General features: G+C 43.5%; 1 protein-coding gene across 1 annotated transcript; it reads left to right on the top strand.

Moving 5' to 3' along the window:
* Nucleotides 1–42,086: 42,086 nt before the first annotated feature.
* Nucleotides 42,087–103,423, top strand: clmpb (CXADR like membrane protein b). Its single transcript, XM_084019654.1, has 7 exons — nt 42,087–42,521; nt 86,772–86,923; nt 91,311–91,515; nt 93,929–94,099; nt 95,448–95,570; nt 96,003–96,144; nt 98,093–103,423. The coding sequence occupies exons 1-7, from the start codon at nt 42,473–42,475 to the stop codon at nt 98,424–98,426; spliced, it is 1,176 nt and encodes a 391-aa protein (XP_083875780.1). The 5' UTR covers nt 42,087–42,472; the 3' UTR covers nt 98,427–103,423.
* The last annotated feature ends 29,213 nt before the right edge of the window (nt 103,424–132,636 follow it).

Genomic DNA, 132,636 nt, shown 5'->3' with positions numbered 1-132,636 from the left:
ATCTCAATATCGGCGCTCGGCATTGCCGCCGCCCTGACATGCTGTGACTTCATTTTCATATCTGCGACTTCCCCCTTCGAGCGTTTTTGTCTCCCTCCCCTCAAACACACACATTAAGGCAGAGATCCATCCCGTTGCACAGTGCTGCAGTGCTGGGTAGCAGCGTCAGAAAGGGAGCAAGAGAGAGAGAGAGAGGGATGTCTGGCATCAGCCCCACACCACAAAAACGGACTGCGGCAGGGCATTCAAAGCCCTCTTTTACTTTTCCACCACTTAACTCAAAGTGCACCCCCTAATTCCCCACTTCCTGAGGGTGTCCAGTGACTAATATTAACTTACAGCACATGATTAAGAGCATGCAGCGGCATCTGTGGCAATAAAAGGAATTAGAGGCATTTCTTTTGCATGCACTACAACCCTCAAACCCCCACTCCTCCCATCACCTCTACCCCGTATACTGTTCCAAAAAGTGAGGTGTCAGCGCTTTTGAGATGGCCAGGCCCCTGATGCCTGCCTGTTGAGGAGTAGAATCGTGCCCCTTTGCCAAAGGTGCCATATGGAGGGTGTTTTATAGCAGGGAGTGGAGAAGAAACGGCGGTCCTAAAGGAATAATTAAGAAATGGATCCCCGCAGTATGAAGCTCATCACATCACCAATCTCCAGCCCCTCTGGATATTCCATCCCCATCCCTTCTCCTCTCTAGTCCTCTCTCTGCTGCTCCTGCTGCTTTTTAAAGCCTCAAACACCTTCAGAGAAGTTTAATGAGCTCTGTCAAAAAGAGGCTGCCTCTCCTTTTTTCCCAAAAAGTAAGCTTTTTGCCTTTTCCCCCCACTTCATTATAATCAACACTGGAGTGCCCCATATTCCTGCTGCTGAGCAGAACATGCCCTCAGAGACAGTCAATATTGCAGTGTATAACCTATAACTTTGAGCTCAGCCCCCGAGGAAGAATGTTTCCCCTTTGAAGATTCTCATCACTATGGTAATCAGCTGATCAGAGGATGCTACGCCAACTCCTTGTGATGCAAATATTTGCTTTACATGCAAAACCTCCAGATTGGAGCTCATCCTCTAATTTGCGCTGGAGTTCAGCGCTAGCGCTGTGGCTGCTGTCAATTATGTAATTGCACTGAGGGAATGGCACTCATTGGATAACTAACCCTGGTCAGTCCGACCAACATCTGTAATGCCAGTATATTGAAAAAATAACAAAGGAACACAGCTGTTCTCAAATAGGAGTTCGTCTCTATGAAATGCACTTGAGAAGCTGCAATTTCACTGAAGTGGTGCTATCATCATCCTTGTATGTTTATTGTGATTTTGAGAAGGCGCTTACATAAAGTTAAAAGCTTGTTTAAAATACCCAAGCCTTGGGCTAAATATGCCGGCCCGGCCCCTAAGAAGTGAATGTTGCAAATTAAATAATGCATTTCGCCTTGTCATTTAATTGAGAGGCTGCGAGGGTGTTTATGCAGAGCACAGCAAGGTCAAAAATATAACACAAGGTGTTAATTAATTGCTTGCAGTAGTTTCCTGGGATACCTGAATCAAACATCAGTCTCATATTGGCTTAAACCTGCAGAGCTAACCTTGAAATTCAGAGTAGGCTCCCCGGAGTCCTCAGGGTTGTTGTTTCTTCCTCCTCACCCCCAGCCCTGGCCCTTTTATCTTCACTGTCAGCGCAAAGCACATTACTATGAACCCATGCAGGAGCTGCTCTCGGCTCGACTGTGGTTTTCCTCACGCAAAATGATAGAAAGAAAAGTTTGACGGATCGGGCAAGATGGGACCATGTCAGATCCATTGAACGCTGTTCCAGGGGTTGTGGGTCTGTCGTTGTCGCAACTAATATTGTGTGGTCCCTCCATCTTTGGCTTGTGGGTTTGTCTGTGCAAATATTCAGCATTTGCCTTGACATTCAACTATTTTATTTATGATGTCGGAGAGCTGTATGTGAGATATGAAACTGTGTGTAGACTGTGCACAAATTGCTAATCCATTGTCAAAGGTATACTGGTGCGATTACAACGCCCAACAATTTGGACAGGTAGACGGTAATTGATCAGCCCAAAAGTCTCACATGGGGTTTTCAGGACAAAAGTTACCCAGTAACTCTGTGAGACTGGCCATTTTAAGAATCCATTCCCTTGTCGGATGACCGTGGACCTCCAGGCAACTCTCTAGGAACGTGCCCTGAGACCTGCAGGTGAAAGAGAAATGGCAATGACTGCTCATTATTATTTCTGCTCATTAATCTTTTAAAACACAGTCTCGTGAACATCTCAATTTGCTCACTGCTAAATTTACGTGCTTCATACTTCTTTTGCAACTGCTAAAGAGTGATTCACAATATTACAATACAGTAGGTTGTGCAATTAAAAGTGGAGAAATTGGATGGTTCGAGAAGGGATTTGCAGGCATTGTCACAGAGATGGGACATTCCTGTGACATGCCCTTCTGCTTTCCATTTTCCCAGAACCACACTGCATGCAACAATGCATCAGTTGGCTGCCCCAGTAGATTACAGGAAAGAACCAGGGATCTTCCAAAAATAGCACTTGTATCAACACTGCCACCAGCTGCTTCATGCTCCACTCGGGGACATCATATTCCATCAATCTTTCAACCATTTATTGATGGGATGTCCACATAAATTTGTCTGACGGGCGTTGGAGCACTATGAAATATTAATTTTATATTTTCTCTCTGGTCTTCCTAGATGAGTGGGGCCAGTCCCATCCTTCTGGCAACAGAAAGCAGCGGTTCATACATTAACTAGCAGATAATGTTGATGGAATATCGGACAGTGGGACATATATCGATAGCACCGGCTCCTATCCCATACATGTGCAGGGCAGAACAAATTACAAGAAAGTTGCATTTTAATATTTAATTTAATATGGGTGACCTGGTTATAAGAGAAACTGAATTATACATATATAACCTCCACGATTAAATGAGACACTGAATTCTCACCAGCTCATCTTTCTGAAGCCTCCTTTCTCACCGGATATACAGTCTATAATCAAGTGTCAATGAACTTGCTACCCATTTTTTGCATTTTCATATTGGTGTTTAAAAAAAAAACACAACAGGTGGCGTCATCACCTGTGACCATTGTAAGGTTGTGTAGAAAGAGAAGAGAGAAAAAGAGAAAATTTACATCTTCACCCTTTGCTTTCTTCACAGTGACAGCGGTGTAACTACACTTGGATGAAACGCCAAGGTTACACCGTGGTTTGATGCTTCCTATTTAAAATCTGTCTGGAAGTAAATAAATTATGCGCATCAACCCCACGCAGAAGGTACGAGAGAAATGCTGTTGAGTGTAATTATAGCAGCGGCTGTGGATGGGAATCGGAGGGGTGATGGCGGCGTTCCATAAATCCTATCTGTATATTGTACAGCCTTGCATGTGGCTCTAATGGCAACACATGGCTTCACTTTTATGGCAGTGTGTTCCAGCTTTGCAGCCAGGATATTGCGACCACATCACTGTGCAGGAGAATATGTAAAGAGCAGATTTATGGTTTTCTTTATTGTGTTTTACAAAGAGTCTGGACTAAGTCATAACCGGGACATGAAGTACATCAACAGGCTGTCAGGCCGCGGAGGAGAAAAATATCAATGGCTGAACAGACTCAAATTTAAATACAGACAGATTCTGAGATATTGGGAGAGAAGTCAGCATATTTTTATGATGGAGGGCAAATCCCAAACAAATTCTTCATTCATATGCGGGGTCAAGAAAATGTCAGGCGCGTTTGAGCCACTGCAGTTCAAGGAAGACTCGACAACGGCAGAATTATAATGATATATGACTTTATTAATGGGCGACATGTTAGAGGGGAAAAGGTTAGAACCATCACCACTCCGGTGGCAAAGCTTCCCCCTGTCATCCCAACCTTGGCTCCCTGTGTTTTCATTCCATTATGATGCATGGATGAGATAAGCGAGTTGTTTGGCGAGTCAAAGACCACCAACACCGAGATCAATATTGCTATCTACTACACAGCAGCTGAGTGACTGAACAGTAAGAGGACATTGGTTAGCGGAGTGGAATAAATAGTGTGTTAAATTGAAATAATCAGCAAAAAATATCATTTAATATTGAGAAATCCAGTCGGTAAAATATAGCGACCTGCTTCTTCTCAAGTTGGTTTGCATTGACTTGTGAGAAAAACAGTATTTCCCTCCTTATGAATATGATTTGTTACGATTCATCTTTGGTAAATAAAAGCAACATCCTTAACTTTTTCCACCCTGCACAGGCTTGCACTGGGGGAGGTCTTCTTATTATCTTATTTTGATCATTTCCATCTGGCTAATGAGGGCTTATTTTCAGTGCGCCCAGAGGCACACTTGTTTGCATTGTTGTGTTCCATCACTTGGTTAAATGTTAATTGAGCTTTTCATATCATTTGTGCTGAGTTAATGTCTCACTCAAAGGATTTCTCCCAAATTAGCTTTAAGGGTCTCTGCAGGTGTTGCAATTCCACTCGCAGTGCTCGGTTCTGTGCATAATTGTTTGTTGGTAAACCATGTTTCTTTGCTTAATGAGCCGTCTGTCGGCTTCAGAACGGTAGCCGGGATTGACCTGCGAGACTTTCGTGCAAATGCTACCGCTTACCTTGTCCAAGCACATGATCATTTTCATCCGCCCGCTGTAATCGGGGGGAATGCAGGATCTCCTAAACATCTGTGGTTTTCACAACTGCATTCTGCTGCCCACATGCTTCAATTGCCCCCCTATTAGATCGTTTCTCTTTAACATAATCAATGGGTTGCAATTTCAAAACCCCTCTATCTAATGGCGCTGTAATTACTCCAAAGTGTTTCACCTACAGCCATTTTAGCATATGCTTAGCATACTAGGAGTGAGATGTGTGAGATGTGTGTGCCACATTTAAAATAGTAAAAGGCCACTGTGCATGGGATACGCAAATTTGCAATGCCTTCGGTGAGGATATTTGTAAGTTTTATGACAACGGGAGCCTCAAATGGACTACATGTTTCATTGTAATGAGGATTTTGCTTTAGGGGCACTGATAAATTAGTCAAAAGATGCCCGCACTAAAGTGTGTGCATCAGCAAGTTTTTATTCATTCACTGGATCATTGGATTTATGAATGCCTTTGTTTACTTGGGTCACATAGAAGCTCCAGTGTGGGCAGTCGGAAGCTTGAGTGGTCAGATTCAGCTCTACGTGAATGGGGAATATATATATATATATATATAGTATATGCAGATGATACTACTATACTACAATTTATTGTTAGTTTTGGTCTTCTGATGAGATTGGCCAATACTAATAAAAATTATTAAACAATGCCACCCATTCCCTTCAAATGGTACCATTTACAGGATGTCGTAATATGCATTTGTGCTGGAAATAATGACCCATTTAAGATGACACTTTACTCACCATGTAACTATATGCATTTAATATCCATAGGGGAAACCTATTAACTGCCCCTGCAACAGCTACTGAGGTATACACAGTGACTGGCCATGCCATGGAAGGCTGCGCAAAGAAAGCTAGACAGCAGGGAAGGGAAGTAATGGCAGAGAGAGGCAGAGATCGACAGAGCAGTGACAGGCAGGGGAGAGGTGTATTGAGAGAAGAGTTCCTCTCAGCATCGCCTTAGTCGTGCTCGGGGCTACGAGCACGTGACCGAGGCAGCGTAGGTAGTGCAGTGGCAGCAGTTGGTAATTACCACTGTATCAGCAACATGTCGTCTGTGTCGTCCATTTCATTAGCTCGACTCCGCTCCCAATATATGGTGGGGGAAGCATTATAACCACCCTCCCCTTTTTCTTTTCTTTCATTAAACCATCTCTGATAAGAGTTAACAAGCCGTGGATGAAGAATATGGAATGGTTTTTATATATATATATATATATATATATATATACAGTATATATTCACACACGTAAGTAAGTAGTGAAGTACATGTTGGGAAAAGTTTTTCAAACAACAAACCTCCCCATGGACCTTCCCTCTTGGGTAAGAATTGCGGCTACCTGAAATTTGAGCAGGATGGATGGCCACAAGCGAAATCCCGCAGCCAGCAATTGCAGAGGAAATGGTGCAAACTATTAACGCATGAATAGAAACATAAATGCAAATGCCGATGCTTGCTCATGCACGTACACAACCACAAATGCACACAAACCGTTCTGGTTACATCTAAATTTAGAGGTTCAAGGGCAACGGTAAGTGTTCAGCTGCTCCACGGCAAAACATGGGCACATGAGACGTGACTCATACTCGATTTGAATACAAAGAGAGTTCAGACATTGGAATTTTAATGATGTCAGGCTCCATCCAGACTCACTGATGGTCGTTTCTCAATATATTAATTAAACCATAGATTACAAAGGCAAACTGAACATTTCCGCAAAAGGCAAAATGATTTAATCAACTTTATTGAGGGACCATCAGTTTAGCGTGTAAATGTGACGTCAACTCTACATGAACACACAGAAATGTGTTGGCCACAGTATGGATTACCTTTGAGAATAGAAATGCTGCATGTCAACACATTTTAAAAATATATAATAGCAGTGTATTCTTTCACAGAGTGTAGTTTTTCGGAAGCACAATCATCACATTTACACATCAAGACTGGCTTTCCGAGCTCGGCACCAGCTCGCAAATTCAACCCTCTTAAATTACAAACATGTCAAAACAGTGACAACTTTCCCGATGAGATGAAAATGCCAATCATGATAATTGAGAGCTTCCTCTGCATGTTAGAAGCTGTATGTGTATACAAGAGTATATGACATGCTCTTGAGCAGACTGTGTGTGTAAGGGGGGGGAAGGAGGGAGGGCTGGGGTGAAGTGGTAGAGTAGTTTTCCCCCTCATCATTTCTCTCTACCTGGCATAAATCATCCTCATCCAATTATGATAAAGTCTGGAGCCCAGATTTTGTGGTTTTCCCATGGGGCAGCAGGAAAGATCATTCTTACAGACGTCTTCTACAGTGAATAAGAGTGAGATTTCATTTGGGCTTCAACGGAGCATGTCCTTTTAATTAATGGAGCTCGGCTAAGTTGGAGATGGTGCAGCTATTTAAAATGCTAAATGGTTTTTCAGATTTTCTCTTTCTTGCTCAGACCCCCCCCCCCCCCCCCCTACTCTGACCAGCATGGTGTATGCACACACACACATACATACTCTCTCAGTGCTGTTAGACTCACTCTTAGAGGCTTGTGTGATTAATTTTGCCTGTGCCCGTGGTGTGTGAGATGGAAGGAGGTACAGAGCAGTGATGGATTGATTGGTTAAAGCCTCATGTCGTCTGCAATCTGGTATTACCCCAGTGCTTTAAACATGTCCGGGGACATTGAGTGGTGTTGTTCAGGTTGGATTGGAAGCCAAATCACAGCAGGAATTGGTATCCGCACACCTGGTGTCTGCTGATTTTGTCCTGATGGAAGTAAAGGATGGACCCTTACCTAGATTAGCTCAGATGGAAGGTTCGTCAAGTGGGCCGCTGATGACACGGCTGCGTGTACAATGTGGCGACAAACAGAAGATGAGAGACTCTTTGGACTCTTCAGCCTAGGGACTCTTCAGTATTGAAATGTCCGTATGTCTCATGTCATCAGTACAATGTAAAGTGTTCCGTTGATGGAAGAAGCTTTTTGACACGCGTGTTCGGTGGGATTCCCTGTGGATAAACTGCAAGCCTGTCAGCCTCATCAGGACGACAAATCAGGAGATGAGATTCCTTTTCATGCATCAGGATGTCATACATTTCTAACTGCCTGTTTTACGAATGAATGTCAGTTGGTAGCGTGTGAGGTGTGTGTGTGTGTGTGTGTGTGTGTGTGTGTGTGTGTGTATATATATATTTCTTGCTGAGAGTTAGATGAGAAGATCGATATCATACTTGTCTGCTAAATTTGAAGATACACCGGGCAGCCAATTAGCTTAGCTTAGCATAAAGACTGGACACAGGGAGGAAAAGTTAGCCTGCTGAGTCTTGTCATTAACACGAGGTTGCCAGGCAACCAATGGAGACTCAGATGAAACAAAATAAGATGTAACATGTGAATTTGTTAGCTTAAGCGGTGCTGCTAAATAGATTTTGTAGCTTGAGTGGACCACTTATTGACATTGTTGTTGACCTTGAATGTTATCCTGCGCTATGAATGCTTCACACAACTATCCACATCGTGTTTCCTTCACAATTTTATAACAAATAAAGCTGGTGAGTCATTGATGTCCTGTCACGGTTTTATTTGAACGTCCCAACGAAGGACAGCAAGGTTGAGAGAGAATCCTGGCTGCACTGAAGATAATTTACCCTCGCTAGCCCTTGCTAACCCCCGACCCTCCCTCCCCAGCGTGCACCGTCACCCTCTCGCCCCTTGCCACCTCACACCCCCCCAACCCCCGCTGGTCCCTGGGGCTACCATTTGTGAATTCATCTCTGCCCTCACAGCCCTGCTCAGCTGTCACATCGCATCTTGCACACGCAGACAGTCAACGATAACCGTGTTAGGGCTTTTCATATTCTATACACCCAGTTTCCACCTCCCACTATACCGACATGCAATGTTACCCACAGTCTCTCTCTCTTCTATTACCCCCCATGTCTGCCTATTCACCCACTCACCACAGCTGTGGTTGGCTGGCAAGGTCTATGTCTCTCGCCTTTGCTTTCTGTTCTAAATGTCTCTCTTTGAAACGTCTTGGGTGTTTCTTTCAGGGAGATATGAGAAATGATGGCCTTAAACGTTTATTTCCATATGAGAGGCTGTTTTCCCATTCACACTGCTTTCAGTGTTGCTTCTTAATTTATACATATATACATAAATCATTACCACCATTCTGTGGCTATAAGACACAGGGCAAGTCCTTAAACGTACCATATTATATAGCATATGCTATTCACATCATGTAGTTCCGGAGAACTGTCAGAACACAGGCAGGGTTTCATCACCACCCTGCTGTTGGGCCCACACGGCCGCCATCATTATGAAATATGGGCGATATTTGATATTGACTTGCCGATTGTGTCCCTCTGGCCAATCAGCGGCATCTCTCCGCGAGTTTGTGAAATCTAAGCAATGTCTGCTACATGGGTGTAGCTCCGAGTTGTATCTCCTGGTATTTACCAGGCGACAGTCGTGCTGGTGTTGTTTTCACCCGATGAGTCTGTGTGTGTGTGAGTCATCATAGCAAAGTGTAGTCCTGCAGACATCTCCCACGTACGGTGGCCCTGAAGTACAAACCACAACAACAAATCACACAACACGACAACAACTCACACAACACAGGGTTGTTAGTAACATACCGTTACCTGGCTGCGCTGCGCTCATAGGCTAAGGTGTAATGTCCTCGGTGGTTTCACATTTATTAAATAACATCCTAGGAAGCCCTTTGCCACAGCCACTGAAAAAACGTGACCGTAGTTTTTTGAAAACAATTCCTTGCGCGGTGAGGGCAATACATATTGTAGCTCATATGTTTAAATATGTTTCTCTTTACACGGACCTTTCCCCTTCACTGCAGATAGAGAAACCGCAAATGTTAACTTAAGCATCGTAGATGACAATCAGGACAACCTTTTCCTATTGTGTTGTCATGCATGATTTGCTGTCGTGTTGTGTTACTTGCTGTTGTGGTTTGCACTTCAGGGCTACCGTACCTATCAGGAACGACAACGGAAGGTGTGTATTTGAGATCAATATTAAGGCTGCATTTGAGGATGGGTCGAAGCAAGAGTGCTGGGAGTGGGTTTGGCTTTACAGCTGGTGTGATCCCATCGTAAGATAGTTTTTATTCAGCAACATGAGCGAAGACAGAACCAAAAGTCATCCCGTTGATAAGCCTCATTAGAAAATACTCATGTGGATCATTTGAAAGAAAATTGCACCACGCTTGTTTTAAACTTGTTGATGTACATGCAAACTGAATCTCATACCTTGTGTTATGAATCCTGTCCACTGTTCCAACATCGGGACATAATAGCTAATAATATAATGGAATATAACATTGAAGTTATTCATATTATCTCTTCTGTATCACTACGTGTTTTGTACTAGTTTGTCATAACGTGAAATATTTATATAAAAGCGAGGAAACTTCAAGCCCTTCTGATCATAAACCTCGGGGATCTGTGTTGTAATGGATGGCAGAATTTGGGCAGGATACAGAAGAAAGAGCTTAGCTGGAGGAAAGAAAATGTCTTGCGAGAGCTGGTCGAATGCATTGTGGAGAGTGCAGTGTAGGGACAGGAGGCCAAGTGGGATATGGCAAAGTAGAGAAACAGTGAGAGTCGGAGACAGAATACAGAGAAAGGAAGATGAAACAACATAAGACATTTCTGTTAAGTGTAGTACCGCTGAACAGGACAAAAGACAAGGTGAGGGGAAAATGGTTTCTTTTCTTATATAACTTCTCTTTAATACTTTAAGCCCTCATTTTCCAGACAGTCTATCTTATAACCACCGTATATTCAGTCTAAGCAAATTCCGTAATCAGTTGTATTTACATGATTAGTATTTATTTCTATAATGAGAAAACATTCATAAGTGGGTTGCACTCCAGATACCTAAATGTATTTGCCCAAGCAATGTTTTTCCTTATGTCACCTTTTAAAAATGGCTCAGGATTGACAATCAAACCATTAATAGCGACATAACTGCCTTATTTGTCATTGAATTGACAAAAATCTTGAAGAATTTAGAGAGTATAATGTTCTTTTATCTGTGTTGCAAGTAATCTGAATTGAGGCAAGTAACAACCAGAATTTTTGACACGAGCCCGGAATAGCCTCGCTAACCCAGATTCTGTTGGTTTGGACGAATGCATCAGAGGGACTTTTTCAGAGATAAAAGTCACACAAAGCCCTGTCTGAAAAGTTGTCGCTGTGAATAACTGGCAGGATGCGGCGAACCACTGAACCGTTGCCTGTGTTGTGTCCTGTTGCGCTGATATTCATTTTTGCTGACAGCCCCTTCCGAAAAAGCCCCTTTATCGCCCATTCTCCTGGACATATTTTTGTAGCATGTCAAAGGAAAGTCTCTCTCCCTCAATCACGGAGGACTCGGCCTTCCGGATGCAGACGTGCGAGTTTCCAGGTGTCACAAAGTGTGTCGCTTCAATCGGCTGCCCTGTTGAGCGCAACGATAAAGGGGAGGGGGAAAAGTTGAGCGCAAGGGGGGAGAGGGAAAACAATGGTGCGGCGTCACTCGACTTGGGTGAGTGACCGACTCCGTTTGTTATTGAACTGCTGCAATGCTGGCAAAAAAAAAAAAAAAGGGAGACGAAAACACAGTATGTCAGTTCTTCAATTTCACGCAAGACTGCCTTGCATCATTGCAGTGTATTCCTATAATAAAGAGCCTTTGCGTTCTGAATAGTAATTACCTCTCCCTCCGCCGGCGTGCCAGGCAGCTACTCTTAAGGATTCTTCAAACGCGGTGGCACCGCTCACCTGACCTCACTCTAGTCATATGAGGACACCTTGGTGTTCAATTGCCTCTGCGTCGGATGTCTGTTCACGCGCTAAAGTGGTTGTTGGGCGCGACTTTGCACGCAGGTCACCGACGACTTCTTGTAGACGGAGCAACAGAAGCAGGTGTCTTTCCGGGTTCACCTTTGTGCGTTCGTCTGTGCTTTCCATAGCGACTGGGACGCCTGTCACACAAGCAGCCCCCCCAGGGTTGCTGTGTCCCAGCAGGGGGGAAAAGGGAAGAAGGACAAAACAAAGCGGCACAAGAGGAATTAGGCTGACAAGGACACCTGTCAAACCAGCTGGCAGGTCGCCCAACATGGTCTTGCAACTGTGAATGTGATCGATATTGGGCCGACGTTGCAGGCAGACGCACAAACGAGCACGAGCATTCCAGGAGCCGCTACCTTCTCTACTCCCTGATTACCCTAACTCACTTATTTACGTGTCCACTTATGCCAGCAAGAAAAATGTCCTGCATCAGCATTGTGCCACTGGGTCGTGTTTGCCATTAAGCTTTTGATTGCATTATGGGACATAAGCATGATTGATGCAAGTGGGTGGAAATGGTGACGCTGCAGAGGGAAGACGGTGCACTTACACAGATAACTCAACCCATTTGAAAGTTGATCATTTTTGATCATTGTGTAAAAGACTTGTACTCCATGTAAAAGTATCATGTGGCATTTATTTCATGTTGATGCCTTTACTGGAAATTGGCTTTACTCATCTGGGAGGATACGTGCTGTTTGAGGAGGTTATGAGTGTTACAAATGATCTTTTGACTAATGGCATCAACCGTCAGTTAGCAGCTCATTTTGGAACCTTTCAATATTATTATTGTTGTTGTTCTAGTTGTCTTTTAATGAAAATATAGTTATTATTATTTCTGTTATTCTATAATATTTGACCTGTAGTATTATGCCTATATTATCTGTGTACTCATTCCTACTATTGGCTTATAAACACAAGGTAGCTAACTGGAGGAAGCATTATCATTAGCTGAATCCATAGTTGGATTGGCTTACCTCTTTGTTTTTGTTAATGTGGGTGTATGGGCCTGTGTTCTAGGTTCGGCCCAGCTTTTGCATTTTCAGTAAGATTTTGGATGTATTAATTAGGGCTGTTGGAATGAAATTCGGGAATCGAATATAATTTGAATAGTAAAAAAATCAATACTCATCAAATGCTGAAATTAGTATTTGAATGTGTTAGAAACGTGTTTCCTAATGTTAGCAAATCTCGCCCTTAAATAATTAATTCAACATATTAATTGGTGAAGTTTTTTGAACACCCTCTAGTGGACAGGAAGTAAAACAACCACGTTGTCGATAGTGGCATTGGCAACATACAAGCCTGTGTAGTGTAGGAAATAAAAAAGAATAGGCTGAATTTGAGCATTAAAAATTGCATTATCATTTTAATATTTAAAAAAAATATGGAATGAAATTAGTATACTATTATAGAGGAAAATTGACAGCTCTAGTATCAATTAGCTCATAGCTAATCTCCAATCCGGTAACGTTAGCTAGCATTACTGGCAGAGACGAAACCCTTTTTGAAAAGCATGATGCTGCTTATTAGTGCAACTGTCCTAGCAGCTCCATCCACATCTGATGTTTCATTGCATACGGATGCTTGAACATGCTTGTCGGTAGCCTTCATTCTTACATGATGCAATGGCTCCTCAGGATAGCATTGCACTATAAGAAATAATTTGTCATAAAAATGTTGTCGTAATAATCCCCTTTTAAAATCATTAATTCATAGCCTGATCAACTGAGTATGGCGTACTTTACTCTTATAATATGGCATTTGCCCTTTGCATTTGGCTTGGATGCTGAGTCAGAGTATTATTCGACATTGTTACCGCCTGAACCTGCCCCTCAGGGCAGGGTCTGCGAATGATGACCACGAACGATGACTTGGTTGTGCTGTTCTTGCCGTCTGCATTTCCGTTTCGTAGACCTGACGCAGGGATTGCTCCCATATCAGTTCTGATTAAATCAGATATAAGCCCGATGCTCCATTGTTCCTCCCTTTCTCGTGATGGCTCTGTCACATCCACTCATCGTTGCCATTTAATTGATTCCAGAGCTCCAGCTCTTTTCATGTAGATCCCTGTTTTGTGTTTTGGCTGAGCATTAAGCGAATTGGCATCGTGTTTGGGGGGATTTGGTCACATCTGCAGTCGGGTTCACAATAAGATGCGATACATTCTCCACCTCTGCCACTCATCCCTCCCTCCCTCTCCTTTCCCTGTCTTTTTCCTTCTCATTCCCCAGTTGGAGAGAAATGACAAGACGATGTTCTGGAGCCAGCCCGACACGCTCTAGTGGACGGACCTTTGGTTTAATGAGTGACAACTGCATGCTAGTCAGTCCCAGCAAATCAACAGTGAAAACAAAAGAGAGCTGATCCGCAGACCTAATGGAAACCACTGGTCCTGTAAGTGCCCATCTTATGGGCCAGACACACAAACACGCACAGAGCTCAGTAAAGTCAAAGGGGATTAAATCCTGGGATATTGTCCATTCTTGCTAAAAATATCTCCGTTGGGAAATTCTACAAATTTCTGACACCACGGCTCAGAGAAAAAGGATGGACTTTTTTACGTTAGCAGAATAAGTCTGTGCCAAGGCTCAAGGGAACAAGTGTGTCTATTAATAATTCATGTCAGACAATCAGAGAGAGACAGGTTGTCAGTTACCAGGTTTTATTTTCTTCAGTGTGAAAATGCAGGATACTCATTGCTTCGGGGGAGGTCAACACCAACACACTTCTTTCCGCTTCTATTCTTTTCTCAACTTCCTCCCTTTTTACCCCCCCCCCCGACGGACCATCCGACCAAACCATTCCTCAGCTTCCCTAGGCAGAGCTGGTGGCAGACAGGGGTCATTAGTAACCGTCTGGACATTCTCCCCAAACAGCACCCACTATGGGAAAACCACACAATATTAGGCCATGCGCCTATCATATTGTGTTTCCTGCAAGCTGATGATGGCTGGCACCGCTGTTGACAGGTGTAGACTCTGCGTCCCCCAATCCCCAGTCTTGACAAGAGCCTAAAAAATCCTGGACACCTTGTCTCCGACACTCCTTCAGTCATCCCTCGGAGGCTGGCTGCGGAATGGATGGAGAGATGCAGGGATCCAATGAGGGAAGGGTTTTGCCTGCAAAGGGCTCTTTGCAGCTTCTCGTCTGTGCACTTTGATACACATGAGAATGGCAAAAAAGTGAATAACAGGGAGCTTTGTGAGAGGTAATCAGCCGGAAAGAATCTGACCTTATCACAATACTGAGATAAGGTAAGTCTCCTCTTCTTTGCTGTCACTTTTTAGAGGGGGCCCCATCAGGTCATCTTTTTTTTTTAGAAATCGGATGGATGTATTTGACCTCTGTCAGGTATTGAGCTGACCGTCTGCGAAAGTGAAACACGCGCAGCATGCAAACTGCTTTTCCTGCTCTTGAATACCTAAACAGCTCTTGTTGATTACTGAGACCGTTGGATTCCAGTTGGCAAAGGTCTATGAAGTGCCATTTAAAACATGATGATCTATAATGGCAGTACCTCTAAAACAAGTACAATTACCTTGGGAGTAATACTGTAATTTTCTCACTTGTGTGGGTGCTGAAAGGCGGCGGTAGCCATTTGCCCAAAATGAGGAGTTCAAATGGGTTGCACAGTAGTGGAATTGTGGTTTGCAATTGGCTATTGGCTGAGCTAAATTGATACTGTCTATAGGGGGCAAGCACTGATCTTCTACTTATCCCCGCTGATGCCTCTCACTAAATATAAAGCGGCAGGAATTCCTATCCGAGAGGCACATGTAGCTTAAAAGTGTGCAATCTTGGAGTTTCGCTTGTTTGGCGTCATAAGATAACTGGCTCAATTACAGCCCCAACTGAAAAAGAAGTGTCTGGATGTAAACACTATTTCCACAAAGAAAGAAAGAAAGAAAGAAAGAAAGAAGGAGACCAAATGGGGAAGAACAAAATTTCTGTTGGACCTCAGCAAATGTACCCAAGGGTGATTCATATTGATGATTTCCTGGCGCAAGTTCCAGAAAAAGGAAGAGTAGCACTCTCTGTACCTGGGCAGGTAGTCAAAGCTGGCCCAGCTGTGTGATGCTAGCTCTCTCTGTGGGCACTTAGCCAACATTTGCATATATTTATGCCGGCGCCTGCTCACCCAACAGGCCCTCGTGATATCCTGCCAGTATCAGCAATCTCATTTGCTGCCTCACGACTTACTGCAAAATTCTGTTCTCACCTTAAGCCCCCCTTTACTTAGACGCCAGTTGAATTATGCATGATCTCCCTACCACACACACACACACACACACACACACACACACACACACACACACACACATACATACATACACAGGATATTCAAACGACATTGTGGTGTAACAGGACAGTATTACAAGTTACAGGTGACTTAACTTACAGCCCATTTTCCAGGAAAAAAAACTGTTGGCATTGTATGTTTCTTCCCATTTCTACCATGGATATGTTGCATGTGGACATGGCGCAACAAGTGATGTGAAAGTTATTTTACAAGCAAGAAAGTCCACTAAGGGTGCGTGGGAGGGGAAATGATCGGACAGCACTTGAAAACAAAAATGTAAGTTGATTTTACACTTTACATAACATGAGGTAAGAAAGTCCATGAAGGGCAGTTGTTGTTAGCTTATGGTGATTATATTGTTATGGTTACGTCATGTTTTTAGATAATTTTTTATAATTGATGGAACTTCTTTTTAATTAAGTATTATCAATATAAATGTCATGAGGTTTGCCAACATTTATTTCTGACAACTTTTCACAAATTCCCCACAACAGAATGAGTCTAAAAATACAAGTGTAGTCATGGCACCTGTTTTGAACTAAATTGGTGAGGAACATTTTATGCATCATCTTCCTCTACGCTGCAGTTATAAATGTAATTTCCATACAGTATTTGAATTGAACGGGAATGGGACACTTTAAATATCCCATCTTTCGTCATGGCTTGTGGGGCTACAGGGGACCAAATCAAATGAATACATCGATGTTTAGTAATAGTAGTAGTACTTGATATGTATGTCTCCTGTTGTTCTAAACAAGGCAGAGCATTTTTCAAATCTTTTAACCACTATTAGTGGAACGTCATGCTGGCGGTAATCATTTCTGAAGCATGTGTCCTAATGTGGCACAATACATCTTTACATTTTTTCTTCTTTTTCTTCTAGTCGTCTCCATTAATGTGAGATGAGTGTTGCTTATGCAACAACATGGCTTCAAACGGTTGGTGAGGCTCCACGGTGAATGTATAACTTGGCTGGCGACATCGAGTAAACAGAGATTTGCCTGGAGGTATGAGCAAATGGTAAATCCCTGTTAATAGACTGTTGAAGAATGTAGACAAGGTTAATGTCAAGGTTGCAAAGATTAATGTAAAAATCTGATTCGCTACAGTTTACTGATTATCTGATGAAAAACATAATCACTAATGTCAGCCACTGAAAAGGTCAAATTGACTCGATAAATTGTGTTACCATTTTCTTTTTTTTTCTACTTGCAGTCTGACTCATTGAATTGCATTTCATCCCATTAGCCTCGTCTTGTTTCATAAGTAGGGCTGAAAAATACCAGGCTCACTCAGACTGAACTGTGATACAATATAACATTGAATGAGAACTAAACATCAGAGTTTACACTAAGGGGAACCATGACTTACTGAAAGTGTAAACAGAAGATTCCCTGCCCTCCGGTCTGGACTTTAACTTTTGGTTCCTGTCACATAACCTGCCATGTGTGAAAGAACACTGTGTCGTGTACTAAAAGCACCTCTCTGTCTTTTCTCAGCCACTTCCACTGTGTCCGTATTTGTCTTCTTTGTGCTCGCATGTGTGCGGAGACGGAGACAAAGTCATACTTAGTCGCCCCCGTATGTCTCTAAAACAGTCCCTTTCCTGTACTCGTATATCTACAAGACTAGACTTCTTTTTATAGGAAGCGGCATCATGAGAGTTGCCATGCCTACCGGGTCTTCTTGTTCTCTGTAATTGCTTTCGCCGCCACTGGCCCAACCAGCTCTCGCTGTTTGGCTCAGGACGTTGCTCGTCATCGTCTCAAGCGAGGCACTGACCAAAATAAATGGCCACGCTTTCTTCTCCACAGGCCAATCTCTCAGGACGCCTCACAAACAGATGTCCAGGGATTACCCCATCCCGGCGGAAACACGCAGGCTCTGTTTTTCTTCGCGAATTTGCTTTACTCGATCGAAAATGTCAAGTATTTTTAGACGAGACTGTGCTGAAATGCTGACTGTGCAGAACTTGCATCAACCACACTGGAAGTTTTCCCAATGTGTCAGCGGGTGATGCTTCGTGCTCTGCTGCAATGTGGCATGGCTCTATTTGCTCCTCGGTAGGCTACTGTTTATTTTCTATGTTGCCGTCAGTCCCATCTGTGATTTGAGCTGTCCGTATTTGTGACTTGTGACCTGAACGTGTTAGTTGTGCGGTGTTTCCAACCACAGAATAACATACAGGGAATCCAGGCTAACAAGTGAAATAAAACCTTAATAGCGTGATGAAGTCTTTAATGTTGGGACAGATGGCTTAAATCACAGTACATAACAAGGCCTTTGTGCAGGAAAACATCTCGTAGCCTCTCATCTCATAGTGAACAGGGCTTTAGGTAGTTCACGAACGATCCATTCAAATGAACGAATGTTTTGGTTGAACAAACTCAACCGAATCACTTGAATGAACACTTCGTTCATTTCTCAGTTCACTTGAGCTCTCAGTCACTTGCGGGGGAACAAGCAGCCAGGGAGTCTCGGTGTCATCGAGCCAGTGATTCAAGTCATGCCTTCGCAGGAGAAATGGCGTGCCTTGCGTTCAAGAGGGCAAATAGACTGCTGATTCGGGACAATGTGCCTGTTACCTAATGCCTGGCTGACAGGACTCAACCACCATTAGGGAGATGTGACCACACAGCACCCTGCCTGTACACCAATTTACCTTATATTTGCAAATGTTAATATTTTTCAAAGTAAATTCCCAGTTCTCAATTCACAAGTGGACGAGCTGAACTGGTTGAACATCTGGGAGTCCGACAGGATCTTGTTCATTCTCGACCACCTTTTGGAGGTGTCTTCCAGCCCAAACTCAGCACAGATGTTCCTGTACACAATGTCAGCCACTTAGTTAGAGAGCTCCATGTACGCCGTACCTGCATTTTACACCGCACTGGTATGTATGTCTACATCATTATACATTTAACCACACGCTGTGTAATCTTTTTTGTTGTCGTTTTTGTAAAGGTCACGGGGTGTTTTAATATTTATGTAGTAGAAGTTTCATTGTGTGTTGCCTCTGCTTCCTCACCCCCATCTCTCTATCTGCCTTAAAAGCTGTTCTGTCTATCAGCTATTCTATTCCCACAATGACTCCCCGCCATCTGGCTTTCTGATGTATTGATACTGATTAGTGCCGGGGAGACACGCATTAAGTCGTAAGAGAAAATTTAGTTAACCCTCTCTCACACGAGAATCTATTTCCGCCATGTTGCTTTGCAAACTATTTATGTGCTCTGCCTCCCACACACCTATTAACCTTTTGTTTCACTCGATTGAGTTCGCAAATGATTCTCTTGTGAAGGCAAAGCTCAGAGATAAATTCTCCTCCAGACTCGGGGTAATTGTCTATCACTGGAGATGTAGCCGTTTGAAGTGGCGGCTCGTCCGAGGCTCTTTAAAGAGGTTTCATTGAGCACGCGTGATAATAAAGGCTGCAAATACTCTCACATAATCAGTGGTAGTCTGAGGAATGCCGCTAGGATAGAAAGGGAGACGGGGAGGTGCTGGGAGAGGTGGCAGGATCCAAGCCGAAGGTGACCTTTGTACATTTATCAGCTGCTCCGAAATGTGCGCATAGCTTGGAAATCCAATGGGCTCCAGAGGAAACAGCATTGCCACTAAATTAGGTTTCATCCTGATGCATGCAGACACACAGCTCTTGATGACACCTGTATATTGATGATGTTGAAGTGCTTCAAGGGCCAAACTGCTTTAGCACTAGGACACATTTAATCATGCTGCTGTGTTTCTATTCAAATTAAAAGAACCGTTTTTTTTTTTAAATAAAAATGTATTCTATTGACTTATAGGGAAAATAATCAATTGGCGCTAAGCTAACCAGCTACAATATGATGGCGCTATTGATCTTTTCACCTAATTCTTATGGCAAGAAGAATCAGAGCTTATTTCCTAAGATGTCAAACTATTGTTTTAAATAGATAAGAATTTCCTTTCCATTTTCAAGGATTTTGGAATAATAGCAATCCGTCCAACATATTTCACCTTTAATGATGTCACACTTGCTTGTGACCCTGTCATCATAGGTTATGGTTTTAGTCTGAGCATGAGTTGTCCGCCCTTAACGAAGATTTCTTAGCAAAGCCAATTATTTTGAAAGACTTTGGCATCTGAAGAGATGAAAGTACCCAGAAGGCTATTTAACAAGAGATGGGAAAAGTCATAAAACCATAAAGATATTATTGTGTAAAAAGAAATTCTTATACCTTTTAATCATTTTGTGACCCCTCCGTTTTTTTTGTTTTTTTTTGTAACCCCTTGCAAAGGGGTTAGCAAGATGTGTAAAAACTAGATATTTAAAAAAATGAGCTTGCACTTTGCTCAGAACTACCAAAAACTGTTAAATGTTTGTGATTCTCTGTAAGTGAATACGTGGATTAAAAGTGCTCGGATATTAAAGTGCAGCGACGGCAGCCAAGCTCCTAATACAGCCATAAAGATATATATCCACCTTCCTTGTCTGTAATTAAAGTGCTCGTCCACTGGGACTGTAAGAAAAGCCGGCCCCCTCTGATAATGCAGCTAAATGAGACCACCTTCTTGTTCTTTAAAGGTCACAATGGGCTCCTCCCACTTTTGCACTGTGCTCCTAGAGTGCGGCCAGAGAATTATCCTTCAGGTATTGGTAGTAGTGTGTTGACAAGAGGGATGAGAACGTGTTCAATGAACCGTAACCCCTCTGGGTCACTTTCACTGTGGTCGTCCTTGGCTTGCTGTTGAGGGAGGTCTTCTTTAAATGGTGGCATTTCTCTTTGTCTGAGCTTATCCCTTTACCACACTTAGAAGCCAGCTCCTCTCTCTTTTCCTCTCACTCACTCTTACCCCCCACTGGCAAGATAGCAGGCTTTTTTTTCTCCAGTTGCTTTGAGCAGACTAATTACAATAACTACACCTGCGGGATCCATTTTTTGGTTTGACACATTGGGTAATAGAGAGCAACGATTAACCGCTGTGATTCATTGTTCACTTCAGTGCAGTCTTGTGGCATGATGGTAGTTTACTGTCCCTGTCCAATGTGAAAAGGTATTTGTTATGTTGTTGTTATTGTTTTGAACCTGTAGGCCTCAATGAATATAAAAAATATTTTTTGGGTGACTATTCATGTTTTCTTCAAAGTTGCTTTCCCAGTTCTCGACAGAAATTAATGATGATTGATGACAGTTATTTATTGTCATATGCACAATCGCACAACAATTGCAGAGAAGCAGTCATTGGGAATGAATAGGTTAGATGTGAGGCTCACCATTCAGCTCTCACCTATTGTCGTGCTAGAAAATCCATACAGATAATGTGAAGTAGAAAAGATCTGAGGCTCCATTCAGAGATTATCACGCAAGTAAAAAATGTCCATCAAAAACATGAAATTATACAGAAATTAAAAGGATAAAATATATTTAACATTTAAAAAAATATATATATATTTTAGACGGATGAGTTAGACAGATGTACAGCCTGTGTTCCAGTCGTAACAGTACAACTGAAAACCCAAAGGATAAAGCTAGGACTCAAAAAATCGTAGAGTAGGTCTTGTTGTAGTTAAACAGTAAACGGGTTCAGTACACAGGAGATCAGTCAGGTAATAAAGCAAACGGAGCTGACAAGGAGTAAGCGGAAAAACAAATTCAGGAAGAAACAGGCAGAGATCAGAAAAAACAGGAGTACTAACACAAAGAATTGCTGGAATGCTTGACTCGGGGGGGCAAAGACGAACTAGCACAGTGACAGAAACACACAAGCCATGTTTTAATCCAGTGATCGCATCCTTTGGAGGCTGCATGCTTGACATGGTTTCACACGGGCCACATGGATGGTGGGATGGACTCTCAAGGACCTAGGAAGTCCCAGTCCAACTGCCACCACATTGATCACCTTCGAGACGGGGAACAGACCTACAAACCAGGCAGCCAACTTCCGGGATTCAATCCGCAGGAGGAGATCCCGAGTGGGCAGCCAAACCTTCTGCCCAGGCTGTCGGCAGGGGCAGTAATACGTCGGCGGTCCGCCATCCTCTTGTAATCTTCCCGCATTTCTGAGGAGCACCTGCTGGGCCCGAAAACCGTGTGCAGCGAAACCATGCTAATGAGGGCCTGGGCAGAGGGATTGCCAACCTCGACCTTCAGGTCTGGAAACAGCGCTGGCTGGTAGCCATATGGGCACTGAATTGGAGAGAGACCAGAGGCAGTAACATGCAGTGTGTCGCAAGGATACTCCACCCAGATGAGCTGCTCCACAATGAACTGTTGTCGGGTGTCTGGGCATGCGAGAGCATGACGAGGAGCAGCAACAGAACTCAAGTTTCTGATAAATGTCTGTAGAAGTTAGCAAAACCCAGGAAACATTGAAATAGCTTGTTGCCGTGGGCCAATTAGCAATTGCAAGAACCTTTGACGTGGTCCATCTGGATGCAGTTCTGGGAGATGATGAAGCCAAGGAATGGGACTGTGGGGACGTGGAATTCACTCTTTGACAGAGAGTTGGTTCTACGCTGCAGGACCAAAGACGAAGATGAAGTCAGAGGAAGGGTTATGTATTAGTGTGTAATTTAATAACGTCAGTGAATATCTTATAAACCTTAACGTTATATAATGTGTGTCCCCAATGACATTGGCCAATGGGCACGCTAATGTGTTCTGTAATTGTTTGCACTAAGTAAACAACACTCCAGCTGAGAAATGAGCCGGAGGAGCACGTAAACAAAATGTGTCCCCAAGCTTGTTAGCCCACCTCCGATCACAAACTAATTACGACAAAGTTTGACTTTTTCCATAAAGCGGTCGCAGCGTGACCCTAGAAATACAAACCTGCCAGCAGACAAGGCACCTTATGCATCTCCATTCAGGCAGATTCTACAGGGCAATGGACTCTCCTTCCTTTGTCCTTTTTGTAAAATCAAGTGGGCAAAAAAATAAATCAATGTGGCTTTGCTCTGCGTCCACACACGTGGACGTCACTAGGGGAGGGGCTGGCGAGGATGTCTGCAGGAAATCAATACATATCCCATAACAATAATAATAAGAATGCCAGTAAATTTCATGTGCAAAATAATTTCTACAGCAATGTTTTATTAAAGGCATGCCATTTTGGTTTATCGATTTCTAAGGCAAATGCAGGACAAACAGACTTAAAAACCTCCCTGCTGTCACTGGCCTTTTAAATACGTTAACATGGCGGTATGTACTCTTTATTGTTTGTATTATATTGTGCTTTTATTGTTCTGTTTGCTCTGTTTGCTGCACTGCAAATTGCCCCTCGGGGATAATAAAGATACCTTGAACCTTGAACCCTAGTACTCATCTTTATGGGTCAATTGCAGGTGTGTAATGAAGAATAAACCCCCAAAGCAGAGCACTGTAGTCATGTTTCAGTTTACGGCTCTGGTTATGGCAAAGGGATTTGATTTGGCTGGCCTAAGGTCGTTTCAAGGTTAAGAAACCTCTTGAGCTGCAAAGGAAAAGTTCCCTCCCTTAAGAAAATGGAAAAAAGATGAAGGTAATCACCTCTTGAGTGAAGAGAGATAAGAGGGAGCGAGATGAAGAGGTATGCTCCTTGGGTTTAGTGCACTTCACCTCGTGGCCCCTTTAAGATCAGGCAGCAAAAATCAAAGCTTGATGTTGAAGGTAAATCGACCATATTCCAATAGCAATAGCAGCATTATATGATGCTAAAAGTGTCCTGGATCCTAATTGTTAACTGTTCTGAGTGGGAATGTCTGTTATTAAAACAATACTAAGCATCAAATCTTCCTCTATTGAAGGAGTCTCAGCTAAGCTTTGAGCTTTAATAGTATTATGCATTACATTAACATGCACATACATGTTACCAAGTGTTGTCGAGCTGGTTTAACGGTTGTTGCCAATTTGATTATTAAATACTCATTATATTCTTTTTGGCATATTTTACAAATTACTTCCGACAAAGCATTCATCTCCTGCATCCTTCTGTGAAAACCGGAGCTTGGTAATAGGATTAGTCACTCACCTAATGTACAGTGTTGGGCAGTTACCTACTTTCCATCCGCAAGACATCATTTCTCCAGTGCTCAAGGACATCAGCTGCCCTGTTTAAAAATCTCCATCTGCCCGGTCCCATCTGTGTGGACACGAGGATCTGCTCTCTGCTTCCTCACAGGTGAACTTCACCAGTGATCAAGGTGAGCAACCACCTGCCTGCACTCGTATGTGTGACAGTTGGGCTGAATAGATTTTCAACCACTACAGACTTCCTGCAAATGTAATGTTTCAGTGGTATTATGACAATGTGTTTTTATTATGACAATTATGGCTGCAGTTACTTGTAGTGTCAACGCACAAGGCTACTATCAGCACTGTTTTTACACACATTCACAAACAGCTGAAGTGTATAAATGTCCTAATGAAAGTATTTTTATACTTTTATCTGTGTGTGAAATAAAGAACTCGGACATTACAAGGGCGACGACTAATCTGCATTGGCAATGTGCTGAGAAGACAAAGCGCTACAGGGCTTCTTTTTTTTCTTATTCTTCTAATATCAGCAACGTGCCAACATGGGGACATTTCATCAAATATTCCTCTCAAAGTCATAGTTCCACTGACTAAGCATTATGACCTTTTTAATTCAACTGACTAATCCAGCCATGCTGCTTTACCATTCAGCACTTTTTGTTTTCCTATTCAGTAGGCACAGCTGAAACAAGACAAGATTGTGCTGCGAGAAACCATCCAGACTACAATTTAGTGCATTGATACATTATTGAACGCGTGCGAAACACAGCATCGTCTTTCTCTTGAGTTCCTGCCTTAAAAATGCAAAGCCTCTAAGAAGTCAATCAAACGTGTTGTGTTTTCGAGGGCTCTTAAACTTGGACTGTAGAGGCAATCTAGGTATCTGCTGGTCTAAATGTCTTTTATTGCCCAAAGTGCTGAGTTCACAGATGCATTCATGTGAAAAAAAGAAAAAGATATCCTTGTTTTTAGCTTTTAAGCTTTCAAATGTGGCTAAATCTCTGTTCCCTCTCTGTTCTATACCAATCAGTAGCACACTGGGCTGTCGCTGTGAAACAGAATAAGTCCAAGTCCAACAAAGTTGCTGTCACAGTGTAAGGAACGAGCGACTCATTTACAGTACGTGCACTGTGGTTAAAGAGGAGACTGGAACACGGCCTGCAGACTTTTCACTCGCAGCGATAATCTTTGCACATCTTATGAAGTTCTTTCCACAAGAGCTAACAAAGACTGTCCCTGAGGGAGGATTACTTGAAACACGTTATCCTAGATTTTGACATTGTAGGAAAAGTGTGATTTTTGTTATTTTAAAACAATCATTGGCCATTCAAAAATTTTAAATGTGAAGGACGAGTATAGTATACGTTGTAGTATACGAGTATAGTATACGTTGTAGTTTTGTGTAGGATCCCCCTCCCAGGAAGGACAGGAGTGGAAAGAATAAACAACATAATAAAAATCCATATGACAGAAATTATAGGAATAATAATAGGACAGGCAGAATAATATGAGTAAAAATGAGTACTACTAATATTAAAAGCAACAGTGGATATAACAGGATGATAGTAATAATAAAAGTAGCAGCAATAACTATAACAATATATGTGTATATATGTATAGGCATACCTACAAGTTTCATAATTTAGCTTGAATTAATCTATTTTTAAAGAACACTAATGAGATCAACACTGTACAACCGAGGATGTGTGTAAGTCCGCGCTCATACAATCAGACAAAATATGCTTCTGACTCTTGAAAGCGGAGTCTGTTTGTCAGGAAGTGAAGTTTTCAGCCCCGCGGAGGACCAGACTGGAGCCTCGTGGCAGCTCCACAAAAGGGAGCTTTATTTTTAGCAGTTGAACAACAGGAAGGAGAAAAGGAGGCCAATTCTACCTGGCAAGATATGTAGGAATGATGACATGGGCTCAGTGGAGTGTAAAGTGAACACGGAGAGGTTGGTGCAGTTTGATAGGTTGAACACTATTGGGGGAGAGAGGGGGTGAGAAGTGAGGTAAGTGAACAGTGGGGCAGTGACAGAGATCCCTCAGCATTGGAACCAGGTCTGAAAGTTCCTCTGATGATCCGCCACAATGACCCACAAAGTTCCCAGGATGCTCGGTTACACTTGATGCCTGCAAATTTGAACCTCTCTGTCAAAGCGATGTTCTAAAGAGGCTATATATATGTGGACTTGTTATGTGTTGTTTAACATGCATGATATTACGAGCCTATTTCTTTGCTCTCGTGCTTGAATTTGCAATGAGACTATGACCTTTTACTGGCTGTTGGCATTCACATGCACATAATATTACACAGGATACACATCAAAGTGACATCCGAATATTAACATACAACAGCAAGTAAACACAACGCAATTTGAGCTCATATTTCGTTCAACCTGTTCCCAAAGCCAGCAGGCCTTATAGCTGGAAACTCATATTGAAGCATATGCTCATATTTTAATATCTTGTGCTACATCTCTGGTCTATCTCTATAATCCCTCATTAATTATCAAATGAAATGACAAACTCCTCTGTAATCCTGTATATAGCAGTTGTTGACCTTTCACCTCTCTTCCTCACAAGGTCGAGTGTACTGTGTGTTGAGTTACATTATGATGCGTTCAGGCTCTATTCAGTAACAAATAGCAATGGGGTGATTTTTTTTTTTTATCTTGTAAAATCAAGTTGAGTCCTCTTTCAAATGAACCAACAATGTGACCACAAATAGTCCCTTTTCTGCTGGTCCACTTTAAGGGGACTGAGTTTGGTCCGTTTAAAGAGGACTATATGTGAAAACACCCCGATACTGAAATCTTAATCTCGGCTCGGTGTGTCATCCGTGCTTCTGCACGTCGGAGATGTTGCCCGTCTCGCTGCTTTTCAGCAATCCGTTCGGGTACCAGAAACCAGTGAATTCAATGCTCGTCTCATGACAGGCTGTAGATGCTGCGCCTGCGGGCTTTGGGCGAGGCAGGCTTTTTGTATAGCTTTGTAGTTAGTTTTGTTGTTTGGAGCATTGGTGTATTAGCGTATGAAAAGAGTTGACACCAGCCACTATTCACCTGTGAGGGGAGGGGGGGGGGGGGAAACCTAGCACACAGCTCTCAGGAAACTGTTTACACAGCTTTTTCATTTGTCACCCAAGATATCATACATCGTGCTTATAACAGAAGGAATGCATTGCATCCCAGCTTTTGAATTATTTGAGGTTTGTCTCGAGTGAGAATGCATCAGTTTGACATTCAGCAGCTGACAAGGGGAAGTTTAAAAGGGATGAAGAATACGCATCCTAAGACGAGCATTATCACGGCTTATCTTATCAGCTTGTTGTGTTCCCCTTTTGAAGCACCTGCATCCTGCACGATGCTCGGCCGAACCACCATCTACTCTCCCACCCCCATGTACTGCCAACACTTTAAATGCAAATAATCCATCAGGCCCAAAATGTACAGCAGCCCTGTTTAGGTGATTTTTGGGGGGGGGGGGTTTTGTACATGCCGATAAGTGAATAATTTAATGACGAATCCAATCTGCAAGTCGCAGGGGTGGCATGTCTATGTGTGTGTGTGTGTGTGTGTTATAACTTGGCTTACAAGGCAGTGCTGCAGGGGCCTTCTCTCCTTTTCATTACGGAGGGCAGATTGGGAAATGGATCAGGCTCTGCATTCATTAGTGTGCACAAAGAGGCGTGATTATGCCACACAGACCTCCAATTGCTCACCTGTCAGACTTTTTTCACTGAGAAGTATTTACCAAGGAGCAACTGGAAGTCCCCCCCCCCCCCCCCCCCCCCCCTCATAAACACCTTTTGATGTCAGCTTTCTCCGGGTATGACAACCATTAGCGCTTATATGGCATTAGGTGCAATTAAAAAAAAATGATAGGGAGGTAATAACTGAGTGCCCGGAGCTATCACCTCCACTAATGCATCTGGAATATGCATTAGGAGAAGAAGAAGGGGGCTCTGGACCAGGTTCAGGCTCTAATTAAGAGAGAATGCCCCCAGTAGCTCAGGTGTCACAGAAACGGCTTGATGGCAACAAAAAAAAAAAAACCTAAGGGGATGAAATGTCAAGCTAGAAACTCGACAAATCACGATGCTGAATGCACACGTGGTCAAAGACATTTACAGCAGCCCCCCCCCAAGCGGACTTTCCAGGCTCTCCTCAATTAACATGGTCTTTGATTGTACTCCTTTGTGTGGAAATCACTTTGATAATAGCCTTCATGATATGATAGCGCACACACTGTGCTAATTAACAAACAATATTCCACAAGTCATCCCCGCTCGCGTATTTTCCTCTTGTCTCAAAATGTTATCAATAAGTAATGCCGGCGGTATCCGAGAGTGTGACTGAAATGTAATGAGATTTGGTGTCTGACTCTCATTTGCCGCTGTTTTTTGGTTTCTGGTCTTCCAGGGTGTTGTTTTCTGAGGCAAAGGTTAGGGTTAGCCAATCAGTCAGGCTTGATTTGCATTTTTAAAAGCAAGGCTTGGACATTTGGTCAACCTTGTTGGTCCTTTTGCTGTTTTTTTTTTTTTTTCGCTTAAAGCGATGGTTTGGAGTTAAATGCACCCTAGGTAATTTCTACCATGACATCCAGCCAAACACCCCCTCAGAAGCACTTTTAGCGAGGCATTTGATAGTTGTTCTTTTAAGTGTTTCAAGTGTTCTTTTAAATAAACTCCTGGTGTACTTACAAACTTTCAAATGCCTCGTTTTGTGAGTACAGACCCTATGTGTACTACTGAAGACGTTTGGTAACATTACATTTACATTTACATTTAGGTCATTTAGCAGACGCTTTTGTCCAAAGCGACTTACAATAAGTACATTTGTCAAAAGAAGGAAACAAGGAAACCACAACGAATCATTGCCGATAAATTAAGAGCTAAAAGTAGAACAAGTGTTAGGTCCTCATCTGAGTAAAGTAGTACTTCAAGAGCAACAGTGCTACGATCAGAGTGCTATAGGTAAGGTTTTTTTTTAATTAATTTATTTTTTTGTTTTGGGGGGGCGGGGGGGAAGTCATGCTAGTCGAGGTGAAGTCCATGCATTATTAGTGCATTATTAGTGGGGTAATTTACGAGATATACAAGATGTACCATCACACTAGTACTAAGCCATTCGACTGATAGCCCTATCTTGACCAATGTTGACCATCACTAAAAATGCTTCCGAGGGGGTGTTTGGCTGGATGTCATGGTGGAAATGACCTAGGGTGCATTTTACTTCGAACCATCGCTTTAACTTCAGAAGTGTGTTGTCGTGTCTCTGCTTTGGCCGGTTACGTTGTGATGTGTGAGGAGACGGATGATGCTTGGAGACACACTGCGTCCGTCTGAAGCCCCCCCCCCCCGCCTTTCTCGCTCTCTCTCTCAGCATATTGAAGCGAAAGCGGTGGATTCGGATGCTCGTGTGGCACTCCGCGTCACACAGACGGTCTTTAATTAGTTTCTAGCTTCTATGTTACAATCCTCAGTGTCTATATTTGGATGGCGAAAGGCTTACTTCTCATATTTGTTCCGGAGTTTAACTTCACCATTAGTGTCTGGCTCTGGTCACTGACCACATATTGGTATGGTGGGTAAATGATATGTGAAAAATTACTTTTTTTCTTTTCTTTTTTTTTAGGCGTGTGTGTCATCGATGGCTTTTCCACTTGACCCCTTTTCCATTACGGAATTTGACAGAGCTTGTATTTAATATTCTGCTACTATTCTGGGCCTTCCAGAAATCCAATTAGGCTCCTGAATTTACTGGATTATGACACGACCGTTTGGGATTTAAAAGGCTTCGGTTCAGTCTTTGTAGAGGAATTATCATAGACTTCTTTTAGGGGGGGAAAAAATTAATTGGTGCTCTTTTTGTGTGTGAAAACATCCCAACACGAAATAAACAATCTGCTTGCCCTCCATCGTGATCACAGAGTTTTTTTCCGCGATGTTGATGTTTACAAATGAGGGAATTCTGTGTGCTGGAACGCCAGGTATATGGTTGTAATGATGCTAGGTGCCAGTAATAATGTGTTTTAGTAATATGATGATGTTTTTTTTTACTGATTTGTGACAGAAATAATTGCAAGCAATTCATCGAGAGGCAAGATGTGTTTTTGTAATTGTATGCTAATAAATCCCAGAACTCCTCAAAAGTTTATTCATATTCAAATATACCCCCAAAATGATTGCACCGAGACAATTCACTTTGTAGTACACTCAGTTCGCTGTGTACCCAATTTCCACCTTCAGATCTTTTATTTTGAAACAGTATCGCTTTTGCTTTGCCAAGGCAAATAGCAAATTAGAAATCATATTGCAGACGACTGTCTGTGTTTGTTTTCCTTCACCTCCTGAATGTCATCTGCCGTGCTTGAATTACCCCCCTTCAAGTGGCGGAGGCGACCACACCATTTGTCTGAGCTCCTCTATTCTTCATGTGCACAGGAGGTCTCGCCAATTTCATTCTTTTTTTTTTTTTTCTTACTGTCACATGTTGAGTAATTTGCTTGCTGAATCACACAAAAGGCACTCTCAGTTCATCGAGCATCCCACAGGTTTGGGCCAGGAAAACAACAAAGTGTACTCTTTCAAGCACAACTCTCATGTCAATGCAATGTTCTGATATTTTTTCCCTGACTGTTTGGCGTGCCAGGGGAAAACACACATTGTGTATTCACCAATCACAAACAGCAAGTGACAGAGGGTATTCCGCAGCGGTAGCCAGATATGTAAAAATCTCCGGGAATGAGTTTCAGCCTGCGCCGTGCCAGAGTGATCTGCAAGTCTAATGGTTCTGGCCTGCATGGGCTAATCCAAAGTAAGGGAAGTATTTAATGAATTTAAAAGACCTATTTAGTATTACACCATTGTGAAGAGAAGCATCCATCATTTGTTGGACTACTCCCTCAAGGCCTCGGCTTCTTCACCGTGACGTAACTGGCGTACCTTGAAATCCGTAGACTGGTTGCGTCGGACGCAATCAAGTATGCGAGCGTCTGATGCTTTCCTCCTGACGGTTTTCCTCTAAGTGTGATGCTCACTTGGCCTGGGCCTCGATATTGGACTAGTCTCAAGATGATTTCTCACTGTGTTTTATGGCATGTCTGGAAACGATCCCTGCTTGCTGTGGACAAGCAACCCATATATCAGCGTGCCTTATTTGCCTCCTGATTCCTCTCCTTGTGCTTCGTTTCTGTCTGTTGGAGCTCATTAAACGGCGCTAAGGGAATGAGTGAGGTGAGCAGCATGTCCTGAGGAGGAAGCTTGTCTTCCAAAAGCATTACCATAACCCAGTGCATCTATCCGCCAGGCATGCTGGTCTGTCCGACCCCCCCTCTCTGTTTGCAGTGGCCCTGAGCTATGTGTGTATATTTGCTATTATTAGCAGGAGAACTGCTGGAAGGTATAGAAAAATGCTAGGGAGGGCAGCTATTTTTAACAGCCGGTGCTTGGCCTTGATCCTTGTTCTCCCTCCTTCCTCTATTTATTTATTTTTTTCATATTCCATGCGCATGCCGTGCGCTCCGTTGTGATCCGTACCGTGTGCTGGCCGGGGCATCGGTGCATCGCCCCCCCTCGTTCAACTCCATGGTCATGTGCTGATGAATCGCAAGGTCCCGCTCTTCCACCTCCTCTTATCTCCCACATGGCAACAGACACACAAGATGGTGATGGAGAAAAAAAGAAAACACAGTAAGGATTAGTATAGGTGCTATTTTTAGGGAAAACTTATCTGGCATCTTTTAATTTGACTCAGCCAGCGGTAAATTAATGAACTGCATAGCCAGGGCTTTAAAATAGTTTCTTGCCGGGGCTGTGCAAGAAAGCCATTCATACAGTCGGTGATATAGTCCTCGCTGACATTGCAGTGCTAATGCAGGGAAAAACTCCTCCTCTTCTCCCTATGCAAGCACCACAAGCTGAGAGCAGAAGAAGTTCTCCCTCTTTCTTCCTCTTCCTCTCTCTCATGTGTGCTTTCTTCCTCTCAACTTTTGATTCACGATCATGTCCTTCCAAACCTTATAACACTTCACTCTTTCCATTCAGTTTTTTCTTTAATTTTCTTCTTCTTTTTCTTTTTTCCAATCCATAACTATTAATTTCAAACCTGCCAAAATAGAAGAGTCGCTGGAAAAATATTTGTAATATTTGACTCACACAGCACAGTGTTAGCATTTTTGTTAATCATCAGATAAGATAATCTCTTGAGTGCCTTGATCATATTGTTTCTCGGGCACCTTTCAAGAGAGACAAAGACATGAGAGTGATATGACTCTGTGATTATATCGCTCTCTAAAAATATCCAATTTGTGAACCGTCCATCTCGACTAAGAGAAAGTAGCAGAACAGTGGGGAAGCGCTCCTCTATTCTACCCATTCATCTGTAACAAAAAGAAAACGTGATTTAGCTGTTCTGCTTCCAGAGAGCTATTTTTGGCTCCTGAATGTGACAGGTATAATTATGGCAGCCATATGGCTTTTTTTTCTTATCTGTATTTTGGCGTCAGCACAGAGGGCATCCCGCCACCCGTGTTCAACGCTGAACTCAGCGGTGTTGTCAAGGCCACTGCATGCAGAATGTGAGCGTGAGTGTGAGTGAGCAAGCATTCATTACAGCCTATGATTCACGCATATCCCAATGCATTCCCTGTTTTCCTTATTATGAAGGACGCACCAGCTTAGAAGAAGCTGCAGCTTTTGTCTCATTTAAGTGACAGTTGGGGGCATCAAAGTATTAAAGAATGCTTTTTCTGGATACCCTGTGGCACTAACCAGAGACTTTATGGAGGCTGATGGCCTGTTCAGTCAAGCTGGGGTATTACACGCACCATAACAGCGAACGCCTCTCAGAAAAAAAAGTGCAGAGAAAGGGAGGACGAAGGTTATGAAAGACTGTAGATGGAAAATGAGAGAGGAAGTGACAGGACGAGAGGACAGAGGCTGCACAGCTGGCCTCGGTCCAACAAATTCATTTTGTTGGGGCCACAAATCAGTCACTGGTTTTCTGAGTCAGAATCGGCGACTCGTGTTCACGGCGGAAAACGGTGCAGCGAGCGCTCGCGGTGGCTGGAGCGCGATCAAAGGGATGTGCGAGTGAACACGCCCATGCCGGAGCGTTGGGGGGCCGAGAGCATTTTTGCTTTTAATTCACTTAACTTCCTTGTTTAGCTTATTTAATGAACGCTCGTGTTAGAAGCGTTAAATACAGCCCTGTTATCCACCTACAGCAGAGCAGTTGACCCTACATGGTGCAGAGCAGTTCAGTCATGCATAAATGGCAACTATTGCCACGGGGCATGTTGTGTGCAAAAAAAAAAAAAAAAAAAGGAAATACCTTGTTTAACCTTATCTTGTGAGTTTACATTCAGTAAAACTGACTTTCACAATAGAAGAGAGGAGCATTAGGCCTGACACACTTTCCTATACCGTAATACATTTTAGCAAATATCATTAAGTGTTTTGGACACCGGTTCAGAATGATGTACCGTATCAAAACATCCTGAAATGCAAGGTGAATATATACATAATACATACATACCAGGATTCATCTGCCGTTACATCACAGTGAGTCTTCATTAGAATTACCTCTAGAATGGATTTCTGTTTTAATGTGCAGCAGCCACAACGCTCGGGACAGTAATGAGCTGGCTGATATTTAGTGGGTGGCCCTCCTGACTAAAGCAAAGTGACAGCTGCATGCTAGGTTGTAATTTGTTTCTTATAAAACCCCAGTTTGGTGTCCGAGCTCATTACATGTGAGAACGTGTCACATCGGGAATAAACAGCACTTTCAAGCACAGAGAACCCTCCGATATCCGGGACGATGCAGGATGCAATCACATCTCTCATGCGCTCTGGTTCACAGGCTTGTTCACAAGGATTTCTTCTGAAAAGATAACATTATTTTGTCATTCAGAATCATGCCCTAGGACAGTTTATTCTGTTCACCATTTATTTCCCATGCAGCAATGTGAGATTTTGACGTCTTTAACCAATAATAAGAGATTAATTTCCCACCACTTTGGCTAATGTTGACTATGTTGTAAAACCAAGTATGCTTGTAAAGCTTCGATTTATTAGAATTAGAATTAGTTTATTTAAAAGGGGACAGTGCAATTTCATAAAACACATGGTTACACATGGATAAAAAAGCCAGAATTAGCCAGAAGGCTAGTTTTCATCTGTAGTCCCCTCGCCATGATGTAAAAGGCAATAAATTATATAAATAAATATATTGTGCAGGATATTGAAAGCCCATGTTTTTCGATTAGTATAGTACTCTTTAGCCCTAACCTGCTAATCAATGAATTACTGAACAGTTGGCTAATGCTTGCTAATTACCTATTAGGATACATTTCCTGACATTAAAACAAAAAGGACGTGTAATTATAACACTGAAAATCTAAGTTTTAAATGTGGGACTGCAAACAATGTCGGGCCCCGGATATCCACTGGATTCACCGGAATCCCAGAAATAACCCCGATAGCATAGATGGGTTCTGGGATCGCTCAGCAGCAAGAGCAAATTGGAAAGTAATCATTGTTAGGCTACATAGCTTTACGTGGCACTGTGTTTCTGCAAACCAGTATACATTTTCAAAGCTGATGCCAGGGGATCTTCATCGCTAGCTCTCGCCATTACTTAGTTGCTCATTTGCGTTATTTGTTACAATAGTCAAATGTTTCAATGTCAAATATCTAATTTTAGAGTCAACCTCTTTGCATCTTTTCATAAAGTACACGCATGTAAAATCCAACCAATTCTGTTGTGGTTGGTGCATTTGAATAAATGGAAATGGGGCACTATTTTCAGAGCAGGAGGTTGAAGCAATCTCTATTTAGAGTTAGCTGCGAGGCATCCCAGAGGACCCCGGGACTTGTAGCTGCACTTGATTGTGTTTCTTCTGTCCGTGTCTCAGGAGCGTTTGCATCAACCCAAGCGTGATACTTTTTTCATAGCGCGCGCCAGTTTACCTGATTCGAACATGATTGACACATGAGGCCGACCAAGCCTTCATTATCATATTCATTACCTGCGATATTGGAAAGCACACATGCAGGGCTGAGTTTTCCACCTCGGATAGGCGAGCCTTCCCGGGAGACGAGAGGTTACCCGTGCCTATTTTCTCCAGCTAATGTTCGTCGTCTATGGAACCTCGTCTTGACTCATCCTACCCAAGCGGTGACTGGGTGCCTCACGACGGGATCCCATCAGGACGAATTAGGAAGACCATGAATAAACTTGTCTGTGAGAAAGAAGGCACAGCATCAAGAGAGACATCACGGAGGCACCTCTAGGACCTTAAACTGAAGTTATGTGATTTTCCCAAAATTGCTGGCCTGGATAAAACCAGAACGTTGGTGTTTGCGCCTTCACCACAAAGAAGAAGCAGGCTAGAAAGCTAACATTAGTGACAAATGAAACCTGTACACAGACTGTGACAGAGATGGAGACTAGTGTTCGCAGCCAGAAAGGTGATGAATCGAAGCAGTGATAACCAGAAATTCACTTTTTATCCATAAAGTCGCCTACTCTGTTTTTGATCATTTGTTGCTGTAGCACCCCATCGTCAAGCAACAAAAAAAAAAAAAACAATTTGATACGAGTTGGCAGGCAATATTAATTATCGGAATTTGGCTGAAAAAAGACATTTAATTTTACACACACGTGTTCAACTGTTGTGAGAGCTGGAGTCAATTACTCACACAGAGCCAATCGCCGGCTTTGGATGCCGTTTCTGAATGGGCAGGCCGATTTATTGACCGATATGTGTAAGTGTGTAAATGCTGGTCGCCTGCAGATGGTCCTCAAATCGCCTCGGCATGATTAGCAGCTTCCTACTGGGGACGCTAAGTAGCCCAAATGAACTCAGACAGAGTAGGTCAACTGTGTGTGTGTGTGTGTGTGTGTGTGTGTGTGTGTGTGTGTGTGTGTGTGTGTGTGTGTGTGTGTGTGTGTGTGTGTGTGTGTGTGTGTGTGCGTGCGTGCGTGTGTGTGTGTGTGTGTGCTTGCCCCATGGTCCACATTGGCAGATAAGGGTATCATTGCTTGATGCTGAACTTTTCATTTCTTGTCACTCTTTCTTGGTCAAGCTTGTCAAAGAAATGATCTTGCCTCACTGGTCAGTGCATCAGTCACGCCTCAGCCAATAGTTGTTCTGGAAAATTGCCTGGGCTTTAGAAAAGTCCCCAGTTCATGGGCCTGGAATTGTCTGTGACCAATGTGTTTTTTTTTCCCTTTAGAAAATGATTTCTTTTTCCAATTCGGGAGTTATTCAGACGGCCCCGAAAGCACACACAACATAATCCTACATCATTTTTTGTGCCTTGTTAAAAAAAAAAGAAAAGAAATATTGCACAGCTCATTTTGTTCTCCAGCTCTACGTGTCCTTTATTTATTTATTTTTTAACATAACATTGGCTTTTGCTAAGGGAGAGTTCCCTTATCATCATGTTGAGGAAATAATTAAAGCATAAAATCAGGCCTGTGCAGTAGCACAATAGCCATAGTGAGCCAGTCTCTCCTCAGTTGCTGACCACTGTCAAACTGCCAAAATATGGCACAATAACATGAAAAATATGGTACAATATTTCCTAGAAATCATGCCTTGCCTTTACTGATTTGTGACTAATTAATTAAATAATACAAAAAAGTGCTGTGGTGAAAATATAAACTTACTCACAAACTTAAAATTAAGCTTTCAATATTTTGGCTTACATGCAAATTAATTTACCGGTAATTCATGTCCAATGCATGTCTTTCATGAATGTAAGTCCAACATTCACTCTCCTTTTTTTGCTCTGTTTTGGTCTCCACCGACCCCTGAGGGAAACATCTGGCTCTTTTTCTGCAAAATGATCCACTATCTCTTTTTTGCAAATCAATGTGCATCACTACCAATTTAAGTACCATAAAAAAATATTCACTTTATTTATATACATGTAAACCTCTCTCCATATCTGATTCCTTCATGACTATAAATCAAAATCCTTTTCGGCCCTTCCTAAGAATCTTTTGGTATAAATTGTCCTTTGGAAAACGCAACGGCACATTTGACCTTGCAGGCTCCATTGGCCGTGGCGAGCGTAAGGGGATAGTGAAGCATCCTTCAGTCGTTTAACACACTAATGGAACAGATTTGTTCAAAAGCCCCTTGACATCACAAAAGAAGCCTTCACCTTTGTAACGCACAGTATCACTTTGCCCAGTTGCCCTTCACATTATTTTTTGTGAAGAATTACGCTTCAGTTTCTGTTGGATGCATACCCCAGCTCCTAAATGTTTAGTTGCTCTGTTGTCTGGTTATAGAGGGTGAGACTGAAGGGAACCTTTGGTCAATATAGCCTTTGGTCAATGTGTTTGTCCACAGCGTGGTCATTTCCTCAAGTGACGAATCGATATTTGTGTGATAGATGCCCTCCAGCTACACCCACACCTGACATACAGTATGATGCAAAGTGTCTGCTGATTGACCGCCATGTGGCTCACATCACTCATTCCCCCAACGGATGGAGACCACTTCATCAGGGGGCAACCGTAGTAGCAGTTGTGGTTGGGATTCGCACAGAGCAGAAGGGGGCAGGGGAATCTCAAAATCAGCCAAATCAAACAGCCTCAACACTTCACTTGCGCCCCCCACCTCCAGCTTAGTCCTCAATCAGGCTGGCCTTGTTTGTTTGCTAAATGAAAAACGGGCTTGCAGGCTCTCCGCCCAGTGTCAATAAACCTGAAGAGGCAAAGCAATCAATGACAAAGACGGCATTCAATTTGCGTTTAAATCCGAAGCTAATCAGCTAATTTGCTAGGTTCAATGTAGTATTCTAAGCTCCCCACAAAAGGCTACTCGAATGTCCTAGTAATGAGCATAAAGATTGTTTTCTCATCTTACATAAGTCAGTTAGCTGTGGTCGAGTTATCCAGCCGCCACAGTTCTTCATTCATGCAAGCTTACGTGTCAGAAAAATAGGCCCTCATTGAACGGTGACGATAGAAACGGGAAGATGGTCTTGGAGGGAGCGACATGAGTCACAGAAGATTTCATTTTATGCTCTAGTGCTATTTTTGTTCTCAGTAGATCATTGCAATAATGTACAAATTAGCTTACAAGTAGTTTGTTTTGCTGAAATTATGTAAATTGTCAGGATGGCTTTGAAAAATTATCCATTTTTATTTTAATTCTGTATATCTGGCTGGTTGCATGGGGTTTATTTTATGTTAAAAATGGAATAATTGTTAGACTTTTATCATTCTATTATTTTTTTAAATTATTGCAGCTCTCAGGTTACATGTATAGCTACATATGGTAGTACGGTGTTCATTCATGCTCTCACACTAATGTCTGAATGGCCCAAACAACCTCTTCTAATTAAAAATGTATTGGAATTTTCTTTTTTTTATATGCTGGAAACGGGCAGGATGCAGCATTTTCCTGTAACTGCTGGTGTGGAAATTGCCAGCGATGAGGAAAACAAAATTCTAATGCAACGTACAATGTGCTTGAAATTATATTTGAACGTGATTGATCTGTTTATCCTGAACTGGTGCAGGCAACAATTTAACATCATTACTTTTTCCCCCCAAAGTCTGAGTCATGTGCTTTCAAGTAACCAACAATCAGTCTTATTTCGCTCCTCCAAATGACACCATCATGTGTGCTTGGTTTATGCATGCCATTTACTCTTGCTTTGCTCGATGAATTCATTCATTCAATCATTCCCATTCAGCTGATTCATGTACCCATTCACCGCAGACTAACGGATGCAAACCAACACTGGAGCGTGCTGCCGGGACCCTGGATTCCATGCAGTTCGCCTGCCTCGCCTTTTAATTAGAGCATGATAACATGTTTTTGAAACTCTATCCTTCTCCGGCTCATGTTTGCTGTGAAAGGCTCATAAATAAATTGAGGAGGAACATCCACTTTTGAACTCGCTGGGTTTTTTTACGGTACAAGGAGACGAGCACCGCCCTCATGAGGATGCGGAGCGGGGGATGATGGGAAATAGAACGGGCCTTTGCTCCTTCGCCTTTAACACAGATGTGTACAATGTGATAAAATAGAAGTCACATGAGGTTGGACTGAGAACTTGATTTCTCCTATAGATTGCCCAACCTGCCTCTGTAAAGGCATATGCAGGTATGAGACAGGGAAAGGAAAGAAAGCGTTTACAGCAGGCTACATGGCACTGCTGTTTAACACGTCTCTGACTGGCTGTCAGGGTCCCTGTATGTTTAAAGAGAGACTAAAATAATGAACATTGACCGGGAGTGCATTTATTTTATTGGCTCCAGAAGGAGCTGACAATTTAAATGTTGCAGGGTTTTGCATTGGTACCAGAGGGAGAGAGCTTTACTGACCCATAAACAAACGTCAGATTTGGATCAATAAGCCGAGTGGCCAATGCCGCCTTGAGACGCTCACCATAAATCTCCGAGGGCCGCCCGCTCCCTCATTAAATTATAAAGGGTCTGCGAGCCGTGAAACACTGACGGTGGAGCATCACACTGGTCGCTAAAAATAGAGAGGCCTAAACAAAAGAGTTTTTTTTTCTTTCTCTCTCTCTCTACGTCCATATTGTTACTCAAGAATCCTTTTAACTATCCACTTCTCTCATTCCCTGAGGTCAGGAGAGAGAGGTGGCCAAATCCAGGCATCCACGGCGGGCCCGCATGTTTCCAGGGTGTCGTCCTGCGCGTCGACAAAACATTAACACGTCCCCATGATGTAATGATGAGGGAGATACAGCTGTTCCGGCGGACGGGAACACTCTCGTCGAGGCACTCCGTGTCTGAGGAGCATCTTGTTGCCCAAACTTATATTGCAAATCCACTTTAAGTACATAAGTCAAGAGTGCTTCCAGCTAAAATGCAAGCTGTGTTGGGTCTGGAAGATTTTTTAAAAAATCATGGACCTTGCACTTAGGAGGATTACATTTTCATGTGCTGAAAAGCAGAGAAAAAAAGGTGGTCAAACGACGTCATCGCTTCAAAAAGGAGCAGCCAATACGGCAAATGTTGTTCTAAAACAACATATTTCTCCTAATGCGTCATAATACATTTCGCAACTCGTGTGCTGTGAAGTGCAGTTTCCACACTAGTGACTTTTCAGGGCCCCCGTGATATAAATATCAACCATCTGTGAGGCCATCTGCATTGGGGTGCTATATCATGCACCGAGGCCAAGCCACCAAACACAGGCGGGTTTCCTCCCACGGCGCTCTCTGCGCTGCACGCGAGACGAGCAACCCAATCGCCGAATCGCCACTTCTCACGATGGACCCACCCCGTATTTTATGCAGGGGTGTCATCCCTTTAAGTGAGGTCATCTTTTAAAGGAGCAGTCATGATAACCTCAGTGCTCTGTAACGCCTTGCGCTGCTGCATACTCTACCCGGCCTCCAGATCTCATCTTTCTGTCCGATCCAGCACAAATGTAATACATGTTGGCTATCAGGTGCATTTTCAATCAAGTGTTTTTCTGTATTTTTTTTTATCCGAACTTGGATTACAGTAGGACTGCGGTGATTGCAAACGCGTCCACAACCAGCCATCCATCATAGTTTGAAAGCCGATATTGCGGCAGTTTAGAGTACATACTTCTGTGTCGGAGCATGCTTCTGAGATGAGTCGCAATGAGACCGTGACCTTTTTCATATTCAACCGGAAACACAAAACAGAGCGACGCCAGCGAAGGGAAAAGACGCAGATGAGTGCCATTAACAACAAAATACCTGAGCACACGAGACAGCGCGTCACCGTGTCCTAGTCTGCCTCTTGCGACATCTGGCATGATGTTTGTGTGCATTTTGTTGCGCCCTCTGTGTCTCATCAAGGGTTCTCTGCTAACACGCCTTCCTTTGTGTCTGCGCTGAGGAAAAAAGGGAAGAAAAAGCGAGATGAGTGTGTGTGTGTGTGTGTGTGTGTGTGTGTGAGAGACTTTTTTTTTTTTTCAAGCTATCTAGTTATTGGAACGGAAAGGAATGGAGCAGGGCTGGTGCTGAGGACCAGGCCACTCGAGGGGGAAAGAGAGTGAGAGAGAGCAGAGGGGCCACTGGCGAGTGAAAATCCTTTTGTTATTTCTGTAGATTGTTGAGCACAGAAGAGGGGAGGGGGGGATTAATTTGTGTCAAGGTCTGAGAGCAGCAGACAGCAGAACCCCCCCCCCCCCATTGCTGTTTGTTTACCTAACTTTAGAACCACGCCGCTCTCGTGAAATAACTTACCCAAAGCCGGTGTTGTGATAAATCTTGTATGGCAGCTTTGGAAAAGATTGATAGAATAATCCTTGAAATTGCCAAGCTGGTCGACAAATAAAAGCTGGTAAGCGTGCAAAAACATGCCTTCTGGTTCAAGACAAATGTTTAAAGGCCTTTGATCACAAGCATGCGTCATCAGAGCCTGCAAAATAGAAATGGCCTAGAAATGATATCATTTTATTTTTTCATGTTTTGATGTTTTGGTGTGAAATAAAAGTGGATTGGATTGGAAATCAAACCAGGATAGCCTGATCATTCAAATCCATTCAAGTACATGTAATGTGTATCACCATAGGTGAACAGTGAATTCATACAAATATAAAAATAATGCTTTAGGTCTGCATTGATTACAAATTAATCTGCAGACGATTTCCAGTATTCGTCCATGAATTGTTTGTTCTATTAAATGTCAATTGACAGCATGAGGCAGATGTGATGTCATCACGTTGCCTGTTTTGTCCGCCCAACAGTCAAAACCCCCAAAGATATTCACTTTAGTATCACGCCTGGCAAAGAAAGCAGAATCTTTACATTTTAAAATTGAAGCTTTTCGGCACTTTTTTTGCTTTAAAAGATGTTTCCAACGATTAACCAAGTGTAAAAAAAAAGTGAAGCGCACTGTTAAATGTAAATGTAACTCATAACATTAATGTCATAGTGATATCAGATTGCAAAAATATCTTAACATAACACTCTCCCTATAATAATATTCCAAAAATGGATTATACACCCTTGCAGATCCATATAGGACTCACATTTGCTCATAACAAGATTTCCATTACAGGCAACATTAATTAAATTAATGCCATCAAGTTGCCGAGGGTAACACCTAACAAGAGGGCATCAACGAGCCGTTTGATGTTTGTTGAAGGATGCTCAGGTTGTGTAAGAGAACTTCAGACTCTAGAGGTCTCCATCCTTCAGCATCCCCTCATCATCCACCTATCCGCCCTCCTCCTCCCTCCTCCTCCTCGTCCCCCCCCCCCTCCTCTCTGGCATTTTGTGCAGCGGAGGAGGAAAGGAGGAGAGACTGCTGAGGAGGAGACAGAGGGGACCCTGAGACAACACGTCCCACGCCAGAGCCAGACAGCCAAGGAACTTTGATTTGACGCCAAGTAGCCCGGGATGAAAATGACGATGAAGAGAAAGAGCCACGTTTCCACTTCTCCCTCTTCATCATCTTCTTCTTGGGAGGTTTAGACACAGATATGTCGGGCGTGTACAACATATGACGTTCCTGGACTCACGCGCTCCACGAAGATTGATTCCTGTCTGATTCCGCTCGTCCGTTCGCTGATGGTGCCGCGTCGTTGTGCCCGCTCTCAGGTCAGCCGAGCGAGCGTGAAGGCGCTGTGAGCGCATTGTTTCCAGCTCCGTTGCGTATATGGGATTCCCAGCCGTGATGTCTGCGATGTTTCGTTCTTTGTTTCTGGGTAAGTCACTTTCCATTCCCCGCAGAAGACAAGCCAGTCGTTTTAACAGCAGCGGAGCGTGTTCGCCTCACGATGGTCTGATGTATGTCGCTGTAACAGTCACAATAATATATATATATATATATATATATATATATATATATATATATATATATATATATATATATATATATATATATATATATATATATATATATGGCCTTTATTTAGAATGATGTCAGAATGTTTGTTTTTATTTTTTTCTCTCTATATATATATAACACATATGTTTTATGTTTAATGCTATTTGTATGCAAACAATGGAAACGCACAAGTCAAACGTGATTTCCAAAACCCAAAGCTGCTCTAGTTGGGGGAATTAAAGGGGACAAAAGTTCACCTGGCCCCTCCCTTTTAAATCTTCTATCCACATCTATTCACCCTGCATAGTGCATGCATTTTGCACTCATTCTTAAAAAAAAACAGCCCTGCTGATGAACAAAATGCCTTTTTACCGTTTTTTGAAGAAAGCAAAAAAATAAAAAAGCACACAGCAACAACTAAAGACGTCACAAGAATCGATATTTTCTATATCATTTGGATGGAAAACTGTTTGAATGAGTTGAGCAACATCATTTGTGTTTCAGTTTGACAGTGAAAGGTGTTTGAAAATTTCCTAAAAGAAGCTTTGCTTGTCTCGTCATCATCATCATCACTACTGCTGATACTATTAGGCTACCAGTACCTCTTATTACTAGTACAGTAATGAAATGAAGGCATTTTGCTGTTCAGCGCTAAATGAGGGATTGTTTAATTTGCACTGCGACCTCGCTGACTGGAAGTTACTGTGGACAGCGCTGTGAGACGGTGTGTAAAAATGACTTCCAGTAAGAGGTTTCACACTGCTGTCTCATCACCTGCAGTGAAATTCCCCCACATTATCTGTGTAACTGGGGATGAAGCAACGTTTTCCACAGAGTTTACAGTCTGAAGTGGCTATGAATATAAGGGTACCTGATGACAAAGTTTGGAAAACCCCCGAGCTAATGTAAAAATGGGTGGAAGTGGCCAAATGAGGGGAAATGCACCAGAGAGCCGGCGGCTCGTCTGCTTTGGTCCGAGTCCAAAAGCGGTGCTCTAGTCTGCGTGATGCTCGCTGTTCGTGGCGCCGCATTCTGGAGCGAAATCAAAGGAATCATTTGCTTTTCATATCTCTGTCATGGCGTTATGTGCTTATGCTAGATGTGGATTGTGCTGAAGGCCTGTAGATACAGAGTTTGTTGTCTCCCATCATCCACTTATTTACGTGTTGCGGGAGAGCATCTTTGCCCCTTGGCTAATGCATTCTGGGAAAAAGGTGCGAGTCCCCCCCTGTGACACTGAATGAGATGAGCATGCGAAGATAAATGGAAGGATGGAGATATTGAGTTGTTAAGGCTCACGTTGGTGGAACCAGTGAATCCACAGTATGCGCTCAGTGGTGATGGGCCGCTGATCCGGTGCTTAAACAAAAGCAGCTGACTCGGCAGTGGACACTGCATACCAGCACGTCTTACGGTCTTATTTCAGTCGTCAGCCTGGTCGCATTGATTCAAAATAAACATGATAAATAACAATTCCCCACTGATGATGATGATGATGATGAACACGCAACCAGGTTTTGAACGAGCACCGCCATGAAATCACGCAACAGAAATGTATTTCCCTAATAAAACTAATAATGGGGCACTTTTCTTAAAATAACTATCAGCCTGTGCCGAGAGCATTCATTGAGTTGTTGTTGCCATGGTGAGAGGCATTTTCTCCTTCCATCATGTCACCAGATATGACAATGTGGAGCAATTGGAGCAGCTGAAAATGATATGGTTTTGGGTGAACATCATGTACATGGCAGCGACCTGGGTCATGAGTCTGTCATGCCAGAACAAAAGTATCTGCCATTCTGCAAAAAGGGCTTTTTTTTTTCTCCGACTAGGGAGAAAATGTAGAGTTATAGCTGAGGCTGCACAAGACTGAAGGACACTTTCCTAAAGTCATATAGCCTGTATTAATTCAAGATCAACACCGAGGCCAAGTTAAAAGACGAAGGGTTTTATTATAAAAGAATCAATAGTCATTAATAGGGGCTCATTTCCTTTATATTTGGCTGTGGCCTCTCAAGTCCTGAGACTTCCGTTAATTTAATATCTGTCGGAGATGTAATATCCACTGTTCACATTACAGATAAGTAGCACAATTAATTGCCACGGCGAGTTCGACAGCTCTCTCCTGCCGATGCAAAGCGAGGAACGGAGCAAGGTCAAATGGAGAAACCGAGGAACGGTGTGGCCAGATCCGGCCAGGTGAAGGAGACTTTTGATGGATCTCGTCTCTCCTCACGCCTGGATTAAATGATTCAGCATGAGGGGATTTAAAAAAAACGACCGTCCGAGAAGTAATAACACAGCGTAAGTCACTTGACAGAAATGTAATTGGGAGAAATGAGCAGCTTTAATGTGCGATCTGTCGGAAGTCACGGCGGGGTCTCGACGCCGGCGTCCACGCACGTGCACACGTGTGTGTGTGTGTGTGTGTGTGTGTGTGTGTGTGTGTGTGTGTGTGTGTGTGTGTGTGTGTGTGTGTGTGTGTGTGTGTGTGTGTGTGTGTGCGTGTGTGTGTGTGTGTGTGTGTGCGTGTGTGTGTGTGTGTGTGTGTGTGCAGCAATGAGAAGATGGCGGTGGCTGTGCACGCCTGCTAGTGTTAGATGTAGATAAAAGAGAGCAGTGGCTCCAAACAGAAATTCTGTCCCGATTCTATATTTAGCATGTCTGCCGGGGTAGGCAGAGGATCTCTGAAATGTGAAGATGACAGGAGCCTCCTGAGCCAGAGGTTATGAAGTGACATCTTGATGTGTTTGCGCCTGAATCAAACTCCCACACACACACACACACACACACACACGGGCCACAGACTCCTGACATTCCTACAAAGAGACGTTTCGGTATTTGACGTCGAGTTACCATACATTAGGTCTCCGTTTTGATCTGCTGCCGTTCCCCCCCCCCCCCCATATTTACTCTCTGCTTTGAGCGTGTTTGTGTTTCTGGAGCATGTGGTGAATTTGGCAGGTCGGCTTTGCGGAGCCAGAATGTGCACAGTATTTAAAGCACGGTTCGGTGTGGAGCCTCGCGCTGAGTTAACCTCACATTGTTAAAGCGTAGACCTAAAAATGAATACATTTACAGTTTGTTTGATGGACGTGACGCATACAAGTATCCAGTGGTTTATTACATGCAAGCTTTAGGACGTACAGTACGGTTACGATGACACTGTGGAGGTAGGAGGAGCAAACAGCTGGCAGTGCCTCGCAATTTGACACGCAGGACAAAGTGTAAACAGATTCCCGTCAGGAGAGGATTTTACTACTCGAAGCAAAAAAAAGTGGTGAATCGGAATGGCTCGGCAAGGACGGAGCACTCTGGAATACAAAAGCTCTCGGGTAATTGCCAAGGCCTACAGATGAGTGCAGGGGTCCAGCCGTCCTCAAAACAATTGACCCATATCATTAACATACACTGATTTGCCTTACAAGCACTTTCCCCGCCTGGCGTGTGCAGCCTTTGAATGACAGCAGGCTTCCCTGAATAACAAACCGTCCTCTCTTTTTTTGTACCTGAGGGATTCTTCATGTTTCATTGATTTTAGTGCTTTTAGTCAGACGGCCTTTCTATTCTCTCCCAGCAAGCTGGATGCCGCGCTGTTTGTAGGTGAAAGTGTAGCGGCTTTGTACTGTAAGTGCTTTTATTCCTACTACTTGAGGGCCTGTGCAGGTAAAACAAATAAAGGTTGCGCTCGTTTAGTCTTTAGATTCATCTGCTGGCTCTGCGGCGTTTCTTTGTTGGATGGTTTTCTGTCTCCTGTGTTTCTGCCACACCCATAATATCCTTGCTGTCCCAGCGTTGGCCTTTTGGCACACGCGTCCTGTAAAACACAAGACACACTCTTAGACGGAGCCGGGTTCGTGTAGCGTTTCTGACCAACGCACCCTCCCCCTTTTCATCCTTCACTGGGAAAATGATTGCCAGATTATGTTGGAGCGTATGAACAGGAACTACCTCTTTCACTTCACTGCTAATCTTTGACAGATGTTTCGGGAGAGGCTCACATTAACTGGAGCCACATGCACGGTATACACTACCCATGGTACACAAGCAATTGAAGACACAGGCGTAGTGTGCAGACAAACGAACGCAAATGCTGCTGCTTTATACATTGGGTGAACCACGAGGTCTTTGTATTGATCAGGATTTTAGATTAGGAGATTAGATTCACACGAGGAATAAAAAGAATCTTTATAGTTTTGGGAAATATGTCCTCTCACCCAACTATTGGCAGTCAGAGGAAAATTAACCAGCGACAATTTTGATAATGGATTTAATAATTGAAGTCATTCATTAAGCCAAACGTTCTCTGTTCCAGCTTCTTAAATGTGAGCATTTGCTACTTTTTGCTGCTGTTCATATTGTAATTCACATTGGTTTAAAACCAGATCGCCATAGTGAGGCATGAAGGCTTATTTTTGATCTGGTCATAACAAGACAGCAAGGCCAAAAAGCAATCATGCTAAAAAAATAACCCTTCACCTCTTGACCCACTTGACCCCCACTGCCCCTGCACCTCTCAGCGTCTGACCTCTGCAGAAATGGATTCAGTTAACCATGCCATTAGCATTGGTTAAGTGAATAGTTTGGGCATTACCTCATGGCATCAGGAATATCCATTACATATCATGATATAAACACCTAATCCATTATAACTAATATAACATGATCTAAGAAGCAGGTAAATAAGGATCAGCTGCTCCACAACAAAATGGTTAGCCCTTTAAAACATGACATTGGCCCTCTTGTTTCCCTTAATCCCATCTGCCATGGCTTTCTGTCTTATTTGTAGTTTGAATTTCAAGTGCAATTACAGCTTTCTATTTTCTTAGAAAGGGAGAGCTGCTTGTTTGCATAGAAACATGTGAATCAAGGTCTATGGTGGTTTTTATGTGAGCAGTGAGGAGATCAAAGAGTGACTAAAGCGGTGAGATAAACGCCGGTGCTGTCGGCGAGACAGAGCATGGGATTGTCTCCCATCGATTCACCCCACTGAAGGTGTGCCCCGATATTAATTCTTTGCAGCTATTGACATTGCTGGAATAGGAATCCATTTATCACCAACAGCTGCTTGCAAGAGCAAAGGTGATAAAAATTCACACATGTTGTGTAAATATCATATAAATTGATTTTTTGATTTTTTTTTTAATCAGTGTTTGGGGCTGACATGCTATCATCTCAGAGCTCCCAGCACCGTCGTGGTACTTTCTAGTGAAAAGCGGCAGCGTAGAGTAAAAGCTGGCGTGCTTGTCTTCCCTAAGCAGAACCCTCGTTTGATCTATGTTCTCTGTCTCTGAAAGCAGGTATATCTCTGTTTTCTGTGCAGCTGCACGATCCAACTGTACGGGAAAAATAAACAGCTTGAAAAAAAAAAACCCAAATCCCTATTGCCGAGGTGTGTCACTCTCAACAGCTTAGCCTAGCGCTTACATCGATGACGCGGAGGAGGGGGAAAATAAACTCTTGATGGAACATCTACGGCCAATGAGCGCCGCAGACATGTCAAGATGCTAACAGTCAGCGGTTTGACGTTCTTTACTGCTGGAACTAACGTTTGCTTGACATGAGCGACGCGTTGTCAACATCCACGGTAAACTCTCTGCCAATAATTGATAATTTCTTACTCTTCGCTAAGCGCTTTAATTGGTCATGGGGTGCACCTGTCAGACCCCAAACTGTGCGACGCCTCGCCTCACGCAGCGATTATTGATTATCATGTCCAGATATCAATCTGGCCGTTTAAACATTGTCATGGTTGGAATAAGCAAGAAACTACAGCTCCCAGCCAGACCGCGACCACTGGGTGTCCTCCCCGTGAAAGGATTTTCTTCACAGACAGAATTGTGAAACATGCATTTAAGTTATTTATTCCAATGTGGCACATTAAAAAAGGAGACTTTTTTTACACCCTACATGTATTACAGCACTCAATACAAACCCCCAGAGTTCATTGCATGATGAATAAAAGCAACTCACGCTGCACCAAACAATGGCAACCCAGGCGGGGGTTTTTTTCTTTCTTTTTTTTCCCTCTCCTCTCCCGCTTTCCAATTGCGAGCTGGCTGAATGAACAGAAGGAAATGTTCCACGTCGCTCTATTTAGACGCCTGCTGTTCCTTTCAATTTGAAGCAGTTTATTAAGCCCAGCAAGCAGGACACTCCATTAGGTGTTTTGAACCTGCATGCTCCGTTGTCTCACTCCATTTCCCCTTTTGCTTGCCAGCCTTCCCTAAAGCGTTAGTGGCTTTAATCAGCAGAGGCCCTCCTGCCCTTTAAACATTTATCTTCAGCCGCTTTTGGTCGTCACCGAGCTGCCTGGAAACACTTAAGATGGATGGTTGTTTGGAAGGGAGGGGATTCAGTGGCCATTGATTCGAGTGGCGGAAGACAAAGTGGTCACCTGCACAAGACCTGAACACCATCTGGAGGATCCCCTCCGGTCTCAGAGCGTGATTGCTGAGGTCAGGACAATCTGTTCAATTAAGATCTATACTGAATGCGAGAACGGAAAGGATATTATTTTTTGTTGGAGAGAAGGGGGGAAAAACTATGTGCAGTTACTTTAAATAGTGAGCTTAATCTATTTATTGACTGTAGCCAAACTTTGGGAATGACCTTTAGAGCTTTAAAAGATATGGAGCCGATTTAATTCTTTATAGAGATGAAATCCTTGGTCATCCACACATTACCTTGTGTAATTGCCATTCACCAGGAACTGTAAAAAGCAATAACTCCGGCCCAGTCTTGGGTTGCCTGTCCTGTTCTCTTGTAGGGGATGTTGTGTGATGGATGGTTTAATTATCCAACCACAACGCCAGCCGTTTGGTCTTTCATAGCGCGGCGAATTGTGAACTGAAGATCATTGATCAATTGCTAGGATGTCCACAAATTAAGTATGTAATGTCGCTGATTGCACTGCAGCGCTCCTCTCAGTACTTCATATTATGGAGCGCTGACTCCACTAGCGGGCCGAGAGGTTGAGAATTGGGTTTCCGCAGGAGATAAGGTGGCTCGTTCAGGAGCGCAGGCTGTGGTCTTTTTTTTCTCTCTTTCCCGGCAGAGTGGTTCGGAGCAGATGGCACCACCACCTTTGTTTTTTCCGACTCGTTAGACTTGACTTGTTGATGAAACGGAGCCTTTACGCCATACTGCCCATGCAGATGTGTAGCTTTCTAGTAGCCTCGGTCAGAATGTGCCCGGCAGTAAGGTTAAGGGTGGCCTGGCTTATCTTACAAGGCTCTATGTTGCACTTTTCCAAAAGTGCACACGATTAGATTTGCTTGCCCGTAAAGTGATCGTCTAGTGTGTTTATGCTTGTTACAGAAACCAAACACTTATGCTGGGTTGTGTATACCCACTACAATAATGGAGTGTACCTCCGAGACCAGCAAAACTGATGCAGACGGCGTTCCGATCATAACTCGCAGCTCATTCCGGCGAAGACAATGCCGTGTTTCCTCCATTTGTTTGGTCTCCTGTGCTTCTTGTTTAGTACACTTGTTTAGCTCGGCCCCATCATGCAGTTTGTCAGGCGCTATAGATGATCACATCTCTAGCGATGAGACAGACAGGGGGGCTTAGGACCGCGTTCAAGATGCCAGTCATGGTTCGGCGCTGTTGTCCAAACTGTCATACTTTTGAATGGAATTGTCTTATTATGGTTTCTGGATGCGGTGCGGTGATGCTCTTTAGAGTGTCAGCGGTACAGCAGTGAGTGAAAGCAATGCTGAGTTTTACGTCTCTCTCGAAAATCATTTAACGTGAGGATTTTTCTTCTGCTTTTTTGGATCCCACATCTTCGCTCAGCGGTAGACATCACTTTTATTTTGTGTGTCTTTCTGCAAGAGGGGATTCGAGAGCGTTAGCGTTTGGCTTGATTCGCTGTCTGGGCTCCAACGACGCTGTAGAGGAGGAAACAGCCGAGTTTGCAAATTCAAGCTCTTAAAATAATTAAAGTTGGCATGATGACTCCTGCTTCCTCGACGGGTCCAAGCTTAAAGGAAGATGGCTTTGGGAGTTACCACGCAGCAACGGCAAGCTGTGTTCCGCTTTGAAATTAGGAGTAGTGAAGGTTAGATCACGCAGTGTTAGATTAAATTAAATTACATGCATGATTCTGTCACTGTGGCGGGAAATTAAGCTTTTTGGCCACTGACTCATCATGCTTGAAAACATGTTTTTTCCCATTAAAGAGAGCGAGATGCTGTTTACTCTATTAACCTTTCCTCGCGGTTGCACGCTTGACATTGAACAATGTGGAAGAGGCCGACTCCTCGGCGGCCCCTTTTTTTTTTTTTTTTTGCTAATGAGGCAATTAAGTCGATCCTGCCTTGGTTGAACAAGGGGCAGGGAGAGAGCAAGGCAAGTCATCTGCTGTCTCAGCAAACACCAAGAATCTTAGCCGCGCCGCAGTCGGAATACATAAGAAGCCCCGCTTTGTTGTCGTGACCGCCCCAGTCGCCTCGGTCCTCCCCTCATCAGTGCCACCCTTAGCATGGCTGGGGATCACAGGCTGCATCGGGCCGCATTTATCCATGTGCACTGAATTGCAGTAAATGGAAATGTAAGGGGAAAAAAAGCAGAATCAAAATGATGTTTGTGCTCTTCTTGTAATCCATTGTGAAGCCGTGTTGGAGCAACAACTGCTTGCACATCGTTTTGGGACAACAAAGCGGCGCACAGAACACTGCAGAGGGATAAAGTGGTGGACTATTGCTCTTTACTCCTTGCATTTACACAGTTCAGAATAAGTACTGTCTGCTCCCATTTGTTAAAGCGTTCGAAAACTCACACATCTTCCGAATTTTTACTTTGCATTATATTATGTTCTGAATCGTATTTCAAAAGTGAATGTGTATCAGCCCGCTACACGATTCGCATATTAGCTTCTGTGTGTCTCGAGTGTTTATCATGTCTCTTTTATGCTATGAGTTATTCATGCAGCTAAAAGAGCTCTTGCTGGTCAACACACTGAGAGGATGATGGGCTGCTGAAGGCCAGTATCAAGAGTGGCGTACACTGTGGCTGGCGGTGCACTGTAGAGTATAGTGGAGTTTGAGTGTGGAAGCAGCGCTGATCCTTGTCCCGCAAGACTGATGAGAAAAGGAAGGTTTTATGCCTCTCTTTTTCACCTGCATGCTGATAACTAGAGCTCCAATCCCCTATGTGTGGCAGAAGGAAATGGAAAGATATGGATATGCCATTATGCGAATGCATACATGATTGAGTGGCTGTCGATGTGTGTGTTCACGCCTGATTTTATCATCCGACGCCCTCCCTGACAAGTCTGAGGGATAGCATGGCATCGCAGTTGCCTGGGGGGCTTTCCAGGATAACGTTGATTGCTGTTAAATGTGCTGATACTCTACAGCCATTTGAAGAAGAAAAAAAAAACACACACACACTTGTTACCCTATTAAACGGCAGCAATTAGCATGTTCCTTCCTGCCTAGTGACTGGCTGCTAAGAGCAGCCGCCTTGTCCTACAAAAGGGCCCGGCATTAAGGCCTAAGTTAATGTGTTTAAGGGATGCACAATTCTAACGAGCGATAACGGAGGGCTTACGGCTGCTCAGAAGGGATTAGGGGACATAGTTGTCTGTCTTAAAGCTCAGGCTTAACCATCATACTCCTTTTTTTTTCTTTCCCTCCTCCATCTCTCCTCCCTGGTAATGAAACACCAGTATTTCCTGACACAAAATATGTAAAAAAGAACGTCTCACTCGGCAGGGAATGAAGCGGGCTGCTCATTAGCAGTGGAAAAGTGTACCGAACCAGAAAGAAGAGATGTCCGGACAGATTTGCTTGAAATCAATGCCCGTCCTCTGAAGCTTCCTCTACAGTATGTGGCTGTCACAACTTATCAGAAGAGATTCCTAGTAGCTTATGTAAGCAGGCAAAAGGTGTGCTTGAGCGCCGCAGGAACATATGTATAGCTTTGTCAGTGTTGAAGCGGGAGCACTGTGGCTCCCTTTAGCATCAGATTTCAGCCCACCATCGAGCAGGTTCACAGTGTCCACTTTAACGTATTTGCCTTCGCCCATGTGACCGGATCAATACCGAGAGATTACCTCTCCACCGTGTGAGGCACGGATGCCTCGGAAGTGGCAGGATTTGAGAATGACAGAGCTGACGGTTTTCAGTTACAGGACACTAAAAGATGCATAGTGGCAAGGGCGCCAGGAAAAGTGCACAGTTAGCGATGCGGGCTGCGCCGGCAACCATGTGCGTTCCTGCTGGCTAAAATGACCGACACCGGACACCACGGGCCACATTCCTTTCCTGCAAAATGTACGGTATAACACAGAAATGGCCGCAATCACACACTTGCAGACTTCCTTTATCACAATTCAGACTTAATCCTCCGTATACTCAAGACAGAGCTTCACTGAGAAATTACTTTTTCATTCGATATTCAGCAGAAGACAAAAGGAGACTTCTTCATGCTGTTGTATTTGAACGGATTTGATAGGCTGGCAGTTGAATTCATTCATTCTGCTACAAAGCCACGGACAAACCTTTGGTTTATACCATCGCTGTCCTTTAGCTCAGGCTAACGGCCCTCTTGTGAAGACAGATAGACCTGGGCGCAGTTTCTCTGAAGCAATGTCAATAGTGTTATCACTTGGCCCCCTGCAAAGTGTTTCCGGGGGACCTATTCGCCGTCATGCAAGTTAGCACCGTTTTGTCGTCTGCTAACTGTACCGTGCAGGATTCTTCGGGGAAATCGTAACGCAACGGTGCCGGCACATTTTTGATTATTAATGGAAGTTATTGTGTGGAAGCACGGAGCTCTTGTTGCGACCTAGTTAGAGCCGACATCTTCACTCCTCCATTGTCCTTTTCTCAGCCCAACCAACTGCATATATAATCAACATTGTAATTGATCTTATGAAGGGGAGAGTGGTGGTTACACATTAGGTGGGGGGGGGTCCTGTGGGTGGACATTTTGATTGCACGCATTATCATCTGAATGTCATACAGTGGCCAGCAGAACATAGAAAGCCATTATTATTAATATTACATGAATTTCTATTTTACTACATCGGTAGTTCAACTATAGGAATCCTATTTATATGTCACATTCTACAGCATTATTGGAGAATTCGATTGCAGAGCAGAAAAAAAAAAAAAAAAAAACATTTTTTTTGTTTTTTTTGTTGCAGACCCCAAATGTGCTCTCCATGTTTGCCTCCATGACATTGGAAGGCAACAGAAGTATGAATGATCTTTCACTAGATTGACCAGCATGATCATTAATCCTAATATAGCTGCCATCCACTCCCAGCCGTGGCTTGACTACAAGTAATCATAGCCATACACCACTGTGTATCGTGCTGCAGGAAAAACACTACGAGTGCGGAGTGCTCAGTCCATCAATCTAACAGGAAAGACATTTTTTTCAGTCCCATGTTGGAGGATCCCCCCACCCTCAAGGAATATGTTTATGAGCCCTTTTTTCCGTCTGTCCTGTCTCTTCCCAATCGCTCTCCCTCGGATGAAGAGTATATACAGCTCTCCGCCACAGGGTCCTGATGGATGGCCACTCAGCAACCACCCCCTCCATTTGGTCGCCAAAGGCCAGCCATATTTCTCCTTGACTGGCCACGTAGACCAGCATCTGCATGAGAAGCCTCGGGGATGCTGTTTTCTGTGAGCTCAGCAGGGCCGACTAGGAGTATTTGATTAGGTGTAATGGAGTTACAGTAATCTGATTCCAAAAAAGATGACATCTGTAATCTGTTGCAGTTACTGTAAATATGCAGTAATCAGATCAAACATGCTTATGATGTTTCAGAGTTATTGCATTGCTCAGTACAACTGTGGCATGTAAATTGTGGAATTTACTCACATCTTTCTGAAGCGTGGATTAAAATGAACCCTATTTAACCCGGCGCTTTTATCGGAGGGTGACGTGAATTAACTCTTGCAGCAGCATTACTGGTTACCATTTTCTGCAGGTAATCAGCACTTTAAGTAATTGCCTCTGCGTGTACCGTAATCCCCCCTCATAACTGTTGCAGTGGAATGGTGGGCTCGGGATGTGTGGGGGGGGGGGGATGGATGGACACGTCGCGGTGGTGTATTAGCAGCAGGATGACTCCAGGGCCTTATTGGAGGCTACTGCTCGGTCATACAAGGAATAAACGCTGCAGGGTGCTCTGCATGGCAGCACGCTGCTGCTTTTGGGTCAGAGAAATGAAGGGAGAGAGAGAGAGGATCTGTCATTGATCCCATAGCATTAGCCTTGGCTGCAGTCATAATGAAGCCAGAGCTGTGTGCTCTATTTGTGAGTGTGTGTGTAGAACTGACAACTCCTGTACATATCTGCATCTAGAGTGTTTATATATCTTGGTGATTAATTATAACTCATGTGGACACAAATAAACCACTCAAAGCGTGTGTGCACATGCGTGTGTTTGTGTATGTGTGTATCCCCAGATGGCCTTGTGAGTGTGTGTGTGTGTGTGTGTGTGTGTGTGTGTGTGTGTGTGTGTGTGTGTGTGTGTGTGTGTGTGTGTGTGTGTGTGTGTGTGTGTGTGTGTGTGTGTGTGCATAATGGATGTGTATCCCCAGATATCTTTGTGTGAACATATTGCAGGGTTTGCATTGTCATCTTGTGCGTATACAACGTGTATGTATTTCCCTGACTTTATTTGTGTGTGTGCGCATGTGTGTGTGTGTGTGTGTGTATACACAGTGATGAAGCAGGAGTGGCTGCTTGGCGACTCATCCATCATTTCCCCCCCCTGGCCCGCGGTGCCCTCAGAGGAGTGCTGCGCTGTCACGGTGACATTGGGCTCATTTTGGACTAGAAAAATGGTGCATCCATCCCCCACGCCCCCCCTCCAGCCAACCAGCCAGCGTGGACGCCTCCGTAACAATCCCTCTTACAGCCTTAGTCTCCTTCCCCCCGCCGTCAGCTTTGCACGCTGTATCCATGGGGACGGATTGCTAATCAGAGGCAGCGTTCTATTGAAGGGCCCTCGTTTGTCCACAGTCGTTTAGCAGGGCTGCTTCAGGTGGCATGTCACCTTCTCTTACCCCTCCCTACCCCCCCACCACTGCCACCCTTCTACCCCCCACCCCCTGCTGGATAACCTTGGGAAGGTTGGGGGAGGGGGAGGCAGGTGGGGGACAAAGGAGTGTGATGAAACCAAATCTATGAGCGTCCCGTGGTTTCTCTTCCCCCCCGTCCTGCGACTCTCAACCGCTGGTAATGTACAGCGTGAGTCAGCATGAGCAACTGCAGTATAACGGCCCAGCCGATCGGGGTTGCTCTTCGTGACTCAGTGTGGTGTGTGTGTGTGTGTGTGTGTGTGCGTGAGCGTTTCCTCCACCTTTCTGCAAGACTGCCCACGCAAGACAGCACTGGCACGCATCGGACAACCTTTTGGCCGTGCTGAGAGTGATAGGTGTTGTGGTCACGGGGGCATGCTGTCCAGTACAATCTGGTAACAGATGAGGGGATGAGAAAGTGTGGCAGATAGTCAGAAATACACTAGGCAGCACATTTGATAAGAAAAACTGACATTTTTTTTTGCAATATGTATTGTGATATGAAACCAGATTATTTGAATAGCTCTATTTGGAAAGAATTCATCATTCTGGAAGTATTGGGGTGATTTCTTTGCCTCTGCATAAAAAATGAAAATAATTTAAACAAAAGCAGAAAGGCTAATCCATCTCTTGACTATGCAGTCGCTAATATTATGCACACAATGTACTTCCTTAGAGAAGTTTTCTGATTTATAGCACATTTTTTGTTTAAAAATACTTTTTTGGCCCCTGATGCTTAGGCCTGGCAGGGAGTCAACATCACATGTACCTCCTGTGATGTGACTTTTGGGGGCACATCGCAGTGTCGTCGATGCTGAAACGATGTCGTGCGGCCACTTGTTTCTGAGTTCCAGATCGCTGTGTGCTGCTGCAGTACAGCCGGCTAAGTGCAACACACAGTGCCACTCTCTCTCTCGTCAAGAGTTCTATATCATGCACGTGCGCTGCATACATGTATAAATCTTGTGGCAAGCAGTGCACAGTTTGTATTTTCAGGTAGGCACGTCGTGAAGCACGTGATCCTCAGAGGACGACTCACACATGGCTGATAAGAACAACCGCATTAAACAAACACATTAGTTCCTACATGGACAGCAAAGTGGGTCCTTTTTGACACAGACGATGCAGAACGACGAGGACTGTTAGTGCAGACGCTGATGAACGCGTGCAGACTTCTGGAATAACACAACCACCAGCTCCCGTTATGTAACCGCAGTCGACACATTTTAGTGTCATTCCTCCCAAAAAAAAACGCACCTTGTTGTTGGAGGAGGGGGAAGAGGGAAACGGAAGCAGAGATTAAAAAAGAAAGGAGGGACAGAGGCATAAAGGGGAAAGCAAGAGGTAGACAAGGAGGGACTGAGAGAGGAACATGAGGAGGAAAAGAGGAACTGAGCGGGCTGCAGCACGTTTGCCCCCCTGCCTTCATCCCGTGTCTGCAGCTCAAATAGTTGCTAATCAGTCCTGCCACTTCATACACACGCTGTATACGCACAAGCCCACCGATACACCAGCCGAGGCACACACAGACGCACAGCTTTTCCTCAGTAAGCCTCCTTTCATAGATAACCTCTCCAGCTGACAATAGCAACAATAGCATAAATCCTGATCCCAACAACAACAACAGCGATGGACGGCCACGTCCTTCGCTGAACCCACGTCAGCACATTCTCCTCGGTCTCTTATCCAAATCTGTATTTCCTTTTTTTCTTTTTTTCTCTCTCTATTTTTCATTTGAAAAAGGATCCGTTTCCAGAGCTGCAGGCATCCTGATAGTGATGGTGGGTTGGTAGCCCGATTGATCAGCCCGTCTGTCACTGGCGATCAATTGTTATCCGTCCTCTTCTATTAGGGATCCAGTTTCCTCCATTTGCCTGACCTCACCTTTCCCATAAGTCGGGCCTAAGGTCAAAGCCTGTTATTAATTTGTGTGACCTTGTCGACTTTGATGTCCTATTGAGCCGCTGCATAGTGGCGCTTCTGTATTGTCTTTCATACAGCCCTGAGTTTGACTTCCTTCCTGGTGCAGGGGATCAATAGTGTAGCATGGGCCATAAGAGATAATATGCCAACCCCCCCCCCCCCCCCCCCCCCCCTGCAATAATGATAGGAATCGTGGAGAACATATGCAAGCCAGCCTGGAAATCAATAGCTCTAATGTAAATGTGGACTCTTCCCTTTCCTGTTTCAGTGATGCTATTGTGGTCTGTTTATATGCATTTCTATACACTGAAGGCAGATATGTATCTGAGAAGTGTAGCTTCACCGTGTCAGGTTACAAGCATCACTTTTCTTTTGAATATCACAGCCAAGCATTATGACGCATAGCTCCATGGACTCTTATCGCAGCCTCTCACCATGAAGGAATGGTGAATAGCACATTTCAATCATTCTGTCATGGGAGAACTATAATCTTTTTTTTCTTCTGCACGGCATATGTCCTTCCACTTCTAACTAATCCTTATTATGCCTCAGAAGCGAAGGTCATTGTCAAAGCCGAGGGGTGATTAAGTTAATCCACTTGTTTTCTGAATCCGATTTACCTCATTTTCTAAACTGGGGAACAATGTATTGGCACAAAGACATCAAGATGATAGTGCAGCACGCATTAAGGAGGAGGGCCCCAACACCGGGGAGGCTCCTATTATCTGTCTACATCATCTGCATCGCATTCTGCTTCAGCGGATTTCTAATGACTGCGTTCAAACGCAATCGCTGCCATATTGAGAGTGTAAGCGGAGAGGAGAGCACGCACGTTATAAAAAAAAAAGAGGCACGAGCTCTCTTATTCATGAATCGATCCATGTCGCTGCAGTGTGAGACCCGCTAGCACAGGAAGTCACGGTGCCCCGGCGAGCAGGAGTCCCGCGCTGCGGCCGGCCAGCCTCGGCGAGTTACGCAGTGCAGTGGCATACGATCGACGGTCGGTCCCTCCCTGCAAGGGGATGGGTTATTTACTACCGCGCCGGGCACGGACAGATGCTCCACAGATATTATACTATAGAGATTTTCACAAGTGCAAATAGGTGTGTGTAAGTGGACGAGTGTGTGTGTGTGTGTGTTTCAGGGGCAAAGCTGCTTGTATCCCTTACAGTCAGCAAATCAGGCAGAACCTATAATAAGTGTTGCATTTTCAATCAGTGGCCGCAAAATAAAGTGCACCCGAGTGTCAGTAAGTGAATGTGTGTGTGTGTGTGTGTGTGTGTGTGCGCGATTGTTATTTAACTGTAACCGTGTGACACACAGCGATGCGCGGCCACGCTAATGTGTTGTGAATGTGTTTGTTCAGCCGAATGACATGCGAGTCTGCCTTTATGAATATTTGTTCGTAGATTTATTAGCGTGCCTTTCAGTACATTAAGTGTAGCCATTAGCTTCTCCCTGTCCGATCAGATCACCCTCTCCCGCCTCATCATGCCGTGGCATGTGAGTTGCTATTAGTCAGAGAGGCAAAGGTATACTCTACTTATATTTTTTTGAATTTCATGATTTGTATGATAGCAACTCCAATCTGATTGAGAGATTGTTGTCATTTCCCTTCAGTGTGAGAGTTTACATTGTCATGAGCTCATGGATTGGGTGGCGTTACAGTGCAGCACACTATGATTTCATCTTTACCTCATCTTGGACTGTTTTCACGATGGAATTAGAGCTGAAAGAAAATCAATGGATGATGTTATTAAAGCATGTTATATTTAACCCTATCATACATATATGTAGAGCATGGGCAACATTTTTATCTTTTTATTGTCAAAAATGTTCTCTGATACATCTATCATCACCCCATTCACAATCGGTAGTCTATTGTTACAAATGATGCGCCTATCTATCATAAAGCATCAAGTCATCATCATCAACAGTGTTCATCATGAACTCATTTAGATTCCTGATGTTTTTAAATTTAACCAACAGTCCAAACACATTCAGTTTAGCGCTACAGCAGAATAAGAGCATTAAAAAGCAGAATAAGAGCATTAAAAGTGTGTACATTTTTAGCACTTAAAAAGTGATTCGAATGATTACTTATCCAATGGTGCTGCTCTTCCCCTCGTTCTCACATGTTAGCCAAGCATCGCAAACGTGCAGACAAAATGTTGAAGCCTTTCATGTGACAAACTCAAAAATCAGTACTGATGTAATAGGAGAACTGACAAGTTCTGCATTGTTTATTTTCCACTTAATGCAACACACAACCGAACAAAATGTGGTAGCCAAGGACCAATTCTGAATGATTCTACTGCAGAACAGACCTGTGCGATTAAGTGATTCAGGGACGTGATTAAAAATGAAATTACGTTGTAACATTTCACATCCAAATAAAACCCAAACCCGCAGTACGCACATAAAAAAAATACGCCCAAACACACGAGCCTGATGGGACTGGGTTGCAGATTTCTATCACACAGTGTACCACAAGTGTGAGGCAAGAAAAACACAGAATTGAGAGAGAGAGAGAGAGAGAGAGAGAGAGAGAGAGAGAGAGAGAGAGAGAGAGAGAGAGAGAGAGAGAGAGAGAGAGAGAGAGAGTCAGAAAGAAAGGAATAAAGGGTTGAATGTGGGGCAGACAAATAAACAGAGTTAAAAGGGGGGTGAAACGAGGCACAAATGAAAAAGTGCAGATGTGTGTTTAGCAGATCCTGTTGTGAAGCTCTCAGTCAGTCATAATAAACAGACCTAATGCACAATTAAAAACACCTGGAGCCCCTCCATCACTGATTAAGTCAAGCTTATAATCATTGGGGGGCAACTTCACTGCAAATCTAATAGCTCACATTTGTGCATGCGTGTGTGTGTGTGTGTGTGTGTGTGTGTGTGTGTGTGTGTGTGTGTGTGTGTGTGTGTGTGTGTGTGTGTGTGTGTGTGTGTGTGTGTGTGTGTGTGTGGCTGTCTGTCACTCCCACAGCTTTGCAAATGAACGGTGTGACGGAGCCAGAATGAGATCTCTCCCACAGCCAGGACAAACACCATAATAGGCATTTCAAACACATACCCTATTATTTTTCTGTGACGGCCGAGGCCTGCTGCATTTTATGCGACGCCAGTGTTCTTTATCGGCTCCTGGTTCCTCTAATCTTTCCTTCAGGAACGCCAACTTTATGATTCAAAAGATTTGAATCGTAAAGCTCTTATCCCGTCATGTCTTACTCGTACGCCCGCAAAGAAATGACCATGTATCAGAAATCCTGGTTGCTTTTATGAGAGGAAATGCATAAGTGACACATTGGTTTCAAGAAAAAGTGGAGCGGATCGCCCCGAGTTCAGTTGTATTTCACTTTTGACAATGAGAGAAGTGCTCAAAGACGACATGAGACAGAGATTGATAATCCGCTGCAATATTGTTAGTCTATTTCAAAGCCATAAACTATGAAAGATAATTATTGCGTCTGAAAATGGAGATCTGGAAAAAGTCAGTTTATAAAATAATGCCTGAGTTACTTTCCGGGTTTTTTACGGAGCAGCCTCTGTTCTCAGAACTTAAGATGGATGTTTTTTAACCTCTGATTGGCCATTGACTACCCATGAAGTTAGGATAAGTAATGTTTTAAGGTGGACTGTGAGTATTATGTGTGGTGGAAATCGGTTTATGATTTCCTGATGAGAAATAAGAATACTTATTTACTCATGAATACAATTTATTCTATAAAGAGTCCAAAAACAGGCTAGCAGTCGCTACAGACAGACTGTAAACAGACAATGTCTAATAAGTCAAAGCCCTCGCAAACAGGGTGTCCAAGCGGACCGCGTCACCGACATACAGCTTCAGAGCAAACTATCTGGCCAGATAGGGGCAGACTCCTTAAGAGTCTGACCAATGATTCAGTCTTGAGAAGGGCTTTTTATACCGTTGTTTGTGATGTGTCATCAGAGAAGCATTGTTCCGTTGTTTGTGTAGACGGAGAACTTTGTCCAGAATGTGGTGTTTGAACCACTCATCAGTGTCCATAGATCCATATTGACTTGCCAGCTGTGCTGGTGTCACAAGATGCATTTTAACTCATAAAACATGACATGACATAAGTGCACAATACAGGTTATCTCATGACACACATGGAATAGTATGAGTGAAAACTACTCAAACTACTAATCATACTACAATAAACCACTAAATGAAAAATTCCCATCACATTATGCAGCAGGTTGTGGTTAACTTGGACTCATCACAGGGAAGGCCAGATGCACGAAGGCTGGGAAAGCTCAACCAACAGGTTCTTTTTATCGACTGTTGTTCCCCGGCTCACACCCAGGACCACGTCTGTGCTTGCTATACACTTTCTGCTTGTTTATGTAGCCGGCCTCTGGAGATGGAGCAAACTGCAATCGGCGATACTTTGAAGTATTACACTTTTCCTCGTTACTGGATTTTTCTTTCTCCTTTCTCCTCTGCAGCCCACCACCCAGGGTTTCTGTGTGTCTTCCTCATTTGGCAGAGCGAGTCTGCTAAACAAACCTTTTTGAACTCCGGCTGAAGTTCAACATAGGCGATGCGAGCGGAGAGAATAATCAATCCTGAGATGTAGGAGTCGCACCAATCTAAATATTTTACCAACCCCAATTCCGGATGATGGCTGAGTCTGAAGTGGTGGAAGAAAGAAACTCAAGTTTCTTAAAAATAACGGCATCCACCAGGATTGCGACCGCAATAAATTATTACGGAGACTTTCATTAAAAGAAAAGTGTGTGCTTGGGACGGCTTCATCGCAGCCCATATTCTTGCTTAAGTGTTTTCTGGATGACTGTTTGCGATGATGAAGCAGTGCCGGTAGTGGCCGGCGTGGGAGCTGATCCCTATCACTCGAGTTCTCGTGGCCTTTGCCAGATGGAGCTCTCGGTGACAAAGCGGTGGCGGGGGTGAAGTGGGAAGCACGGAGCACTGATGATCGGGGGCCTTAATGGTTTAAAGTGTTGAACGTTGTCTCCCTACACATTATGGGCTATTAGAGTTTATGTTAATTCGCTTGTTTAACAGCCCGACCGACCTCTTTTTGGTCTGTGTGCTTCCTTGAATCCTGCTGCCGACAAACGATCCCAGGTACTTTGATCAGGGACTCATGTGAGTTTGGGTTTAAAGCATGCCATTAGCTGGTACCAGACCCTTGGGATGTCTTCTTTTTTGGTGGGGCTATGATGGCCTTTCCTTTTGTGTAAATTTAAGTGCATATGTCTGGGACCCTGCCTATTCAACTACATCAGTGTCTACTTTGAGACTCTGGCTGTCCCTACAAATTATCTCACGCCCCACCCTGGGAGCTGGAGCGCAATGCTCCGTCTGAGTGAGAGGGACACCTCCCCGATTACTCTCAGATTGAGCTTGGCAACCTCTCGCACCGGTCGTAGACGGGGCAGAGTTGGAAGTCGTTTGTGTGGAATAAGGGATGTTTACGCACATTAATCTGCTCTAAATGGATAAACCTGGCATATTCGAGTAGCTGCACCTGCATCCTAATCAGTCCCGACACCATTTACAATAGCGCCATTTAGGAAAAGCTGTTGCATCACCGACATGCCTTTGAAAATTAGCAAGGCATACAAATAGACAACGACAGCGAAGCCTAAGATGTGGGCATGACTGGTAATAAGATGATTTAGCGAGCGAAAGACGGTTTTGAATCACAGAGAGAGCCGCTGAGGACGAGACTCAAAGGGTAACAGAGTGTGGTTTATGCCGTTTCATTCCTGCCAACCTCGGAGGAAAAGCAAGGAGATGCAGAGTCTGCACTGCTAGAGGTGTGTGTCGTTAATTATTGAGAGGACGGACAGAGATCTGGTCAATAAAACACCATTTCATACAAAAGCTCCCTTTGTCTCCCTCTCTTCTCATCAGCATACAGAAATGTCATTTATGAAATGTATGACAACGGTGTTTGCAGCGACAGAGAAGAAGCCACATAAGGCCCTGGAGGCGCAGCAGATCAAGCATTGCATATTTGACACTGTTAGTTTCCATGAAGGTTTCAGGAAGCTACTGATTCTGACACCTAGGCTCCACTTGTTCTGCATAGCTGCTAATCACAATATTGCTGCTAACAATTCAGCAGAGCAGGTGGAAATGGGGATCTCTTGATGATAGCAAGTCGAAATCCTCTGAGAGAAACATCAACGTGTTTCTATTTGCTTTTGTTGCTGTTTTTTTTTTTTTTTTTCAGTGTTAATCATCTCCTCTTGGTAGGAGTTTACTTAATTCTGCTTTGCATAGGACGTCTTTTGAGCTATTTGTTGATTTATCAATCCGGGTGAAAGGCAACTATAACACGGCACATTTGGATTTAGCTCAGTATATAAAGTTGCAAATTAAAGCAATAAAATATGTCATAAATTCTTTATGCAGTTGATTTTACAAGTAAGGTCTTTCCTATACTGAATCCATTTTGTTAGACGAGGAAAAGTCCAGGGCGTCAGTCGGCTGGTATGTCGACATGGAGGAAAGAAAAGATGAGTGTGTAACCTCAGAGGAGCTTGTGAAAGCCTGGTTGGATTCACTAAATGAGAGGCCACCGGGGCTGGAGAAATCCAGGCTCTCAGTCACTGATGGGCCGGGGTGGGTTTGGGGTACCAGATGTTTGTGGACATGCACAGAATACGCTGCAAGATCAGAAGACCATTTGGCACGGTATGCTTGTGTGCAACATAATAATATAGTCTCCGTTCTCTTTCTCCCTAGCTTCAGCCCCAAACCCCATCAAACATTCCCATGATGTCATCGAAAGGAACTATTTCACCATCAACCATTTTCTCTTCCCCCTACTTGACTAATGATATGCTTAATAAGTCATTTTCTTTCTCTACCCCTAAGGTATGATGTTATTTTATTACAGGGGTGTGATATGGCTCTAACTCACACTTATGAAATAAACAACCTTGTCTAGATTCGGGGAATGGAAATAAGGAAACTAATCAAGGCAATTACCAGCCACCACCTTGAGTGCTGCTCCGCTGTATTGGCATCCGGTGGATCTTTGCAATCATCTCAGCAGACGCTTCCACATAATCCTGATTGTCTCTTCCCCCCTAAAGTGCAGAATCAACTGCGTCGCATAGTGTGATGTTTAGCCGATAGCGTGAAGAAGGAGACAAATCGGATGGAGGTCTTTGTCCACTGCCTACATCCATCTTCCAAATATGTCTGGTCTCAAGGTTGTTGGTTCCTCCTGGCCCAGTTGCTATTTCATCCTGGCTTTATGGCGCAGCGTTTTGCTAACTTGTCACTATCATGCCTATGGGGTCAACCAGAGGGTTAGATCACTGACCTTCCAGGTCTATATGGCCACCCCACCGTATCCATCACGGATGGCCTGTTAGCATCACAGGGAGCATCCATGCGTCCCTGGCGCAGATTAAAACACAGGTTGATGGGCCTTATTTACTGCCATGCTCTCGCGTGTGTGTGTGTGTGTGTGTGTGTGTGTTCTCTTTACGTGTGCATACATCCCAAGGACTCTAGCTCCAGCACCCCCCCTCCCAATCCCCTTGCCATGCAATCATGTGAGGGAATGAGAAAGAGGAAGGAGGGCCAAGATGGCTGTCATTTCTTTCTTGCTGTATGTGTCACCCCTTTAGCCTTGGTGAATAGCTGGTTGAAGGTTGAAGGCTGTTGACATACGCACCCACACCACGATAGGCCAGAAAGCGTGGCGTTTGCGTGCGTGTGCGCTCGTGATGGTTTTGGCGGCGGCCCGTTAGAACAACTGTATGTGTTAGCACACGCATGCCGGCGTGCGTGTATGTGAGTGCACCTGAAACGACATTGCAGCTGATGGCTTGTCACTGATAGTGGCCCCCACCGTGAAACGAAGGTCACAGTCCTCTCCGGGTTTCATCTGGCTCTCTCATAGGAGTAACGCTGTAGCTGTCAGCTAATGAGACAGCGGAAAGGAGCAAGGGAAACAGAGGATAGATAAAAAGAGCTGAGAGAGAGGGAGCTGGTGTGTTAATGAGGGGGATGAGTCCAGAAAAGGGAAGAAACAAAACGCAAAAGACATTTGGGAAAGATGCAGACAACGATGCAATGAAAGGCTTGAAGAAATTTACTTTTTCAAGCAAGCCATGAGCTGTAGGTCCACGGAGAGACGTAGCAGGAATGGGAGTGGCCTCCTGCAGTCCGCCACCTTCTGGCTGAGAGCATCCTGCCCCGTCTCCTTTACATCCCCTCTGTCTCCTTTTCTTTCCGTGTGGACCTCACTGTCTTTCTGTTTCTCTCCCTTTTTGACTCACCCACCCCACCACCCCTCCCTCCAGCTCCCCCATTACTTTAGAGAGAGCTCCCAGACAGAGCCTTGAGGCCACCATACTCAGGAATGATGGATTGGGTCAAGGGTGCATGCAAGCGAAGGGGGGTTGCGGAGCACTGCGGTGTAGCATGACTGATGGGAACACGCATTATTTTCCTGGAGGGCCAGAATGTAGTGTGTCGCCAGCGCCTGCTTAAAAAAAAAAGAAGAAAAAAAGGCCTGCAGCACAGAGAAAGGGCAACTTTTTTTAATGGTAATTTTATAACTGAATCATGCTATTCATATGAGTGTGCATTAGCTCATGGCAGCGGCAGCGGAGGATGTTGGCAGGTGTTCAAGCCGCACTACAACATTGATGGTTAGCCCCAACAACCCCTCATTCGCCTCCACAGACTTCAGAGCAGCTAGGGTGTCCGTAAAAAGGCTGTTTGGCTCCGACACTCCCCGGTGACTCACCTCCACCGCGGGACGTCATCCCACACCCACTCGCCTCCCCGTCATACATCATACATATGCATTGCTTTGGCCACGACGCTCCCTGTTTAGCTTTTTCAGGGTGAGCACATAAGGTTGGAGTCATTTATTCCAAAATGGCCATAAACATTCACGCATTCTGCTCCTGCAATGCTTTCAAGTCAGGTCATAATGTTTGAATTTGAAAATCAATATTCTCGGCTGTGAATTTCCCAAAGACTTGGTTAAAAAAAACGTCCGTAAAGGCCCCTTCCATTACACTGCGTCTGTCGTGCTGTGCGTATGTGCCGTAGCCTTGACCCGACTCATTCATTTATGAGTGGGTTATGACTCCCCTGAGTCACGCTGGAGACTAGAATCTTACTGTTCGGTCAACCAGAACCTCCTGTCGCAGCAGCAAGACGGGGATGTGCCACCCGACAGTGTTTGCAACACAAGAGCTGCTGTAATATTAGCATCCAGTGCATAAGGGGGCAGTTCCATTTAGCACACAACATTCGGTTATAATTGTTAATTTATCATCACAGAGCAGGAAAGAACAAAACTCCAGCTGTGGCTTTTATTTGAACTGAAGCTTAATATGCCCCATTTGAGTGTATTTCATAAAGTCTGAATCTGAAAACCCACCAAAAAAAGGAGGCTAACCTATTATCTATATTAAAAATTAACAGAACATGTGCTGTTGTATTTAATTTCTGCAGTTTTAGAGCAGTGCTTTTGTTTCGACGCCCATACAGTACGTTTCCATTTCCTTAATCCTTCCAGATGATTGATTTATACTTCTTGAATAATAGCTTGACGATTCGTATCATTGCATGCTGTTTCATACCTTCCTAGTTTCATGTTCAGGTCATTAAGGTATAAATTCATAATGATTGTTAGGCACTCAAAAAAGCCCACACGTCAATGTGCAGATTTTTTTTTGCAATCATTCTATTTATACATGTCAGGAATTTAACAGTCAAATTTCCGCTGCTTGACCGCAGTACAAAAGTCACAACAATAGGCTTAATAATAGTCATAATAATCATATTCAGATACAGTCTGCCAGTGTCAAACCCACAGTCCTCTGCCAGATCAGCCCTCCTGAACCAGTACCAGGCTAAATAGGGTTTGAGCCCAATGGCTACAAAAAATATCTCCCTTTTAAGTTATTTACCGCCGCAGGATTCTGCATACAAATGTAAGTAGCCGGGAACTTAATGAGTAGTTCATCTGTTGTTGCTTCACTTTCCTACTTTTCCCAGTTTTAAGATCCTTAGTTGTCTTTTATACACCTCAGTACCTCCATTTTTCCACTTAGTTATTTAGCAGCCATCACAGCAGGTCCGTTTTGTGGATAATAGGATTCTCCATCTGCTTGAAAGCTAGAGTGCATTTCTTTTTGCCATTTTCCAGGTATGCTCTGTCAAGTTCTCTGTATGTTGTGATCTTGTTGCTTTAATTAAGTTCTATGTTCAGAGTTTTACATCAGACTGACGCTACTGTTCGTCCCTGCGCCGTAATCACGTTATTCGGTGCTTTATCCATTTAGCTCTGCACGCAAAACAGGTGCCAAGCCATTTTATGTTTGCATGTCAGTAGACGGTACTCTTCTGTCAGGGGATGACTCCATACCTATAACGAACACGGGACTTAGTGTGAATTAACTTTAGCCGTTGAAGGGTTAAGGCGCACACACTGCTGTCACAGTCCAGCCATCTCGACTCCGCTCTGATCTGGTAGTCTCACAGGTGTTTTGGAGTCTGGGAACGGAGGCTTTGTGAGGAGGAAAGGCTGGTGCCAAATGACTAAAACCTAAACACTGTGAGAGCAAACATCATCCCCGCTGTCTCTCGCCGTATGTTCCCCCGATGTTTCCATCTCTCCCTCCCTCGCATCACTGTTCTCCCTCCTCTCTCACCCTTTCATCCATCCTATCCGTTTCAATCCGGCCCTGCTTTTTTATCTGTCTTTCTCCATCTTTTCTTTCCCTCCTCCCTCCCTCCTTCCTCTCCTACTGCGAGCTAGCTGGGGCTGCATAGACCACAGAGCCTGAGGACAGGATGTCAGGAAGTCAGCTCCCATGAAAGGCAATGGGTCGCTGCCATGCCTGTATAAGGCCAGATGACTAGCCAGTGTGTATGTGTGTGTGTTTGTGTGTGTGCATGTTTGTGTTTATCTTTGAGCATTTGAGTAAATTTATTTACCGCTGTGTGTTTGCGCAAGAGTTTTTGGATTTGACACGTGTGTGTGTGTGTGTGTACTAGAATATATATATATACCATGTCATGTCAGCATGTGTGTGTGTGTGTGTGTGTGTGTGTGTGTGTCTGTAGTGTGACTGCAGCCTAGCAGCAGGCTGACGTGTGCCGTGCAGCCACAGGGACTGAAGGGGTTCTGCTCTCTCTCAGCTAATCCAAACAAAGCTCAGACTGAGCCAGAATGAGGAATGTCGGCACTGTTGGTCATAGACACAAAGGGTCAACGGGATCAGAGCGGAGGGGGTTTGGTGTGTTTGTTTGTCTGCGCGTGTCCCGCAAAAGAAAATACAGACTAGCTTTGTGTCATTGTCCAACCATTTTCCTATATTCCTGTGTATACCTGCCTGCATGCAGCTCACTATTCTCACCATGCACTTGAGTGGGAGAGCTGCGCTCACTTGGTGGAGCCTCTTGGTGGGGCGGGCTATTCTTATCCCCGGACTTACCTGATTGCCATGTATAGTCACAGAGAGATGATAAATTCCCTCTTGCTGGAACATATTCATACGCAAGGGAGTTAAAGGGAGAAAAAAAACACCCTCATCCACATCCACCATTGCGACACTTTTTCTCTCAGTATCTATGTGGCTTTTTCTTCACGTGTTCAACTGTTTTCTTCATGTGTTCAGTCTAACTTTTGTATACAAAAAACAGCTTGAACTCCGAATCCTCACCTCCTTTTTTTTTTCTCTCCTTCCATTCCGGTAACATTTGCGCAACACATTCTCATTTGGCTCTTTCTTCAGATTCCTGTAGCATTTCAAAACTCTAACCACCGATGAGTGGATCTGCAGTTTTCAACCGAGTGAAACGCGGTCGAGGTTTGGAAACTTGACTTGCCTGAGCCAGAGGGATCATTAGCGGCTTGTCATCAACAGGGCTATTGCATGTCACAATGCTTTTCCAGTGAGGTAATGAACATACGTGGGGTTTCGCATTCGTGGCCCGACTTAGGCGAAGTCGAAGATCGTTAGGAAATGTCACAGCACACTGCTCCCTTGTCTTAAACCTAAGCACATCACCAAAATAGGGATTTAAATGTCTATACTTCAGTTGAAGAAATCTGACTCATTCCCTTAGAAAACGTGGCCCAGATTTCTTCCGCTTGCCATGTATGCATGCAAATAATAGGAGCTCAGAGCTCTCTTTATTGCTTGTGCCTGAAGCGCTGTGGTCCAGAGGCTATTGTGAGGCCACTAGTCTGGCACAAGTGGAAACAGCCATCACACACATTAGACACCGTGGTTAAATGGGAGAAAGAGGTTGGCAAGGAGTTTGGCACGTGATGGCCGGTGACGCGATAGACTATGTGCTCCTGTGTATGTGATTAGAGGCTTGAAGCCAAAGGATATCAATTAAAGTATGGCAACATAACAACAGCAACAGAATAACTATCCCTTTTTGATCCAGTTTATATTTAGGGACTGTTTCAAATTGCTTTATGGATTGTGAACATAATGGATGTGATTCGTCGAGATGATTTCTGTGCCACATAAATGTCACTGATTCCCTTTTCTGCTTCGTCGGGCTATGTGTGTACGTTTGTGTGAGAGGGAGACGCATCAAGCAAGTGTGTGTCTGTGTGTGTGTGTCTGATTAGTCTCCATGTGTCCCCGGAGCCCATCGGCTATGGACTTTAAAGCAGCTGTGACTGGTTTGACCTCTGACCTCTGAATGTTTTACTCTCAGGGCACTACATTTGCTTCTGCCGACTGATATTTTTTCTTGACTGTATTACAGATGAAGTGCATAATAAGCAATATGATCTCTTTTATCCGATACATTGTTATTTGTACCGCACCGCTAAAGTGCTTTGGGACAATGGGAGGATGAAGCTTTGTATCAGCAGAAGTCCTTTTATGTGATGATGATGATGATGATGATGATGATGATGATGATGATGATGATGATGAAAACTTTTTATTTATTGGCATAGAAAAACCTTTACCTTCCGTGCACTTTCTTTCACACTCCATCGTGTAGAATTCCCGGCAGTAATGAAACAGTGCAGCAGTCCATTTGCGGCGGGGGTCGGTCCATTTGCGGCGGGGGTCGGTCCATTTGCAGCGGTACGCGTTCAAACACTTTAACTTTAACTAATTTGGTTTAGGGTCTGGTGCACTTAAACCATAGCTTGATCCCAGAACTGGAACTAGTCAGAATACTTCATATGCATGATATTTAAACCCCCTTCCTTCCATCCATCCGTCCATCCATCCATAGCTCTCAGCCACGAGTAACCCATATCACAAGCAGGCCAATTAAAAGCCAGTGACATTCAGGTGTGGGAGACAGAGTGACATTAAAACTAATTCCTGCTAAAACCCAGTGACATTACAGCAACTGTCGGCCAACTAGAGCGCAGGCACTCGGCGACCATCTTTAATCCGCTGCGTTCTGCAGTGAGAAATGCAGTGCTGTGTAGGGAAATTGCCGGTGGGAGCTCTATGATGACGAGCAGCCCTTCAAATGTCATCATGTCATTTTTCTCTGTGCTTTTAGCAGTTGAGACGATACACATATACTGTAGGCTACAAGGGCGGCCGGGGGATTGAAGGGGATGGACCCCCCTCCCGGCTGTGATCAGAATCTAAAGCACCTTTATTACTGAGGACATTAACATGTTTGATGCATCTGGGATGCATGCGTTTAACACGTTATGCATGCACAATGCAGACCTACGTGGCTGTGTTTCTTAAAGATATGCATGCTGCATATGAATAAAGGGGATTTCACGTTGATCCTGCAGTGACAGGTGTCCATTAGCCATTCTGCTAAGAGAGAAGAACCACCCATTTTCCTGTTATTGCCTCTCGCTCGTGCTCATGCAGATGTTATTCCCACCCCTCCTCCCTCCGCATTAGCGTGGGATAGGACCACGGCTGTGATAAAGGACATCTCAGGGACGAAGGACACTGGGGCTTGAAGGTCGCATCATGGAGTCAGTAGCACATTGCTTAGGGCAGCATTACTCTCGCACTCAAGTGTGCATGCATGCACGTGCGCGTGTGTTTACGGATTTGCTAGGTATGCATAATCAAAGCGGTGTGCACGTGGGTGCACAAATTAATTAGGTATGGATGCTCTATCTAGCGAGTGTATGGGAGGAGAAGGGGACATTCTGGCTTTTTTATGCTGGATGTGTGTTTGCTCCCAAAGACCTCGCTCCGGGCTAAACTCTTCTGCTCATTAAACCATACAGGAGTAGTCTTCTTTCCCATCGCTCTCGCACAGAGAGCCTTAATCAGCATGCGATGCGGCCGCGATCGCGCTGCTTACACACTGAATAAACATCTGAATTAACAAGTCCGGCGCATCTCACTCTAATGTGCTTATACGCACACACACACACACACATTATGCAGACGCCACACTGCGTACGGTGCGTGTGTATGTGCTTGCCATGGTGCCACATCTCAGGTGGAACGAAATCCTCTTGTCTCCCAGACTGACCTCCTCTTCTATCCTCCCATTAGCCCGTCTTCTCAAGCGGAGCCACAAGTGTCACATCATATCATTGGGAGCACCACTAACAGAAATATTAATATGGAGCTGATGAAAGAGAAAAGCTTTTTCTTCCCTCCTCCTCGCTCCCTTTCTCTCCTTTTTTCCCTTCAGCAAACAGATTAGTACCTAATCCACCAGGGATAAGGGGGAGATAAATTGTCCCTGATTGGCTACATTGGGATAAATAAACACATGTCTGTTGCAAATGGATCCACACTGCAGAAGGCAATTTTTATCAAGTCGTTTTATCTTATGTGTAGTCTAAAAATCGTTACTTTCTGAGATAATTGAATTCTGCCAGTGGGATAGCTTGTTTTCCAGTGCATTTTTTGGTCCAGGAGTTTCGACAATGCATTTTAAGACTAAAGTGCAATCTCGTAGATCAATCTCCTAGCTTTAACATAATATGCTGATTTTCAGGTCCATAATTGTGTTTTTACAAAACACATTTTTCTCATACTGTCCGTCTGTATAAACCTACATTCAACTTTTGTCTGAAATGCTCTATTTTAGTTCCTGTCTCCTTACCAAAAACATCTCTACTGATTGGGGGTAGATTCTAATGAGCCTGCATGGGACATCGGAAGGAGATTCAAATCTGAAAGGCTTATTGGAACACATGTTTTCTGATCTAAGCAGCCCATAAACACATGACCGGGTTGTCTTATTCCACAGTTTGAGGCTGAGGCTCACAGGCCTGACAGGCACAGCGAGCAGACAGTCCACAGCAGGATGAAGCATGCCTTGGGCAGCATTCTTAAAAAATCCAGCACCTTCCCACAAGTATGTGTGGATGTTCGGTTGAGTTTAGTTGTGTGTTAAAACATAACCGCTGTGAAAATCAGAAAATGTTTCATTCTACTGATTCATGGCTTCGTCGGTCCCACTTATTATTCAATCTATAGCGATCACCACTGCACTCTCTCTCTCTCTCTCTCTAACTCTTGCCACAAATTAAGAAAAATGTATTTATTTCTACAGGATCCAAATAAAATGTCTTCATCCAGGTAACACGATGACAATCTCTTACCATTGGTCTTTCATTCTCCGTCTGGGCATCTGTTAAGAGGTTCAATCAGTGCTGCAGTTCTTACCGGACTCCAGCTGCTTCGGTTATTCTCCTTCTTTGATATTTCTCTTGGTATGAGATGCTTCTTTGAGGCCTTGGTTTTCACATCTTCGCCTTGATCTCAGCTGTGGTACTTTCACTCAAACCCTGACGGCTCTTCAGATGGAATTAGAGGTTAGCAATGTGCCGGGCCAGCATGTGGCAAGTAGGAGGAAAGCCGGGATGTCTGAACAGTTTCTTCTTCGTGACCCAGGGGAGAACATTGTCATCATCCTGGAATTGGCCCAGCCATGCATGGCAGAGGCATTAAGTGCTCTTGACTGAGCAGGCGCCATGCAGGGGCAAAAAGTGTGCTTTTATGGCAATAACTGTTCATGCTCTGCGCATGTTCTTTATTAGGTCTGAGGTACAGCAAGTGGGGAGAGAGATGATATGATGACGATGATGAGGGTGGGGCATTGCAGCTGGTTGTGGTATGAACCTCTTCCTCCCAGCCACAATCATTTCAGAGCAGACCCACAGGGACGGAGAGTTTCGAGAGCCACATCCAGTGCTCGAATATTGGCAAGTAACATTTGATGTCCACACCTCCTTCTTTTAGCCCCGTCATGAGAGCGATTCTCACATTTTATCTCAGGGACAACCCGGGGACACATTTGAGCAGTTCTTCCACAAAAAGACTTGAGTGCTTATCTCAGGAAGCTTTTGAGAACAAGACCACCCAGAATCCACTCATCTGGCCAGATGTTGAAATCTGTTGCCTGAAGTTTGCATAACAGAAAAGTCAGAGTGACTTAAGTTGCATCAGACAGTTTGTAAATCATCTGACAGTAGCGGAAGGGACAGATGGGACCTGTAGTCTCCTCCTTGTTGCCTGGATCGCTCCTCCAGATAATAATAGCTGTGCCATAGCCATGGAGGAAGCAGGGCATTGTTACACCGAGACCTTCTTCTGACATAATCATACATTAAAACTAGATTGGTGTTATTAGCGTCAGCATGCTGCAATACACAACACATAAGCACACGCCTGTGTGAAAAATGGAGATTAAAAAAACATCTTAACGGGTTTCATTTTGTGTAACTGAAATCAAATGTGAGGGCAGGGATACTGGGAGGCACTAGTCTGAAATGTGGCTTCGCATTTTCATCCATTTGATGTGTCGGTTAAAACGGTGGAGAAAGTGTAGGATGGAGGAATTGCTTCCCTGAGTGAGCAGAACGTTCTCAGTGGCACGCCTCATAAACCTTTCACTGGTCACAGGCTGTTTTTAACTTTTGTGTGGGATCCAAAATGCCAAAGAGCCAAACGTCTTTCATTAATCTCGGGGCAAAAAGCTCCTTGCATCAGCACAGCCTGCAGAGTGCCGGCAAAGTGAGAATCATGTCCCCAAACTTTTAGAGAGGGGAAGAAAAAAACCATCCACCACAGGGGCGAGGGCTCCCACCTCTGTTACAGCACACCGCCGAAACTGTTTTGCGCCTGCACCTTGTTCTTTTTTTAATTAGGGAGGAAATACTGCCCAAGGGCTGATGCATAAGGGACAAAGCACTTAGCATGTCTGGCCCTAACTAAGATTCTACATTCGGGTTTCCTAAAATAAATCCATTTATCGCTCCCTCCTGGGTTCGCTTTCTCATGCCTAAAAGAAGCACGATGTTGATTATAGCTGTAGCTGCCACACTCTGTAGACTACCCAAGCTTAAGCTGTGTGGCCAAATTTAAATGAAAGGACTGTGGGACATGAATTAGCATAATACACACATGGAGAGAAAAAAGAGGGCGCTCAAAGGTACAGCCTGAGATGAAGTGACTACTTCTACGAAGCAAAAATTAAAGTCCCTTTTGCCCTCCCCCCCCAAATATCCCCCGCCTCCACATCCAGATGCTGTCATCTGTTAAATTACTACTCCAACTTCAGTGACGTATCCTCAGATACACCTCGTGCGCATTCGTCCTAATGTTTAATTCACTTGAAAAGTTAGAGCACGGGGCATGTTTTTGCTTTCTCGCCGCTCCCTCTTTCTCCACGTCCCCGTGGCGATGTCATGGGGGATTAAGTCACGGAGGCCAAGGGACTTGTTTATGATTCATCTGTAGGAAGGCTGGAGCCGGTAGTCGTGCCCACAGGGCAGGCAGCTAGCAGGCTACTTCCTCAGCTCCCCCGCTTTACCTCGTTCTCTAACAGGACACTGAACACTGGGAAGTTCCTTAATGGCACTCAAAGACGTGACATAGAGGGAGAATTCTTGTAAAGTCAGATTACACATTTCAGCGTGACGTGAATCCTGCGTCATGTTGTAATTTTTGCATTTGGTAATCATTGATTGGAGATCATAACACACAAATATTTGAATGTTAAAATACATTAGGTTGCAGTCCTTTTCTCCACACGTAGGGCTTCCAACTTCTTTTCTCATATACTTCTATGTAAGTGGACTTCTTTTTGTCATCAGAGGAGTCGCCCCCTGATGGCCATTTGAAAGAATGCAAGATTAAATCCAGCATTCAGGGAAAATGGCACATTTCTGAAGATTTCATGCCTCAAACTAGGTAATTTTTTTTTGGGGGGGGGGGGGGGGGGGGGGGATTGGAGCACCCAAGGATTCTGATGCTTCATAGATTCTGATATGAGGCACCATTGTTATGCGTTACCTTCATTATTGGCATTGAAGTCTCCTCCAATCCAGGCTCAACTAATTGCTTATCAGATTTTTAACAACCTGCTGGAGTTGATTAACTGCTGTAATAGTGTGCGTGTGCATTGCGGTGAGGCTTGTTTTTTTAATAAGGCGCCTCACAGTAGGCAAACCACAGACGGTGTTAAAGGTTAGTTTGAAGCACATGCTCGACCACAAAACAAGCCAACCTCGTGCCAGTGTTTTCTATTGTTCCACTATTACCTTTGTTTGTAATGAAAAATGCTTAATCATTAGTGACAAACTACCGTAGAACAATGTTACTCAACATCACTGCGCTGGTGTCAAACACATGACCGCTGTTCAGTGGGACTTACTGTCTTCTTTTAATTGCTCTTTTAATTAACTCGTGTCTAGCCTTCGTCTTGTCAGAGGATGGCCTGGGCACGGCATTTAGCGAAAAGGTAATGAGATTAACCTCTCGTCGACCAGGCAAACGTAGATTAAACATTATGGCCCAATGAAATGAGCTGGGCCTTATTTACTCATGTGAACCGGCAGGCGACAGGCAGGCGAGCCACAACTCTCTCAGCGGTAACATAGCTCAATTGTCAAGGGGATAGAGGGGAGTGTGTTTGGCATCAAGTGGCGAGCGTGGCTGACCAGCTGCATGGGGAGGGAGGAGAGGGGCAACGGGCGCTGGAAAAATAGCACGAAACTCCACCGCTCCGCCTCGCTATCTCGGGAGGGGCGACTGCAGACGAGCGACGAAAACAGACCACTAATCAGTCAGTCACACTCACACATGTGTTAAGCTCCACACACAGACACACACCTACCCCCCCCCCCCCAAATCCCCTCCCTGTCTAGTAGCTAATGTGTCCCGAACTTGTAGGCAGCAGTAGCATTATAAAATGTAGCATTCAACCGCACAACAGCTGCTAGCATCTAGACAAGAAGATCAGCAATGCCTGTAATTTGTGACCAGTTTTGTGTTAAGGCTGTCTGCGTCATGATTTTTCCACAGTAAAAAAGGAGGTCAGCAGCATTTTCAAACATATCCGTTTTATGGGTTCGATAAAAAACGCCGGAGACAAAAAAAAACACTCACTCACTCTCCGGCTGTCTCAATGTAAACATTTACCAAGACGTGCATATGACACCCTCTTCCTCCATCTGCTTACGAACATACATGACAGTGGCATGACCCCCAGCATGAAGACCGGTTGAGGCAGAAGGAGACAACGCGTGGCATGTTTAGCTGTTGTTTTTTTCTTTCCTCTTCGTCCCAGGGAATCCTTGTCCAACGTTTGTAGCATTAGTCAACGCTGACTGCAATGTCTGTGGACACATTACGATGCAGGGATCTTAAAACCCATATCCACTAAGTATTATTCTTGACATGTATATAAAACGCTACACACCAAGCCCTTTATAGGCTACATAATACTACACTTTACATTCTCAAAAGGACATAATACAATTATTCTAAAAGTTATTCTTGACACCAAAACAGTTCAACTATTGTACAATTTAAAAAAAAGCCAATGTCTGTTTTGTTTTTTTTGTTGTTTTTTTTACTTGCTCCTCCATTCTTACATTTTGCCCTCATTTTCTTTGGCACAGAAGTTACTTTCCACTTTCCACGCCATTGGCCTACTTTATACCTCCTCACCCTACACGAAAAAAAATAGATAATGCAAGGTGACAGATTCCTCCTTATTTTCAGACAGAATGTAATTTTATTAAATTCATTAAATGGGAACTGTGGATTTAATCTATATGTGGACGTTGTATGCGTTCTTGAAGAAACCTCATGGGGCAGCGAGAGCCAATTGCACAATTTTTAGTTGTGACCTTCGCCCTGTTTCCTCCTCATGCAGTGTGAGTGTCACTGCAAGCAAATGTCCTTCTGCGAGCCGGAATAAGCTGCCTTGGCCCAGCTAGTGCCGCACCTCGTTTTAATCAGGCTTTGGGGAGTGAAATATGGGCCTGGCAAGCAGGCTGTACCCGGGCTCCATTCATCTGGTTTCAATCTTCTCTCCACCCTCGGATGTGGCCGCGTGGGCATTCCTTTTCTAGACTTTGGGGGTGGGTGGGAAGAAGTGGTGCCGAGCAGCACAAAGGGCAGGCGTATTTGTTTGGAGGAGCTGGTGTGTGGTTTTTATATCAGTGTTACCAGACAGGAAATTACTCACGCTGGTTACTTTGAAAAAAGCTGCTAAAATTGCTATTGCTGTTTTTATGGACAAAAGGATACCCTTAAACCATCTAGACCTAGTCTAGTGTCTAGTGCATTCATTCACAAATCTCACTGTCCGTAATAGGTCTTTTTCAAAGTCAATATAAGTGCATTCCGCATATGTGATGTATAAAATGTACTATTTCTAGCAAAAGCACAGCCCAACGTGATGTAACATGCAGTGGGCTCTTGCTCTGTTTGTTCCACTAGATTTGTTTCATGTATGTGTGAATAAGGTTAGTGTTCTGCATGAATTGGCTTAGCTAATCATAAGGACAGATGGTATGTCGGTCCATTAACTCTCCTAAATGAGCCTAAGTGAGGCCTTTCCTGGAAGCCACGCAGCCCCTGTTGACCTGCCTGGCTATCATGCAGCCACCTCTGTGCCTCCGTCAGCCGGCCCACCGGTCAACACCTCTCCGTATACAGCTGCCAAAACAGACGTGGCATCTGCTCGCCTCTGGGGAAATGGCAGCTATCGACGTGTCCTTCCCAGTCGTGGGCCCTTGGATGGATTGGTTACCTCTTTGTCCTTTGCAGCTGCAGCTGGAGTCGGAGTGGCTGTAACAATATCATCCTCTCGCTTGTGCATGAGGCGTCCCCCTGCTTTTGTTATTTTCTGCTTAAGCGATCGAGTAAAGTGATATGTCAAATGCATACCACAGGACTGGCGACAGCGCTAATATGTCAGTGACGCAGCGTGCTGGAGCTGGGCGGATGGAGAGAGGGAGTTAGCGTCCCGTCTGTTTTCAATTAGCCGCTGAAATGTACAACATGGGAGCTGCTCTGCAGCGTTCAGTTCCTATCTTCCCGTGGACCCGGCGCAGTAAATTAGCGTCTTTTGCTGAGAGAGGCTTCACCGTCTAACCCCAGGTGAACCTGGACTTTAGACGGGGACGAATAATCGCGGTGACCTAAATAATGGAATTTAATCTGTGTGTGCAGAGAGGCGAGGACGAGGAGGAGGAGAAGAAGATGGGGAGCATCCAGAATCCCCACACTATATCCAGATTGGGGCTATGGTAGCAATGCTTCTAAAGCCGAGCTTTAGTGCTGCTCCAAATATAGCACTAGCTCTGGGCTTGTTTTCCCATTCCCCTTGTTCTTCACGCGCAGCCAAACTTAACCATATAGCCCACTGTGGCTTTTATTGTCTCCCCACAAGTTGTTAAAGGTTTCTTTGAAACACCACTGGTGTATTGAATTGCATTTAATAAAAAGTCAGGGGTGTAGTACTTTATAGTGCATGAGGTGGATGGTGTTTGTTACGTTTTCATCGGCCTCGCACTGCTGTGACGCATCCATCACCGGAGAGAGCCCGGGTGACATGCGATACATTCCACTTCCTCTGGTCATACACCTAGTCAGCTCTATTTCCAACCTAATGGACATAAAAAAAAATATTGCAGATTGCAGCAAAAAAGGACTTGGCAGCACAAAAGCGTATTAAGTATTGATCCGCTGAGGTCAGTGCCCATGTCCAGCCACTTCAACAATGTGAAAGGAATTCATTCACATGCTTGCCAGCCACAAATTGAGATTAGTCCACATAAATAACCGGGGATATCGAGGAGCCTGTGCCCACGGTCGCCTGATGTGCCAGGGAAAGCGGCGGGAGAGAAAAAAGTTGTTTATATGTGCACTGTCGGCATTATGGCTGTTTATACCAAAGCTCGCCCATCTGTCCAAACTCCAGCAGTGCTTAGATATGATATCAAACCACACCGGAGCCCAACACGAGAGCTTTAAGTTGATCAGCAGCAGGCAAACCTGTCTTCTACAGTGTTTTAATGAATACAGCTCATCGTGTTTCTCCCTGCACCATCTGTCAGGCATGCAGGGTCAAACAGCACTCTTATTCACAAAGCCCTGCCAACAAAAATACCATAATGCCGCACAGACCAAGAAATAAGCTCAGCCCTGGGACAAAACCTTGTCGAATAAGAGGGAACATGAAAAATGTTCTGTGCAAGAATGCAAAAGAAAGATTTCTTTTGAAAAGGGGAGACCAGATTTGATTTCTGTCAAAGCAAATATCATTTGTCTAACCGGATTTGGAGTTGCTTCCTTTTGATAACCCAAACTGCTGACTACCACTTTGAAAACCAAGCAATCCTTTTCTCTTCCGTCTTAGACGCGTGCTAGGGAAAATGAGTTTCAGCAAAAATGTTGTTGGCAAAAGAAAAACAATGAAGCAATTTTTTGGTGTCTTAAAATGTCAGCATTCCCTCTCCTCTGTCCGTCATTAAAATGTGTTTTTCTCAGTCGGGGACAGGTTTATTCAAGGCTGTGTGCACGTGCTGCAGGGAGGACATGCCCTTTACACACGTGCACATCACAACTTCAGTAACCTTGGTGATAAGATTCTACAAGACATGGACTCTCTCCTCACTCTGAGCTGCATGCTTCTCTATAGTCTTGGGTTTTGGAGACGCTCATGCAGAACAAAATGAATGTGCTCACACGCTGGTCTGTTTAGGCTCCGCCAGATGTTGGGTGGATCCATTTCTGTAGAAAAAGAGAGAGGTCACCGTCCAAGCCCCGTTTAACTGAAGCGTGTTATCTGGTGCAAAACAGACCATTTGACATTTGGACCTTGTTCAGTCTGAACACATTAAAATGAAGGGAAAATGTCTCGAATGGTGTTTTTTTTTCAAGTCAAATGTAACCCTTTAAATGGTTTAACGCCACGCAAGCTTCTGCAGATTATTCTGCAAGTCAGGCCGAAGTCTCTAAGATGCCTTGCTGTAATTAACATTTTTAAATGGGGACCATCCTTCCAAAGTGATGAATTGGTTTTTAATGTTAAACTTCAAGCCAATGACAATCACAGGGTTTTTTTTTTGTTGCTAGAGACAAGAGTTCTAAGTCTGCTGCTTGTCACTCTTTCCACTCGGTCACGCGGCTGTAGCTGTGGGTTTTTTTGTATTTACAAAAGCCGGATAAGGTGGAAAGAATGACAAGTCAGGCCGCCCAATATAAAGTGAAGTGCTTTCATTTTGAATGTGAATGTATTTCTGGAGTTTTTGGAAGGAGACCGATCCAGTAAACTTGAACAAAGATGGTAAAAGCAAGCAGTATGTGTCGTACGGCTCCGTGAACACATTAGAACTAAAGTGTCGCCCGTTCATGAGATCTCTGTGCTCTTCGGATTCAGGCTATTATGGAGTGGCCGTAGCATCTTGGACAGCTACACCCATGGGTGCGGGTGACCAGATGTAGCATTGATAAGATGTGTATAGCACTGTCAGCAGGTTTTGCTTCCCTCCCTCTGGTTCCCCAGAAGCAAAACCACTTCTCCCTTCACTTCCTTATTTTTTTGGGAGAGAAAATGCAGAATACTTTTGGGGAATTAAAAGTGCTTGTTGCAAAACTAATTTCGGATCTATTCCTGGGATCTGTCAGCGGGGCGGCATCCCTTTCGCTCCACGTGACAGCAATGTTCAGGCCATGAAAGAGATGCTAATGAAGGCGATAAGAGCGGCACGAGGTGAACATTTACCACAGGGCCTTACATTATTCAGACCTCATCTCCTGTTTCCACCATTTCCATTGGTCCTACCTTTCTTTTCCCATCCACCTTCCCCCCTCCAGGTGCAGGGGATTATCGTGGAAATGATTCCATTGCTTCTTTTAGTCCTCAACCATTACAGCTCCAGCCAGACTTCTTAGAAACCCCTCTTCAAGGATGAACATGAACAAGAAGGCCCCCACTTTCATGATCCAGATGACTCACCCCTCAAGTGACCCTCATGCGCTACAAATAGTGGAAATAAATGGGTGACACTCTCAAGCGAAATAGCATAATCAATTGGCGAGCCTCTTTTGAGGTACTGTACATGGTAATACAGCGTTGCCTATATAGTTGCCCAACGTGATTACTGATGCATTTAAATAGGAATACACAGAGGATTGTGTCTGAAAACAAAATATTGCGATTTGGGCAACAGTGTAGTTACTGTCTCATAATGAGAAATGATATATATATATAATTGTCATGTCTTATTTAAATTATTCCAGAACTGCTTATAAGCTATCGCTAATTAGCAAGCTATTTTAGCAAGTTAGCTCTTATTTGTTTCCTTACTCTATGACTCTATGTACCTTATTGTAAAGTGTACCAGACGAAACCTTTAGTCAGCAGAAGGGAACGTCGGTCGCAGGGTGTAAGACGAGGAGGATTATGGGATTTTATCCCTTCAAAGAGTCAGCCTCTAGTCAGGGTAAAAAAAAAAGCAGCCCCTTTGATTTTCACACAAGCAATATATTCACTAGTTGGACCTTGAAACTACAAGGAGACTAGTGTAGTGTACCGTATGCAAAACATGTGTTTTAATAGGGCATGATGACTTGGTACATTTAAAGCGACGTACCCCTTAAGAAGCTGTAATTAAAAAGGGAGCGGCGGCTGTATGAATAAAGGACTCGCACAGTGTGCATGGGAGGTTGTTTTTGTAGGCGCTCAGATTGCGTTAACAACTGGAGGCGACCTCGACCTTGTCCGTTGGCATCAGAAGATTTCTTTTGGCTTTTCCGTCTTGAAATCCATAAAGATGTCAGGAAAAGGGGAAAGGACAAGACGTAACCTACTACATGTGATTCTCTGTGCTACATTGGTGGTATTTGTAGCTATGTGTTTGGCATTTGATTTGCCAATTCAGGTCACACAAGAATGCTGTAGTATCGGTGGGGGCGGTGAGTATTTCCCTGTTGTCTCATCAGCCCCTTGCTCCTCTCAGCATGTCCCAATTCAGCTAAAAGCTAGCTTTGCATCTGCAATAAAAAATGGGAGTTAGATGTTCTGGTTAGATGCAAAAAGTCCTATATTTTAGAGAATTTATAGAGGTCATTTCTTAACATCTTAAGGCTCTTTCTCTTGCATTTAATCCTGTTCTTCAATAAACCTGTAACAGACAAGCAGTTCTTATACAGATTGACAGAGTTTGGACATGTGTGTTACTTTAGCCTGCAACACTGAAGCTGTACAGATTACTCAAATGTGGGTAATGCGCCGAGGTGCCGGTTACTGTCTGCAAAAAAATAGTCCCTAGGTTTTGTGTTATGTAGGCTACATAGGCAGCATGTGTTCGCATAAAGCATGCCTCATACACAGCGGCAGACACAGAAAATGTGGATGGTGTGAATGCACATAATAGGGAATTGTCTGCAGAATTAAACAGTGACAGCTCCGGTCTTACCCTCCTATTGTGCATCTGCTAACCTGCGTCTAAAACCATCTTTGTGGTGGTATAATCCATCCTGCCCACCGGTGACTTACATTAAGTGCTCAAAGTAAGGCATTGCAACATCTCTCCACCCCCACCCCCCCATCTCTCTCTGTCCCCCTCCCTTCTCTGATCTGCTCTGTTTGAGCACCAGAGGTCACAAGCTTTGGACGCAGCAAAGACCCCAGCCAGGCCAATGTGCTGACTGAGGGGATATGGAGCTTGACTTTGGGCAGTGTGAAAGATCCAGGCCTGCCTTGTTTGTCTGTCAGTCCATCTCACTGGCCACACTATAACACGATTGCAGGGCTCTGTAAGGCGGATTTACTGGAGCACAACTCCCCCTAGGGCCTTTTCATAGAAATGGGTTTCTCCATATTTCACCATAGCCTCTCTCCCTCTCTCTCTGTCTCTCTCTCTCTGTCTCTGTCTCTCTCTCTCTCTCTCCCTCCAAACCTCTGGTGTTAGCATCCGCTTTCATTTGTTAATTATGATATGCTTCTGTCCTTTCTTTCTGTGGGTAAGGATTGAACCTCGCCACAAATGAAAGCGTGACGCCGAGCGGCGCTGAGAAAAGCAGACACAAAGGCTCCAGAAAGAAGTATGGAGGACATGGAATATGGTGCCAGCTACCATATCACAAGTCCTCTCCACATTTATCTCCCCCGCGAGATGGCCATGTTTATTCAGATGGCCTTTTCCCGTGTCCTTATGGAATCTCATAAAGACATGTGAGTGCATGCACAGCACTGCGCACCAGCAGCGTTATCGCTGGTTTAAGCTGATACGTTTTCACAGTTTTTAGTCTTTCTCGGTCACCTTGCTGCACATTAAAAGCCAAGGTCGTACACCTAAACCGGACTGACCAAACAATTTTTCATACTGTGTGTGCATAGCTGCCACAGCGATGAATTCTGCCGTGTCTCACAGTCGGTGTTGACACAAACGGTGGGGTCTTGCAGTCCAACCGTCCCAGCTGTGCACACGGTAAATGAGGCCAATCCCAATGCAAACGCACATGAAGGCGAGCTTATTTTGGGAGCACTGTGTCATTCATTCCGCAGCACAAAAGCCATTCTGCAAGACCATAAATAAGTGGGGAAAGTGGGGAGCAGCAACTGTATACCAACCAACAATACCCATTTTGATTTTGTCTGCCAACTCTTTCTGACATGAACTAAGACAATTTTCCTTCCGTCACAGATACAGCACATTGACTGCCTTTTTTTTCTCCTGTAAAATACATACAATTAACAGCACTCACATCTTCATTGTAGGGTGACAAAGAGCATTTTTGATTACAGTGATGCCAAAGTTACTGAGCTGACCCCAGTCATTGTTTAAAGGTCAATTTAAAGTCAGCTCATAGAAAGTCTAATGCTTTGTGTGAAGAAAAAGATTGAAATGCCCTGTCGGCCCGGCCTATCTATCTTTGAGGTTAACTCTTCCATTTACAGTCTAGTTGAAGCGGTAGGCAGTTAAGTAGGAGGTGGGAGGTGAGAAAAGAAGCGGGGGAGCTCTTATCAGGCCTGCTACCGGGTGCTGGGTTCAGTCCAGGGCTGCCGATGGCTGTGAGAGCACTGATTACGGAGGTGAGCCTGAGGAGCTAAGGGGAGACGATGGGCACAGGTCTCCCAGCAGACCCCTATACCACCATCAAGCTTTAACTCGCACCATTAGGTCCAACCAACTGCACACACACCGATCGTCTGACAATTCTCCCTCGCCACAAAACTCCCTCTCGCTCTCTTCTGACATCTGAACTAATATCAGTGGGGAGCCCACAAGATAAATGACCCTGCAAATGCCGCATTAAAAAGTCATAAACGGGGATATCTTTGGGGCCCTGACGCTCCTCGGTTAGGAGGGGGTGGCCCTTGTTTTTCTGCTGACTAACAACTTGAACTGAACAGGTGGTCCAATGGAGCAGAAGGACCTCAACAACAAACCCTGCCAAATGGACACACAAACACTCAAACACAGCCACGAAGTGCCCTCTCCCTGTCCAACTGGTGAACGGCAACGGGGAATCCTTACAGGCATTGGGACTCGCAAAGTAGAGAGGGAGCTTTTAACAAAACTTGAATAACTGCTGAAATCAGGATGATGTCATCCGTTTGACTGAAGCTCCCTCGGAAGAAGCCGTTTTGTGTGTGCTCCTCTGTGTCCTGCGTCAGCACTGACTCATTGGTTTCAGAGCACAGAGCTGACATTTTCATTGGCCTAGAGATCACGCATGGGGCAGGGTGTTGGCTCCTTTGAGGGCAGACCGGTCAACAAGTGGACAGGCGCCCGGCGAATGCTGATGCGTTCACAGGCCACATTTGGCTCTGAATCACTCCACCGCAGACACGACACCTGTTAATGTGCATCGTTTTTTTTTCCCTTTTTTCCCCTCAGTGCGTGTCCCTGACTATAATTTGTATTTATTCTGTGCAAACAAAAGTAAATATTGAGCCTTCGAGCTATTAAGCAGCATGATAATGAAAAGGAGATGTAACAATATTTACACGCTCAGTATCCCCAGGAGCTATTGGCTCGTTCAGCAATTAAACGAGAGGCAGGTAGTTAAGTTAAATGTTGTAGCCCAAAAATATCTGTCACATTTGAGTGTGTGAACACAGTGGCACTCTGCCGTATCATGTCTTACTACTAGGTTGAAGGAGTTGGCTATCTCAGCAGCGCTCCACCCCCTCTGGACACACACAAAACACACACACACACTCACCAACACCATCCACAGTTTCAGCTTCCAGCAAAACCCCCCTGTGACGCCTCTGGCTAATTCCACTCAAGCCCGCCGGGCTGTCCAGCGTCCTCCAATAAATTAGCCTCGCTGCTCCCCCACTGAGACACAGGCCCTGACAGTCTGGCCGGTGCCCAAAGGCACTCCCTTGTGCACACAATCATAATTATTGCTGCTTTTTACTGCAACCCAAGTTCGTCACTGAGACTGTGGGATATTTTGTGTGTGTGTGTGTGTGTGTGTGTGTGTGTCTGTGTGTGTGTGCTTCTCTTGGTATGATTGTGTATTCCTGTGGATATGTTATATCTAAATCCCATTTTCATAATAGAATAGAAAAAAACTAAAAGGACTAGTATGACAAATTTTTTGAAATTCAAGTCTCTAAGTCTCTTCGGTTCACTTCCCCTCATCATAACTGTTCTGCCTGACCTCCAATGCCTAACTCTTTCCTGTAAAAAGAATCCCCTCTGCTCAGTGTCCGGGTGTGACGTATCGGCGCATCTGTCAGATAGCGATTGGGATTCTGGGTCATGTCTCTCACCGCGTTCCCCCGTCTCAATTTCCTCCATCGGCATGGTTTTGCTTCCTATCTGCAGCATCTGCCTCTCGTCTCAAGTTTGGATCGAGCAAATGCCCCCCACCTGACATCTTTCTATGTCTCCCCCCCCCCCCTCCCAAATCCCCACCTTTCTCTTCCTCAGCTCTCTTCAGCCTGCTGACAGTGGGAGCCCAGACGGAGATGAAGAAGGTCGTTGGGGACAATGCCACCTTACCATGCCACCACCAGTTCCCGTCGTCCAACTCCCTCGACATTGAGTGGCTACTGCAAAAACCAAACTCCAAACAGAAAGTGGTGAGATGAGATTTCTTGTTCTTTTTGGGGTTTTTTGTTTGTTTTTTTAACACATTCATTCAAATGACTGTAAAAAAAACTGTAATGCTTCTTTAACTATTCATTGCCTCTTCAGATGTTTAAAAAGTACAAATGTTTTGTGCTTCAAGCTGAATGGAAACACAACAACTTGAAAACTTTTGATGGCAAGCAATTGACAGGTCGCTACCACGGCGTCGCTACCATGGCGTCGCTACCACGGCGTCGCTACCACGGCGTCGCTACCAGTCGCTACCACGGCCTGGCTACTGTTGCTACCATGCTATCAATGCAGTTAGCTACTAAGATTACTTTAACACATAGCTGTAAAAGTTTTCCTCAACTTATGGGAGTGGACTTTGTTAACAGCTTCTCTCCAGATGGAGCCAGATGCGATAAGGTTGATGCTCTGCAGCTTGTGTTCGTCAGATCCGTCCATCGCTCCTCCGCAGTCCAAATATGGTCATTTCTGTTTCCCAGTTGCAAAATTGACTACGTCCACTTCTTACAGTTTATGCTTCAAATCCTGGAGACCTACTACTGCTGTATTTTATGTTCTCCTCCTCTTTCTTTCCCTCTACCTCCCTCCCTTCTGTCACTCATCCACTTTTTTATGTAGCTCCTATCGTTCCTGCGTGAGATGCTTTTGCTTATTGATTTCCTACAGGAGCCATAAGAGTTGCACATTAACTCAATGCCAAGTTACTGTTGCACTTCAAGCTTTAGTGCCTTTCACAGAGGAGCAATCGTGCCCCAGAATGTTCCCCAAGTCACAACCTTGGTCCCCTTTTCTACAGAATGATAAGGCACAAACACTATTGCTGTAAGCTCGGTATCGTACCTAACAGTAACCTTAAGAACTAGCTAGAAACCGCTAACTCCAGTCAATGTTGGCTAACAGACGGGGCAGCATTGCTGCAGTATTTCTCCATAAAACAAGCTTCAGTGGAGACTTCGGGTTCTCTAGAGATTTTGCTTCACGCTGCTTTGCCAACACACAACTGATGTGAGGCAGCACACGCACTCCCTCAAGCTCTAAACAAGGCAAACGGCTTTCCGAAATGCCAGCTCACGGAAATGAAGGCAGTTTACGCTGCATATCTGTCACTCTAGTCTTGCTTTCTCTGCAAGTTGCGATACTCGTTTTTTTACCCACTGGTTATAAAGGCTTCGTATCCTGAGAATGAATTACCATTGAGCATATTAAGCATCTGCTGCAATCTACTTGTCTTTGAAATTGTTTACTTTAGTGAAATACACAATTTGCGTAATTACATTGCGTGTTAGAAAATGCTCTGCAGTAATTACAGTGACACTTCTGTGGGTTTTTCCTACACAAAACATGAAATCAGCAGAAATCAGTAAAAGTAGGCCTACAACTATTCCGTACTAAGTAAAGCATCAACTGGCTGAGAGTCTTATAGCCTTGCTTGGTTTTGTTTCTCAGAGCCGCTGAGATGTTTTTTGGTATAGTTTCACTGGTTTTGATTCATTGCCTTTCTTCACCCAAATTCAGCGTTGTATCTGATGACAGACAGAGCGTAAAATCTCGCTGTCTTCCTGTCGGAAGAAAGATATTTCTTCTCTCTTTCAGACTCGTTTGTTCATGCACTGATGTGTTGGTTAGCATACAGAATTGTGAGAAAAGAAAAGAAAAGGAGCGTGCGGAGGGGGAAACAGAGAGGCTCCGAACGAGAGAAAGGGGAAAACATGTGTCTTGTGCTTTGATGATTCGGGGGGGGGGGGGGGCACATTGCAATGAATATTTAACGGGAAGATAACATTGAAGGCGCCATTAATTAAAATCAAACGTCTGAAAATTTGATTAGGAAAGAGACTGTGCCTCTAGGTGAATGAATAAATCATCCTTTTGTTCTGCTGGAAAGCCATGTTGAGAGGGAAACAGCATCTTGTCAACATTTAGCTTCTGTTAGCAAATGTACAGGCTACATGTGTTAAGGACACAGAGGGGCTACTGACGTTTCGAAAATCATCTACATTCATCAAGATGAATAATAAAGACTTTGGTTTCTACTGCGCTATAAATAAAGTCACTCAAATCACTGGTAGTTACCATAGCCACAGTCGGCACAGACCTGGTAGGATGTCATTTTCCAAAAAAACTATGAAAGTAAGCCGCCTAAGCGGAAGAAAATTCAGAATTGCTGCCCTTCCAGCACACAGTTTTGATTATCAGCTTTCTTTATTGGCATTTATAACCAGGACAATTATGACCCACTGAGCTGATGAATATTCATTAAAAGTAGAGTGGAGAGAGTCTCCAACAATGTGAAATATGTGTATTTTTTCTGCATTTCTTCTTACTCTTACTATTCAGATGACTATATTAACAGCTTGAAACAAAAATCTCTTGTTTTTTTTACACAAAGATATAATGTCAATCTAACATTTTTGCCACACGCATACAGTCAAAATCCCGGTTCTTATACACTCAACATGTTTCATCTAATTGCTGCTCACACGTTCAAAAGACTAAGCAGGTAGAGGCGCTCCATTTCCAAAATACCTCATTTTAAATTTGGAGTATGTCAACAGCCTGTGGCCATTTTTCAAAATCCTTCTTTAATTCCTCACACTCACTCACAATCGGTACGTGTTGAGAGTCCACCCAGACATGACCAGAGGCACGAATGCACATCCACTTGTGGTGTATACTTATGTGTGTGCGAGGAATAAATGAGTTCATGAAGGCAACAGAAGTGTGCCTGCAGGCGGGTGCTTTTTTTCAAATATGTCTCGCTTTGTTTAGGTGCCAGCGTCGTGTCGCTCTGTGCCTGTAGCTGTGGCACGGTAATGTATGCTTGCATTCAGAGTGCGTTTCCTCTCTGCATTTGCTTGGAAGCGACTTTGTGTGGGCAGGTCTGTGTGTGTGCGCGTATGTGTGCACACTTGTGTAAATGGCCAGTCGTCACCTGTGATCACAGCAGGTGCCCCGGTTTCTTAGGCACTGATGCGCTGTGGCACCAGCATTTAGCAGTCCCCATCTGCAGGCTCTCACTTGCCCTGAGTAATAGGCCACTGTGACAGCTGTGTTTGTTTGTGTTAGCGGATGTGGATGGAGAGAGAGGGAAAGAGAAACAAGAAGAGTATATAGAAATAAGCCATACAAAGACATAAACAGGCAGGGAAGGGAAAATCAAAGCTTCCCAGTTCAGGTTTACAGATTCTCGATGTCTTCAATGAAGTTTCAAATCATCCAGATTTTTCCTTTGAAGACCAAGTCTTTGCAGACATCAATGAACCTTGTGCTAAAAATACATGAAAAAGGAGAAAGGGGAAATAGCGTAACACAAACATCTTTTTCTGTGTCAGCCTAATTTTAGTTACTTTCAAAGTTCACACTAGAACTGAATGTTGTTTATCTTGTCTTTTTATATTTTGTCGTGATATGGAGTAAGTCATATACAATACAGATGGCAATACTGCAGTTTTCCTGGCTGTTTATTGTGAACACTAAATGGAGAGATCCAGAGGCCCACAGGGTCATGGCACTGCCCAGCTAGCCAACATGCTAATGTATGCTAATTCTCTGATGGAGCACTATACGCTCACAATAGCATAATGCACTCAGTTTATGCAATGCTGAAAAACTTGGCGGCATGATTGTAGGATAACATTATCACATAATTGAACAAAAGAATAAATGTTTATTTGGTGAAGACTGAAATAATTTGCAGGAAGCGTGGCAAAACAAATTAAACTTATTAAAGTGCTTTAAAGTAGCATGGATAAGTTTGCCCAAAATCTTGCTTGACTAATTAGCCTAATTTGTTCTTCTTTTATTGAAATCTGTGAAGTAAGTTGTTGTTTTTCTGCTAAATAACAAACTGTAGAAAAATAGTTTTCAAGCCTTATTTTTTCATTTTAATCGTTTATCTCAGCACAGGAATAGATTTTTATTTGGTCAATTTGACAGCTCGGCTCATAGTAGGGCATTAGGAGATAACGGCACTCACGGATAATCAGCTAAATGAACACTGGCAGGATACTGGCATTCCAGCAAATGCGTTCATTTGTGAAATATTATTTCCCGAGCGTTAATTAAAAAGTGATTGTTAACATTGTTACCCATTAGTGCTGGTATTCTGTTTTTCTCAACACCGTTCGCCCAGTCAGGGACGAGGTGGATAGGTTTCCGCTGTACGGTGATGGCAGGCTATGATATGAAAGCCTTATTTGGGGGATTGGTTGCTTTAATTAGATGAATACTGTCGTCACCAATGAAAATGTTGGTTTTGTGAGGTTCATGTGGAAGAGAAGAGGAGGAGGCAAAAGGAGCTTGTTGTTGAGTTTATGTAGAACTAGTAAACAATGTTAAATCTGACTTTCTTCTCTTCCATATATCCAGATCATTACCTTCTTTGGCGGCCAAGTGTACACCAATGAGGCGACGGGCAGTGAGGCCAGCCGCCTCTCCTTTGCTGGGGAGTACCTGGGTGGAGATGCCTCCCTGCTAATCAGCGATCTGCTGCTGACCGACTCCGGGGAATACTACTGCAAGGTCAAGACCGGGGGGAAGTACCACTGGAGCCAGGTCAACCTCATTGTGCTGGGTGAGTGTTGTCAGACACATTGCAATAGACACACACTCATTATGAAGAGACCCAAACCCATTTCTACACACACACACACACACGCAGAGAGAGACCTAATCACGGGATCATTAGCCTGGCACATTTCCTCCGTCATGCTGACTGTCCCTAATGATTGATTCAGACAGTGTGATTTGATTTTGCTCATGCTGTTTGGGTTCGTTTGGATTGGTTTGTTGATGAGGTGAGACCAGAAACATGCGGCTGGGTCTGGAAGAGCATGATTGATTGTGTTAGGGTCTGAGTTACATGGACAAGCATCGGGTTAAAGTCTTTATGTGGCTACATAGCATAGGCTAATGCATTTGTGTCCCCCCCTATGAGATCAAAGAGAAAACAGACCGTTGTTTGAAATACATTCGATAATGATATTTAGTTAAAAATGACATTGTAAAAGTAATCTGTCATCCATCTACAGATAAGCTTACAAGTCACATCTGAAGCTAAAACCCTGTTTTCATCTTCATGAGTTCCTTCTTTTTTGTTTTTCCTCATTAGCCCAATATGCAGTTGGTTTCTAAGTGGCTTAGCTCTACAACTAGCTCACTGGAAATATTTTTGTCTGCCTGCATGTTTCAAATAGCTCAACAACTCTGAAGGACAGAAAGCAAAAGGGGGAGCGGCTGCACCACAAAAAGCCAGCCACAAAGTCCAGCGGGAGGAGCAAGAGTGCTCTCGATGTCAGAAAAGCAGGCGATTTATTAAAACATCATGGGAGATTAGTTCAACCGGCGGTTATTGGTTTTCTAATGGAACAGTCTGTTAATCCTCTCGCGCTCACTCTCCTCTCTTCCATAAAGACATTTCAGTGAGTTAGTGCCTCAATTTTTACAAATTGCCCTCAGCTTTGCGGTGACACTTTCGATTTTGAGAGAGACGAACATTTGCATTTTCTCCTCCCGCTCCCCACGCTAAGATAATAGCTTGGCAGCTGAGCTGCTAGCTGGCTTGGCATGAGACGTTGTGTGAGCGTATGTGCTTGTGTGCACGCCAGGCTTTTTTTATGTGTGCCCCCAGTGGTTTCGTTTTTTTTGTTTGTGTTTTTGTGCAAGTGTGCACAGTAGCGCCCCGGATGCCTGCACTGTGCAGATATTTCTTTCCCTTTTCATTAAGTGTGTTTGTGTGGGGGCAAATAAAGGTGTGTTCATTTGTGTCCGAGGCTCCAACTGCCCCTGCTACAGTTAGGCCTAACTGACCCCGACAAAGCTACGAGCCATAACCTAACCTGACCCCTAACCACCGACTCTACATTTTAGCATCACAGCTACTTATACTTCAATATTGCTAATATGACAGCAGAGGAAAAACACTAAATAGATGTTTAAATTTAGCCCACCACTGATCTAAAAATAAATTACTTGGGAGGGAGAAAACAGTGAGCTGTTTTCCCGCTTTTATGGCTTTGCGGTGCCTCTCAGCGTGTATCTAAAGAGAGCAGCTGTACAGAGCTGAGCAGGCAGCAGCTATACTATACTGTGCCTCCAGCTACTGGACTGTGACCAAACCTCTGACCTGTGGAGAACATATTACCACAAGCGTCCACAGCCAGCTTTGGGGTCACATTGATCCGTTCCCTATGGGATTGTTGTTCTGTGCATCACCAGCTCAGAGAAATGAGTGTGATGCTAGATTCACCCTTATTAAAAATGGTTAATGACACCAGTAATGGATATAAACAGGCATATACAAATACATGTTACAATGTATTTTAAACATTTCAACTTTGACGCAACTTAACAAGCTTCTTATTATGGCACATTCATGCCTTTGCTCTTCATTTTATGTGGTGTTTTATTTTGAGCTGATCCTCTGGCTTTGGGCTGTTTCACTTGGCTTTACATTATGAAATAATTTGTGCAGACATGTTTTTTTTATTTTTATTTAAAGAGATTATCCATTTACTTGGAGAGTGAAATCATCACTAACCTAATCATTGACACTGAATGGAAAGGGGCTGTTGTGAAGTCATAGGACATTCTTTTTTCAGCTTTATTATTATTATTTTTTTTTAAATAAGAAATGTATCTATATTCCAATACAATCACACAGGCCACAGTTTCTCAACCATTGCCAGTGGAATAACTACAACGCCTGTTTTGATGGTGCCCCAGATTAATATTTGGTCTAGTATATCTGGCTAAGTAAAAGTTAACTTCATATCATAATATTAAATCATTATAATTTACATGTATAATAATACATTTGCCTTAGCTTGCTTTGCTCTGTTATTACATCACAATAAGTAAAAGGCATCTTTATGGTTGAACAACTCGATTTTACAAGTATATCTGTAGCGATGTGACCTAGAAGCATCACGTGTTTGTTTTTGGCACTTTCGTATCAGGATGTTTCTGATTCCCGTGCGTTCTTACAGTCAAACCTTCCAAGCCGAGGTGCTGGATGGATGGCAAACTCCTCCTGGAGGGCAGCGATGTCAAGCTGAGCTGCAAGTCCAGCGATGGCTCCGACCCCATCAACTACAAGTGGGAGCGAGTACTGGACAAAGGCAAGAGCCTGGGCAAGTTGCCAAACCTGGCACTGATAGGTAAGGAAAATAATTGGCACTACGCTGACACGCTGATTCATCATTCAAGCCCTCTGCAGAGAAATGCTATGAAGATTTATGTTCATATTAGCGATTTTTATAGGCTGCGTTTATCCAAGGAAGTGTTTTGCTGAGGACGCTGGCTTTCGGTCGTCTCCTCCCAACTACCCATTCATACATTTATAAAAAAAGGACACCTAAATCTGCCCAGTACTGCGACATTCTCCTGGTGTCCCTTGGAGCTGATACACCATATAATTAGCAGTTACAATGCTTTAATAAAGGGCACTTAGATGGGCACAAATTGTCCCAATTAGGCCACTGAGTCTGCATGCCTCTTCTTATCTTTAGACCAGTGCCAGTACCATCATCTAGAGCTAAAGACCACATTATGCATGCTACACTTTTTCTCCACAGGAAATCAAACAGAAAAACCGCCCTGTGAGTTCTACTTGTACTCTGTTGGGATGAGTTGTATAAATACACGAGTCCAGGCCGATACTGTCATCTGATGAAGATGTCCGTGACATTGAAATGTCAGCCCTGGCTCGAGTGAATTATACCTGCACGCATGGAGTCAGTGTAAACAATGTTTTTTTTGGATTATGTGTAAAGTGGAGAAAAACAAATGTAATACACAGAACTGGTCTGGCAGCTTGTGTTACATTCTTTATATAAAAAAAAATAAAAAAAACATTGGCTCGGTGGTAGCCCTGAGGCACACTTTGTGCGCATGGTGTGGATTCTGGCAGTCCTCTTGGATCATAACCAGGCTATATCTGCCTCTAAAAAAGCAACAGAGACGGTTTATAGCAGAAAGGCTAACGGTAGGGAAATTCTCCGCACTGTGTATTCTCTAAACCGGCGTAAACACCCCCCGGGTGCCGACCTTGCTGTCTCAGTTTTCTCTCCGGTGTTCAATTGGCATCTGCGATAGCACGTGCCCAGACAAAACCCTTCGAATTAATGACCTCCACCAAACAACACCTGTTCGGTCTAATTAGTTTTCATTGGACGATAACACACAGCGTCAACAGCCATTATTTATGGGGTCTGGTGAAAGGTAATATCACATGGTTGTCATTGGTGGGGATGACTTAATATCCCATGAGAATGTGGGATTCGCCTGTTCCTCTCTTCGAGTCCACCTCAGTGTGACGGGCCTCCTTCTTAAATAAACATTCCATCAATGTCTCTCTCCCCCTCTCTCTCTTTCCTCAACCATAAAACACATTTCATTTGTCTCACAAGTCCTGCAAATGTCACTGACATTGAAGATAAACATCACAGGAATGCGAAACACGACACGGCGGACACTTAAATGGTTCTTTATTTTTTGATTCCCCAGATCTCAAGAACCCAGAGCTCGTGACCCTGAGGAATCTCACCATGGACAGCACAGGAGTCTACAGGTGCACGGCGAGCAACGACGTGGGGGAGGAAAACTGCACCATCGAGGTCACCATGCAACGTGAGTTTTGGGGAGCGAAGGGAGAGTCAACCTCGCAGCGTTCACCTCACACCAAACTGCCACACTGATTGATGGTTATTGTTTCATATGCAGCTGGAAACACATTTGTCCCCCTCCCCCTCCACACTCTTCCTTCCAGTGGTCTAACACTATAGGGGCCACGCTAATCTTAAACTGGTGGCTACTGGTCACCACCTATGCTCCAACAGTTCTGTTTCACTGTCACACTAACACATTCCCTGAGGGGCCCGTGACGGTTGGGGTCATGTGTCGAGAAAGTGACACGTAGCAGAAACGGTTTGATAGCCCTGGTGTTCAATGGAATGTGGGGCACAAATGTAGGGAGTGTTGAGGTATTTTCAGTGATGAACGATGAATAATATGTGACAGCAAGTGACTCATCGCTCTTCACTTCCTCTTCTCCGTTCACAGACGTGAGGGACGTGGGCAAGGTAGCAGGTGCAGTGGTGGGAATATCCCTCGGTGTCCTCATTGTCATATTAATCATCTGGCTCGTCTTCCGGAAGAAAGAGAAAAAGAAGTACGAGGAGGAGGAGACTCCAAATGAGATCAGGTTTAAAGCATCCTCTTTTATTCCATGACTGGTTCATGTTTTCTTTTTTTGTGCTATTATTCTAGGTTAAAGGCATGCTGACATGTTTAAATTGTATCATGAGTTGACCTGAGTGTGGGTGCTACGTTTCGGTGATGACTGGCAGCAGTGAGGTAACCATCACATGCACTAAAAGCATGTATGACAAAACAGGAAGGAGTTGGAATAATCACACACACAGAGGGATGGCGACTTCATTCTCTGCTTATGAAGACATTACTCCACTATATATCTACATCAATGCTCTGAAAGTCATATATTGCTCCTTTAAAGTTTTTATGTCTCTTGCCGTTTTAAGCACGTTACTGCCCTAGACTAGAATGAAGTAATGCCTTAGAAATAAAGTGTGAAAGTAATTCATTGCATGTTTAACAATTTTAGTACACATTTGCAGGGAAATAAAATGGGATATAGGTTATTAGTAATTAATACACCCAAGTATTAAATGTGTCAAGTTGTTCCATGACTTTTTATTCTGAATACATTATAGACTGAAAAAGTAAGTCAAATGCCTGTAGGGAATCCTAGAATTGGATTGTGAATGCTAGTATCATGCAACATGCCTCGGAAACGCAGGCATCGAGTTCATATTGAGCTGCAGTTCAGCTGAACACACGACTTGGGTTGAGCAATAGTACTGATCACAGCACACAGCTGTGCATTAACCTGCGTGTTTTAACCCCTAAGCACCAGCAAGTCAAACTGAAAACATTCTAAACCGCAGCGAGCAAGTTAAATACTAACTCACACAGCAACAGCCCGTGTATGTGTTTGCTGTCTACCTGCCTGCCTGCCTGTGTGTGTGTGTGTGTGGTTGTGTCTAAAAATAAAAACAACTACAAGGTCAAGTGTTCATCGATTATCTTTTAAGAGCCTTCTTTTCACACCTGTGTGTGTGTGTGTGTGTGTGTGTGTGTGTGTGTGTGTGTGTGTGTGTGTGTGTGTGTGTGTGTGTGTGTGTGTGTGTGTGTGTGTGTGTGTGTGTGTACTGAGGAATCACACTCGTGTTTCCTCCTCAGCCTGTGTGCAATGGTGGACCCCTGTGGGCCGCTAATGACACTTGTAAAAGCAACAGCATTATTCTGTGACAGACCGAAGCCGCTGCAGGTGCATACTTGCTGATGTAACAATGCATAATGCAGAATGGCTGAGGGACAGCTTTAAGTAAATAATGTAGATCGTGGTGAAGTGTTTTTCTGTTTTTATACCATGTTTAGAGTCTGAGCCTTTCCACTCATATGCAGAACCAGACGTACCAGCTTTAGTGATGCACATCTCCTGGGTGTGGGTTCAGAACCTGCTGTTTAAAATGTTAAAGAACCATCTCTGGTGTGTCTGTAGCGTGCAGCCAACGAGAGGTTTCTATTCCTGACTTTCTGTAGGGAATATATAAGTCTTATATCAACAGGACAATATTACCTGCTGACTTAGCCTTGCAGCCCACGCACCCTGGTGACCTGGTGACAGTGATTTATAATAACTGCAAAGATCCTCCGCACTTTCAATACCATCCAAGTAACAAAAACAGCACAAATTACTTTATTTCCGACAATTGAAGCTACTGTCAATTTTAAGTGTTTGTTTTCTTGCCTGCTCTTCTGTGTGATTTTATAAATGTTTTTTATCTCCTTCTGTCTTGAAAGTAGAATTACAAAGGAAAGTCTCAATGTGTTCTCTGCAATAAACATTTTTTCTCCAATTCAACAATTTTATCTGGGGAACTAGTGATTTCAGCAGATTTCATTATTCTATGAAAATGTGTTTCACAAAACTCAGAAGCTGGGAGGGGGGGTCTCATGAATTACACAAGGTACCCATGTAACACTGGTCCCATGTGAATAGCATCTTAGAATGGTGTGTGTTTATAAATGGACTCATCATTGTTTGGTGTGTGTGTTTCTAACCACAGGGAGGATGCGGAGGCTCCCAAGGCCAAGCTGGTGAAGCCCAACTCCCTTTCCTCGTCCCGCTCCGGCAGCTCCCGCTCCGGTGCTTCGTCCACCCAGTCCATGGTGCACAACAGCGCCCAGCGTGGTCACCGCCCCCGCCCACCTGCTGTAGCAGCTCTCAAGGAAAATGGACAACCTCCAGGCTTCCCTCAGTCCCCTCCGGCCTACACTTCAGTGGTGCCCAAGACCCCTGAGCCCCCCGCCACTCCCAAATTCAACTCCAGGAACATGTCTGGGCCCACACCCCCAACCCTCATGGTCCCCGCCCAGACCAAGGCCTTTCAGACTGTGTAGGACTGAAAGCCCAACCGGTTCCTGCAGCCATGTGAGACTCCAAGCCCAGCCCAACCCCTATAGCTCCCCTTTCAAAGACTAAGACTCTTCCATAATCAAAGAAGTGCAACTAGTTAAAAGGATGTAATTAACAGAATCAATACTATAAGTCCAAAAGTACTTTTTAATGAATGCATACTTAAAAAGGGAAAATAAGACATGCTTGCCCCACTACTGAATTACATAAAACAACAAAACAAAAGAGAAAAAAAAAAAAACAAGACCTGAGACGCAACACTGTTTGTGTCTCGGGGCTGAAGGCAGAACTTGTTTCCTGAGTTCCTTCTTTTGGCTTTGGATGGCACAGGGAAGTACCATGTGCAGCGAGGTGAAAGGATCCCCCTACAGTGGCAGAGCTTTTTATTTATTCATCAAATCAAATGGTTAGGCATGCAGTGGAGAAGAAGAGGGAGGGGGAGGGGAACAGACAGTAAAGGCTGGATGAGAAAGTAGATCCAAATTCTGAGCCAGATACCAATGGAGTCATACAGCTTTTGAGCTTTTTTTTTGACAAATACAAGATGGATACAAGCAGGGCGGAAACAAGGAAGCGTATGAGAGTGTAAGACAGCTACTGATTTTTATTTTTTCCTCTGGGAGGAGGAGAAGGGGGGGCGTGGGGTGATTCTCCAATTCATGTCACCCTGCCCCGCCGACTCGCTGCCTCCAGCACCTGCTCTGAAACCACAAACCCCTTTTGCCTCCCATGGGCTGGGCCGATTGTGCCCATCCATGTGGACAGACACGGTGTGCGGCGTGTGCGTCATCTGCCTCAGTGCTCTCGGTCTTCCGTGCTCTCATAACGAACCCGTGAGAGACCACAGCGACCCTGAGACTCAGACTCAGCTGGCTCGCAAACAGCTCATCTGCTTTACCAATCAACGGGGGCAACTTCAGGTACGTGGATGAGGCATTGACAGTTGAGCGAATCGATGCAGTTAATACCCCTCTTCTACATCCTGTCTACATCAATGGACGCCCTTTTCTGGTACTGAATATCTTTCCTGAATAATTAAATAGTATGTATTAGGCCTATAGTGAGTAAATACTTTAAATATAGGGGATGAGCGTCTATGAGACCGGCTGGACTTTTTTTCCCCCTTTTTTTCAGATTTCCTGTGTTTCTTCTCTCTGAACAGGTTGTACAAGGGTGACAGACAGCTATATGTCCAATCATCCATATTAAGAAGTGCCACCAATCCCTAGGATGGGTCATTATTGTTGCTTTTTTCTTTTTCTTTTTTTATGCATTTTTACCTGCTACATTTCTGAACTGAAAACCAAAATCTGTCACCATGAATGTGTGATGTACAAAGATGGTGGATCCCATTATTTTCAGCTCCCTCCAAGGTACGGAATCAATATTTGAGCTGAGGCACAAAGAATTGACCTTGACGTTCAATTTTACAATTACTATGTCTGAATGGGAGCGAGGAGTATGATGCTAGAGACTTCAGCTGCGTAGGGTGTGTATGGTATCATTGTCAGTACTCTCCCTGGATCCATAACAATGGAGTGGCACTCGATTGCTGTCTCCGAATCACCGGGACCTGCTTGGTTATTGGTCGAGCTGTGCTATCAGCCAATTCCCCTTTTGTCGCTTCCTCAGACAGACCCTGTGCAGATTGATTGAAAGTATCTGGGGCGGGGTGGGGGAAAGGAACAAGTAGCCTATCAAGTGTGCCTTTGTAATCCCTCCTCTCTTCTGGTTTCTTTCTTTGTCCTTATCTTCAGCACACCAGTGGTTAAAAGTTTCTGTTCACATCCAGTTTTTGAGGGTCAACGGTTGCAAAATACTGAGAGGTACAACTCCACAAAACCTGCCTAGTTATAGCAGACGTGGGCTGGAGCACCAAGCAGAGCGAATTATCAGTGGTGAGAAAGCAATCTCATGCCATGGGACAATGTACTGTACATTCTGTAATCAGGCTTGTTTTATATTGTACATACAGATAGATATACGCACATGATGTCATTTAATTTAATAAATAAAGGTATGTGAGGGGAGATATACCCTTTACAAAAGTATCAAATGAGAAAAACCCAAAAGTGAATTTAAACCATGTGTTGTTGTTTTTTTTTGTACTCGTTTTGTGTGAACAAGGCGACGCCCCGTATTCTGATGTCACTTGACATGTTTTTAAATATTTGAACTTATAATCATGTGAAACAAATATTATATATGTATGTTATGGAAGGTAAAAGTGTAGGAAAAATAAAGCAAGCCTTGTCCAAATCAAGATAGCTTCACATAGCACCCAGATTCCGATGAGATGGTTTTATAGATCCTGTGAGGATAATTGATTCTGATTTTTGGTGACCCCGTGACCTTTTCCTGAGGCACCGCCATTGGGTCAAAATTTCCCTTTGACCAGATGTATCAGGCATTGATCTTGAAAAGTAACTGCCAGATTTCCATAAAAACTAGTATTTCTAGTCAACACATAGTGTGTATTTTTGGTGAACCCTGACCTTTAATCTGATTAACCATCCAGCTCAAATTTCCCCTTGGGAACAAAATCATATCAAAATGACGTTTTGTGAGCCTGTTCATACTGTCAGAGTAAAAAAGCTGTTTGTATTTGAATGACTCTCAGGATAAACTTAACGGCTCCACTACTGGTTCAAAGAAGAGCAAATTGTCAGTATATACAACACTTTTATTACCTAATAGTTTAGAAATGAATGTTGCTATTATCTCTGGGCCAGTAGTGAGGCTTTAGACTTGTTTCACTTCAAAAGCAAGTAAGATTTGTCACATAAAATGAAGTAATTCAACCTCAAATGTTCTGAAAACCAGTCAAAAGCACATGTGGTTTGACTTCACATGCGGGATTTCACATGTGACTTGTAACTTGTAAGGGGAAAAAAATGCCTTTTATATTCAGCTAGAGACAGCGGTTCATATATGAGCAGGGAAGCGTGTGTGTGTGTGTGTGTGTGTGGGTGTGGGTGTGTTTATGCGTGCATGCATGCATGTTTGTGAATGTGTGTGAGTGTGTCTGTGTGGGTGTGTGCATGTAAATTCCAGTATAAGCCCTTGGGCCACACCCACACATCCCCATGTTAGCCATTCATTGAGTGAGATGGATCCAGCCGGGCAAGGTAACCTCTATCCAAATTGATATGACTGCAGACTGGCAGTGTTTATTTTTCACTGACTTCTATGCCTGTTGAACTTTGCTTCACAGGCAGCAGTCATGTTTTTGCTTGGGGGGGGGGGAGACAAAGCATGTCCATAATTCATAATATTGTCAGCTCTGGAGGCCACTCTCTTGTACACTCTCTCCTTGCTCTTACTGTCTCTTAACATAGAATGCACTTGGCCCTGGGTGTACTGATGGTATCTCCAGGCACACACACACACACTCAAGAGTTGTATATACACACACATAAACAGGTACACAATGCACATTCAGGTCCGCACGGAAACACAGGTATGGGGTATATGCGCCAGCAAACACACACACACACACACACGGTTTGCACAAACAAAAGCCCAAACAGCAGTCCTTGTTATTTCTGCTCCTTCAGAATCAATTTGTTGGATCGAATGTCTGGAAGTATTATGACTGACTGATGGAACCAGGATACCAAACGCAGCATAGAAAGGGACACTTTACTCTGCATCACCCAGGGAACACACACACACACACACACACACAGCTACTGTAACAAAACACACACACACGCATGCAATCACACATGCACTCAGAAATACAGGCGCCACTATGCATCTTAACAATCTGGGTAGCATATGCTTCGAGACGTTTTCTTCCACGGGAATCTGCGAGAGTAACAGGATTGATTGTGAGGCTCTTACCATTGAAATCCGCCACAGATGAAAGTAGCAGCGGAGGTGGAGGACGGGATGCAAGTCTTCCAGCTGTTAAATTCCTCCACGCTTTTTTTGATTTGCTTTCCAAGCAACTCCAAGTCTCAGGTGGCAGATTCCCCCAGTTCATGAGCCCTCGCGTTGCATCTCTCCTCTCGCGTGCGCAGCTTTGTGCCGCTCGACAAAGTTGCGCTCTTTCCGACAAACGGAACTTTCGAGGCTTTACATTGTCACTTCAGCAGAGAGAGCGGAGGAGGGAAGACTCGACACACCTCGCAGTGTCAGCAGCACATCCAATATCATTCTTTTAAACCAGTAACCATCAGCACTATATAATGTCTTATTATCAACACTCAAAGGTGCAGTAAACATGAAATCATTAAATGGTAATTCTGTGTTATATGCTAGGAGTGTGAATCTCATGTAGCCACTATGTTTTATGTTCTATTAAGCGGTTTTATTTCTGACTGAAGCTGTTGAGCAGAGCAAAGTGGTGCCCGGACTCTGTGGTTTGGCCTTGTAAGTCAGTATAGGGGAATGTGATGTATCGTTACTTTTGAAAGAGGAGGTGAAGGGGCTCGTTAGTCAAGAAGGAAAGCAAAGGTACCTGCATGTCATAGGAGATCAAGCAGATGAACGGGAATGCTTTGCTTTGATGTAACATAAATGTATTTGACTAAAAATCGAGAAAAAAAGAAAAGAAAATCTACAATTGTAAATATATTCACAGAAAATTTTATGAAGCTTTATTTTTGTCTTATTCATTTTTGAATTTATCATCTATGTACTTTGCACTTTTTTTGTGTGCTATGCTCATCACCGGCCTGTGTGGGATCTGTGTGGTTGGCTGTTTCTCCTGGCTATATAGTTTGTTGATGTCAGGGGGAGACGAGCTCGGCGCAGCATCACTAAAGGGAAATGTAAGACACTTTCTGTTTTCTTTACTCTCATCTGTTTTTCTGCCGTGGCTTCTCTTTGGTTTTATAAAACAGTACAGAATTATTTGTTTGTTTGTTTGATGAAAACAATCCATGTAAATATCACAAGTAAAAAAATGTATATTTTTACGACTTCTGAGTTATTACTCTTTCATTTGCAAATAAAATATTCAATGACAACTTAATTGGTCTTGTGGCATCTTGATTTGGCCTCTTTTGGAAAGAATAAAATACAAAACAAGAATAACACGGCATTCCTGAGTGAGACAGACGTGTCACGCTCAGCTCAGGTATTTGTAATTATCATTTTTTTGACAACCTTTCCTTTGCAGCGGGTTTGGAAATACATTATTGTCTCTCCCCAATTTCCTCTGAGCTGATCTTGGTCTGTGTTGATGGGGGGTGACGAAAAAACACCTCAACAATTACTAAGTGTAGTGCCATGGCATTTAGTACAGAAGTTCATGGTCCCTAGATAGTAATCTTCTCTAGTGATCACCAAACCTTTCTTTCTGTGATCCTGTTTTTTTGTTCTGTGATTCCCCTCTAGTGCCATCAACAGTTACAATTTTGTCAAATACTTGGAAAAAACCTGGAAACAACTGAAACACTTGATCAGCTTCTGGTGTACTTTCTTTTAATACATAGACTGTATATAAGAAGTGGACATAGTCATTGTCCCCCAGTGGTCTACGGTTTTGAAGTTTCAAGTTTGACATTTTGGCCGACGCCAGCTTGGATTTTTTTTGCAACCAGTGAACCGATCTGACCATATCTGACCTGGATCTCAAGAACACAAGTGGCAGAGAGCGGCACCCCGAGCAGCAACCTTACTCCATCTGGCTCAAAGTAGTCTTAGTCACTAATTGCATTGGTAGTTTGGCAGCGACGGCACGACAATGACCTTTCAATCACGATAGCCACGCCCTAAAGCATACCCTGATTTATGCTTTATGTTTCTCTTAATGAGACCCTAATTTACAAGAGCAACAACAAGTCAATCCGACTCATTTTTGCAAACAGAATAGTCGCCCCCTGATGGCCAGTAGAGAGAATGCAAGTTTGATGCATTTCCGCATTGGATTCACTTTCCAGAAATCGGAGGTTGCTGATCGTATTTAGCGTACTTGCATGGTGAGCATATACATTATGTCTATACCAAACATTAGCATGTTAGCATTGTCATGCCACAATGGTAATGCTGATGTCCATTAAGCTCAAAGTGGTATTTGTTAGATATAAAGATATTATTTTAATGCCATTAATTGGCCAAAAAAAAAGAACCTAAAGACCCACAACGGTTCAACGTGATACCCCTTGCAACAAGGTCAGCACTATCTATTGACCTGTCAGCCACTTATTGACTGACATTTGCGTCCTCCCTCTGAAGAGTTCCTCTCATGTTGACATTCTATTGAACTGCCAAGATGGAGTGTTTGTGTCGACCCTGATTAAAGAGACAGAATGTGACTGTATCTCTCAAGGATACACACAAAAGGTATGAGAAGTAGTCACAAAAGTGGGGTTGAACAAGCAGAAATAACGCTCCGAGTCAACGCGTGGGAACGAACCATGGGGGGATAATGCAATTACCGGCGCGTTCTCTTGCATCTGTTTGTTGAGGAGTCTCCTGCAGACTGCTTGCTAAATTTACATCTTTTCAAAAACACAGCATCCATATTAAGCAAGATCCCATTTTCAAGGCCAGATCGCATTTCTCCGCTCTCTGCTCCATGCCTCCGCGCCCATTGTTCCACATGATTAGCCATGTGTGATGAAACTGTCATAAACCCATCTCACTGGCGTGCCCACACACACATGTTCACACACAAAATCAATCTATCAATCACCTATCAATGCATGCATGTGCTGCGTCGATGTCCCAGCTCAGACCATCCGAAAACTCAGGACGGTGATTTCATTATGTTATTTACATAATGTGGATATTTCTTGTGCCTATGTAGGACAAATCACTGGTGTTGCAAATCATAAAATAGCATGATGTGTCACAATTATGGATTAACACGGACACTTACACTCTAATTAGCCCGGATACAAAAGTGATAAAATATGGCATCGCACAGATAAGACATGTTTTGCTCTAAGCAAGCTTTGTAGCCTAATTAATACCAAATTGTATTTTGCAATCTGCAGAGTAAATACTTGGAGATTGCCACACGAATTCTTCATATTTGAAGTCACTTATATAACTGCACCCCCTGGTGTTGATTAGGGATAGCTCTCGTGTTATTTGTGACGCTGATAGGCTCTTAACGAGATGAGAGATATCATAAATCATACATCATCCGTTGAGATGAGCTCATCAGAAATCTCATATCTAAGCACACTACAAATGAAATGGGGAGCTGATGGAAACATTTTGGAACATAACTGTTCAATTGCAGGAGCTCAACTGTGTTTGTATTTCCCTTTTTTTCAATCCAAGCTTGTGAGGCCTGGATAACATTTTTTCTTTCTTGGACATTGACCTTATCACTAATCGCCAGATCTCATTTCCTGGCTCCCCATAGGCCACTCTAACCTAATTTAGCCATGAACATTGTTCGTTTAAGAATTATTAAAGAAAGGTTATCCGTTTATGTAGCCACTGTGCACAGTTGTCCTATTTGGCTCGCTGGAGGATCATATGAGTTATACTGATAGTGGGATACTGTTTAAGAGTGGCTTTGCTTAAAGCTCCCTCTAGTGGAGACTTATATGTGCATTAAGTGCAACACCACAAGGAACAGGAGTGCAGCAGGAGTGAACTGTTGCTCTCATGTTGCCGTTTATTTAAATAATGTAACAAAACAAAAAAAACTATACCCATGCATTTCATTCATATGAATGCAGTCACTTCTTATCTTTGACAATCGGCTTTAAAAAAAAAAAAAAGAATGGTGCAAAAGCAGGCATTTCAGCTTACCAGTGATGGCAATGAATTGGCTTCACTATTGCCAATCTGTTTGAATAGCAATGTGGACTTTTACTAGAGCTCTGTGTGTCTTTGCACTGATTATCTCTGGGTAATGAAAATTGCACCGTGACCCACATCTCGACTACACTAATTATAGAGCTGCCATAAATTTAGATAGAGAGGTTAATGGCGTGTTATTTTTTGACACCATGGTCCGCCGCTGCTATTCCACTTTAAAAGCTCGGAGTTGTCTTTGCATATTGATGGACTGTGGAGAAATGATCCATTTGTGGAGACTAAATTATATACGAACTACCTGATACTGTTCTCTCTGACAGGCCCGATTATGATTAATGCACCCATTACACCTGTTATGAATGTGGGCATTCATTTATGTTGTGATTCTCTGACCTTTGTAGCTGGGAGAATGTTGTTGACAAGAACAATTTTGATGTGTTTTAAGGTAGAGCTTATGACACATCCGTGTCCAAAAAAAAGGTCTGCATACTAGCTTCACAAGATAAACATGAGGCCAACAACGTTTCTTAATATTCAATAATTCATTATTTGTCAAACACGGAAAGCGAGATGCATGAATATCAATTTAGTAAACTAGAGTCTTACTTCTGAAAGCTATTAGTCCGTCTAATTTAAAAAATGAGGCAATTAATGACACCATATCTTTTAATGGAGCAAGCAGGTACAATTAATTGTGAGCTATATTGGACAAAAGAGACCCATAATTCTATGCTCTGAAGAGCTCAGCTGAAGATTTCACCCTCAAACTCTATGCTCTATAACATGTGTTTTGTTTTATCTCTTACAAGGTGTTCATCCACAATGTTGATCAAAATACACTGTATACATTCAGGGTATTATTACGGTTCACATCACTTCAGAATCCATTTTTAACATTACAAATCCACTCTATCAACAATTGACTTGTTATGTATGTACGTTACAGTAATCAATATTGTTGATTTGACATTGGTTTTATGTTATACATAAGACTTTCACACTTTGACATATAGGCTGGCAGTACAATACAGTCAACTAAATGCAGAATTTGACCCCATTGCATCCGAGTCTTTAGATTATCTCACTATTACCAGATAATACTAGGTTAAATATTGCATAGAGTTTTTTTTAAGGATTTATTTCATATCCTAGAGGCCAAAATTGACCTAAGCACACTATTATTATTAATTACCTATTAATTACCTAATAATAATAATAATAATAATAATAATAATAATAATAATAATAATATTAATAATAATAATAATAATAATAATAATTACCCTCTCTTTCTATCTATCTTAATTTGTAATTTTCCCAAAAAGGTGTATGATGTGTTGTACATTTTAATCATTTAGTCAGTCTATCGAGTGTTCTTGCATGCAATTAATAAGGAGGTGAAATATGTCCGAATTTCTTTTTTTAGGCTACTTCTGAACGTCCCATCTTGCCCTCTAAACTCGAGGCATAAGGATGCTGACGCTTCTCATAAACACTGTGCTTATGACTAGTGAGGCATGAAGTCTCAAACCTCTGGAGGACACCTGCAGGTCCCCAAACACCATCATGAGCACGAGGCGGTTCCACATCGCCTTGCAGCCAGCAGAGCAGATACAGAGGAGCTGATGGTGGAGCCTCGTCAGCCGCAGGTAGTATCCCCGTGTAGAGACCTGCCAGTTAGCGCGTTAGTTAAACGGCAGTGCGCACATGGCCTTTGGGTATCTAATCCCTCAGCTGAGGCTGGAGGAGCCTGCGGAGGAGGGCGGGTCTTCCAGGAGCACCACCTTCCGGCCCTTCCAACATGGACACCAACAACGTGGGAAATCGGCTTGTGCCCGCAGCGACAGAAAACGACACAAGTAAGACCTCTGTATTCTAAGTAGTAGTGGTTGAAGTTGAAGTTGAAATAGTGGAAAATAAACCACCTTAATCCACTTCAAGAGTGGCCCTTGCTGTTTTACACCGTGGAGAAACAAAACCTCTCTGACTACCTACCTAATTATTAGCAAACTATATACAGACAACAGCCAGTCAGGAGGTATTTTAACCAGCTGCTTAGCATTGACTTGATGACGGTTTTACTATTATGTTGGCATTTAAGGTGGAAAATAGGACCTTTGTTTCAAGGCAGGCGTTTTGGCATGGTGTATAGGAAAATGACAGGTTTAATTGATAACATTAGAAATGACTACTTTCCCGTTCAGGGGAGCTAGCTAGTCCCAAGCTGTTGTACTCACAGGGACTTTCTACTAAATTAGTTTCATCTGCTCTTTCCCTGCTATGACAAGTCAAAGTGTCTGCTGCAGAGAAAGGTCTCTTGTGAGTGCTTTAATTAGCAGCAGAGCAGAACCTATACAAGGTTAAGCTGGACAGGAATTTTCTTTTCATATTAAAGCCTGTTTAACCTGTCCAGCATGAATTATATATGTATGTAGCCACAGATACATAGACTGCTGTTATTTGGAGAACAGCTGCCTTTTTTGACAGTGTTGTCTCATACTGACTTAATTTTACACACTACTTATTGTGTGTTTGGAGTATGTGTATCACTTGGAAGATGACAAAACGTCAAGTAAAATATCCACATATGAAATATAATGCTTTTAACTGACAGTTTATTGTTAAACTGTGCACACAGTAGTATTCAGGCAGAGTTGTCCTCTTCCCCGGGTTTAAGCAGCGTGACGATTACAGGATGCTCCAACACGACTGTGGTATCAGAGATCGCTGTGAAACGGCAGACATCCCTGTCTGTTGCTACGGGAGCCGTCACCTGGGACGGCTAGGATCAAATTGGGGCTTTGTCTAATATGAGAACCTGGCTGTTAGCAGCCACAGTGGTACAGTGATTAGTCGTCCGTCTCTTCCTCTGTCAAACAGTTATCAGCCCCTCCAATGTCATGAATCTATCTTGTGATTCTCCGGGTGGAAACGACGCATCCCGACTGTGTCTGCGCCAGATTACACAGCTCAACGGTAGTGTTAGGGCACTATGGGGCATCCGTCTAATGATGTGGCTTGTGAGGAGAGCTTCGGGGCGGACAAAAAAAAAAAATCGAAGTTTGTTCTGCTTTGTGATCGGATTAAATCAAACGTGTTGAAATATACTTTTAAAACTGCGCTCACCCTGGGCTTGAATTCCCGAAGATAAATTCAAGCCAAAGGAGCTGCTGTTGTTGCTTAATCACATTAAAGCAGTACTTTGATAAATACAATCATTGGTTACGATCCTTAGTGCCCTGTTTACTGTCACACCGCTGAATATAGTACAGAGGATGTTTTACGCTGGCAATGTTTAGGCATTGTGGTGCATTTTATTGTTGCAAATTGCAAGTTTAACCTCCCTGGGAAGAATGGGTGACATCAATTGTCTGTGAAATCCCGAGCTGAAGGACACTGTCATCCCTACTGAGTAGTGTGTGTGTGTCATTGTCACTTGTCAGGTGACTGAGCTTGTCTCAGGTGAACGTAAATTAAAGGTTTTATACAGTGTAACTGCCAATGCCAGCACCTCTGGCTTTCTCTGTTGCCGTATAGCACATTGGAAATAAAAATGAAAAATGTTTGCATTGCCTGCAACAATGTTTGCTGTCATTAACCAAATGATGGTGTTCACACATGAAATGATAACGTGACAGCTTAGATTCCTCTTATATAAGTTTGTGTCAACGCAACTTCTCCACCGGGGTGTACTTTAGAAAACCCAATACTTCTGCACTTTTGCTGCATACTGTACAGGTTTGGTCAGCGGGAATTTTACTGCCAGTTGATTAAATTGCTCTTAGGGAAGCACTAATAAAGAATTCATCTGGTGCACCACAGCCCATAACACTTCTCCCCGGCTGGCGTCTCCCCAAATGGATGAGAATGGATGTTTTCTTTACTTCACCTACTCATTTCCAATCAGCAGAATTACCAGCCACTGCTGCCAACCGTGATGTCATACTGTACCTTTTGGGGGATACTGAGGACGGTGATGGAAAGAGAGGACAAATTAAACAGTCGAATGGATTTCTGGTTTTACAGAAAATCATACATTTAATTCCTGTTCAATGTTGATTTAAAGGAACTGTTATAAATGTGATTATCTGGGATTCTTGTCCAGCTTGTAATAGATCTGGATTATATAAGAGTTGTACTAATGGGCTTCTATATATTTGTATATATATATGCAGCCAAATAGAGAAGTAAGTGTTGGAATCACAGCCTGATTGCCAGGCTGTGAGGTTGTTTTGTAGGGTGTCTAACCAGCAGTATCCAGGAAGCTAGAGTCACACCGTTTGTGCCATGGTTACTTAGAAACCTTCCTGTTGTCATTACTGTTAGCACCTCTTGTACTGAGCTTGTTACACCTCATTCAGAGCTCCCTAATTCTTTTGTTATCTTGAAATTCAGTCAGCTCACAGGTAACACGTGGCCCATACTGATGCCATTGAACCCGACTGAGGTGAGGTAACTTACATCCTGCATGAGGCAGAGTCGAGGGAGGTCATCAGGGATGTGCCGGTTCCTTGTTCATGCTGCATTGAGAGAATACAGTGTTGTTAATTTATCGCAAGGAAATATGGCTTAGAGGAAATGTTTTAAAAGTTGGCATCATGGCAAATGACATTCATTGTAATTGGGGGGCAAAGAGCTTTACGGGAATGACTGACTTTCACCCATCCACGCACACATTCACACACCGACGGCGGAGTCAACCACGCAGGGCGACGGCCAGCTCGTCAGGAGCAATTAGGGTGAGGTGTTTTGCTCAGGGACACCAGGCACTCAGCCAGGAGGAGCCGGGGATCGAACCGGCAATCTTGCGGTTGCCAGCCAAACGCTCTACCTCCTGAGCAAAACCCCCCAGTGTTTAAAATGTATCTGTCCCTTGTGGCTTACTCAGGCTTTGCTCTGACCCTTCCTCTGAAAGTCTTGCATGCGTGTACCTCATGCAGCATGAATTATTGAAACATAGACATTAATTAGATAGTTTGTGATATGAGGCCTGAGTGGTTTAAATTATTGAATTGTGGCAGTTTGAGCTCTGCGTCTGATTCCAATGCACTTTCTTCACAGGGAAGCTGTGACAGTAGATCCAGGGAGTGTGTCTAAGGGTGCTAATGAGGACTCAGTCAAAGCTGTGACTTGTAAATGGAGCAGATCCAAGCCTTGGTCGCAAGGAATTGATCTTTTCTTTTATCCCTGTGAAATGTTCTGCAGCAGCTCCCTCTGGTAATCCACAAACACAGCTACGATCAAAGCCATGACGTAGTGCATTTTAAATCTGGGTTTAAGAGACCAGCTCCCCCATCATGATCTATTTGGAGTGCGAAACTACTAAATGGGGGATTGTTAACAATGGAGAGAGCCTGCAGAAATCTATTGGGTTGCCTGTATTTTCATTAAATGTTTTATTTGAATACAAGTATGAAGCAAAGCAGGAGCAAGGAACATTGTAGGTATAGAACTTTTATTTTTAATAATAGGGCCAGGGAAGGGGGTAATATTCCAAGATTGTTATTATAAATGTATGACGGAATATAAACCTCTCACCAGGCTCTAATTATTGTTACTTTACATGTTTAATATACAAAGGCCCTAATACGCCATCATATATAATAGTAGGGCTCTGTGCTACTTCTCTTACTGGTACTAATTTGCATGTTACAGAGCTGTGTAGGCCTCAAGTCTCTGCTCTTTGAAACCTGCTGGGAAACTTCTTAATTCCAAACTCCACCCTCAGTAAGAACATTGCAGACTCGAAATAAAATGCTCTTTTAAATCCAAATATTATATTATAAATGAAGGTCTGTTGCTTTGCCTTTGGTTCTTTACCTGCAGTTGCCATTTAATATTTGACATGAGAGATTTACTTACTCAGTTAAAGGCAAAGGATCATGTGAATGCAGATAGAAGTGTTAAAATGAGTCCTAGTTCCTAGTCCTAGTCTTCTTGCTGCTTGATGCTTCCCTCCTGTGCACAGCCAATATTCAAATACATTGCATTTTCCAGAGCCTATTCAACTAGATTATTAAAAATAGATACAGAGTGAAATAGATGTTAAACAAATATTTAAAATAAATTATATTATATTTAATATTGACGCTGCAACTTTAACAGCAACTGGCCTACTTATACTGTAGGTGTAGACATCGATAGGAATAAGGAACTGATTTAAGTGAATAGTTTAAGAGAAAAAAGACATGGTTTGAGTTCCGTATTTCCAGTTTGTAAATCACAAGCAAAATACACTTGTGTAGCTTTAAAATTTCTTTTTGTATTTTTATGAATGAGGAGCAAGGAACAATGCCAGAACAGAATGTGTGTTTTTGTGACGAGGCCCAGCATAAGTGAAATAAGTGAAACGCCTGTGGGAATTGTGTTTAGCTGAATGATTATTTATTTATTTTGACTGATATTGTGATTGCGATTTGATTCGTGACATTAGAGGAAATATTCCAGCGATTTTTGATGACGTTTTGATTAATTGTGCAGCAAGTTTCATGACATGGGACATGATTTTAGACCTGGTTTGATTGGCTTTGTGTCCAAATTCTATTAAAAATACTCACAATAATCAGAATATGCATCCTTGTCTTTAGCTGCATATGTTGTTGGTTACATTTCCATCAAACAGGCACACACACCTATTCTACAACGTATTGGCAACTTGAGGAAGAGGCTGTTTAGATTGAGTAAGGTCTGTGTACTGTGTACTGGTTAGATTTGACACACGTAAGAACTCAGAAGTTATGTTGATATTTGTATCTCAAACACATGTTTACTGTAGATTCTAGCAGTGAACCCTCATTAGTCTGTGACTTCAACTCATAAAAAGTTAATTTCCATAAAATAATTGTTTAGCTGGTCTGTTTGGTCCATAAATTATCAATTTCCCCGGCATTCAGCAGCCGAGCAGACAGGCCGATAGACTGCAGAGTCTGCTAAGCTCCTCTGCAAGGTAATTAGATTCAGATAATCCCAACAACAAAAGACGTAATCCTGCTCAAATTCACTGCATTCTGTTGGTGTTGAACTGGCAGACCTGTTAACAAACTGCAGCCAGAGAGATTATAAAACGGAGCTGTTTATTGGATCACAAGGCACAAGTTTACCCATATTAATGTTATGTCATATGTCATGGTGAGAACAGGATAAATGCCTTGCTGTCACAGGTATATATGCATACTGTTTGTGTGTGTGTCATGCTCTGGTGCATCTATTGTTGGTTGCTGTAACTGGTTGAATCATTGTTTAAAATGTGGATGTGAATTAGGGCTGCACGATTCTGGAAAAAATGTGAATCACAATTTTTTTTCTTAGAATTGAGATCACAATTCTCTTGCACGATTTTTTTCCCACAAAATGTTTATTGCACTGATGAACTTTAACAAAACAAAAAAACGTGTTGCTTTGGCAGAGGCATAGTAGTAGTTCTATCATTGGAAGATAAGTAATTTTTACAAAAGTAAAACAATGATAGTGAATCAGGCGCTATAAAATGAACCGTCAGGCTCAAATACGGCTCCATGGTCCGACTGGACCATAAATCAAATGTAGCGGGAAAATGATCGATTTCCCACAATTCTGCCTCGACCACTGCCCGCTGCTTATTGTACATGTTCAGGAGCGCAATGTTTGAAAAGTAGTTCTGGGAGGGCATCTAGTACCGTTTGTTGTGAGTGTTTATCATCTTCTGAAATCCCTCATGTTGTACAGTGTTTATCAGGGCCACCTCCACACCACCCAATGCGAACCTTTTTGGGCACGAGGTCGGTTCGGGTGGATGGGTGACTCTCGCCACCTGGGTTTTCGTCGCCATCCATTCAACCTTCCTTTCCTCCGCTTTAACTCTCACTCACTCTTTCCAAACACTCAACTGCAGGCGGCTTCCTCCACTGAATCACGTGTTGTAAAGACGCTTTACCATAGGTTGAGGGAGGAGGCAGCGGCAGTGCTGCGTTTGGGGGCGCTTCAAAAAATCCGGAAGGAAATAGGAGCATTTGTGATGCAGCTCGAGATAAAAAATGCTTCAGAATCGCTGTGTGTAGAAATGAGATCACGTGTATGTAGGGTTGTCACGATACCAGAATTTCAGTAGTCGATACCAATACCTGTGAATTTCCACGATTCTCGATACTAATTCGATACCACAATTTAAAAAAAAAACAACAGGACCCATGTACTTTTAAATTAATTAATTTATTGAAAACTGCTTCAAACTGTCAAGTATTTAACACCACTGTGCTTTAAGATCTTTTTGCACAGAATTTAAATTGCAGTACAGGGTTCGACAATAACGGTTGCCCGATTGCCCGGGGCAAGTAAAAATAACCGGCGGGCAGGTAGAACCTGTTCAGACTTGCCCGGTCGGGCAAGCACAAACTCCGACAAATTCGTATCATCTGTCTGCTGCTGTGGCGGCGGCAGTTGCAGTGTGCTGGTTTTTTTTTTTTGTTTTTTTTTTGTGTGCTTCGATTGGCTAATGGTACAGACACACCAACTCCGGCAGCGACGCAACGGACCGGCGAGTGGGCAGTTCTGTGTTCAAGTTGGATCAATTGGATAGACGTCCTGCGAAGTGGGCGGGACTTGAGTTTTGCTCTGCCGTTTCCAACATGGCGGCCGGGCCACAAACGATCTCATTTTACAGTTAAACTACACGCTAAAGCATGTTTCTGAAAACATTTGAGGCGGGAAATGTGTAGTGCAGTAACAGAATCTGGATTCATATTTGATCAACACTGCCTAGTTTGATAGTTTGAACGAAGTTTCTGGAGCCGGCGGCACTGCGTTGGACGGACGGCATTTGCATAAAGTTCAATCCATCGAACTTTATGCAAATTCACGTACGGCGACAGGGCCGCCAATTCGACGTGCCGTATCCATCATGCGGAGCTCCTGCTCTACATAGACAATGGGTGCAGTCGAATAGTCAAAAAATAAGGTCCTAACTCCTATTCCTATCTCCTATTCCTTGACCTCTGGGGAAAACGTCACGGGGTTAAGGAAAGACGATAGGAGAACTCAAAAGGACTTAGGAATAGTCGACCGCGGTGCTCAGAGAATCCGACCGGACTTTCACTAAGCTACGTCATTATAACGCGGCCGCTGATGATTGACAGCTGATGATCGGCACCGGCGATTGACGTGCGTCTGCGCTGGAGAAACTACAATAATGGACTACAAAAAGCGCATCGTCCACTTCTCCACATGTTGGTTTTATAAACAGCTGGTTAGGGATGCACGATAATTATCGGACCGATAATTATCGGCCCGATAATAGGAATTATGACGTCAACCCGATAAATCCGATACAATTATTAATACCTCCGATAATCCGAAGATAGGATGTTTGTGTTAAAACAGCGGGTGGATTGGGATGAGGGACGTTAGTTTTTTTCTAGGCGCCTCCCGTTTAGCATGTGATGTGGTTACTGTGGTATCACAGGTTTCGGAGGAGGGAGTTAATCCACAAATCGAGCGCTCCCTTCTCATGCCTGGCTGTGACGTAGAGGCTGCGAGCGAGTGGAGGAGGAAGACTAGTAAACAAACACGCATGGCGTCTGTACTGTGGGACTACTTCAAAGTTTCTGAGGAAACTGAATCGTTTGCCATTTGTAACAAATGCAATGCAGAAGTTCCAAGAGGAGGGAAAAAGGCATCGAGCTTTAATACATCCAACCTTAAAAGTCACCTCGCACATCACCATCGCTACGACGGTGTGTTAAAAGCGTATGAAGACGCCGGCGCCGCTAAAGAAGCAGCGAGCCCGTAGTTTAGCGTTTTGATGCACGGGTGAAGTAGCGGTCCTTGTACCTCGGGTCCAATATAGTTGAGAGATAATACAGTGGCTTTTCCTCGATGTCACCAAAACGCGTTTCCACTGCTTTTAACGGGGTTTCCTTTGATGTTTTCACTCCGTGGTCTGTTGGTAACGTTTGTTTTAGCAGTCGCGTCAGCGCTTGAATGGAGGGGATCACATCCGCAGTAGTGGCTGTTGCTTTGCTGATATTTCTGCCTATTACCGTAGTTTACATTTCTGTGTGGATCAGGACCAACAGTTTAATGTAGCAGCACTTGTGTGTGCATATCCCATGCTGCTCAGGGAAAGTTGTCATTGACTGACTGACTCACTTACATATTTATTTGAAAAAAATAAATATTGTCATTTTATTGAAGAGTCAAAACTGTTCTTGGCTTTCTTTTGTTCATAGTAATAATTATCATGTCACTGTGATACATCTGGTTAGGTGTTTGGTAAAAGGCAAAGCTATGCTAAATCTACCTAAGCTTAGTCATTAGTGTTTTTGACCTGAATTTGATCTGAATATACATTCAAAAACGAATAACAATATTATCGGTTATCGGTATCGGTATCGGTCCCGAGGAGCAGAAAGTTATCGATATCGGTATCGGCTTCAAAAAATCAATATCGTGCATCCCTACAGCTGGTTCACTGACCGGCTTCAGGTCCAGCAGCTCCTCCTTTCTGTTTGACTGTTGTTTTATTTACTTTTCATTTGTGGTTTTAGTTTCGTTTTTGTCAAACATTTGTAACATGATTGAAATAAAAAAAACAAAAAACATTCAATTATTATCACTGTCCACACATTTATTATCACTATTCCAATTACTATATGTCTGCATGAAAGTCATTGTTAAATATGTAAATGCACATATCGTTTGTTTTCATGAACGGCCGAGGTGTGCGGCACTTTAAATGTTGCTCTCGCAAAGAATTGTGGGTCGGCGTAATCTCCTTTCCTATCGCATAGGAAGGTCCGTTGCATCCTATGCTAAAGGAGCTCTGAAAGGAAGCATTGGAGCTCCTTTCCTATGCATTTAGAGAATTCGAACAGCTCTTATCATGGCGGCCACTTGTTTACTTCCGGGTCACTTCTTCAGTTAGGAACCTTCCTAAGCAAAAAAGACTATTCGACTGCACCCAATGAATGGGATCCGTTGACTTGACGTCTGCTGCCGGAGTTGGTGTGTCTGTACGAGCCTCTGTGCTGACGTGCTGACGTACCGACGCAGACGTACGGTGACGTTGTTTCACTTCCGCGGGAACGACAGCTATCGCAAACAAAATTTAGACAGCCATAGCAAGTCACTTCCTCACCTGGCCTGCGTACAGGCTAAAAAAACACCGAAATGTCCCCGGACCGATGGACCATTGTGTCCAAAGACTCTACCTGGAGAGCCACAACCAGATAAAAAAATGTCTAACGACAGCTTATCATGTCGCCAAAACGGAGCAGCCGTTCACGCAGTATGCATCTCTTCTAAATCTCCAGACGACAAATGGAGTGGACGTCGGGTCAAGATACAATGTCACAACATTTCTTTCATTGGTTGGAAGAGAGCAGGGAGAAGTTTCATATGAAATGTAATGACAAATGAAAAATAAAAACAGCTTTCTGACAGAAGAAGTGTTGTGTAGTGTCGTCTACAGTCAACAGATAATGGATTTTAGTAAGATATAAGTCTTGAAGAAAATTTGCACAACACCGCGGCGCCACAAAAAGAATCTCTTAGGCAGGGCAAGTAAGAATTTAGGCAGGGCAAGTAGATTTGAAAAGTACTTGCCCGACGGGCAAGTAGGAAAAAACCTTAACGTCGGACCCTGCAGTACCAGCTGCCAACAGACCTATAGCCATCCAGTATAAAAACAAACATTACTGTGCTTATAAATATGGTCATAAATAACAACAATAGTCAACTATTTTACATTAAAAAAAGAACAGCAGTGGTCTATAGCCGAGGTGTTTGGCCAGGTTTGACGTGCTTCCTCCTTTAGTCTGAAAACTTCTGAGGCACTTTTTGCATGTCGGCTTGTTTGAATCAAGAAATGCTCCGGATTCATCCGCCTCGAATGCAAAATATTTCCACACGCGACTCTTCGCAGCTGTCTTGTCGACGAGCCGACGTGTTGTGCTTTCGCTCCCACCTGCTGAAGCCATTTTTTTCGAAGACGGCAAGTTTTCTTCTTCAGCGCCGCTTACTGCTCTGTGCTGCTCACACGCGTATACTGCCCCCGTCAGTTCCGCCAAGAATCGACACGGCTCGCCGAGTGAAAAGTTGTATATTCGGTTCTGACGATACCAGAAAAAAGCAAGTATCGAATTATTTTTTTCGTGTCGGCATCGAATTGGTACCGAAGTATCGGTTCTTGTGACAACCCTACGTGTATGTGTGAATCGATATTGTATATATATACACATATATATGTGTATATATATATATATATATATATAGTAAAAAAAACACAAAAGTGTGACAAAAACAAACCCAAATACAAGTTCAAAATGTGAATGAATGACATCATTCCACCCCCCCTTTTCAGTCATGTCCATTCTGATGACATCAGTGTGATGTCACGGTGTGATGTGCATTATTGAAATGTTTTCCTTCATAGTCCATTCTGATGACATCACAGAGTGACATCACAGAGTGACATTAAAGGATTGAGGCAGTGGCTTGGATTCCAGAATCTGAACTCAAGGGATCAAAGGCAGTGGCTTTGATCCAAGAGTCTACAGAGTGTATAAATAGCAGGCGAGCACATCATTCAGTGTGGTGTTCTTGAGATACGATCTAGTACAGATACAATCTATTACAGATACAATCTATTACAGATACGGTTTCATACAGGACCATTTACTACTGTAGGATTTCAATCGACAGCGATGCAGTCTATGTCAGAATCCAGTGTGCCCCAATCTGCTACAGCCTGTGCCATGGACGGAAGAACCCAGCAAGCAGACCAGCAAAGATCTGCTGGCGGTCCAGGGGGCCGTCCAGCACGTCAGTATGGTCACAAACCTTCCGTCACTACAGCGATGCAGAAAATCCACTGCAACGACGGAGAGGTTCAGGGACTGAAGCAGTTCGAGGATGAATACTGGACAGAAAGGACAAACTTCTGTCACATGATTCACAAGCGCAAAGTGCGTGTGAACCATTTGGAGAGTCTTATGGAGATCCGAGAGAAGCAGTTCGGAGCTGAAATCAAGAAAAGCTACGAAACTGCACAAAAGCAGGAGTCTGAGATCTACCAGCTGAAGAGAAAGCTTCAGGTGCAGGAGGAGAAGACCGAAGTTGCAAACCTCCTCAGTCAACAGAGATTTGACGAGATGGTTGCAAGGTACGAGGCAGAAATAAAAGAGCTCTCGCACCAACGCAACACTGAAGACCAGGAGAAGGTGACCCTTTTGGAAGAGCGGGTCCGCCAGGGGGACACCCAAAACCTGCAACTCAGGAAAGATAAGGAGGTTCTCTCTCAGCAGCTAGCAGAGACCACAAATCAGCTGCTGAGCAGAGAGACGGAACTCCTGGAGAGCAGCCAAGCGTTGCAGACACGATGCGACGCTCTAGAAGCTGAGCTTCAGAAAGAGCTGGCTGCGAAAGAACGTAGCCAGGAGACTAACGTCCAACTGATGGAAGAGAGAAAGGAACTAGTAGCCAAGTTCCAAAAGGACCTAGCCATGTCACAGCAGTGCTTGGAGACAAGCATCATTCTGCTGGAGACAAAGGTCAACCAGCTTGAGGCTGAAAAGAAGGAAATGGACGACCAGCTAACAAAGGTTCTGGCAGAGAAACAAAGCCATGTCACCCAAGTGGAAGATTTGCAGACAGCCCAAAAGGTTCTGGATGCAAAGTTCAAAAGGGAGCTGGCCAAGAACGACAACTTGGCGACAAAGCTACGAGAGGTGGAGGACAACAACAAAGATCTGGCTGAGAAGCAAAAGAGCTTGGAGAAAGACCTCCAACAGGAGTGTGCTCTCGTCAAATCGATGGAGGAAGACCTGGCAAATGAAGCATATCGCTCTCAGGCCAAAGTCATAGAGGTCCAGGACGACAACAAGGACCTGGAGAAGCTCTGCCTGAAACTGAAGAAGAGGAGAGCAGTCTTCTCTCTCTTCACAAAGAAGATCCAGGACCCGCAGGCAGAGCTGCAAAGGATGAAGGACAAGATGCACGAGAAGGAGATGAAGAAGAAAGCCAAGCGGGAGAAGGAGGAGAAAAAGCGGGAGGAGAAGCAGAAGAAGAGGGGTATGTTCAGCCACCAGGAAAACCGGTGTGGCAGCGACAGCAAGGTGGAGGAGGCTGCCGGTTGTTCAGCGGAGGCTGGACAACAGTAACTCCCCCCTTCCCCTCTCCAGGCTTCCCACCTTCCCCTCTCCACCCTTCGCCCCTTCGACTCTCCATCCTTCCTCCCTCCCTCCTACTCTACCTCCGTCACCTCCATCTACCTCACCACTCCTTCCACCCACTCCTCCTCCCCCCTCCCCCTCATTCAGCAGCACGGTTGCTCAGTGTTCAGCACTGCAGCCTCACAGAGACGCCGCCACCCGTCCCTCTGTGTGGAGTTTGCATATACTCTCTGTGTCTGCCTGGGTCTCCTGGTTACCAGGTTTCCCACTAAATCACAAAAATATGCACTTTAGGGTTTTCTCCTGGCGCTCAGGTTTTCCCACATTGTATACATATATAAAAATATGTGTATGTATTAAAAAAAAACACAATTCCATTCCATCCAACAAAAGTGTGTGTGTGTGTGTGTGAGTGTGTGTGTGTGTGTGTGTGTGTGTGTGTGTGTGTGTGTGTGTGTGTGTGTGTGTGTGTGTGTGTGTGTGTGTGTGTGTGTGTGTGTGTGTGTGTGTGTGTGTGTGTGAGAGAGAGTGAGAGAGAGAGTGAGTGAGTGAGTGAGTGAGAGAGAGTGTGTGAGTGTGTGTGTGTGTGTGTGTGTGTCTGACACACAGGGTGCGTGTGAAGCGTCAGTGCAGTAGTACTGTGGTAGTAGTGCTTGTAGGTAGTGCATGTTGCATGTCGCTTCTACTTGCTTCTTTCTGCTTTCAGCTACGGCCACCGGCTAGCCTCCTTTGGGGGTGAAAAGAGGAGCAGAGTTTGTCTCCTCCTGCCGGTACATAGCCTCTCCACCACCAAGACTCCTACAGTGCCTCCTCGCGGCCACACACGGTTAACTGGGTACCTCACAGTCCCAGGCTAAACTGTAGGAGATCGACTGTAGATTGTATTTATTTTTGACGCATTTATTTCAATTTAAAACTTTGTGTATGAATTTTTTTAAATGTTATATAAATTATTATTTACAAACCTTGAAAACAAATTGGGTACAAAATGTGAATTATGGGCGCGCAGTTGGCGGAGTGGTTAGAGCGCATGCCATGTACGAACGTACATACGCAGCCGATCCCGGTTCGAATCCCGGCCGGAGGTCCTTTGCTGCATGTCACATCCCCTCTCTCTCTCCTCATGTTTCCGATCTATCCACTGCTACTAAAAGGCGTCTATGCCTCAAAAAAAAAAAAAAATGTGAAGTATGTCTTCTTAACGAAGGTAACAATTGTCATGTCCGTGATTAAAACGCCCTATCAGAATGTTCAGGGGTATTATGGGTAGGGCGGAGGAAGTGGTATTCTATTAAATTTGCGTTCGGTAAACAACAGACATGTCTGTGTGTGGTCCATATTATTTGGATCAGGGCTGTTACAGTTTAATGGCCATTAAACCAGAAACTTTTCATATATTTATAATAAAACATCATCATGTTTCATGTTCACCATCTACCTCACCACTCCTTCCATCCACTCCACCCTCCCCCTCATTCAGCAGCACGGTTGCTCAGTGTTCAGCACTGTATATACACTATATACTGTATGTATGTGTATATATATATATATATATATACACACAGTATATATATACACATATACTTTATATATATATATACATATACTTTATATAGTATATAATTTTTTTGCTTAGAATTGAGATCACGATTCTCTTGCATGATTTTTTTTCCACAAAATGTTTATTGCACTGATGAACTTTAACAAAACAAAAGAATGTGTTGCTTTGGCAGAGGCATAGTAGTAGTTCTATCATTGGAAGATAAGTAATTTTTACAAAAGTAAAAAAAAAAAAATTAGACATGCGGCTGATAGTGAATCAGGCGCTATAAAATGAACCGTCAGGCTCAAATACGGCTCCATGGTCCGACTGGACCATAAATAAGATGTAGCGGGAAAATGATCGATTTCCCACAATTCTGCCTCGACCACTGCCCGCTGCTTATTGTACATGTTCGGGAGCGCAATGTTTGAAAAGTAGTTCCGGGAGGGCATCAAGTACCGTTTGTTGTGAGTGTTTATCATCTTCTGAAATCCCTCATGTTGTACAGTGTTTATCAGGGCCACCTCCACACCACCGAATGCGAACCTTTTTTGGGCACAAGGTCAGTTCGGGTGGATGGGTGACTCTCGCCACTACCGCCTGGGTTTTCGTCGCCATCCATTCAACCTTCCTTTCCTCCACTTTAACTCTCACTCACTCTTTCCAAACACTCAACTGCAGGCGGCTTCCTCCACTGAATCACGTGTTGTAAAGACGCTTTACCATAGGTTGAGGGAGGAGGCAGCGGCAGTGCTGCGTTTGGGGGCGCTTCAAAAAATCCGGAAGGAAATAGGAGCATTTGTGATGCAGCTCGAGATATAAAATGCTTCAGAATCGCTGTGTGTAGAAATGAGATCACGTGTATGTGTGAATCAAGATCACGATTTTTTTTAACGATTTTTTGTGCAACCCTAATGTGAATAGATAATAACCATGGTCTATTATACACCAATATGGTGTATTAGTGTGTGATAAATCATATCTTTGAAATACTACTACTGCACATCACGTAAGGACCCTTTATTTGACTTGTGCTCAAACAATGTTTTTTGTATTACATAAATGGATACATGTAAATATGAATGAAGTAATTTGTTCTGATTTTAGATCTTATTATATCAGCAAATCCTCATGTCTGTCAATACTGTATTTCTGAATGCCATGTGTATGCATTTCACAGCATCTCACTTCCCGACTCCACAAGCCACTCTGCAAGTCACTTGGCTTTGTTCAAGGACATCACCGCGGAGCCTGGCTCACCCAAGGGCCCAGCTAATGAGCCAACGCAGGGAAATTGATTTAGTCTCCACCTTCCTATCTCCACGCCTGTGCGGTCCAAAGATAAAACAGGGTGAGTCCCCTGGGTCATGGCTCAGTAAAGCCCTCCAAAGTAATTTCCTTTTCTCTGACGGAAGAGCCAGATTAATTATAGACCAATAAAACTAGGATCAGGTCTAATTAGTGAGCATATTGAGTAGATGCAATCCTGCACCGTTTGCTGGTACCTTAATGGTTGTAAAGATGCACCTGTATTACCCAAAGTAATTCCATGCACTTTTCCTCAGGCTGCTGTTATTTATGTCTGTTGTATGACGTACAAAACCATTCAACATGCCAGTTTGCCTGAAGTAATACACTACAGGATCTAATTTGGTAGTGTAGTAAAGCCATGATGCCAATCTTCATTTAAAGTTTTCTAAATCAGTGAAGTCTTGATTATCCCTAACAGGAATATCTGCATGGCAACCATTCAATTACTATCATAAAAGTGACTTTAATCTCCACTCAATCCCATTTTCTGAAAGGATGTTCTGTTTTTAGCGCCATTGGTTAGATTCCACATCACTCAATGTGTAGCAGATCACTGTCCACATGGTGGCACAATAGCATTATTCTTACTTGTTAAGAAATACTGAGCAATCATGTGTGTGTACAGTAGAAAGTTTAAATCTCGCAGTTTCTTCAGATAAATGAAGAGGTTTAAGTTATTTAGTTATTTTAGTTACCCTTCAGGTTACAAATCCCTGCCGTCTCTATCCCCGCAACACTGGAGCACCACGGCCGTGGCACACAGACTCACACACACACAGACTCCATGTTTCATGCAGCACGGCTACTGTAAGTAGAGTATGGGGAAATGAGCATGAAAGCTATTTAACTGCACTCACAGGGAACAGACATGTCGGGGACTATAAGTAGACAGACGTTGTTGATTTGGGTTATTATTGGGAATCAAGGACAGGTTATGAAAGGATGTGAATCGATTTAGCTGTCCGAGATTGCAACTTCAGCCTGGTTTTTCAGCAGCAGAAAATATGTTCACATTTAATGAGCCCATAATTCCAGTAGAGCCCGAAGAGAATGTCAGTCCAATGCACTGTCAACTCATAATAAATCACATTCCTTTGAATCAACCAACGCACCCCAAAAGCATATAAAATATTGATGAACGACCTGCCTTGTTCTCCTTTCTTGTTTACAGCTTTCTGGCTGATCATACTGGGAAAGCAAAATTCAAAATAATTCTGTGGTTAGCAACTAGTTCAGAATCGGTTTGCACATACACTGCTGGACATTACTATATTAATAAATTATAACACCTACATACAGACACCACATGACACACTCGTACGAAAGAACAACATGTGTGTACAGCATACTTTCTTCTTTTTTTTCCACCTGTCATGATTTTGAGTAACTGCTTTCCTGTCACGCACCGTTGTATTCGATATTCTCTTCCTGGACTTTTGAAAACTACACTCATTCGCATTCTGGTGAAGATTAAGATGTCAACATAGATAACACTCTCATCCATCCTATAAATATAAGGCAATCCTCAACAGCTGCTAGCTTAGCTTAGCACAAAGACTGGAAATGGTTGCCAAGTTCTGCCTAAAGTTAACAAAATCCTCCTTTAGAAGCACCTCTAAAAAGCCCTCATTAGCATGTTATATATAATTTGTTAATTACATTTTACGGATGTTTATATGCCTGAATATTTCTTTGTGAAAACTAAGTTAAGCTATCTGGGTGCCGACTGCTTTCTCATGTTTAACAGACAGGTATGAGAGTGGCATTGATCTTCTCATCTGCGTCTCAGAGAGAAAGCTAATGCATACATACAGTTTATCTCTCCTCTGTGCATCTTGCTCTCTCCCACTCTTCTCATTAACAATGCCCTTGGACACCTACAGTATTATTTAGCTCATGTACTTAAACATTGTAATGGCTGCTCTGTAATCGAACACCGTTCATCCACCCCGAGAGGAATTAGCTTGTTCTGTCCCCGATTAACATAAATACCAGTTTGTGTCACACAATGTGGTGCAGCACCTCCACACAGCAGCCTCATCCAGATCAAGCACATCCATTTTATCCTCAGTGCATATAGACTCATTTTACTAATCCTTCTTAAGTATATGATACCCCCCCCCCCACCCCCCCTCATCCCCCCCCTGGTGACAGAGAGAAGAAGAGGGTGGAATAAACTCTATAATTCTGGCTCTGTGCCATGGCTTACAGTATCTCCCCCACCTCTCCCTGTTAATTATCCTCTTACTATTGCTTCCCTCTTTCATTGCTCTGAAGAGGAAGAGGTTATGTTGAGCATTATCTGCAAGTGCTGGAGACTTTCAATTGTGTTGTTGAAGTGCTGGTACTAAAAACAGACAGGAGTCATATTCCTCAGTCAGTTCTATTGAATCAATGAGGGTAAATATCGGCTCATTTATAAAAAACAGAGCAAGACATTTATTTTTGTACTGCGTCTTTAAAATGTTAAACTACAACCAGAAGCTCATAGAAATGTCTCTATTGGACGATCCCCCTCCAAAAGTGTATGACACACGAGGCATTGTTGGGCACAGCTGGAACGGTTCTTGTTGCCTTGTTGTGTTTTGAATGTGTTGTGTGGAGTTCTGTATTACACCATTGACCAGTATATATTCCCATTTTAGCTACATTCTGTATGGTCTCCCCTCACAACCGGGTAAATGTGCCGGGTCCTGTAAGCTGTTCAGCTTTCTTCAGCAGATAGTCACTAATCTTGTCAATCTGCTCTCTGGTGCTGGGTGAATAGCATACAGTCGGTTTATCAGATTTATTTATTTTTGTTGGAAACGCATGATGACGAGGAATGGGCTCTGACACCCGTTTTTTTATCGGTATGTATTTTCCCTTTCTGTGTAATTTATTATCCTGCTGCAGCATTTCCCCTGCTCCCTGTCGGGCAGCATTAATGACTGGTGTATGTGTTCTTCATTCTTTATAAACTTCACAAAGGCATATTAAAGTAATATTATTTCATTTTAGATTTGTTTCCAGTGAAATATTAATGAGTTTATATAGTGTCTTTGCTGTTACATTTTTAAAGGGTATGTCAGGGTGAATGATTTTAAATCCAACTAAATTGTTTTAAACTCTCGGGTCCCACAGGGCCGTGTCTTCTCATCTATCCTCTTCTCTAATTACACGAAGGAAATCACTTGCAATAATAATGAACTGACTGGAATAATTTACTTTGCATTTGGTGCAAACACACCTTTAGTCCAGACACAGATATTAATACCAGCCACGCCCATTAACGGCAGCTCTCCTCTTATTGATCTGGGCATGGTGCTAGGATGGCTGTAATAACATATAAGAACCTTCAAGATGTCAATTACACTTCCACCTAATATCTTACTACCATCAAAGAACCATAAAATCAATGTCCACCAAGTATACTTTACTACCGTTAAAGTTATTGCAAAACCTTTGGGGGCAAACTATACACCTGAAAAGATCAATTTGTAAAAATCACTGTTTAGAACTAAAATAAATAAACATATTTTAGAGCTCAGGCTTTGATGAATAACTGAAGAACGGAAGATAGTGAGCCAAACATAACTCCATAATCATAATTCTGAGTCAAATGGAAGAAATTGGTTGATCCTCTTTGTGCTTCTGTCCTCTTAATGAGACTTGAAGTTCTTTTCCTTGATGTCTCGATGGCTGCTCACATACTCCATCTCAGGTGTTGATCCGATCACTCTCTCTTTTATACTTTCCTCCAGCCATATCCATCCCCTGTCTTTACACATATGTAATTACATGCCAATTCACATGAATGTGTGTGTGTGTGTACATGGTGTGTACATGGCTGCATGGTGTGTGTGTGTATGGTTGTGTTATAGTTTTCCAGTGAAGTGGCCTGTAGCAGCAGGTCTTATTTCCATGGAAACTCCCAGAGGTCTCTGATACCGAAGGAAACTATGTGTAGCAACCACAGACTGCCGGTGGTACAAACAACAAGGCTGCTGCCGTCATTATGAATATTCTACGTTATTTTAAGTGTTAATGGAGCAGCTACAGTGTTAGTAGCCTACGTCCAGTCGATCCGAACGCCCTTCAGAAAAGAAGCTTTTTAGAAGTTGTTTGCTTATCATCTTGACTTTTTACAAATTGTAGTCACTGTGGCATCACTTATACCCGTCTGTTGCAATTAATGCACAACAAAAAAGTTTGATTTGGCCGCATATCACTGTAGTAAACCAGCAAGTGTGGCATGTACCGCATAAACACTAATTATCCTTGGTGATTTCAAATTTGGGTAGAAGATAGACACAAGGCTTCCTCTGTTCTAATCAAGCAGTTGCATTAGGAACACTGAGACAACAAAGATGTCGATGTACTCGTTTTTTTAATCATGAAGCATCTGCCAGAATGGAGCTGGGTCAAACTGACATTTTGTTTGATGGTCTCGGTGCTGTAACATGTATTTCCTTTTCAACCAAAGTAACAGCCCAGGTGACGGCTACCTGAGAGTTTCATGCTGGAAATGCTCATTAGGGACACAGTGGATACCAGCTGATCTCACTCCCTTCCTTTTTTTGAGCTGTCAGGCTCACGGCCAGTTTGATGCGAGATCATTTGGCATGGAGACTTCTTCACACACTGCACCAGAAACTTAACTTGTAACTATAAGGTTTTAAAGTGGTTGTCATTCTCGGTTACTCCTTCTAATCAACTAGAGATGTTTCATTCCTTGGTGTTGAAATCTTATTCAATACACATAATCCTCCCAATAATGCTCCATCCATCATTCCCACATATCTCGACAAGCTAATTTGCTCTGTGTGTGTTCTGGAGTTGTAGGCAGCAGCAAAGCAATTACAACCGCAATGCAGAATCAGGCTTTGCCTCGTCAGTTCAAGGATTATAGTACACAACAATACTTGCCTGTTTACTCCACATTTACATGCTTTGTGAATGCTCTGCCTCCGAGGCTGCCTAGCTCTACAGCCATACGTTTTTTATATTTAGATTTATCATGAAAAAAAAAAAAAATTCTTACTTGTATTTTACCATCATATTATGCTCAAGGCATCAAAGTGAAGTGACGTGTTATCCAGTGATTCTAGTTTGAAAAGTCACTTTAATAACTTTGGATAAAATCACTCCTATTACTCTTGAGAAAGCAGAAAATATACAGTAACAGACATGAATGCAGCATGTACCACATTTCAATAAATGCTAATTACCGTGGTACATTGCTCCTTAGCCTTGTCTCTAATTAGCTGCGTGGGGAAATCTGCCCTCAGCTCACTTTAACCACATGAATTGAACAACATCTTCTTTTTTTTCTTACCTTAGCAACTAAGTTGCTAACGCCTTACATTCCCTGTGGGCTTTGTACAACGGTGAACAGCTAGTCTGTACTTTTGATGCCTGAAAATATGAATTAAATGATAGTGGATATATAGTATGGTGTAGAGCTGATGATAGCATAAAGTTACATTAAATAAACATTCACATTTGACGAGTGGGACATGAATCCCCTTATTTTCTAAGTAAGATGGAGTCTTATTTTCTATGTTCATCTACTGCACTGTACCGTAAATAACTGCATTTGAAGGGTTTTCTGATGAGGGCAAAATAGTTCAAAGTATTTCCGAAAATGAGAGAATGGGCATGTTTTGGTCTCTGTTGATCTCTAGCTGCCTGTTGGCAATAATGCTGCAGGCAGGTGACTTTCCTCTCTGTGTGTAGCTTTTAAACCCTGAGCTAATCTAAAGATTAGAGCTGCATGCTTTACTTTTTAATCACAATGTTTGCGCCTTTTTTTGAATTCCTGAAAGAATGTCGAGGCTTGTTTGATTCCAGCCTCATTTGGCTGATTTTTGCGTACATTTCAAAATTGTAATTATTATAACCACCTCTGTGGATAGTAGAGAAAAAAAAATCTCAAGTGATTGGTTCAGTGTCAGGCTTACCTGTCACTTAGCTGCTGGACCTTTCCCCACCACACTCCAGCACTATTTATATCCCAAAGACAACTCGGTCCCTTCCTCCCTCCTGCTGTGATCCCCTTAAAGCATGGAGGTTTTTTTAGCATGTGGAGAGAGATGGGGAGCTGGTGGTTGGAAAGAGGAGGGGAGGGGTGGTGTAGTTTTAGGGGAAATTCTCATAATAGCGCCCTGCCTGTCCTCTTTTTTTTTCCTGTTGTGCCTTACAACTGAAGGCTCAAAATAGAACATCTCTAGAGAGCGCCAATCGCACGTATGGTGGCTTTATGCACCACAGGGGATGGGATTGGCAAGGGGAATCTCACAGCACGGGTCCCGGACTCATTGTGAGAAATGTATTTTATTAATTATCCATTTTTCTTACATCACAGTAGAGGCATCCTCCATTCTGTCTGAATCCCGCCACACACATTGCTCCTGGTGTGATTCATTTTCCTTGTCATCTACAAAGCGAGGGACGAATGTAATCCAGTTTAATTCCAGAAGAAATGGGAACCAAATGTTTTTCGTAGCTGAAGGAGCTTACATCTGACCGTCATATTGTGATACGTTTGAGAATGTATCCGTTGTAGGAACACAACAGAGACACGTGTTCCATTGTGTAACAGGAAGTTGTCAAGTAGATTTCTACAGGAATAGAAGAAGCGGACAGTTTGGCGTGTATTTGCTATTTGCATTTTGCCTGTGTGTACAGTACAGTGTGTGGTTGAATGCTTGAGCCACAGTGGATAAGAGTGCATGCCTGAGTGAGTGAGCGAGCGAGTGTTCAAGTGGAGCAGGATCAGGAAGGAGAGCAGAGAAGGAGAGCAGAGAAAGAAGCAGAAGAAACAGAGAGAGAGAGGGGGGAGAGAGGGTTTTGTGCAGTGGCAGGAGCAAGACGCGATTCCCCAGGAAAAGGGAGGTGCGTTCTCCCATCTTCTCAAGTGGGATTTAAACTGGCTTCAGTCTGACGGAGGATTCCCCAGCTCGTGGAGTACGGCTCTCCCATCTAATGTACCACAGGACTTTGTAGTGAAGCGACAGCCACACAGGAAGGAGGGAGAGGGACACTTGCTCCTACTTCCTTTTTGGATCCAAGCTGCTTGACAGATGGCACTGACAGAATGATCTTTGACTCTCACCCAGCAATCAGTCCTAGCTCCACTTGGTAGGTAACGTTTGTTCAGCTCCTCCTCCCAGATTTTAGCGGGGGGAAAGCTGCATGTCCATTCTACTGCACTGTTTGGTTTGAATGTGCTTGAATGAATAAATGTGGCAGCTCAATGTGCATGCAAGTATGCCTGAAATGTTAGTCCACAGACAGTGTCAATAGGCGCAAGAGGACGGGCAGTACTGTGGCTCAACCACCACCTCATCAGCACCTACTCAGAGTGGAGTTATTTAACATGGCTCAGTTGGTGGAACTGTTTATCAGTGGTGTTTGTTTTCCCTCCTTATGATAGAGGTGTACTGTGACTGACCTTCATATACTTGATGCCAGGGTAACCTGAGGTCCAGAATGGAGGGTGTTAATGGCAAACCTGCTGCCAGCACTTTTTTTTTCTTCTCTTGAACTGCCCTTGTAAATAAAACTGATGTTGCTTTTCTCTGTGCCTCGACTGGGTGTTGCAGAATTACATATCATGGTGGCACAGGTTGCAACAGAAGCAGGTGTTGTGTTGGAAATAGACACTGTGGGCTGGACTTAGTCCTGTATGTGATGAGGAGTGTTGCAGGTTCGGCATTTTTGGCGTGAAGCTTGGAGAGTTTAGGAGTTATGTGGTTCTTGTTGTAGTAAACGGCAAATTGTATAGTATAGTCTCTATATTTTCAGATTGTAAATATGACAGCACTAGTACCTAATAGTTGTATTATAAAGCATTATTTTCATATATATATATATATATATATATATATATATATATATATATATATATATATATATATTCAAACATTGATATTATAGACATAACTTGAAAACTTAACCTCACAGAGTACATATAGCCAGAGTAATTTAGATTTTGATCTACTTTATGTACTCTACTTTCTAATTCAGGATTAACATCAGATGACTTGTTGGCCATTTGCCAGTCTTTCTTTTAAAACCCATGATCTCAACACAATGTGCTTGCTTTTCTCAAGCAGCCAACACTGTTGGAAATGTATTGTTTAATTTCCTTTGAAAAATACATCTAGTGAAACCCTGACATGTTTGAAGGTAGGGAAGTTTCCATCAGAAACAATAGCCGAGTACAAGCTTGGTGTCCGTGTAATCATTTGCTTACTTTCCCTCTCAACCGCCCTCTCTATGTGTTTGTGTCTGAGACACAAGCGAACACACACACACACACACACACACACACACACACACACACACACACACACACACACACACACACACACACACACACACAGACAGTGTGTCTCGGTCTCCTGTCCTCTAACGTCTCCTTTCAGCATGAGGTTGATGTTCAGGCGAATCTGAAACTTCAACATTGATTGTATCCAATAAGTGAAATAAGAACAATATGGCACTTAATGGATGAAAGAAATTAGTTTTACTGTTGTTACTTACCATTTGATAGAAATAATTAAGGTGCATCTGTCAACAAAACAAAACTTAAATGCCATGATTTCAAACTCATGACACTCTGTGTGTCGTGCAAGTTACTAAAGAACATGGTAATGGATTACTAATTGTATTTTGATTAAGGTTTAGTGTCAATTAGCGCTTCAAAATATTTCATTTCTAGAATGACTTTGAATGTTAAAGAAACGCTGAATAGTGCATATTGAGGCACACAAATAGTCTGGTTATAATCCTGTTTTTCCACATCACTGATGTACACCAGCTAATAATAGATCCTTGTGAGTCATACAGAACCGAGACCCTCAGCATCCTTGTGTACTAGAAATACTATACTTGGAGCTAATTAAATATTTAGCAGACACGGCAGCCCGGATGTCAGGCACCATTCAATCAGATGTAAGCCTGCTCTGTGGTTAAAGAAATATAATGAGATAACAGTTTAACTCAGAGTTTGCAGAACCTTCTGTCTAGACAAGCCAAGTATATTAATATTTTATCAGCCTTGTGGTTTTAGTGTGTAAGCCCGTTATCCTCTCTCCGTCATTTTGCACGGCACATTATAATTTGCACCTTGAATCAGGATATCTTAATTTAATCTTGACAATATATAGCTTCCCCTTTGTAAAGAGGAGTCCATAGTGCACAGTTCAAACTGTGGTATTTTGTCACTGTCAGTTTAATGTGTTTATTTTAAGTATGCATTGACCCGGCTCATGCTGAAGATTGATTTTGGATTCCCAGGGTCACTCTCCTGCTCTCCAGTGCCCATACAGGAATCACACCATTAGCTATATATTAAGGATTCCCTGGCTTCCCGTCTCCGGGACAAAGTGACAAAGCAGGTGATTTGTAGCCTCTGCTGTGCCGTACTTTAACCAATCTCAGCCTCAATCGAGATTGCTGTCTGAGAGCGCTTACTTA

This window comes from Eutrigla gurnardus, assembly GCF_963514095.1.
Source record: "Eutrigla gurnardus genome assembly, chromosome: 10".
Taxonomy (NCBI): Eukaryota; Metazoa; Chordata; class Actinopteri; order Perciformes; family Triglidae; genus Eutrigla; species Eutrigla gurnardus.
This window is presented reverse-complemented; position numbering and strand designations above follow the sequence as displayed.

Excerpts from the sequence above, each read along its gene's own strand:
- clmpb (XM_084019654.1), top strand. The coding sequence starts at position 42,473 with ATGGGATTCCCAGCCGTGATGTCTGCGATGTTTCGTTCTTTGTTTCTG. Across the intron at positions 42,522-86,771 it reads GTTTCGTTCTTTGTTTCTGG|CTCTCTTCAGCCTGCTGACA; the intron begins GTAAGTCACTTT and ends TCTCTTCCTCAG. Across the intron at positions 94,100-95,447 it reads GCCAAACCTGGCACTGATAG|ATCTCAAGAACCCAGAGCTC; the intron begins GTAAGGAAAATA and ends TTGATTCCCCAG.